This window comes from Pygocentrus nattereri, chromosome 1 (genome assembly GCF_015220715.1).
Source record: "Pygocentrus nattereri isolate fPygNat1 chromosome 1, fPygNat1.pri, whole genome shotgun sequence".
NCBI lineage: Eukaryota > Metazoa > Chordata > Actinopteri > Characiformes > Serrasalmidae > Pygocentrus > Pygocentrus nattereri.
The window spans coordinates 14710568-14854746 of record NC_051211.1 but is presented as its reverse complement, the minus strand read 5'-3'; the positions used below and the strand labels follow the sequence as shown (position 1 = coordinate 14854746).

Here is a 144179-nt window from a genome sequence, read left to right as displayed (position 1 = left end):
GGTTAACTTTGTCAATATAATGTAGTAGTTGTGTGTATGTGTATGTAAACTCACTCACGATATTTATGTATGTATGGATGTACATCGATTTAAAAAAAACAAACACACACACGCGCGTGCACGCGCACACACGGATACTGGGCGGCTCGGTGGCGCAGTGGGTAGCACTGTTGCCTCACAGTGAGCACAGCGTGGGTTCGATCCCCACCAGGGTCTTCACTGTGTGGAGTTTGTTGCATGCTCTCCCCGTGTCCGCGTGGGTTTACTCCGGTTTCCTCCCACAACAAAAAGACATGCAGGTTAAGCCCAAGTCAGCCGGGAACACTCATGGAGCGATGAGGGCAAAAAAAAAAAAAAAAATTTTGCATTTGACCAGTTTTCCCTGTATTTCACAATGACAGGAAAATATTTCAAGTACAACAATAAACTTTTATTTAAAACTCAACAAAACCATAGAGTTAAATTTAAAAAAAGAGTTACTGTGATCTACCTTTATAGTTCTTTTCGATTTAAAGGACAATAAACACTTCTTATACCATGTAAGAGCCGCAATAGAGAGAGACAATTTAATCCATCTTTTTTATGCTCCACTAGGGGGCAGCTGCGTGTAAGGCTCCTGAGTTCAGTTCGTAGCTGCGAGAGAAAGGAGCAACACTGTTTTTGACCGTGTGACTGTGAATTGTTTTATTTATTTATTTTTTCAGCAAACGTTTTCAAACTATTCAAGCGTTCTGTCATGCGCGTATGAATCAGTGACTCCTGCAGCTAGTTGTGGTGCAAAACAGGATCATTTAGACGGAGTGCCACTACATTAAGTCCAAAACTGCTCCACAAGCATCTAAGATGAAGACGATGGCTAAGCGCTAATAGCTGTTTCAAAGGGAAAAGAGAGAAGCATCGCTCGGTTCCTCAGTGCAACTACGGTGGCAGACTGCAAGAAGAAGCTTTAGAAAAGGTAATGAAAATACTCTGGATGATGCAAAGTGCAAGTTCTCTGTGAAACTTTCGATAGAATTGCTTAAGTTTGTGAAGATTACAGCTGCTAACAAGTGCGAGAAAAGCGCTGAGCTAGTAGCGCCTGTTGAGTTTCTCCGTGTGTAGATCGAGTAACCTAGACGTGAGCCGTACACGTTCTGTATTTGGAAGTTGCGGTGCACTTTGAGAAAGAAAGTATTATAGAAGTACTTGGTGGCACACTCTTTACACGTTGGCTTTATAAAAGGAGGAAGGGAGCGAAATCGTTGACACGGTAGAAACGGAACATAAGAGAAGGCGCAGATTAACTGAGAAAGCGTTGCAAGAGCAGCTGCACAGGTTAATAGCAACAAGAAGAGGAACTTTGGCACGAATTACAAGTAAAATCAAAGAAGTTGAGAGGTTGATGAGTGATGCTAACAATTTGAAGAGAGTGCAAGATGTCATGCGGCATGATTTCATGAAAATTGTAATGGAGTTCACAGATCTCAGTAGAAAAATAGGAGATCTTTTGGATGAGGACGAAAAGAACGCAGATCAACACAACTGGTTTCAGCCTAAGATGGTGACAGTCAATCAGTTTGTGGAGGAAACTGAAAAATGGATGGCTGCCTTGTGTGAAGACACTAATGGCAAAGAGAATGAAACTGAGATTGACAATGCAGAAGTGATGTTTGATGATGTTGGCCCTAAAGATAGTGTGTCACAACTGGCAGAGAGCAGTGTTAAGCAGGCAAAGGCTTTGTTGGTTGGTTAAATCATCTGTCATGTCAATTGAACATAGAAACTGCAATAGCAGAAAGCAGTGCAAAATTGAAGGTGCTCAAAGAATATGAGAAATCAGAGGATGGCATGAATAGCTATTTACGGGCGGGAAAGCATGGTCAGTCGAGAAGTTGTGTGAAGGAGGAAGAACAGACTGGTTACCAACCTATTTACCCCCCTGCAGTAGGAAGCAAAAGTCCCTCCAGGCCACTGAAATTCACTAAACCACGGGTCCTGAGCCCAGAACCCACAGACCACACTGGTGATCAGCTTTACGAAAGAAATGTTGATGTTCTTCAAATGATGCAGAAGCAAAATATGATTACGGAACTACTGGTGAAGCAGCAGAGTTGGGCTCAGCTTCCAGAAAAAGACATTCCCACGTTTAGAGGCGATCCTCTTGCTTACAGGTCGTTTATCAGAGCATTCGAGCACGCCATTGAAAGGAGAACAGATAATGAGCAGGATAAGTTGTATTACCTGCAACAGTGTACTGTAGGAGAACCACATGACCTTGTTCAAAGCTGTGAACACATGGCTCCTGACAGAGGATTCAAGGAAGCAAAGCGGTTACTTCAGAAGTATTATGGCGATGAGCTAAATATAGCTAGTGCTTATATCGATAAAGCCTTAAAATGGCCGCAGATTAAGTCTGATGATGGAAAAGCACTCTGTGCTTATGCTCTGTTTTTGGTTGGTTGTCACAATACTATGGAGGATGTGCAATTTATGGAAGAGATGGACAACCCAACCAATATGAGAATTGTGATTTCCAAATTGCCATACAAAATGAGGGAGAGATGGAGAGTAGAAGCTTATGAGCTTAAAGAAAAAAGAGGAGATAGAGCAAGATTTGCTGATCTGGTTGTTTTCATTGATCGTCAGGCAAAGGTGGCCGCAGAAAAATCATGCATTGGAGTCATGTTACAAGATTAAAGAGCGTGCACATAAAGAGCGTGTGGACTTCCTGAAGTCTAAAGGCTTATGTTTTGGCTGTTTGACACAGGGCCATCTTAGTCGAACTTGTAAGAGGAGAATGACATGTAAAGAGTGTGCTCAGAGACACCCAGATATTCTCCATGTTGAGAAAGAGGACTATAAAGATGCCACCATGTCTACAAATCAGGACAGTGGTAATAGCCAGAATGAAGAGGTTTCTTGTGCTCAAGTGTCAATCACACAAGAATCATGTGGCCATACTGGGGCCGAAGAAATAGGCTGTATGCTTTCGATTGTCCCTGTAAAAGTGAAATCCAGAAAAAGTGCAAGATGCATAGAAACATATGCATTCATGGATCCTGGAAGCACAGCTACGTTTTGTACAGAAGAAATCCAGAAACGGCTGATTGTGAAAGGACAGCCCACTCAGATCTCACTGAGCACTATGAGCCAAGGGGAATCTGGAGGACCGAAGCTGTTTAACAGTTATATACTTTCAGACCTGGAAGTGTGTGGTTTGGAAGACACAAAGTACGTTGAGTTACCTAGGGTCTTTACGCACAAGGACATTCCGGTAAAGAAAGAGAACATTCCCAGGGAGACATACATCCACAAGTGGTCATATCTGAGAGGAGTGCGTTTACCACACATTGATGCAGAGGTGGGTCTGCTAATTGGAGCAAATAGTTCAAAAGCAATGGAGTCGTGGCATATTATTAATAGTCTAGAGGACAAACAATTTATGCAAGCAGTGCAGAAGACAATAATGTTTGTAGATGGACATTACTGCATAGGACTTCCACTACGACATGAAACACCCAAGGTTCCAAACAATCGTTGCATGGCAGAACAGCGAGCTGCCAGCTTGCTAAGGAAGCTGAAAAGAAACCAGGAATTCCTTGAAGATTACAAAGGCTTCATGAAGAACATGATTAAGAATGGCATTTCAGGGTGTATCATTAAATGGTGAATTACTTCAGGGACCTGACCTCACCAATACACTCATAGGAGCCTTGATGAGATTCCGGGAAGAACCAGTAGCTATAGTAGCAGACATTGAATCAATGTTCTACCAAGTGAAAGTTCCTGAGGGAGACACAGATTTGCTGCGATTTCTATGGTGGCCAGATGGTAACCTAAATGCACACCTTGAGGAGTTTCGCATGACAGTACACATATTTGGGGCAACCTCCTCGCCTAGTTGTGCTTCATATGCTTTGAGAAGAACAGCTGAGGATAGAAGAAGCATTGCAGCACCAGAAGCTGTTGAAACAGTTCTGCATAATATATATGTAGATGATTGTTTAAAGTCTGTGTGTTCAGAGGAGCAAGCAATTGCCCTAGTGAAAGATCTGCGAGATTTGTGCGCTCAAGGAGGGTTTTGCCTCACAAAATGGGTAAGCAATAGTAGGAAGGTCTTGTCAACGATCCCAGCTGAACACAGAGCCAGTAACATAAAAGACCTTGATCTCAACCATGATGCATTACCCACCGAACGAGCTCTTGGTGTACAATGGTGCACAGATTTTGACACATTCATGTACAATTTTAGGGTGCAGGAAAAGCCAGTAACCAGAAGAGGAATTCTTTCTGTTGTGGGCTCCATTTATGACCCTCTCGGTTTTCTGGCACCATTCATCCTTCCAGCCAAACCTCTTTTAAGCGATCTGTGTAAAGACAAGCATGGATGGGATGAAGAACTCACTGCTGTGATGTGTGTCCTGTTTATTTATTTATTTAATTAATTTCTTACTCTGTTCTTTCTTCTGTTTTGAGTTCCAGATGATCTAGACAGTGATGTTGCTGGCTTCGTTGGCTCTGTGCTACCAAACTCAAGGGCAAATGAACTGGTATTGAAGGCCGTCCAGACATTGAGCGTGGAAACCCTGAAAGTCCTGAATTACGTCCAGGGGGCAGATCTGGTCAATGTCCTTAGGCCAGTTGAAGCTAGAAAACTGGAGACCTATAGCCACACCCAGAGGAACAATGAGCTCTCTAGCCACACCCAGAGGAACAATGAGCCTTATAGCCACGCCCAGAGGAATGATAAAAAGTGTCATGCAGAGACTATTCATCTTCCAGTATGTGTGAGAAAATGTCTTTGAGCAATTGAAAATAAAATGTGCATATTTTCTAATTATTGCTGCGTTGTTTTTTTTTTCAAAACCCACTGTTGATACAATTTCAATCTAGATGAATGTAGCATCATTCTGCTGGTTATAGCGAACTATGCTGCCTGGCAGTGCACAAAACAATAGAAACAGACGGTTAAAACAAACGTTAAGACAGGTCTGGGGTTGTCTTGAAGGTAGGACAGAATTGAGGACATTTTGCCTAGTGAGGATGTTTCTATAATACTGATTTCTTATCTGGAGCTAGGACAAGATAATGAACTTAAGAACTGCTGTTCTGTAAAAGATAATAAGTAAAAGATAATAAATGCAAATAAACATAAACACAGTAAAAGTAATAATAAAGTGTTGTTTACAGAAAAATCATTATTTGTTAGTAGAAAACAGAAAATCTGTTTGTGCTATAGATTCGGATTTCTTGGTATTTATTCGTGAACATGTTTTTGTTATCCCCAAATACAAACAATAAAATGTATAAAATAGCTGCCATGCATACTTACATACATGAAGTGGTGGACAGTAACTAAGTGTGTGTAATTCGTTACTGTACTTCAGTAGTTTTTTTGGGTATCTGTACTTTAATTAAATATTTCCATTTCGGGTGACTTTCTACTTTCACTCCGCTACATTTCAAAGTCAAATATCTTAACTTTTTACTCCACTACATTTTGAGAAATCTGTCGTTCCTTTTGGTTTTTGTGCGTATAAAAACATAACATGTCAAAACGACATAAGCACATAGCAAGAACACCAATCGGGGCGCAGCGGTCACTTTGTTCTGAGCTTGTTTTGACCTGTTGGTTATACCGACCCAGTGCTAGCACACGGTTCAACATCAGTGCAGCAGCGTAAAAATGTTTGGGAGCGCATTCGTCTACCTAAATGATGGAACTAACCTAACTTTGTGTAAATAGACCACAATATACAAATATGTACACACATGCAGTTGTGACTGGCGTGTTTCTTTTTTTTTCAGAATTTATACAAACGCTTTCATTTTATAATGAATTAGTTTCAGTCAGTTTATGAACAGAAACCTACAGATCAATACCGTAAATACAGTAAAAGAAAATTTATTTGTGAACCTGTGTTGAAAGCAAGTTTGTATTCCCCTTTTAAATAAGTTAATAAGTAATCTTAAAGTGAAACTTTGCTTGTTTGTTGAAAGTTATTTCAGAGCCACTCGGTTCTACCTGATGGAAACTGTTTGCCTTCAGTGTTTTGTGTCTCACAATCACATCATTTTAATAGAGATCAGTGTCAGACTAATTAATGACATTCTATCAAAAGCCTGGTTTACCAAGAGAGGCAATGGAGTATTTTCACCTAAAATGAGTCTTATTACAAAAAGGATAACATTAGAGTCATAATTAATCTTTTAGTACTTTTAAGTCGCAACTTAAGTAGTTCATTAACTATGAATTAAAGCTGTGTGTAAGTTTGTGTAGCAATGAATGATTTGGCATGAAAGTGCAATAAATGACTGTGAATGAGCTGTAGTAGGAAAACGGCAGTGGCATGAATTGGAGACACGTTGCCAGTACTGCATAAAAAGCAGCTTTATTTTAGCGAGACACACATCCGGGGTCTGTAGACGGTTCGTTCAATTCAAATAGCACGGAGTTGGCCTCCTGAGGGAACCGGGCAAGATGGCGACCTGAGCAGACGTGACTTTGCTCAGCTCTGTCCCTAAAATTGGAAGATAAATGGTCATCCCTGAAAAAATCTAAACTAAAAGTAAACGCGATCCATCTACAAACGCACGGAGGTCAGTATATGCTTCAGACTACTTGAAAATGGCAACAACCACCAAACTGGCACTGGAAACGCATGATTATGGTAACGAAGATAGCTCAAGCATGGAGACCGACGCTAGCGTCTCAAGCAAGAAACGCAGCCTCCAAACGCCAACAAAGATCTCTGCGCCCAACACAAGAAGGAGAAAAGGTGAGGAGAACTCTACTTCTCTCGACCCCACTACAGAGAAAGATGTGACGAATTCATGATAAAAAATGATCGAACAAATTCATGAGATCCAGTCTAACAAACGATTTATATCCTGCTCAGTCCAATAGAAATAACATTATGACTGTATTTGGTCAACTAGAAATACTCAAACTGAGAACTAAATTCCTTAAATACCCAATTCCACCCAAAACAAAAGAAATCCACTACAAAATCATGAATAATATCTACCCTTGCAGTGAATTTATAAAACTAAGATTTGGCTTTGAAATGAAAGAATGTATATTTTGTAACTGGGATGTTGAAACAACCAAACACCTCTTTTTTTCTTGCTCTCATACTCAGCTATTCTGGAAACAGTTCATGGAATGGTTAAATAACAAAACCAATACATTTACTAAAATAGATTATAATGCTATTGTTTTTGGTGTAATATTAGATCATCCAAAACTGGACCTGTTGGTTAATATATTGCTAATTTTGGCCAATTTTTTTATGCTACATGCTACTATAATGAAATTCAACTGTATACAAAGTCCCTAAAATTGATGAAATCCAAAATAGCTAAAGATCTACACAAACTACTGATAAATAACCCCACTAATAAAGTAACCTAATTTGTTTATATTTTATTTTATTATTACTATGTATTTGTTGTCCTATATGTTTTTTTTCTGTTTTTTTTTTGTATAGACAGTTTGATATTGAATGCTTGCTCTGGAAGATTGTTTCTACAGTTCAGTTATGATTTCTAAATCAATGTTCTAGTGCTGTAAATGGTGCACATTGCTGTCTCATGACTTTATAATGGTAATGCCTTACAGTGTTGTACATTTGAAGTTTTCAATAAAAAAGAGAGAGTACATTCTTTTAGCGAGACACACATCTGTAGACGTCTGTAGACGGTTCGTTCAATTCAAATAGCAAGGACTTCAATTCTTACGTCATCGGTCATGTGGTCCAACGGTTCACGTGCCTGCCTGCAGAACCGAACGTTGCGGGTTCGGTTCTCGTTAAGTCCAATGTGGAACAGTACGACAAGAGAGCGATTCTAAGGCCCAGTCCCATTTCACCCCGTGCCCCTAACACTGAGCCCTAGCCCTCTGTTTTGCGCCTTCACGTCTAGGGAATGAAATGTTTTTGTCATAATGTTCTCTGTGTGTTTTACAATTTCAAATCACATTTTGCTGAAACCGGAAGTGACAAGAGTTTATTTAAAATACACCGACAATTTCAACAGTAAATGAAGCTTAAAATATAATGTAGTAGTTGTGTGTATGTCTATATAAACTCACGCACGATATTTATGTATGGATGTACATAGATAAAAAAAAAAAAACATACACGCAAACACGCGCACAAGCACAGGCATATACATGTCATATACATGCACACATGCACATCTATTGGGCGGCTCGGTGGCGCAGTGGGTAGCACTGTGGCCTCACAGTGACCACAGCGTGGGTTCGATCCCCACGAGGGTCCTCACTGTGTGGAGTTTGCATGTTCTCCCCGTGTCCGCGTGGGTTTACTCCGGGGGCTCCGGTTTCCTCCCACCACACAAAGACATGTGGGTAAGCTGATTGGACAAACTAAATTGCCCAAGTCAGCCGGGAACTCGGCTGTGAGGTGAGGGAAAAAAAAAAAAAAAAAAAAAAAAAAAAAAAAAAAAAAGAAAGAAAAAAAAAAAAAAACTTTTTTAGCATTTTCTTTTCCCAAAACATTTGACCAGTTTTCCCTGTATTTCACAATGACAGGAAAATATTTAAAGAGGAGGGAGCGCGTTTGAGAGGTAGGTTAACTTTGTCAATATAATGTAGTAGTTGTGTGTATGTGTATGTAAACTCACTCACGATATTTATGTATGTATGGATGTACATCGATTTAAAAAAAACAAACACACACACGCGCGTGCACGCGCACACACGGATACTGGGCGGCTCGGTGGCGCAGTGGGTAGCACTGTTGCCTCACAGTGAGCACAGCGTGGGTTCGATCCCCACCAGGGTCTTCACTGTGTGGAGTTTGTTGCATGCTCTCCCCGTGTCCGCATGGGTTTACTCCGGTTTCCTCCCACAACAAAAAGACATGCAGGTTAAGCCCAAGTCAGCCGGGAACACTCATGGAGCGATGAGGGCAAAAAAAAAAAAAAAAATTTTGCATTTGACCAGTTTTCCCTGTATTTCACAATGACAGGAAAATATTTCAAGTACAACAATAAACTTTTATTTAAAACTCAACAAAACCATAGAGTTAAATTTAAAAAAAGAGTTACTGTGATCTACCTTTATAGTTCTTTTCGATTTAAAGGACAATAAACACTTCTTATACCATGTAAGAGCCGCAATAGAGAGAGACAATTTAATCCATCTTTTTTATGCTCCACTAGGGGGCAGCTGCGTGTAAGGCTCCTGAGTTCAGTTCGTAGCTGCGAGAGAAAGGAGCAACACTGTTTTTGACCGTGTGACTGTGAATTGTTTTATTTATTTATTTTTTCAGCAAACGTTTTCAAACTATTCAAGCGTTCTGTCATGCGCGTATGAATCAGTGACTCCTGCAGCTAGTTGTGGTGCAAAACAGGATCATTTAGACGGAGTGCCACTACATTAAGTCCAAAACTGCTCCACAAGCATCTAAGATGAAGACGATGGCTAAGCGCTAATAGCTGTTTCAAAGGGAAAGAGAGAAGCATCGCTCGGTTCCTCAGTGCAACTACGGTGGCAGACTGCAAGAAGAAGCTTTAGAAAAGGTAATGAAAATACTCTGGATGATGCAAAGTGCAAGTTCTCTGTGAAACTTTCGATAGAATTGCTTAAGTTTGTGAAGATTACAGCTGCTAACAAGTGCGAGAAAAGCGCTGAGCTAGTAGCGCCTGTTGAGTTTCTCCGTGTGTAGATCGAGTAACCTAGACGTGAGCCGTACACGTTCTGTATTTGGAAGTTGCGGTGCACTTTGAGAAAGAAAGTATTATAGAAGTACTTGGTGGCACACTCTTTACACGTTGGCTTTATAAAAAGGAGTAAGGGAGCGAAATCGTTGACACGGTAGAAACGGAACATAAGAGAAGGCGCAGATTAACTGAGAAAGCGTTGCAAGAGCAGCTGCACAGGTTAATAGCAACAAGAAGAGGAACTTTGGCACGAATTACAAGTAAAATCAAAGAAGTTGAGAGGTTGATGAGTGATGCTAACAATTTGAAGAGAGTGCAAGATGTCATGCGGCATGATTTCATGAAAATTGTAATGGAGTTCACAGATCTCAGTAGAAAAATAGGAGATCTTTTGGATGAGGACGAAAAGAACGCAGATCAACACAACTGGTTTCAGCCTAAGATGGTGACAGTCAATCAGTTTGTGGAGGAAACTGAAAAATGGATGGCTGCCTTGTGTGAAGACACTAATGGCAAAGAGAATGAAACTGAGATTGACAATGCAGAAGTGATGTTTGATGATGTTGGCCCTAAAGATAGTGTGTCACAACTGGCAGAGAGCAGTGTTAAGCAGGCAAAGGCTTTGGTTGGTTAAATCATCTGTCATGTCAATTGAACATAGAAACTGCAATAGCAGAAAGCAGTGCAAAATTGAAGGTGCTCAAAGAATATGAGAAATCAGAGGATGGCATGAATAGCTATTTACGGGCGGGAAAGCATGGTCAGTCGAGAAGTTGTGTGAAGGAGGAAGAACAGACTGGTTACCAACCTATTTACCCCCCTGCAGTAGGAAGCAAAAGTCCCTCCAGGCCACTGAAATTCACTAAACCACGGGTCCTGAGCCCAGAACCCACAGACCACACTGGTGATCAGCTTTACGAAAGAAATGTTGATGTTCTTCAAATGATGCAGAAGCAAAATATGATTACGGAACTACTGGTGAAGCAGCAGAGTTGGGCTCAGCTTCCAGAAAAAGACATTCCCACGTTTAGAGGCGATCCTCTTGCTTACAGGTCGTTTATCAGAGCATTCGAGCACGCCATTGAAAGGAGAACAGATAATGAGCAGGATAAGTTGTATTACCTGCAACAGTGTACTGTAGGAGAACCACATGACCTTGTTCAAAGCTGTGAACACATGGCTCCTGACAGAGGATTCAAGGAAGCAAAGCGGTTACTTCAGAAGTATTATGGCGATGAGCTAAATATAGCTAGTGCTTATATCGATAAAGCCTTAAAATGGCCGCAGATTAAGTCTGATGATGGAAAAGCACTCTGTGCTTATGCTCTGTTTTTGGTTGGTTGTCACAATACTATGGAGGATGTGCAATTTATGGAAGAGATGGACAACCCAACCAATATGAGAATTGTGATTTCCAAATTGCCATACAAAATGAGGGAGAGATGGAGAGTAGAAGCTTATGAGCTTAAAGAAAAAAGAGGAGATAGAGCAAGATTTGCTGATCTGGTTGTTTTCATTGATCGTCAGGCAAAGGTGGCCGCAGAAAAATCATGCATTGGAGTCATGTTACAAGATTAAAGAGCGTGCACATAAAGAGCGTGTGGACTTCCTGAAGTCTAAAGGCTTATGTTTTGGCTGTTTGACACAGGGCCATCTTAGTCGAACTTGTAAGAGGAGAATGACATGTAAAGAGTGTGCTCAGAGACACCCAGATATTCTCCATGTTGAGAAAGAGGACTATAAAGATGCCACCATGTCTACAAATCAGGACAGTGGTAATAGCCAGAATGAAGAGGTTTCTTGTGCTCAAGTGTCAATCACACAAGAATCATGTGGCCATACTGGGGCCGAAGAAATAGGCTGTATGCTTTCGATTGTCCCTGTAAAAGTGAAATCCAGAAAAAGTGCAAGATGCATAGAAACATATGCATTCATGGATCCTGGAAGCACAGCTACGTTTTGTACAGAAGAAATCCAGAAACGGCTGATTGTGAAAGGACAGCCCACTCAGATCTCACTGAGCACTATGAGCCAAGGGGAATCTGGAGGACCGAAGCTGTTTAACAGTTATATACTTTCAGACCTGGAAGTGTGTGGTTTGGAAGACACAAAGTACGTTGAGTTACCTAGGGTCTTTACGCACAAGGACATTCCGGTAAAGAAAGAGAACATTCCCAGGGAGACATACATCCACAAGTGGTCATATCTGAGAGGAGTGCGTTTACCACACATTGATGCAGAGGTGGGTCTGCTAATTGGAGCAAATAGTTCAAAAGCAATGGAGTCGTGGCATATTATTAATAGTCTAGAGGACAAACAATTTATGCAAGCAGTGCAGAAGACAATAATGTTTGTAGATGGACATTACTGCATAGGACTTCCACTACGACATGAAACACCCAAGGTTCCAAACAATCGTTGCATGGCAGAACAGCGAGCTGCCAGCTTGCTAAGGAAGCTGAAAAGAAACCAGGAATTCCTTGAAGATTACAAAGGCTTCATGAAGAACATGATTAAGAATGGCATTTCAGGGTGTATCATTAAATGGTGAATTACTTCAGGGACCTGACCTCACCAATACACTCATAGGAGCCTTGATGAGATTCCGGGAAGAACCAGTAGCTATAGTAGCAGACATTGAATCAATGTTCTACCAAGTGAAAGTTCCTGAGGGAGACACAGATTTGCTGCGATTTCTATGGTGGCCAGATGGTAACCTAAATGCACACCTTGAGGAGTTTCGCATGACAGTACACATATTTGGGGCAACCTCCTCGCCTAGTTGTGCTTCATATGCTTTGAGAAGAACAGCTGAGGATAGAAGAAGCATTGCAGCACCAGAAGCTGTTGAAACAGTTCTGCATAATATATATGTAGATGATTGTTTAAAGTCTGTGTGTTCAGAGGAGCAAGCAATTGCCCTAGTGAAAGATCTGCGAGATTTGTGCGCTCAAGGAGGGTTTTGCCTCACAAAATGGGTAAGCAATAGTAGGAAGGTCTTGTCAACGATCCCAGCTGAACACAGAGCCAGTAACATAAAAGACCTTGATCTCAACCATGATGCATTACCCACCGAACGAGCTCTTGGTGTACAATGGTGCACAGATTTTGACACATTCATGTACAATTTTAGGGTGCAGGAAAAGCCAGTAACCAGAAGAGGAATTCTTTCTGTTGTGGGCTCCATTTATGACCCTCTCGGTTTTCTGGCACCATTCATCCTTCCAGCCAAACCTCTTTTAAGCGATCTGTGTAAAGACAAGCATGGATGGGATGAAGAACTCACTGCTGTGATGTGTGTCCTGTTTATTTATTTATTTAATTAATTTCTTACTCTGTTCTTTCTTCTGTTTTGAGTTCCAGATGATCTAGACAGTGATGTTGCTGGCTTCGTTGGCTCTGTGCTACCAAACTCAAGGGCAAATGAACTGGTATTGAAGGCCGTCCAGACATTGAGCGTGGAAACCCTGAAAGTCCTGAATTACGTCCAGGGGGCAGATCTGGTCAATGTCCTTAGGCCAGTTGAAGCTAGAAAACTGGAGACCTATAGCCACACCCAGAGGAACAATGAGCTCTCTAGCCACACCCAGAGGAACAATGAGCCTTATAGCCACGCCCAGAGGAATGATAAAAAGTGTCATGCAGAGACTATTCATCTTCCAGTATGTGTGAGAAAATGTCTTTGAGCAATTGAAAATAAAATGTGCATATTTTCTAATTATTGCTGCGTTGTTTTTTTTTTCAAAACCCACTGTTGATACAATTTCAATCTAGATGAATGTAGCATCATTCTGCTGGTTATAGCGAACTATGCTGCCTGGCAGTGCACAAAACAATAGAAACAGACGGTTAAAACAAACGTTAAGACAGGTCTGGGGTTGTCTTGAAGGTAGGACAGAATTGAGGACATTTTGCCTAGTGAGGATGTTTCTATAATACTGATTTCTTATCTGGAGCTAGGACAAGATAATGAACTTAAGAACTGCTGTTCTGTAAAAGATAATAAGTAAAAGATAATAAATGCAAATAAACATAAACACAGTAAAAGTAATAATAAAGTGTTGTTTACAGAAAAATCATTATTTGTTAGTAGAAAACAGAAAATCTGTTTGTGCTATAGATTCGGATTTCTTGGTATTTATTCGTGAACATGTTTTTGTTATCCCCAAATACAAACAATAAAATGTATAAAATAGCTGCCATGCATACTTACATACATGAAGTGGTGGACAGTAACTAAGTGTGTGTAATTCGTTACTGTACTTCAGTAGTTTTTTTGGGTATCTGTACTTTAATTAAATATTTCCATTTCGGGTGACTTTCTACTTTCACTCCGCTACATTTCAAAGTCAAATATCTTAACTTTTTACTCCACTACATTTTGAGAAATCTGTCGTTCCTTTTGGTTTTTGTGCGTATAAAAACATAACATGTCAAAACGACATAAGCACATAGCAAGAACACCAATCGGGGCGCAGCGGTCACTTTGTTCTGAGCTTGTTTTGACCTGTTGGTTATACCGACCCAGTGCTAGCACACGGTTCAACATCAGTGCAGCAGCGTAAAAATGTTTGGGAGCGCATTCGTCTACCTAAATGATGGAACTAACCTAACTTTGTGTAAATAGACCACAATATACAAATATGTACACACATGCAGTTGTGACTGGCGTGTTTCTTTTTTTTTCAGAATTTATACAAACGCTTTCATTTTATAATGAATTAGTTTCAGTCAGTTTATGAACAGAAACCTACAGATCAATACCGTAAATACAGTAAAAGAAAATTTATTTGTGAACCTGTGTTGAAAGCAAGTTTGTATTCCCCTTTTAAATAAGTTAATAAGTAATCTTAAAGTGAAACTTTGCTTGTTTGTTGAAAGTTATTTCAGAGCCACTCGGTTCTACCTGATGGAAACTGTTTGCCTTCAGTGTTTTGTGTCTCACAATCACATCATTTTAATAGAGATCAGTGTCAGACTAATTAATGACATTCTATCAAAAGCCTGGTTTACCAAGAGAGGCAATGGAGTATTTTCACCTAAAATGAGTCTTATTACAAAAAGGATAACATTAGAGTCATAATTAATCTTTTAGTACTTTTAAGTCGCAACTTAAGTAGTTCATTAACTATGAATTAAAGCTGTGTGTAAGTTTGTGTAGCAATGAATGATTTGGCATGAAAGTGCAATAAATGACTGTGAATGAGCTGTAGTAGGAAAACGGCAGTGGCATGAATTGGAGACACGTTGCCAGTACTGCATAAAAAGCAGCTTTATTTTAGCGAGACACACATCCGGGGTCTGTAGACGGTTCGTTCAATTCAAATAGCACGGAGTTGGCCTCCTGAGGGAACCGGGCAAGATGGCGACCTGAGCAGACGTGACTTTGCTCAGCTCTGTCCCTAAAATTGGAAGATAAATGGTCATCCCTGAAAAAATCTAAACTAAAAGTAAACGCGATCCATCTACAAACGCACGGAGGTCAGTATATGCTTCAGACTACTTGAAAATGGCAACAACCACCAAACTGGCACTGGAAACGCATGATTATGGTAACGAAGATAGCTCAAGCATGGAGACCGACGCTAGCGTCTCAAGCAAGAAACGCAGCCTCCAAACGCCAACAAAGATCTCTGCGCCCAACACAAGAAGGAGAAAAGGTGAGGAGAACTCTACTTCTCTCGACCCCACTACAGAGAAAGATGTGACGAATTCATGATAAAAAATGATCGAACAAATTCATGAGATCCAGTCTAACAAACGATTTATATCCTGCTCAGTCCAATAGAAATAACATTATGACTGTATTTGGTCAACTAGAAATACTCAAACTGAGAACTAAATTCCTTAAATACCCAATTCCACCCAAAACAAAAGAAATCCACTACAAAATCATGAATAATATCTACCCTTGCAGTGAATTTATAAAACTAAGATTTGGCTTTGAAATGAAAGAATGTATATTTTGTAACTGGGATGTTGAAACAACCAAACACCTCTTTTTTTCTTGCTCTCATACTCAGCTATTCTGGAAACAGTTCATGGAATGGTTAAATAACAAAACCAATACATTTACTAAAATAGATTATAATGCTATTGTTTTTGGTGTAATATTAGATCATCCAAAACTGGACCTGTTGGTTAATATATTGCTAATTTTGGCCAATTTTTTTATGCTACATGCTACTATAATGAAATTCAACTGTATACAAAGTCCCTAAAATTGATGAAATCCAAAATAGCTAAAGATCTACACAAACTACTGATAAATAACCCCACTAATAAAGTAACCTAATTTGTTTATATTTTATTTTATTATTACTATGTATTTGTTGTCCTATATGTTTTTTTTTTGTTTTTTTTTTGTATAGACAGTTTGATATTGAATGCTTGCTCTGGAAGATTGTTTCTACAGTTCAGTTATGATTTCTAAATCAATGTTCTAGTGCTGTAAATGGTGCACATTGCTGTCTCATGACTTTATAATGGTAATGCCTTACAGTGTTGTACATTTGAAGTTTTCAATAAAAAAGAGAGAGTACATTCTTTTAGCGAGACACACATCTGTAGACGTCTGTAGACGGTTCGTTCAATTCAAATAGCAAGGACTTCAATTCTTACGTCATCGGTCATGTGGTCCAACGGTTCACGTGCCTGCCTGCAGAACCGAACGTTGCGGGTTCGGTTCTCGTTAAGTCCAATGTGGAACAGTAAGACAAGAGAGCGATTCTAAGGCCCAGTCCCATTTCACCCCGTGCCCCTAACACTGAGCCCTAGCCCTCTGTTTTGCGCCTTCACGTCTAGGGAATGAAATGTTTTTGTCATAATGTTCTCTGTGTGTTTTACAATTTCAAATCACATTTTGCTGAAACCGGAAGTGACAAGAGTTTATTTAAAATACACCGACAATTTCAACAGTAAATGAAGCTTAAAATATAATGTAGTAGTTGTGTGTATGTCTATATAAACTCACGCACGATATTTATGTATGGATGTACATAGATAAAAAAAAAAAAACATACACGCAAACACGCGCACAAGCACAGGCATATACATGTCATATACATGCACACATGCACATCTATTGGGCGGCTCGGTGGCGCAGTGGGTAGCACTGTGGCCTCACAGTGACCACAGCGTGGGTTCGATCCCCACGAGGGTCCTCACTGTGTGGAGTTTGCATGTTCTCCCCGTGTCCGCGTGGGTTTACTCCGGGGGCTCTGGTTTCCTCCCACCACACAAAGACATGTGGGTAAGCTGATTGGACAAACTAAATTGCCCAAGTCAGCCGGGAACTCGGCTGTGAGGTGAGAGAAAAAAAAAAAAAAAAAAAAAACTTTTTTAGCATTTTCTTTTCTTAAAACATTTGACCAGTTTTCCCTGTATTTCACAATGACAGGAAAATATTTAAAGAGGAGGCAGCGCGTTTGAGAGGTAGGTTAACTTTGTCAATATAATGTAGTAGTTGTGTGTATGTGTATGTAAACTCACTCACGATATTTATGTATGTATGGATGTACATCGATTTAAAAAAAACAAACACACACACGCGCGTGCACGCGCACACACGGATACTGGGCGGCTCGGTGGCGCAGTGGGTAGCACTGTTGCCTCACAGTGAGCACAGCGTGGGTTCGATCCCCACCAGGGTCTTCACTGTGTGGAGTTTGTTGCATGCTCTCCCCGTGTCCGCGTGGGTTTCCTCCCACAACAAAAAGACATGCAGGTTAAGCCCAAGTCAGCCAGGAACACTCATGGAGCGATGAGGGCAAAAAAAAAAAAATTTTTGCATTTGACCAGTTTTCCCTGTATTTCACAATGACAGGAAAATATTTCAAGTACAACAATAAACTTTTATTTAAAACTCAACAAAACCATAGAGTTAAATTTAAAAAAAGAGTTACTGTGATCTACCTTTATAGTTCTTTTCGATTTAAAGGACAATAAACACTTCTTATACCATGTAAGAGCCGCAATAGAGAGAGACAATTTAATCCATCTTTTTTATGCTCCACTAGGGGGCAGCTGCGTGTAAGGCTCCTGAGTTCAGTTCGTAGCTGCGAGAGAAAGGAGCAACACTGTTTTTGACCGTGTGACTGTGAATTGTTTTATTTATTTATTTTTTCAGCAAACGTTTTCAAACTATTCAAGCGTTCTGTCATGCGCGTATGAATCAGTGACTCCTGCAGCTAGTTGTGGTGCAAAACAGGATCATTCAGACGGAGTGCCACTACATTAAGTCCAAAACTGCTCCACAAGCATCTTAAGATGAAGACGATGGCTAAGCGCTAATAGCTGTTTCAAAGGGAAAAAGAGAGGCATCGCTCGGTTCCTCAGTGCAACTACGGTGGCAGACTGCAAGAAGAAGCTTTAGAAAAGGTAATGAAAATACTCTGGATGATGCAAAGTGCAAGTTCTCTGTGAAACTTTCGATAGAATTGCTTAAGTTTGTGAAGATTACAGCTGCTAACAAGTGCGAGAAAAGCGCTGAGCTAGTAGCGCCTGTTGAGTTTCTCCGTGTGTAGATCGAGTAACCTAGACGTGAGCCGTACACGTTCTGTATTTGGAAGTTGCGGTGCACTTTGAGAAAGAAAGTATTATAGAAGTACTTGGTGGCACACTCTTTACACGTTGGCTTTATAAAATGGAGGAAGGGAGCGAAATCGTTGACACGGTAGAAACGGAACATAAGGCGCAGATTAACTGAGAAAGCGTTGCAAGAGCAGCTGCACAGGTTAATAGCAACAAGAAGAGGAACATTGGCACGAATTACAAGTAAAATCAAAGAAGTTGAGAGGTTGATGAGTGATGCTAACAATTTGAAGAGAGTGCAAGATGTCATGCGGCATGATTTCATGAAAATTGTAATGGAGTTCACAGATCTCAGTAGAAAAATAGGAGATCTTTTGGATGAGGACGAAAAGAACGCAGATCAACACAACTGGTTTCAGCCTAAGATGGTGACAGTCAATCAGTTTGTGGAGGAAACTGAAAAATGGATGGCATGAATAGCTATTTACGGGCGGGAAAGCATGGTCAGTCGAGAAGTTGTGTGAAGGAGGAAGAACAGACTGGTTACCAACCTATTTACCCCCCTGCAGTAGGAAGCAAAAGTCCCTCCAGGCCACTGAAATTCACTAAACCACGGGTCCTGAGCCCAGAACCCACAGACCACACTGGTGATCAGCTTTACGAAAGAAATGTTGATGTTCTTCAAATGATGCAGAAGCAAAATATGATTACGGAACTACTGGTGAAGCAGCAGAGTTGGGCTCAGCTTCCAGAAAAAGACATTCCCACGTTTAGAGGCGATCCTCTTGCTTACAGGTCGTTTATCAGAGCATTCGAGCACGCCATTGAAAGGAGAACAGATAATGAGCAGGATAAGTTGTATTACCTGCAACAGTGTACTGTAGGAGAACCACATGACCTTGTTCAAAGCTGTGAACACATGGCTCCTGACAGAGGATTCAAGGAAGCAAAGCGGTTACTTCAGAAGTATTATGGCGATGAGCTAAATATAGCTAGTGCTTATATCGATAAAGCCTTAAAATGGCCGCAGATTAAGTCTGATGATGGAAAAGCACTCTGTGCTTATGCTCTGTTTTTGGTTGGTTGTCACAATACTATGGAGGATGTGCAATTTATGGAAGAGATGGACAACCCAACCAATATGAGAATTGTGATTTCCAAATTGCCATACAAAATGAGGGAGAGATGGAGAGTAGAAGCTTATGAGCTTAAAGAAAAAAGAGGAGATAGAGCAAGATTTGCTGATCTGGTTGTTTTCATTGATCGTCAGGCAAAGGTGGCCGCAGAAAAATCATGCATTGGAGTCATGTTACAAGATTAAAGAGCGTGCACATAAAGAGCGTGTGGACTTCCTGAAGTCTAAAGGCTTATGTTTTGGCTGTTTGACACAGGGCCATCTTAGTCGAACTTGTAAGAGGAGAATGACATGTAAAGAGTGTGCTCAGAGACACCCAGATATTCTCCATGTTGAGAAAGAGGACTATAAAGATGCCACCATGTCTACAAATCAGGACAGTGGTAATAGCCAGAATGAAGAGGTTTCTTGTGCTCAAGTGTCAATCACACAAGAATCATGTGGCCATACTGGGGCCGAAGAAATAGGCTGTATGCTTTCGATTGTCCCTGTAAAAGTGAAATCCAGAAAAAGTGCAAGATGCATAGAAACATATGCATTCATGGATCCTGGAAGCACAGCTACGTTTTGTACAGAAGAAATCCAGAAACGGCTGATTGTGAAAGGACAGCCCACTCAGATCTCACTGAGCACTATGAGCCAAGGGGAATCTGGAGGACCGAAGCTGTTTAACAGTTATATACTTTCAGACCTGGAAGTGTGTGGTTTGGAAGACACAAAGTACATTGAGTTACCTAGGGTCTTTACGCACAAGGACATTCCGGTAAAGAAAGAGAACATTCCCAGGGAGACATACATCCACAAGTGGTCATATCTGAGAGGAGTGCGTTTACCACACATTGATGCAGAGGTGGGTCTGCTAATTGGAGCAAATAGTTCAAAAGCAATGGAGTCGTGGCATATTATTAATAGTCTAGAGGACAAACAATTTATGCAAGCAGTGCAGAAGACAATAAAGTTTGTAGATGGACATTACTGCATAGGACTTCCACTACGACATGAAACACCCAAGGTTCCAAACAATCGTTGTATGGCAGAACAGCGAGCTGCCAGCTTGCTAAGGAAGCTGAAAAGAAACCAGGAATTCCTTGAAGATTACAAAGGCTTCATGAAGAACATGATTAAGAATGGCATTTCAGGGTGTATCATTAAATGGTGAATTACTTCAGGGACCTGACCTCACCAATACACTCATAGGAGCCTTGATGAGATTCCGGGAAGAACCAGTAGCTATAGTAGCAGACATTGAATCAATGTTCTACCAAGTGAAAGTTCCTGAGGGAGACACAGATTTGCTGCGATTTCTATGGTGGCCAGATGGTAACCTAAATGCACACCTTGAGGAGTTTCGCATGACAGTACACATATTTGGGGCAACCTCCTCGCCTAGTTGTGCTTCATATGCTTTGAGAAGAACAGCTGAGGATAGAAGAAGCATTGCAGCACCAGAAGCTGTTGAAACAGTTCTGCATAATATATATGTAGATGATTGTTTAAAGTCTGTGTGTTCAGAGGAGCAAGCAATTGCCCTAGTGAAAGATCTGCGAGATTTGTGCGCTCAAGGAGGGTTTTGCCTCACAAAATGGGTAAGCAATAGGTAGGAAGGTCTTGTCAACGATCCCAGCTGAACACAGAGCCAGTAACATAAAAGACCTTGATCTCAACCATGATGCATTACCCACCGAACGAGCTCTTGGTGTACAATGGTGCACAGATTTTGACACATTCATGTACAATTTTAGGGTGCAGGAAAAGCCAGTAACCAGAAGAGGAATTCTTTCTGTTGTGGGCTCCATTTATGACCCTCTCGGTTTTCTGGCACCATTCATCCTTCCAGCCAAACCTCTTTTAAGCGATCTGTGTAAAGACAAGCATGGATGGGATGAAGAACTCACTGCTGTGATGTGTGTCCTGTTTATTTATTTATTTAATTAATTTCTTACTCTGTTCTTTCTTCTGTTTTGAGTTCCAGATGATCTAGACAGTGATGTTGCTGGCTTCGTTGGCTCTGTGCTACCAAACTCAAGGGCAAATGAACTGGTATTGAAGGCCGTCCAGACATTGAGCGTGGAAACCCTGAAAGTCCTGAATTACGTCCAGGGGGCAGATCTGGTCAATGTCCTTAGGCCAGTTGAAGCTAGAAAACTGGAGACCTATAGCCACACCCAGAGGAACAATGAGCTCTCTAGCCACACCCAGAGGAACAATGAGCCTTATAGCCACGCCCAGAGGAATGATAAAAAGTGTCATGCAGAGACTATTCATCTTCGAGTATGTGTGAGAAAATGTCTTTGAGCAATTGAAAATAAAATGTGCATATTTTGTAATTATTGCTACGTTGTTTTTTTTTCAAAACCCACTGTTGATACAATTTCAATCTAGATGAATGTAGCATCATTCTGCTGGTTATAGCGAACTATGCTGCCTGGCAGTGCACAAAACAATAGAAACAGACGGTTAAAACAAACGTTAAGACAGGTCTGGGGTTGTCTTGAAGGTAGGACAGAATTGAGGACATTTTGCCTAGTGAGGATGTTTCTATAATACTGATTTCTTATCTGGAGCTAGGACAAGATAATGAACTTAAGAACTGCTGTTCTGTAAAAGATAATAAGTAAAAGATAATAAATGCAAATAAACATAAACACAGTAAAAGTAATAATAAAGTGTTGTTTACAGAAAAATCATTATTTGTTAGTAGAAAACAGAAAATCTGTTTGTGCTATAGATTCGGATTTCTTGGTATTTATTCGTGAACATGTTTTTGTTATCCCCAAATACAAACAATAAAATGTATAAAATAGCTGCCATGCATACTTACATACATGAAGTGGTGGACAGTAACTAAGTGTGTGTAATTCGTTACTGTACTTCATTAGTTTTTTTCGGTATCTGTACTTTAAATATTTCCATTTCGGGTGACTTTCTACATTCACTCCGCTACATTTCAAAGTCAAATATCTTACTTTTTACTCCACTACATTTTGAGAAATCTGTCGTTCCTTTTGGTTTTTGTGCGTATAAAAACATAACATGTCAAAACGACATAAGCACATAGCAAGAACACCAATCAGGGCGCAGTGGTCACTTTGTTCTGAGCTTGTTTTGACCTGTTGGTCATACCGACCCAGTGCTAGCACACGGTTCAACATCAGTGCAGCAGCGTAAAAGTTTGGGAGCGCATTCGTCTACCTAAATGATGGAACTAACCTAACTTTGTGTAAATAGACCACAATATACAAATATGTACACACATGCAGTTGTGACTGGCATGTTTCTTTTTTTTTCAGAATTTATACAAATGCTTTCATTTTATAATGAATTAGTTTCAGTCAGTTTATGAACAGAAACCTACAGATCAATACCGTAAATAAAGTAAAAGAAAATTTATTTGTGAACCTGTGTTGAAAGCAAGTTTGTATTCCCCTTTTAAATAAGTTAATAAGTAATCTTAAAGTGAAACTTTGCTTGTTTGTTAAAAGTTATTTCAGAGCCACTCGGTTCTACCTGATGGAAACTGTTTGCCTTCAGTGTTTTGTGTCTCACAATCACATCATTTTAATAGAGATCAGTGTCAGACTAATTAATGACATTCTATCAAAAGCCTGGTTTACCAAGAGAGGCAATGGAGTATTTTCACCTAAAATGAGTCTTATTACAAAAAGGATAACATTAGAGTCATAATTAATCTTTTAGTACTTTTAAGTCGCAACTTAAGTAGTTCATTAACTATGAATTAAAGCTGTGTGTAAGTTTGTGTAGCAATGAATGATTTGGCATGAAAGTGCAATAAATGACTGTGAATGAGCTGTAGTAGGAAAACGGCAGTGGCATGAATTGGAGACACGTTGCCAGTACTGCATAAAAAGCAGCTTTATTTTAGCGAGACACACATCCGGGGTCTGTAGACGGTTCGTTCAATTCAAATAGCACGGAGTTGGCCTCCTGAGGGAACCGGGCAAGATGGCGACCTGAGCAGACGTGACTTTGCTCAGCTCTGTCCCTAAAATTGGAAGATAAATGGTCATCCCTGAAAAAATCTAAACTAAAAGTAAACGCGATCCATCTACAAATGCACGGAGGTCAGTATATGCTTCAGACTACTTGAAAATGGCAACAACCACCAAACTGGCACTGGAAACGCATGATTATGCTAACGAAGATAGCTCAAGCATGGAGACTGACGCTAGCATCTCAAGCAAGAAACGCAGCCTCCAAACGCCAACAAAGATCTCTGCGCCCAACACAAGAAGGAGAAAAGGTGAGGAGAACTCTACTTCTCTCGACCCCACTACAGAGAAAGATGTGACAAATGCAGCCGTTCTCGAAGCTGTAAAGAGTCTAACTGTCGTGGTGGAAAGTTTCAACTCCCGACTGAATGAGAACACTGGCAATTGCCAACCTTGCGAAAAGTTTGGATTTCATCCTTAAAGAACTTAAAGACTGTAAAGATAAGGTGAAAGCCCAGGAAAAGCAAATGTCTGCTGTCACAGCTGAAAACAAAAATCTCAAGGAGTGAATATCTGAAATTGAGCGGTACAAAGGGCGCTGGAATCTCCCCGTCCACGGGCTGAAAGAACACGAGGGAGAAAACACCAGAGAGAGAATCATCAGGATACTGTCCAAAATCACTCCATAGGTGGGTTAAAAGCAATAGACTTTGAATGTATGAATGGAACATTAAAACTGAGTTGGCTGAAAAAATTTGTTAAATCCCCTGCTAGTATCTGGCACATATTGCCTCAAAAGGTATTTGACAAGATGGGTGGTATAGAATTTATCTTAAAATGTGATTATGATATTACCAAATTACCATATAAGCTTTCTAAATATCACCAACAGGTCTTACTGTTCTGGAAACTATTCTACAATCACAATTTCATGCCACATAAAACATCGTTATGGAACAACAGATATATACTTCACAAAAGGAAATCTTTGTTTTATAGGAACTGGATGGACAAAAACATCTGGTGTGTAATGGACCTGCTAGATATGAATGGAAATATACTACCTTACAATAGCTTCTGTCATAAATATAACATAAAATGCAATCACAAAGAATTTAAATCTCTCACTAATGCCATACCCAAAACACTTCTTATGTTAGCAAAAAATACAGCCTTGTATTCAGTATCCCCACCTCATCTACCAACACTTCATATAAATGGAATTCATTTTCTTGATAAAAAATGCTCAAACAAATTCATGAGATCCAGTCTAACAAACGATTTATCTCCTGCTCAGTCCAATAGAAATAACATTATGACTGTATTTGGTCAACTAGAAATACTCAAACTGAGAACTAAACTCCTTAAATACCCAGTTCCACCCAAAACAAAAGAAATCCACTACAAAATCATGAATAATATCTACCCTTGCAGTGAATTTATAAAACTAAGATTTGGCTTTGAAATGAAAGAATGTATATTTTGTAACTGGGATGTTGAAACAACCAAACACCTCTTTTTTTCTTGCTCTCATACTCAGCTATTCTGGAAACAGTTCATGGAATGGTTAAATAACAAAACCAATACATTTACTAAAATAGATTATAATGCTATTGTTTTTGGTGTAATATTAGATCATCCAAAACTGGACCTGTTGGTTAATATATTGCTAATTTTGGCCAATTTTTTTATACACAAGTCTAAATTTATAAAAAACCCCACCCATCTTTACATGCTACTATAATGAAATTCAACTGTATACAAAGTCCCTAAAATTGATGAAATCCAAAATAGCTAAAGATCTACACAAACTACTGATAAATAACCCCACTAATAAAGTAAACTAATTTGTATATATTTTATTTTATTATTACTATGTATTTGATGTCCTATATGTTTTTTTTTGTATAGACAGTTTGATATTGAATGCTTGCTCTGGAAGATTGTTTCTACAGTTCAGTTATGATTTCTAAATCAATGTTCTAGTGCTGTAAATGGTGCACATTGCTGTCTCATGACTTTATAATGGTAATGCCTTACAGTGTTGTACATTTGAAGTTTTCAATAAAAAAGTGAGAGAACATTTTTTTTAGCGAGACACACATCTGTAGACGTTCTGCATCCCCAACACTGTACAGAAATGTGCCACTGGCAAAGAAGCGCAAAGCGATACAGACAATTCGGGGTTTGGTAAGAGCTTTACTGCGTCTAGTTGTCTTCTCAATATATGGCCCCAATACTTTACAGAGATATACAATGCTGTGTCTTCTGAATCTGTAGCGCTCAAATAAGTAGTTATCCGGAAAGCCCAGTGGATCTGTCCTGTCCTGGAATGACCGTGGAGCTGGTAGCGTGAATGCTCTGCGCGCTACACGTGCTCCCGCATCTACTGGATTTTCTACAAATGGGCATGCCATTGTCAATCATAGCCTACAGCCTTCACTGTTATCTGCTCTTTTTATAGCCTACATTTTGGATTATTTGTATCACCTGTATGCAAATCTTGGTAAGATAGTTGTCTGTATCCATTTACTTTTTGCACCATTAAGTTAACCACACATTTACATTATTTATACAGAACATATGTGAATTGTGGAGTGATATGATTTGTATAAACGCTTGTAATTTGAACACAAAAGAGGAAGTATGGGGATAAAAATATACCTAAAAGTATCTTCACCTAAAGTACTCAGTTATTATTAATACTCAGGTACAAAGAACTGTATTTTTTGTGATATAGAGTTTATGCTAATGTATATTTGTGTGCGATTAGACACTATATTCCATTTTACACTGACCTGAATTTGTTAAGATTAAACCAATAAATTAACATGTGCAGAAACCTCACTGATTAACAATCAATATGTACTCTGAAGATCGAAATATTAATTGCTTTTGGAATTATGATTATTACATTTTAATAATAATAACCTGCAATCATTCCAAACTAATACTTAATTACAGTACTCAATTAAATGTATCAAGATGATATGATATGCTACATCCACAGCAATTTATTGGATCGGACTGCGGCGGAACCTAGTTCCTCAATTTTGATTCCCGGCCGGCGAGACTATGACATCACACGGCTCAGCCAATAGAAGCGGTCCAGTTAAGCTAAGTATCAACTCTAGCCTGGTACAGAGAAGGTTTGTACAAACGTATATATATACCAAACTTGAGCAAAATGAGCCAGGCTTTTCTTAAAAAGCCCGGCTTACTAAGTTAGCTCGCTTTGTGGAATAGCCCCCTGGTTAGTGCCATCATTTAGGTAGACGAATGTGCTCCCAAACTTTTACGCTGAACGTTGAACCGTGTGCTTGCACTGGGTCGGTATGACCAACAGGTCAAAACAAGCTCAGAACAAAGTGACCGCTGCGCCCTGATTGGTGTTCTTGCTTTGCGCTTATGTCGTTTTGACATGTTATGTTTTTATACGCACAAAAACCAAAAGGAACGACAGATTTCTCAAAATGTAGTGGAGTAAAAAGTAAGATACTAGACTTTGAAATGTAGTGGAGTGAAAGTAGAAAGTCACCCGAAATGGAAATATTTAAGTAAAGTACAGATACGCAAAAAAACTACTTAAGTACAGTAACGAATTACACACACTTCGTTACTGTCCACCACTTCATGTATGTAAGTATGCATGGCAGCTATTTTATACATTTTATTGTTTATATTTGGGGATAACAAAAACATGTTCATGAATAAATACCAAGAAATATGAATCTATAGCACAAACAGATTTTCTAACTGTTTTCTACTAACAAATAATGATTTTACTGTAAACAACACTTTATTATTATTTTTACTGCGTTTATGTTTATTTGCATATATTATCTTTTACTTATTCATTATCTTGTCCTAGCTCCAGATAAGAAATCAGTATTATAGAAACATCCTCACTAGGCAAAATGTCCTCAATTCTGTCCTACCTTCAAGACAACCCCAGACCTGTCTTAACGTTTGTTTTAACCGTCTGTTTCTATTGTTTTGTGCACTGCCAGGCAGCATAGTTTGCTATAACCAGCAGAATGATGCTACATTCATCTAGATTGAAATTGTATCAACAGTGGGTTTTGAAAAAAAACAAAAACGCAGCAATAATCAGAAAATACGCACATTTTATTTTCAATTGCTCAAAGACATTTTCTCACACATACTGGAAGATGAATAGTCTCTGCATGACACTTTTCATCATTCCTCTGGGCGTGGCTATAGGGCTCATTGTTCCTCTGGGTGTGGCTAGAGAGCTCATTGTTCCTCTGGGTGTGGCTATAGGTCTCCAGTTTTCCAGCTTCAACTGGCCTAAGGACATTGACAAGATCTGCCCCCTGGACGTAATTCAGGACTTTCAGGGTTTCCACACTCAATGTCTGGATGGTCTTCAATACCAGTTCATTTGCCCTTGAGTTTGGTAGCACAGAGCCAACAAAGCCAGCAACATCACTGTCTAGATCATCTAGAACTCAAAACAGAAGAAAGAACAGAGTTAGAAATTAAATAAATAAATAACTAAATATGACATACATCACACTGAAGTGATTTCAAGATATTCAACCCAACAGGAAACTTTCAGAATCTATTCTTCATTTCTTAGCTTCCAAGGCAGTCGTCTCACTCAAGCCTGGTTTACGCTTGGGTATGCATTTTCATCTTTGCGGAGCTGGGGCTGGGTAAAAAGCCCACTACCCATAATAGTTACATTACTACACACATTACTAGAGTAATTTATAGTAGTCCAACAAGATTTCACCATTTCCATTTTACAATCATTTTCCAACACTATTCCAAAAGATAATTAAACAATAGCTTCCATTTATTCAAAAAAATGTAAGGCTACATGTTATTGAAAGAGTTTACTCTCAACCTTTCACAGGCTTTTGATATTTAATCCCTGATTTAAAGCACTTAATCACATCCTGTTACATGTTCAACATACTCAGGCCTTGCATGGCCTGTACAGTGCAGAAGATAAAATACTCGACAGATCAGGTTATTATAGGAGGAGACTTTAATGTAGTTCCAGACAGCTCAGTTGACTGTCTTCCCTCTAGAGGGCAGCATCATCTCTTTGATGATATTTTCCATAACTTGTACTAATCTTGTACTAATAACTTGTACTAATAACTAGTACTAATCTGACAGACTGTTGGAGGACAAGAAATCCCAACATCAGACAGTACACCTGGTTTAATGCTTCCAGTAATGGTCAGTGTTCTAGGCTAGACTACTGGTTAATCCCTCCCAATTTGACTGATAGTATTTTAAGTTGTGAAATTTCAGCATCTCCTTTAACTGATCACTGTTCAGTTAGCTTGTTCCTCTCTTTGAACAAATGTAAAGCACCTTTGAATTCAATTTGGCAAGTTAATAGTAACCTTTTGCTTAATAAGGATTTTTGTATAGAAGTTAGGAATCTCATTGAAGATATTTCACTACTGGAAATGTCACCTTTGAATAAATGGGAGTGGTTTAAATTCAATGTTAGGGCAGCAGCAATTAGGATAGGTAAATATGCTTCTAAACAGATGAGGGCCAAACAATTACAACTTGTTAGTAATATTACTACTTTATGTGCAAAGCCAATGTTATGAACTGAGGAGCGAGGCCAAGTAGTAGATTTCAAATCTCAGTTAGACAACCTATTTTTGGAGAATTCCCGGGGAGCATTTATTCGTTCTAGGGCTCGTTGGATTGAGGAGGGTGAAAGGAACTCTTCATATTTTTTTGGTCTTGAGAAACAGAGACAGTCCAAAAAGAAAATCTCGAAATTAAATATCAATGGTATTGTTACTGAAGACTCTGATTTAATAAACCAAACGATTCAATTTTTTAATAGTAAATTGTACTGTTCTAATCATTCCAAATTTAACTGTCAGTCATTATTCAGTGAAATTAGTGAATCTATTGAAACAATTGACTCTGAATTTAAAAACATTATGGAGGATGACTTGAAAATTGAAGAGTTAGATAGAGCAATCCATCAAATGGCTAAGGGTAAGTCACCAGGCCTTGATGATTTAACTGTTGAATTTTATATTTTCTTTTGGAACGACATACGATTGCTGTTGTTTGACGCCCTTCTGGAATATATCTCAAACAAATATCTCTCTCCCACTATGAAGCGAGGTCTTATTACCTTGATTCCCAAGGCTAACAAAGAAATTGGAGACCCATTACCTTGTTATGTACTGATTACAAATTGTTAGCTCTTGTTTATGCAAATTGCTTAAATAGTGGTTTAGCAAATGTGATTAACGAATGTCAGTGGGCTTTCATGAAGGGGAGGAATATACATCATCATACCAGATTGATTCTTGACATGTTGGATTATAGACAGTTTATTGACCATGACAGTTTGATTTTAATCCTTGATTTCTAGAAGGCTTTTGACTCATTGGAGCATTGCTTTATTTCAGAAACTTTAAAATATGTGGGTTTTGGGGAGAAATTTTGTAATATAGTCAAGATGTTTTATACAGATATAAGTAGTTCAGTATCCCTTGGCACAGGAATGACCTCTAGCTTTAGTATGTCAAGAGGCATTCGACAAGGCTGTGCGATTTCACCAAAATTATTCATCTTGACAACACAATGCCTACATTGTTAATTAATAAAAATGCAAACTTACATGGTATTAAAATTTTTGATAAAGAATTTAAAGTAAGTCAGTTTGCTGATGATACTGCCATTTTTTTAAAAAGATAAAACTATGGTTGACATAGCATTAAAATCCATTTTAACTTTTTCTGGTGCATCCGGTCTCTGTCTCAATATTAAGAAATGTGAATTGCTCCCGATCCATTCTTGCTCTGAGACTTCTGTTGCCTCCATTACAGTCAAGTCCGAGGTGAAATATCTGGGAATAATAATTTCAAGGAATCTTATTAGAAGAGAAGAGGTTAATATTGAAGAACGTTTAGTAGAGATGAAGAAATCCCTAAGCCACTGGTTAACTAGAGATCTTACAATTTTTGGACGAGTTCTTTTATCTAAAGCTAAGGGTGTATCCAAATTGATTTATCCATGTCATTCTGTGTTTACCTCTGATAAAAGTATTAAAAAGGCTAATTTGATTATTTTAAAATTTCTCTGGAGGAACAAAACTCACTATTTAAGAAGATCTCAACTAATTAGAGAATATAATAAGGGTGGTGTTAATGCTTTAGATTTTGAAGCCTTAATTGGTTCAGTCAGAGTAAACTGGTTGAAAACTTACCTGTCATTTCCCAACTCTATGTGGTTTCATGTTCCTAGAGCTTTATTTAAAAAACTTGGTGGCCTGGACTTTTTACTTAAATGTGATTTTGAGTTAAGCAAGATTCCTATCCAGTTATCTAAATTCCACAATCTGGTATGAGAAAGGTATTCTGTTTGTAACTGACTTAATAGACAGTAGTGCTGTTCTGTTAGATCACAATAAATTTGTTGACAAATTTAATTTGGTTTGTATTCGCAGAGAATATTTGAAAATGTGCAAAGCTATTCCTGCTACTCTGATCCATCTTATCTTATCATTTTTCAGTTTCCTCCACAAACTGATTGACTGTCACCATCTTAGGCTGAAACCAGTTGTGTTGATCTGCGTTCTTTTCGTCCTCATCCAAAAGATCTCCTATTTTTCTACTGAGATCTGTGAACTCCATTACAATTTTCATGAAATCATGCCGCATGACATCTTGCACTCTCTTCAAATTGTTAGCATCACTCATCAACCTCTCAACTTCTTTGATTTTACTTGTAATTCGTGCCAAAGTTCCTCTTCTTGTTGCTATTAACCTGTGCAGCTGCTCTTGCAACGCTTTCTCAGTTAATCTGCGCCTTCTCTTATGTTCCGTTTCTACCGTGTCAACGATTTCGCTCCCTTCCTCCTTTTTATAAAGCCAACGTGTAAAGAGTGTGCCACCAAGTACTTCTATAATACTTTCTTTCTCAAAGTGCACCGCAACTTCCAAATACAGAACGTGTACGGCTCACGTCTAGGTTACTCGATCTACACACGGAGAAACTCAACAGGCGCTACTAGCTCAGCGCTTTTCTCGCACTTGTTAGCAGCCGTAATCTTCACAAACTTAAGCAATTCTATCGAAAGTTTCACAGAGAACTTGCACTTTGCATCATCCAGAGTATTTTCATTACCTTTTCTAAAGCTTCTTCTTGCAGTCTGCCACCGTAGTTGCACTGAGGAACCGAGCGATGCTTCTCTCTTTCCCTTTGAAACAGCTATTAGCGCTTAGCCATCGTCTTCATCTTAGATGCTTGTGGAGCAGTTTTGGACTTAATGTAGTGGCACTCCGTCTAAATGATCCTGTTTTGCACCACAACTAGCTGCAGGAGTCACTGATTCATACGCGCATGACAGAACGCTTGAATAGTTTGAAAACGTTTGCTGAAAAAATAAATAAATAAAACAATTCACAGTCACACGGTCAAAAACTGTGTTGCTCCTTTCTCTCGCAGCTACGAACTGAACTCAGGAGCCTTACACGCAGCTGCCCCCTAGTGGAGCATAAAAAAGATGGATTAAATTGTCTCTCTCTATTGCGGCTCTTACATGGTATAAGAAGAGTTTATTGTCCTTTAAATCGAAAAGAACTATAAAGGTAGATCACGGTAACTCTTTTTTTAATTTAACTCTATGGTTTTGTTGAGTTTTAAATAAAAGTTTATTGTTGTACTTGAAATATTTTCCTGTCATTGTGAAATACAGGGAAAACTGGTCAAATGCAAAAATTTTTTTTTTTTTGTTTTTGCCCTCATCGCTCCATGAGTGTTCCCGGCTGACTTGGGCAACTTAGTTCGCTTAACCTGCATGTCTTTTCGTTGTGGGAGGAAACCGGAGCCCCCGGAGTAAACCCACGCGGACACGGGGAGAACATGCAACAAACTCCACACAGTGAGGACCCTCGTGGGGATCGAACCCACGCTGTGCTCACTGTGAGGCAACAGTGCTACCCACTGCGCCACCGCGCCGCCCAGTAGACGTGCGTGTAAATATGTGTATATGTACATGTATATGCGTGTGTGCGCGGGCGTGTTTGCGTGTTTGTTTTTTTAATCTCTGTACATCCATACATACATAAATATCGTGAGTGAGTTTATATACACATACACACAACTACTACATTATATTGACAAATTTAACCTACCTCTCAAACGCGCTGCCTCTTCTTTAAATATTTTCCTGTCATTGTGAAATACAGGGAAAACTGGTCAAATGCAAAATTTTTTATTTTTTTTTTTTGCCCTCATCGCTCCATGAGTGTTCCCGGCTGACTTGGGCAACTTAGTTCGCTTAACCTGCATGTCTTTTCGTTGTGGGAGGAAACCGGAGCCCCCGGAGTAAACCCACGCGGACACGAGGAGAACATGCAACAAACTCCACACAGTGAGGACCCTCGTGGGGATCGAACCCACGCTGTGCTCACTGTGAGGCAACAGTGCTACCCACTGCGCCACCGCGCCGCCCAGTAGACGTGCGTGTAAATATGTGTATATGTACATGTATATGCGTGTGTGCGCGGGCGTGTTTGTTTTTTTAATCTCTGTACATCCATACATACATAAATATCGTGAGTGAGTTTATATACACATACACACAACTACTACATTATATTGACAAATTTAACCTACCTCTCAAACGCGCAGCCTCCTCTTTAAATATTTTCCTGTCATTGTGAAATACAGGGAAAACTGGTCAAATGCAAAATTTTTTTTTTTTTTTTTTTTGTTTTTGCCCTCATCGCTCCATGAGTGTTCCCGGCTGACTTGGGCAACTTAGTTCGCTTAACCTGCATGTCTTTTCGTTGTGGGAGGAAACCGGAGCCCCCGGAGTAAACCCACGCGGACACGGGGAGAACATGCAACAAACTCCACACAGTGAGGACCCTCGTGGGGATCGAACCCACGCTGTGCTCACTGTGAGGCAACAGTGCTACCCACTGCGCCACCGCGCCGCCCAGTAGACGTGCGTGTAAATATGTGTATATGTACATGTATATGCGTGTGTGCGCGGGCGTGTTTGCGTGTTTGTTTTTTTAATCTCTGTACATCCATACATACATAAATATCGTGAGTGAGTTTATATACACATACATAAAGATGGACAATCAGACAGAACTTTTGAAAGGCATTGAAAAGCGCATTGAAGCTAATACCGTCGCTATAGACGTGAACAAAAAGGCAATATCCGAGCTTCAGTCTACAATCAACCATCAACAAAAAGAGAACGCAAAGCTGAAAACTTCATGTGACGACCATGCCCGTTACAGGAGACGGTGGAACTTGAGGGTGACTGGCTTACCCGAAAAGGACGACGAGAACATGCGGGAGACCATCATCGGGATTCTCACGAAGGTTATCCCTGTGTCTGTGGATCGATTGCGTGAAACCGTCGATACCGTTCACCGGCTGGGGCAGAGAGCCAGCGCTGCTACTTCTATCAATCTCCCTCGAGCTGTCATTATACAGTTCGGCACGCGCACTGTCCGGGACGAGGTTTGGAAAAAGTCCAAAGAAGATTTTTCAAAGAAGATTTTTCCAAGGAGGACAGACTCGCCCGGACCAAGCTGTGGCCGCTGGTTCAAGAAGCCAGGAGCAGGGGTAAGCGAGCTTACCTAAAGGAGGGTTACGCGCTGATTGAAAACAAAAGGGTGGACCCCGACAAACTCTCTCTCCTTATTCTCTCTTTATTCCTGTTTATACGGTATGTTATGCTTGGTCTTTTTAAAGGGCTATTGCACGTCTTCATGTGACTGTTACTGGCTGAGTTAGTTTACTCATTCCTGCGCATCGTTCCCGACATTTTGCGCATCTTTTGTCTATTCTATGTTATCTTTGTTATCGCTGAATACCAGGGGACTAAAGAATAATGCTAAACGTAAGGCCACTTTTCTTTACTGTAAGGAGCTGAAGGCAAATTGTTTTTTCTTGCAAGAAACGCACTCGTTAAGTGAGGATGCACAGTTTTGGAAACTTCAATGGGGAGATCGTATTTACTTTAGCCATGGCACGTCTCATTCAGCTGGGGTTATGATTTTGTTTATAGGTTTCCTGGGTCCATCTTGGACCATATATATGTGATACTAACGGTCATTGGGCAGTGGTAGTAGTGGACATTGATGGAGCAAAATTCATTTTAGTTTGTGTATATGGGTATAACAGTAAAGTGATTAACAAAATATTTAAAACAGACCTTTGTGGGAAGATGAAGCAATGGAAGATAAAATACTCGACAGATCAGGTTATTATAGGAGGAGACTTTAATGTAGTTCCAGACAGCTCAGTTGACTGTCTTCCCTTTAGAGGGCAGCATCATCTCTTTGATGATATTTTCAATAACTTGTACTAATCTTGTACTAATAACTTGTACTAATAACTAGTACTAATCTGACAGACTGTTGGAGGACAAGAAATCCCAACATCAGACAGTACACCTGGTTTAATGCTTCCAGTAATGGTCAGTGTTCTAGGCTAGACTACTGGTTAATCCCTCCCAATTTGACTGATAGTATTTTAAGTTGTGAAATTTCAGCATCTCCTTTAACTGATCACTGTTCAGTTAGCTTGTTCCTCTCTTTGAACAAATGTAAGTGTGTCTCGCTAAAATAAAGCTGCTTTTTATTCAGTACTGGCAACGTGTCTCCAATTCACAAAACTTACACACAGCTTTAATTCATAGTTAATTAACTACTTAAGTTGCGACTTAAAAGTGCTAAAGGATTAATTATGACTCTAATGTTATCCTTTTTGTAATAAGACTCACTTCACGAACTCATTTTAGGTGAAAATACTCCATTGTCTGTCTTGGTAAACCAGGCTTTTGATAGAATGTCATTAATTAGACACTGATCTCCATTAAAATGATGTGATTGTGAGACACAATATTGTTTATGTCGTTTTGACCTGTTTTTATACGCACAAAAACCAAAAGGAACGACAGATTTCTGAAAATGTAGTGGAGTAAAAAGTAAGATATTTGACTTTGAAATGTAGTCGAGTGAAAGTAGAAAGTCACCCAAAATGGAAATATTTATTTTATCAAGAAATCTGAATCTATAGCACAAACAGATTTTCTAACTGTTTTCTACTAACAAATAATGATGTTACTGTAAACAACACTTTATTATTACTTTTACTGCGTTTGTTTATTTGCATTTATTGTCTTTTACTTATTAGCTTTTACAGAACAGCAGTTCTTAAGTTCATTATCTTGTCCTAGCTCCAGATAAGAAATCAGTATTATAGAAACATCCTCACTAGGCAAAATGTCCTCAATTCTGTCCTACCTTCAAGACAACCCCAGACCTGTCTTAACGTTTGTTTTAACCGTCTGTTTCTATTGTTTTGTGCACTGCCAGGCAGCATAGTTTGCTATAACCAGCAGAATGATGCTACATTCATCTAGATTGAAATTGTATCAACAGTGGGTTTTGAAAAAAAAAAAAAAAAAACGCAGCAATAATCAGAAAATACGCACATTTTATTTTCAATTGCTCAAAGACATTTTCTCACACATACTGGAAGATGAATAGTCTCTGCATGACACTTTTCATCATTCCTCTGGGCGTGGCTATAGGGCTCATTGTTCCTCTGGGTGTGGCTAGAGAGCTCATTGTTCCTCTGGGTGTGGCTATAGGTCTCCAGTTTTCCAGCTTCAACTGGCCTAAGGACATTGACCAGATCTGCCCCCTGGACGTAATTCAGGACTTTCAGGGTTTCCACACTCAATGTCTGGATGGTCTTCAATACCAGTTCATTTGCCCTTGAGTTTGGTAGCACAGAGCCAACGAAGCCAGCAACATCACTGTCTAGATCATCTAGAACTCAAAACAGAAGAAAGAACAGAGTTAGAAATTAAATAAATAAATAACTAAATATGACATACATCACACTGAAGTGATTTCAAGATATTCAACCCAACAGGAAACTTTCAGAATCTATTCTTCATTTCTTAGCTTCCAAGGCAGTCGTCTCACTCAAGCCTGGTTTACGCTTGGGTATGCATTTTCATCTTTGCGGAGCTGGGGCTGGGTAAAAAGCCCACTACCCATAATAGTTACATTACTACACACATTACTAGAGTAATTTATAGTAGTCCAACAAGATTTCACCATTTCCATTTTACAATCATTTTCCAACACTATTCCAAAAGATAATTAAACAATAGCTTCCATTTATTCAAAAAAATGTAAGGCTACATGTTATTGAAAGAGTTTACTCTCAACCTTTCACAGGCTTTTGATATTTAATCCCTGATTTAAAGCACTTAATCACATCCTGTTACATGTTCAACATACTCAGGCCTTGCATGGCCTGTACAGTGCAGAAGATAAAATACTCGACAGATCAGGTTATTATAGGAGGAGACTTTAATGTAGTTCCAGACAGCTCAGTTGACTGTCTTCCCTCTAGAGGGCAGCATCATCTCTTTGATGATATTTTCCATAACTTGTACTAATCTTGTACTAATAACTTGTACTAATAACTAGTACTAATCTGACAGACTGTTGGAGGACAAGAAATCCCAACATCAGACAGTACACCTGGTTTAATGCTTCCAGTAATGGTCAGTGTTCTAGGCTAGACTACTGGTTAATCCCTCCCAATTTGACTGATAGTATTTTAAGTTGTGAAATTTCAGCATCTCCTTTAACTGATCACTGTTCAGTTAGCTTGTTCCTCTCTTTGAACAAATGTAAAGCACCTTTGAATTCAATTTGGCAAGTTAATAGTAACCTTTTGCTTAATAAGGATTTTTGTATAGAAGTTAGGAATCTCATTGAAGATATTTCACTACTGGAAATGTCACCTTTGAATAAATGGGAGTGGTTTAAATTCAATGTTAGGGCAGCAGCAATTAGGATAGGTAAATATGCTTCTAAACAGATGAGGGCCAAACAATTACAACTTGTTAGTAATATTACTACTTTATGTGCAAAGCCAATGTTATGAACTGAGGAGCGAGGCCAAGTAGTAGATTTCAAATCTCAGTTAGACAACCTATTTTTGGAGAATTCCCGGGGAGCATTTATTCGTTCTAGGGCTCGTTGGATTGAGGAGGGTGAAAGGAACTCTTCATATTTTTTTGGTCTTGAGAAACAGAGACAGTCCAAAAAGAAAATCTCGAAATTAAATATCAATGGTATTGTTACTGAAGACTCTGATTTAATAAACCAAACGATTCAATTTTTTAATAGTAAATTGTACTGTTCTAATCATTCCAAATTTAACTGTCAGTCATTATTCAGTGAAATTAGTGAATCTATTGAAACAATTGACTCTGAATTTAAAAACATTATGGAGGATGACTTGAAAATTGAAGAGTTAGATAGAGCAATCCATCAAATGGCTAAGGGTAAGTCACCAGGCCTTGATGATTTAACTGTTGAATTTTATATTTTCTTTTGGAACGACATACGATTGCTGTTGTTTGACGCCCTTCTGGAATATATCTCAAACAAATATCTCTCTCCCACTATGAAGCGAGGTCTTATTACCTTGATTCCCAAGGCTAACAAAGAAATTGGAGACCCATTACCTTGTTATGTACTGATTACAAATTGTTAGCTCTTGTTTATGCAAATTGCTTAAATAGTGGTTTAGCAAATGTGATTAACGAATGTCAGTGGGCTTTCATGAAGGGGAGGAATATACATCATCATACCAGATTGATTCTTGACATGTTGGATTATAGACAGTTTATTGACCATGACAGTTTGATTTTAATCCTTGATTTCTAGAAGGCTTTTGACTCATTGGAGCATTGCTTTATTTCAGAAACTTTAAAATATGTGGGTTTTGGGGAGAAATTTTGTAATATAGTCAAGATGTTTTATACAGATATAAGTAGTTCAGTATCCCTTGGCACAGGAATGACCTCTAGCTTTAGTATGTCAAGAGGCATTCGACAAGGCTGTGCGATTTCACCAAAATTATTCATCTTGACAACACAATGCCTACATTGTTAATTAATAAAAATGCAAACTTACATGGTATTAAAATTTTTGATAAAGAATTTAAAGTAAGTCAGTTTGCTGATGATACTGCCATTTTTTTAAAAAGATAAAACTATGGTTGACATAGCATTAAAATCCATTTTAACTTTTTCTGGTGCATCCGGTCTCTGTCTCAATATTAAGAAATGTGAATTGCTCCCGATCCATTCTTGCTCTGAGACTTCTGTTGCCTCCATTACAGTCAAGTCCGAGGTGAAATATCTGGGAATAATAATTTCAAGGAATCTTATTAGAAGAGAAGAGGTTAATATTGAAGAACGTTTAGTAGAGATGAAGAAATCCCTAAGCCACTGGTTAACTAGAGATCTTACAATTTTTGGACGAGTTCTTTTATCTAAAGCTAAGGGTGTATCCAAATTGATTTATCCATGTCATTCTGTGTTTACCTCTGATAAAAGTATTAAAAAGGCTAATTTGATTATTTTAAAATATCTCTGGAGGAACAAAACTCACTATTTAAGAAGATCTCAACTAATTAGAGAATATAATAAGGGTGGTGTTAATGCTTTAGATTTTGAAGCCTTAATTGGTTCAGTCAGAGTAAACTGGTTGAAAACTTACCTGTCATTTCCCAACTCTATGTGGTTTCATGTTCCTAGAGCTTTATTTAAAAAAACTTGGTGGCCTGGACTTTTTACTTAAATGTGATTTTGAGTTAAGCAAGATTCCTATCCAGTTATCTAAATTCCACAATCTGGTATGAGAAAGGTATTCTGTTTGTAACTGACTTAATAGACAGTAGTGCTGTTCTGTTAGATCACAATAAATTTGTTGACAAATTTAATTTGGTTTGTATTCGCAGAGAATATTTGAAAATGTGCAAAGCTATTCCTGCTACTCTGATCCATCTTATCTTATCATTTTTCAGTTTCCTCCACAAACTGATTGACTGTCACCATCTTAGGCTGAAACCAGTTGTGTTGATCTGCGTTCTTTTCGTCCTCATCCAAAAGATCTCCTATTTTTCTACTGAGATCTGTGAACTCCATTACAATTTTCATGAAATCATGCCGCATGACATCTTGCACTCTCTTCAAATTGTTAGCATCACTCATCAACCTCTCAACTTCTTTGATTTTACTTGTAATTCGTGCCAAAGTTCCTCTTCTTGTTGCTATTAACCTGTGCAGCTGCTCTTGCAACGCTTTCTCAGTTAATCTGCGCCTTCTCTTATGTTCCGTTTCTACCGTGTCAACGATTTCGCTCCCTTCCTCCTTTTTATAAAGCCAACGTGTAAAGAGTGTGCCACCAAGTACTTCTATAATACTTTCTTTCTCAAAGTGCACCGCAACTTCCAAATACAGAACGTGTACGGCTCACGTCTAGGTTACTCGATCTACACACGGAGAAACTCAACAGGCGCTACTAGCTCAGCGCTTTTCTCGCACTTGTTAGCAGCTGTAATCTTCACAAACTTAAGCAATTCTATCGAAAGTTTCACAGAGAACTTGCACTTTGCATCATCCAGAGTATTTTCATTACCTTTTCTAAAGCTTCTTCTTGCAGTCTGCCACCGTAGTTGCACTGAGGAACCGAGCGATGCCTCTCTCTTTCCCTTTGAAACAGCTATTAGCGCTTAGCCATCGTCTTCATCTTAGATGCTTGTGGAGCAGTTTTGGACTTAATGTAGTGGCACTCCGTCTAAATGATCCTGTTTTGCACCACAACTAGCTGCAGGAGTCACTGATTCATACGCGCATGACAGAACGCTTGAATAGTTTGAAAACGTTTGCTGAAAAAATAAATAAATAAAACAATTCACAGTCACACGGTCAAAAACTGTGTTGCTCCTTTCTCTCGCAGCTACGAACTGAACTCAGGAGCCTTACACGCAGCTGCCCCCTAGTGGAGCATAAAAAAGATGGATTAAATTGTCTCTCTCTATTGCGGCTCTTACATGGTATAAGAAGAGTTTATTGTCCTTTAAATCGAAAAGAACTATAAAGGTAGATCACGGTAACTCTTTTTTTAATTTAACTCTATGGTTTTGTTGAGTTTTAAATAAAAGTTTATTGTTGTACTTGAAATATTTTCCTGTCATTGTGAAATACAGGGAAAACTGGTCAAATGCAAAATTTTTTTTTTTTTTGTTTTTGCCCTCATCGCTCCATGAGTGTTCCCGGCTGACTTGGGCAACTTAGTTCGCTTAACCTGCATGTCTTTTCGTTGTGGGAGGAAACCGGAGCCCCCGGAGTAAACCCACGCGGACACGGGGAGAACATGCAACAAACTCCACACAGTGAGGACCCTCGTGGGGATCGAACCCACGCTGTGCTCACTGTGAGGCAACAGTGCTACCCACTGCGCCACCGCGCCGCCCAGTAGACGTGCGTGTAAATATGTGTATATGTACATGTATATGCGTGTGTGCGCGCGGGCGTGTTTGCGTGTTTGTTTTTTTAATCTCTGTACATCCATACATACATAAATATCGTGAGTGAGTTTATATACACATACACACAACTACTACATTATATTGACAAATTTAACCTACCTCTCAAACGCGCAGCCTCCTCTTTAAATATTTTCCTGTCATTGTGAAATACAGGGAAAACTGGTCAAATGCAAAATTTTTTTTTTTTTTTTTGCCCTCATCGCTCCATGAGTGTTCCCGGCTGACTTGGGCAACTTAGTTCGCTTAACCTGCATGTCTTTTCGTTGTGGGAGGAAACCGGAGCCCCCGGAGTAAACCCACGCGGACACGGGGAGAACATGCAACAAACTCCACACAGTGAGGACCCTCGTGGGGATCGAACCCACGCTGTGCTCACTGTGAGGCAACAGTGCTACCCACTGCGCCACCGCGCCGCCCAGTAGACGTGCGTGTAAATATGTGTATATGTACATGTATATGCGTGTGTGCGCGCGGGCGTGTTTGCGTGTTTGTTTTTTTAATCTCTGTACATCCATACATACATAAATATCGTGAGTGAGTTTATATACACATACACACAACTACTACATTATATTGACAAATTTAACCTACCTCTCAAACGCGCTGCCTCTTCTTTAAATATTTTCCTGTCATTGTGAAATACAGGGAAAACTGGTCAAATGCAAATTTTTTTTTTTTTTTTTTTTTTTTTTTTGCCCTCATCGCTCCATGAGTGTTCCCGGCTGACTTGGGCAACTTAGTTCGCTTAACCTGCATGTCTTTTCGTTGTGGGAGGAAACCGGAGCCCCCGGAGTAAACCCACGCGGACACGGGGAGAACATGCAACAAACTCCACACAGTGAGGACCCTCGTGGGGATCGAACCCACGCTGTGCTCACTGTGAGGCAACAGTGCTACCCACTGCGCCACCGCGCCGCCCAGTAGACGTGCGTGTAAATATGTGTATATGTACATGTATATGCGTGTGTGCGCGGGCGTGTTTGCGTGTTTGTTTTTTTAATCTCTGTACATCCATACATACATAAATATCGTGAGTGAGTTTATATACACATACATTAAGATGGACAATCAGACAGAACTTTTGAAAGGCATTGAAAAGCGCATTGAAGCTAATACCGTCGCTATAGACGTGAACAAAAAGGCAATATCCGAGCTTCAGTCTACAATCAACCATCAACAAAAAGAGAACGCAAAGCTGAAAACTTCATGTGACGACCATGCCCGTTACAGGAGACGGTGGAACTTGAGGGTGACTGGCTTACCCGAAAAGGACGACGAGAACATGCGGGAGACCATCATCGGGATTCTCACGAAGGTTATCCCTGTGTCTGTGGATCGATTGCGTGAAACCGTCGATACCGTTCACCGGCTGGGGCAGAGAGCCAGCGCTGCTACTTCTATCAATCTCCCTCGAGCTGTCATTATACAGTTCGGCACGCGCACTGTCCGGGACGAGGTTTGGAAAAAGTCCAAAGAAGATTTTTCAAAGAAGATTTTTCCAAGGAGGACAGACTCGCCCGGACCAAGCTATGGCCGCTGGTTCAAGAAGCCAGGAGCAGGGGTAAGCGAGCTTACCTAAAGGAGGGTTACGCGCTGATTGAAAACAAAAGGGTGGACCCCGACAAACTCTCTCTCCTTATTCTCTCTTTATTCCTGTTTATACGGTATGTTATGCTTGGTCTTTTTAAAGGGCTATTGCACGTCTTCATGTGACTGTTACTGGCTGAGTTAGTTTACTCATTCCTGCGCATCGTTCCCGACATTTTGCGCATCTTTTGTCTATTCTATGTTATCTTTGTTATCGCTGAATACCAGGGGACTAAAGAATAATGCTAAACGTAAGGCCACTTTTCTTTACTGTAAGGAGCTGAAGGCAAATTGTTTTTTCTTGCAAGAAACGCACTCGTTAAGTGAGGATGCACAGTTTTGGAAACTTCAATGGGGAGATCGTATTTACTTTAGCCATGGCACGTCTCATTCAGCTGGGGTTATGATTTTGTTTATAGGTTTCCTGGGTCCATCTTGGACCATATATATGTGATACTAACGGTCATTGGGCAGTGGTAGTAGTGGACATTGATGGAGCAAAATTCATTTTAGTTTGTGTATATGGGTATAACAGTAAAGTGATTAACAAAATATTTGAAACAGACCTTTGTGGGAAGATGAAGCAATGGAAGATAAAATACTCGACAGATCAGGTTATTATAGGAGGAGACTTTAATGTAGTTCCAGACAGCTCAGCTGACTGTCTTCCCTTTAGAGGGCAGCATCATCTCTTTGATGATATTTTCAATAACTTGTACTAATCTTGTACTAATAACTTGTACTAATAACTAGTACTAATCTGACAGACTGTTGGAGGACAAGAAATCCCAACATCAGACAGTACACCTGGTTTAATGCTTCCAGTAATGGTCAGTGTTCTAGGCTAGACTACTGGTTAATCCCTCCCAATTTGACTGATAGTATTTTAAGTTGTGAAATTTCAGCATCTCCTTTAACTGATCACTGTTCAGTTAGCTTGTTCCTCTCTTTGAACAAATGTAAGTGTGTCTCGCTAAAATAAAGCTGCTTTTTATTCAGTACTGGCAACGTGTCTCCAATTCACAAAACTTACACACAGCTTTAATTCATAGTTAATTAACTACTTAAGTTGCGACTTAAAAGTGCTAAAGGATTAATTATGACTCTGTTATCCTTTTTGTAATAAGACTCACTTCACGAACTCATTTTAGGTGAAAATACTCCATTGTCTGTCTTGGTAAACCAGGCTTTTGATAGAATGTCATTAATTAGACACTGATCTCCATTAAAATGATGTGATTGTGAGACACAATATTGTTTATGTCGTTTTGACCTGTTTTTATACGCACAAAAACCAAAAGGAACGACAGATTTCTGAAAATGTAGAGGAGTAAAAAGTAAGATATTTGACTTTGAAATGTAGTCGAGTGAAAGTAGAAAGTCACCCAAAATGGAAATATTTATTTTATCAAGAAATCTGAATCTATAGCACAAACAGATTTTCTAACTGTTTTCTACTAACAAATAATGATGTTACTGTAAACAACACTTTATTATTACTTTTACTGCGTTTGTTTATTTGCATTTATTGTCTTTTACTTATTAGCTTTTACAGAACAGCAGTTCTTAAGTTCATTATGTTGTCCTAGCTCCAGATAAGAAATCAGTATTATAGAAACATCCTCACTAGGCAAAATGTCCTCAATTCTGTCCTACCTTCAAGACAACCCCAGACCTGTCTTAACGTTTGTTTTAACCGTCTGTTTCTATTGTTTTGTGCACTGCCAGGCAGCATAGTTTGCTATAACCAGCAGAATGATGCTACATTCATCTAGATTGAAATTGTATCAACAGTGGGTTTTGAAAAAAAAAAAAAACAAAAACGCAGCAATAATCAGAAAATACGCACATTTTATTTTCAATTGCTCAAAGACATTTTCTCACACATACTCGAAGATGAATAGTCTCTGCATGACACTTTTCATCATTCCTCTGGGCGTGGCTATAGGGCTCATTGTTCCTCTGGGTGTGGCTAGAGAGCTCATTGTTCCTCTGGGTGTGGCTATAGGTCTCCAGTTTTCCAGCTTCAACTGGCCTAAGGACATTGACAAGATCTGCCCCCTGGACGTAATTCAGGACTTTCAGGGTTTCCACACTCAATGTCTGGATGGTCTTCAATACCAGTTCATTTGCCCTTGAGTTTGGTAGCACAGAGCCAACGAAGCCAGCAACATCACTGTCTAGATCATCTAGAACTCAAAACAGAAGAAAGAACAGAGTTAGAAATTAAATAAATAAATAACTAAATATGACATACATCACACTGAAGTGATTTCAAGATATTCAACCCAACAGGAAACTTTCAGAATCTATTCTTCATTTCTTAGCTTCCAAGGCAGTCGTCTCACTCAAGCCTGGTTTACGCTTGGGTATGCGTTTTCATCTTTGCGGAGCTTCGCAGCTCAGGGAATTCTTGGTCAATCACATGTTGCTCATGTACACACCTCCAGAATCTCTGTATCATGTTGTGCATACAGTGCATCAAATAAACTAAATGGCTGAGCAGGGAAAGATAACTGGCACCAATGGGGCTGGGTAAAAAGCCCACTACCCATAATAGTTACATTACTACACACATTACTAGAGTAATTTATAGTAGTCCAACAAGATTTCTCCATTTTACAATCATTTACCAACACTATTCCAAAAGATAATTAAACAATAGCTTCCATTCATTCAAAAAAATGTAAGGCTACATGTTATTGAAAGAGTTTACTCTCAACCTTTCACAGGCTTTTGATTTTTAATCCCTGATTTAAAGCACTTAATCACATCCTGTTACATGTTCAACATACTCAGGCCTTGCATGGCCTGTACAGTGCAATCACACTTCTATTAACTGATACTCATACAGTCACAACTCGCCACAGAACAGTCATTGTGATTTCTTCCCCTACTATAGGTTTACTACTATATGTTATGTTTGAGAGAAATTACTGTAGTTCCACAAGGAGCATTATAGGGCAATGCAAAGTAATCCAACAAAAGCTCTATTTCTTTTTTAATAGGAATCCCAGTTTTTACATGACAGTAACACAACAACTTTCCATTCATGCACTTAAATTAGTACTTCAACGGTCATGCTCCATAATTCAACAGTAATACAAAAGACAGCACTCCAGAAACAGCTCTGCATTTATACCCTTAGTTATCCAACAGTACTTGACAGTACTAGACAGCAATTTAACAATAGCTGTTATGCCCTTCCAACAGCAATCCAGCAATAGATCTACTTTTCCTTTTTCAAACTTAACAACATGCCCAGCTATCACAAGCCCTTTTTTCTCCTTTTCCTTAATATCTGACAGCATTGTGGAGAACATGTTATTATGGCCAAAATATTTAAAATGTACCTTTCTACACAAGAGCAAGAACTGTAAATTTTCAACAATGACATGATAAAATGGGTCAAATGGGCCAGTGCAAAGTAAAACCCAAAGGTGTTTGTTGCTTCTTTTTTTTTGCTCACCCAAGACAATTAACAATCTCAAAGGCACCTGGAGCTTTAAACTTATACCTGACTCCATGAACAGCGAGTTATTCTTGTAAACAGAGCCATCGCCCACATCATTTAGAACATGTGCAGAAGCATCATCTACAGACTTGGTACATTCTTGTCACACAATTGGGTCTTTGAGCAAAGCTTCACATGTCAATGGGCCCTGTACAGCTTCAAACTGCGACACAGACGACTGCCTGTGGTGCCAATAAATGTGACTTTTCAAAGAATTATATTTTGTAAACCTTAATTCAGTAGGAGTTGTAGCCGAGATGTTGCTGTGCTGTCCCACTTTGTTCCGTCACAGCAATGCCGGAAGTACGGGACAGTGGCAACTGTGCCGGTACACTCAGCGGGACAGCGCTACTGTGCCGGTACACACAGCGGAACAGCGGTCTCTGTGCCGGTACACACAGCGGCACAGCGGTCTCTGTGCCGGTACACCCAGCGGCACAGCGCTCTCTGTGCCGGTACACACAGCGGAACAGCGGTCTCTGTGCCGGTACACACAGCGGAACAGCGGTCTCTGTGCCGGTACACACAGCGGAAATGCGGTCTCTGTGCCGGTACACACAGCGGAAATGCGGTCTCTGTGCCGGTACACACAGCGGAACTGCAGCTGCCCCAGTAGATTTATGTTGAAACACATCAATTCACAAGCCATGTCACGTTGTACCAATTATATTTTAGACTGTATATGTTGTATTTTTACATTTTACTATGTGAAATATTGGTTTAAATGCAGTTACAGAAAGTGAAGTGGGTATTTATCTCTGTTTTCCCCCAAATATAAATGGAAATTTAAGCTAGTTTAAAAGGTTTTAACACATGAAAAGTATATTAAATGCATTTATATAACAGTTCTGCCCACACAATCTATTAAAAAGCCTTTTTTCATCTCACTGCATGCTTTTCTTACAGTTGTGGTCAGTTTCCCTGTACAGGGATTGAGTCTAGTTCTAGACTCCTGTTTTCCATTTAAAGGGAATTACAGTCCAAACCTACTCTTAATCCCTCTCTGGGAAACCATGCATGATTCTGCTGAACGCTGTTTGCTGGTAAAGATAATGTTTGCTTTACAGCTATAACTTGTCGTTAATAAACTATCCTTGACGTCACAGTCATGATGCTCTGCAAGCCCAACAAACACCACGTGATTTTTCTCATTGTAAAGCATGAACCAGGCGCTAGCGTACTGTATGTCGAATGTAAATGTATATATATAATAAGTGTTTAATGAAACATAAAAAGGTTTACACCGAAGTTTAAACTGAGTTGAGTCACATGATTGTACAGGCTGTGTCAGTTTTGTGATCATGTCAGGTAAGGCGTAGTCCAGCGTAACTAATCTTTTTAGCCTGTTAGACTATATTTTTATGTATATGTAATGTTTGTATAATTAGACTATACTGACATTGATTATCGGGGAAACAGGAAAAAGTACCGAATTTGCATCAGTGACAGAACTGAAAAAAAAAGCAAACACTTCACAATGCCCCTACTGCAAGAAGACGACAATCTGCTCGGAAAGACATCTTTGGTCTAAACATTTGAGATTTGCCATATATTATGCAGATAAAAATGAAGGTAAGCATTGAATCACGTTTTTTGTAATATTTACCTTTATATTGTTTGCTATGAGAGTTACATTAGAGAGGATATCCAAACGTAAGCCGTTTTACGTTTCATGTTTACGTTTGTGTAAATTTGATTGGGTTATGTGTTAATACAAGTAAGGTAACTTTATTTTGAGCGGTGCTTTTCAGATTAAATATTAAACGGACTCTCCGTAACATCAACACGATATCAATGATGTAGCACAAGTGAATCATCTGAATACTTTGAGTAGATTATTGACATTTTAATTAACTACATAAGGTTTTTTTAATCTGTCAAATTCAGTTGTTTCTCACTTTAAGTGACAAAGTTTATATTTGTAGATGTTAACCTGAAAACTCACAGAACATGTAACAGATCTAATACGCACCATCTCAACATCCTAAACAAGCAGTTACAGACACACAGCTGAAACCATTCTGTAACTGAATCTTAACTGGATTAGCTTTTGGTTTATTTTATGATTAGGGCCAGGGAAAGAGTTTTTAGGTTTTGGGGTGAACTTCAGGTTAGGATTAGGATACAGCTTCTGTGAATATGTTGCTGTTACACTTTTAAGAGTTTATTAATCATCTACAAAGGACCACTCAAACTAAAGTGTTATTAAAATAAAAAAAATCAGAGGTTACATTACAATTGACTAAGCAGGTAAATTCCAAAAGAATATGTGAGGCCCTTTAAACTAACATTCAAACACAATTAGCTGTCACATACACTATAAAACCTCTTACACTCATTAACACACTTTCACACACATCACCAGAACTAGTACACACACTGCCAAAATCTCTGACAGTGATATTTAATTCTGTTATTGGGATTATGACAGCTATAGTGTGTTTAGTGTATAAAAGAGTGTAAACGAGCTTAGAAAAGCTTAAGAGAAGTTGCAGCCACGTTTTTGACCACAAAAAGGTCAACTTCTTTCATTTTAACATCATGCTGCAGTCTGAAGAAGAAAGATCACCAATTCTTCAGTTACACTAATATTAGTCATTCCCTTGCTTCTTTAGACTGCTTCATGGTGGATGAATAGTCCTACTGTGGTCTTGAAGTTGTCTGCAAATTTTCTGTGTAAGTCAATCAGAAACCATGATTATAAAACTGTCTCACACACATTGTCAAAGTCTCACAAGCTCTATATTCTCTGGCATGCTAATCATGCACTGTCACACAAACTACCAAGCTCTCTCACACTCAATAAAGCGTGAGTTTGTTAGGAGCATTTTATGTGTGTAGGAGGTTTCTTAAGAGTTTGGCTTGTATGTGTAAGAGACTAGATAATATGTGTAAGAGAATAGGATAAGAGAAGTTTGAATATTGGCCTATTAGACCTCTCATATAATAGTCTAATAGACTATAACTACTAAAATATAATTTCTTTTCAGAAAGATTCACAATACCATGCATGTGTGCAGAGGTTAAGGATTCAATAAGAAGTCACTGGCATTGCCCCCAGTGTGGGAAAATTATTCTTAAACGTTCAAACTTTGAAGTTCATTTAAATTCTCATGGTACGTATAAGAATCATTACTAATTCCTTTTAAAAACACGTTACTTATTGCTGGCAAAAATAATTCAATGTTTAATAATAATTAACTGTTACATTAGACACAACTAATTTAAACCTTTCATATACATTGCAGGCTGTTTCACCAAAAAGGTAGAAAAAACAGGTAAGTGTTCTGCTCTGCATATAACAATATACAAAGAAAAAAAAACAATAATCTGACCTAGGGCCTACCTAGCAACATTATAGATTTCCACAAAAAATATCTGTAACCAAGCAAAAGAAAAGCCTATATAATGCTCCAGAAAGCCTATATAATTCCTTGAGTGGTAATATGTTCTCTATTTCTTATGCAACATTTACAATTAAGTGTGACTTTCAAAGCTATGTGACATAAATACCTTTAATTAATCCATAATGTGTGATTCATTCTTTATTAGAGTCATCAGAGCAAACATCAAAACTACAAGAAGAGGCTATAAAAAAAGAACCTGATAGTGAAGTGAAATGTCACACATGCCACATCACATTTTCAAGTGAATACAATTTCAGAAGGCACCAAAATGTAATCCATGCAAGTGTGACAGAACCCATATTTTGCATTGATGAGAAGAGGGGGATTCTCTTCACTGCCAAGGATAAAACTGGAATTCATGTTCCCATCCATGTCATGAAATCCATAAAAAATCAAGTAATTGCATGTGAAGTTGATAATTGTAAGCAATACATGGATATAGCAGAAAGAAGTGGAAGACCAGGGAGAGAATGCCTTCACCTCAGCAGAGTACAGACAGCATCAGTTCATATTCCTCCAGCTGTGCTTAAGGAAGATTATCTTCAAAACATGATGGATAAAGGCTTGATGTCTTTATCCAGGGTCAATGAATGCATCAAACTGAAAAATCATGCCTGCAAAGAAAAATCTTGCTGTGTCTATCCTGTATTTTATGGTGACTTTGGATTTTCGAAAAGATATGTGCAGTTTTCTGTGTACACCGGAGAAAGTGACAATTGGTGCAAATTTGGTAGAACCCGGGTTACTTTTGACACTGAAACTGGGCAATGGAGTTGCCGGTGCAAAGGCAGAAGTAATGCCACCCGATGTGTTCATCGTTACCTATGCATGTGGTGGATTTTTCAAGAACGGCAAGACTTACTTATGCACTTTGATGACACAGACAGTGACATGGAAGTGGATGAAAACTCTGAGACAACTTCAAAAGAAACTAAAGGGCATCTAGACTCAGCAGACATTATAAAGATGATAAGTTACTTGATGAAGCATAAACGGATTCCTGAAGAACTTTGACAATTTCTGTGTGGTTAGGGAGGTGCCCAAGAAGTTTGAAACACTAGAATCCATCTGTCCTTACTGCCCTGGACCTACACCACCTGAGCTCTCACCTCCAAAACTCTTTACCAAAGAAGCAGTTGTATATGGACTTTGTTCTGTTACTAAAGGTTTGTATTATTAGATTTAATTATCTTTAGTTGCTAGAATTTGCAGTGCTGCTAGTATTATATGAAAACTAACAAAGAAATGTAACCTTTTAGGAGTTCATGTCTACATCAAGGACTGTCCAGTCTGCAAAACAACAGTTAGATTTCAAGAGTATACATCTGGATTTCACAGTTACAACAACCAAGTCTTCCTGACCACCCAGCTTTGCCTTACTTTAACAGCTGCACTTAAGGTAGGAGTTTAATGAAACTAGATAATAGACTGTATTTTGCATCTAGTTAGTTTGTCCTTTAAAGTGATTAGACTGACCTAATTGTGAAAGTTTTACTTTTAATTTACAGAACCACACAGCAATTGGTCGGACTCTTTCAATCATGGAAGATTTAAGTGGCTGCAAAGTCCCCCATGATACAATAAGAAAAGCCTTTTTCCATTTCTCTGCATTGAGGGATTACAGTTATGGGTTCTTTTGTTATCGCTGTGGACACCACCCTTCGATACTTGTTGCTGATGCAAACTGGAAGGTTGCATTTGACATTCCAGGTATATATACACTCTAAGCAAAAGGAGTTCTGTTTAGCACTGAAAATGCTTCTTTGACTGATGACAGCTGATAAAAACACTTTTGGATGATTCTTTATAGAGCAATGATTAAACGGTATTTCATATTCAAATATTTCATAAGCTACATTCAGAAGTTGGGTGTTGTATGAGGCTGTAACACTTCTTTCCAGTCTAATAGACAATGTAATTTTAAACCCTTATAATAAAAGGAGCTGGATTCAGTTTTTTTCTACTGAAAAAATCTTACAAATCTGGGCTATAAACAGTCTCTTCAGTGATAAACTGCAAAAATTATTTTTATAAAGTAATACAAAGGGAGTCTAAGATTTTTGGCTTTCAGCAGCAAATTGTAAGCATATAGCAACATGTGTGATCATAAAACACATTTTCTGTTTATTTGAGGAAAGGTTTTACAAAATAAATAAATAAATAAATTGCATTTATTTCATGCAGTTACTGAATAATTTGTCTTATGATTCGGTAACGCAAATTCAGATGGAATAACCAAATTTCTTATTCTCTAGGATGTATTTAAGAAAAGTGTGTGTGTGTTTTTCTTCTATGTCTGTGGCTCATAAACCTTGGACCTGGAGGCCCCTCTGCCCTGAACATTTTAGTGTTTTCCCTGCTCTAACACATCCACTTCAACTAAGTCTTGGTAATTTATTCCGCAGTCAGATGAGGTGTGTTAGGAGCAGGGAGAACTAAAATGTACTGAGCATGGAGCCTTGTTTGGAATCATTGATATATGTGCTTACTCCATGTTTTAGCATTGAAGAAACCTGATCCTGACACAGTGAGAGCTGAAGACCTTTGTGTAAATATGAAAGCAAAGTGGCAGAACTTGGAAAATGAGATGATTGCTTCTGGATTTTGCACTGGTAATTAAAATATAATGCAGTATAATGTTTGCAATGTGGCAGTGTTTTTTTTTATTCTGCTGGTGGTGACCCCACTGTCAAGTATTTCTTGACTCAGCACACCAATTCAGCTCCTTATCGGCTTTAAAATCAGTTGATGAGAAAAATCAGGAGTGTCTGGTCAGGGAATATGTGAAATCTTGAAATGCTAATGTTAGAGCATTATATTTTACTGTCTATTATTTATTGTTGTTCTCTTTATATGCTTTAGTTGGAAGAACACACAATCCCTTTTCAAGCATATTGACATATTCTGAGTTGGCACCTTGGATTGGAGAGAATACTAGAGCTGGAGATATAGTTCCCAAAACAGAAATACTGAAGGGACTATGGCAGAAAAGTAATATGGGTAAAAAAGGCAAGGTGGCCAACACAGAGATTAATGAAGATTACATTCTAGATTTGATTGAAAAAAAAAAGGTTGAGTATACATATTTAAACAATATTCATTTAAATATCTAGATTATGATAATGAAAAGTATATGATTAAGAAATGTGTGCTTCATCTTTCCATAGGTACAGAAAGCAGAACTTGTCTCAGCTTGCGAAGCACTGGGTGTTTCAACAGAGGGAACAAGAGAGGACATCCTGAACCGGCTACAAGAACTCCTACTCTACAAAGACATTTATCCAAAAATGTTTGTGAAATTGCAGAAAGCTGGGGGTAAGTGTAATATAAAATCAATAAATATGGCATTATACACAAAATGTTTTAGTAAGTATTGTATGGATCCGTGTCTTTTTTTTTTAGGTGGCGTTATACATGTCTCTTGTCAACATTCAATTGTTTATTACTGCTCCCCTTTGTGGTGGCAAGAGTCTGCAAGGGACCATGCTGATGCCCTCCTGAGCTTTCAGCACCCCCCAAATGTTTACATTTGTGACGTAGCAGGTCGTGTAGCAAGACACCTCAATAACAGGACAGAACAAGGTTTTTTTCAGCCATACGATGGAAAACTTTGTGAAGCTACAGAAGAGAATATTGAAAAGGCATTAAAGAAAACATTACAGATTTCGCTTCCATGGCTTAATGTTAGTCAGTTTAAAGGCATCAAAGAGATGGACTGTACTGCTGTGCATTCAAGACCCCATCCAGTGACAGGAACTAATGAATGCTACAGCCTCTATGATCGATTTCACCAGAAAAATCAAAAACGCCCAGAAGAGAGACTGAGAAGTCTAGATCTTGTTCCAGAGCTTCGCTCCACTGTAAACACAGCGGTGGCAGAGCAACTTAATCGAGAACTGGCCTCAAGTCGGTACTTTCTTTGCATTATGAAGGACAGGCATTTCATGTTTTCCTTGAGACTCATGTTCCACCTACATAATCAGAAGGTAAATCAGAAATTCAAAGAAGAGATGATGAGAATTGCATTGGACCCATTAGAAGTAGACAGCAGTGGAAGACTTGGTATTTCTGGAACAGGTTTGTGTAACTGTTATTTGCATTTCATATTTTGAATCAATAAAAAGGTGAAGAAATACTGAAGTATTGTTTAAATTATAATTGGCAGCAATCAAGAAAGAAGGGGTAAAGGAAGGTGTGGAAATTAAAGGATTGCCCCTAGAAGAAGAAAACAGCAAGAGCTGGCAGCATTTTTCAGTTGGTCTTTTTCCAATTAACCAATCAAATGAGGTACATTAACTTTTTGTTAAATAAATGTAAAAAGTAAACAAAATAGAATGTATAACTATGTAACTGTCTGTTAAAATGTTGTAATATTTATAATGTTTAGGAAAAATTAGCAGTCATTTTTGCTGAAGAAAAAGAGGAGCAACTGACCACAATAAGGATTGCAAACTCAACAGCCAACCTTCATGATCTGAAAAGTTTGTGCCCCCCTGAAATAATGTGCACTGAGCAACGGTCAACTGGAAAAGTCAGAATGTCTTGGCTGACAGATAGCGTGAGCATTAATCTCACAAGCACATTTTATGACAACAGAAAACAACTTTAAGATCAAAGAATGAACTGAGCTTTCTTTTTTACAGGTAGTAGACACAAGACTTTCTCAGTTGGTGGAAGGAACAGAGAATGTAAATTGTTCTTATTTAAATATTACTGCTAAAGTTAATAAGTTCAAAATTTTTTTGAATGATGCTAAATGTGATTTTATTCCAGGTCATCCTTATTCCAACATTTAATTTTATACTCTGGTGGAGAGACTGGCAAAACAACAAAGCCATTCAAGATGTGCATTTAAAATGCATAAAGGTATTCTCTGATTACCTAAAAGTGTCAATATTGACTGCATACCCTGTGAAGTTCTGTACTGCATTTTCCAATAAATCCATACTTTGTTTTAATTGTAGGAAGTAAAGGAAAACTCAAAAGTGCTCATTCCCCGTGTTGTTGGACACAAAACCCCAGAATCTGGAAACCACTTTATTTTGTGGGTGAGTATAGTTGTTTGGAAAAAGATAAGTGGTATTATGTGTTTTTAACAGAAGTCTTGGCCCTGATAACAAAAATAATTTTTACTTTTATTGTTTTTAGGTCTTTGATGGTCTGACATCTGAAATCAGACTGTATGATTCTTTGGGGAAAAATAAAACAATTGAAGCCCAGGACATGGAATTGTTATGGTACATATTTTTATGTCTACCTTAACAAGAGAACATAGCTACATATTTCTATTCTTTCTAAATCTTGTTTATTGTGTATTATTTGGTACAGTCGTTTAACTACTTCTGTTTATATACTGTATTATAAAATGAAATATGACTAGACTGAATTCTAATGCATTATAATGCAGGTGTAGACTGATTGTTCATAAGCTTTGTTAATATTAACTAAAGATGCATAGATCCCAGTCGTCAACACAGTATGTTACTAATAGTTTAAGCTTGAATAATTTAAGCTTTAAGTTTAATCATATTTAGCCAATGTCTTTACAAATGGTTGCAACAACTTTTCCCGACAGATTCATCTGCTGCATCCACAATCTAGAATGTTGTTTTTAATATATATATATATATATATATATATATATATATATATATATATATATATATATATATATATATATTTATATATATTTTTTTTTATCCCCCCAGTAATGCATTTCAGAACATTTGGGATTTGGGCACTTGGACAATAAAGAGTCCAGCCCAATGGAAGCAGTCTGATTCAGATAACTGTGGGGTATTTGTTTGCACAGTAAGTATCTATCAATACATATACACACACACACACACACACAAACACACATATATATATATATATATATATATATATATATATATATATATATATATACACACACACACACATATATATATATATACATATATATGTATATATACATATATATATATATATACACACATATATATGTATATATATATACACAAGTTATATTCTATGTGAACATAGATGGCAGAACTGGAAGTTAGAAGAATCAAAGCTGCAAATGAGACTCTGTTTCAAAAACAGTTACTTCACCTGCGTAGATATCATGCAGCTGCATTAGCAGCAGAAGCTGTTCTGCCAGTAAGTTGATGTTTTATTTATTTATTCATTTATAAAATCAGCATCTTCTATTAAAATGTCAACTTGTGTGAGTGACAACACTATATTTGAATTATTGTTTATTATAGAGACTCGCAACACATGATACAGATTGCTTGGCTAGCAAAATTTATGCATACACGTACCAGAGAATGACTGGACATAGAGCAGAGAGGTACATTGTACATATTCCTCACCAAAATTTTCATTCAAACGTTCGTAAAACCATTGTTCTGATTAATTTAATTGTTGTGAACTGGTACAGATCCCTATATCCAGATGTTTCTAAATTCACCTGGGTACAGTGTGAAGTCTGTGAAAAGTGGTTACACACAGATTGTGCTGGGGTACAGCAAGAAGACCTCCTGAACAAAAGCTTTAAATGTGGATGCAACAAACCTTACCCTTACCCACATACAAAGTAAGTAACTGCTCCAAGTTATGATGGACATATGGCAAACTGTATTAAACATGCTCACTGTAGGAACATCCACTTAATGAATTAATTATGTTTGCTTACAGGCTCCTCTCAATTCTTTGTCAGAAAGGTGTGGGAGGCTTGATCAGTGATGAGGAAATCCAGGTAATTACAATGCTTCCAATTATTCTTCTTATTCTTATATTTTCTGATGTCATGCCTTTAAGACTTTTAAAGGTTTTCAAACCTGTCAGTTATGCTTGAAGAATATATTTTCTTTTTTCAAATCTCTATTTAGTCAGTTGATTTATTTTTTACTCCATAATTTCTTAATAATTTATTTCATTATTCAGTTTTTACATTTAAAGTAGATGACTTCAATATTATGTTTGTAACTTGTGAACCTTTTTAAACCATGTGCTATTTTTTCATCTATTCTTTTCACCATTTAATTATGTTATTAACTTTGAGAAACATATTTGTGAGAAGGTGCACTATATCTCAACTTAGCTGCATCTTTTTATTAAGGTGCACCCAGGTGTTAGACTGCACACATACAGCTTGTAAAGTTTCCATGACAAATATTTCCAGTTCAGTAGGATGCTTGGGAGCATTATGCCACTGCCAGGCCTTGGCTAGAGGGGTATAAAGTCCACCAGCATTAAGTGATACCTTTTTAACCCAACATTCCACCTCCACATTTAACCCATCCGTGAAGTGAAACACCACATACACACTAGTGAATACACACACACTAGGGGGCAGTGAGCACACTTGCCCAGAGTGGTGGGCAGGCCTATCCATGGCGCCCGGGGAGCAGTTGGGGGTTAGGTGTCTTGCTCAAGAATACCTCAGTCATGGACTGTCAGCACTGGGGATCGAACCGGCAACCTTCTGGTCACAGGGTCAGTTCCCTAACCTCCAGCCCATGACTGCCTGTGGGCTGTGGAGCAGTGGGAATGTGAAGGAGATTCATCTAGTACCATTGTGATGAGTTGGAGTGCCATTTGTGACCAGGAATTAATTATCTGACATCAGTACCTGACCTTACTAATGCTCTTATGGCTGAATGCAATCAGATTCTCTCACTAATGTCAAGTGTAAAGCCTTACCATAACAGTAGAAACACTCACTGCAATAGAGGGGGGACAAACCTGTTCATACTTTTGGACAAAACGTTGGATATGCAGGTGTCTACAAACTTTTGACCAAATAGTGTAGTTTAACATTTGGCACAGCACTGCTGTAACTGTTGATACACTTAGTAGTGCTGTTAGGGTCTTTCCGTTTTTCAACTGAATGTAAATAAAGGTTTCATACCATAAACTATATTGTCAATACAAGGCTTTAAGTTTCTTGACTTGCAAATATTGTAGTCCTGTAAATAAATATCAGGTTAATTTCATTTCTTTGGCTAATAATGCAACTTTTTACAATAGGAGTTACATAGGCAATTGTCCAGTGGTGCAAAGAAGTCAGCACGAATGTTCCTTTGGAGCCATCCCAACAAGTGTATGAAGCTCCGGACCACACTTAGGCCTAGACTGCCCAAATTTAGCACTGAACGGGTGCGTCTTTGATAACTTGACTGCTGCAGTTCACCATAAGTACATTTTCCTTTTTCACTCCTGTATATTTAATTGAACGTTTTCATATATTTTTGGTTACTTTTTAGATTGATGAGCTGTATGAAAAAATTCAGACAGCTTTGTGCTTGGACAAAAAAGACCTCAGAAGTGTTGACTTTATTCTAGATGTTATGCTGCCAGAGGTAGGAAGTTCAATAATTACAGTATGTCTCATTTACACAATCTAATTTTACACTGCTAAATATAATGTTAAACTGCTAATAATTTTATTTCCAATACCACTGCAGGTGACTCTAGAAATACTGTGCAAACATGAAGGCTTTCACCGATAGCAAGGAGAGATGTCTCTTGCTACTTCAGGTGTCATTATTTGAAGTAGAAAGCCAAAGAGTAGCTTTATATATACAGGTTGAATCAAAAGACACAGGACACCATTTTATTTTATTTTTTATGCTGTATCAAGCCTCCATGATGCAGTGCTGAAGGTGGTGTTTGTTGCAGATTTTCTCAGCATACACAATTTGTTTGAGATTACCCCAGAGATAAAAGTTGATAATAAAATAAAAAAAAAACATAAAATAAAACTTGTCCTGTGACTTTTGACTCATCCTGTACAATGTGCACATATGACTGTAATTATTCTTTGAGGCATTTTATTTTATTAAGCTGTATTGTGAAATAGTATTCACCTTTTGTTTGTTATATTTTAACATTTTTATTTATTGACTTTTTAAAAGTTGGCTTGTAAAATGTGTAATACATGCAATTGAACAATTTAATGTTAAATAAATAGCTCATAGTCCAAAGGTTGTTTGATACTTTAATGCTTAGCACACAACACTAATACTAAAAAGTCAATTTTACCTTTTAGAAGGCAAAATAAATGTCACTGTTTACCCAGCTCCAATCATGGGGAATAATAGGATTTCTCATTCATAATTTATGGTCAAAGTTCAACTGTACAAAAGGAATAGTTCTCAGCTCTTCTAAAATTATCAGGGTTAACACTGTGTACCGGCACAAAGACCGCTGTTCAGCTGTGTGTACTGGCACAGAGACCGCTGTTCCGCTGTGTGTACCGGCACAGTAGCGCTGTTCCGCTGAGTGTACCGGCACAGTAGCGCTGTCCCGCTGAGTGTACCGGCACAGTTGCCGCTGTCCCGTACTTCCGGCATTGCTGTGACGGAACAAAGTGGGACAGCACAGCAACATCTCGGCTACAACCGGCTCTCCCTTCATTTTCACCCAACTATACAACAGGCATATGTACCATGTGCTTCATTTTTGTGCAATTCTTGATTATTTACATAGCCTTTTACTGTTTTCATAGCAATGACACCGGTAGAACATGTCAGCGTTTTTAGAAAACTTGTCATATTGCAACTTATGCAGCAAATCTTACTTCAGCACAAAGCTTGAGCTTGAAGGCTCCTGGCCGTGGTCAAATGCAGGAGTAGCAGCGTCCAAATTCCTTGTACTGCAGCCAACCGCTGTGGGAAGGAACAGACACACGTTTGTACACGCTTGGGTAAAACGACCAAACACATTAAACCTAGCTGTCAAACGACAGGGAAGACAGGCACCACCGCAAAAATACAAGCCAGCTAACTACCACAAAAGGATTGTACTAAACTTTAGCAATGCAGCTCTTTCAACAAAGTTTAGCTAACGGTACTGGCTTTGTTTTCGCTCGTCAATCAAAATGTAAACCCCTAGCTCTGACCCTGACGTTTGCATTGTTTCAGTTTATAAATGGAGGCTTTCAATCCGCTCACAAAGTTAACCTACCTCTCAAACGCGCTGCGTCCTCTTTTCTGGAAGGGGCTGAACAGCGCAGCTCTGCGTTCCAACGTGCTTTCAGTCGGAGTATCAACTCTGATTGGCCGCAAATCCACTGTGGATCACAGAAGAGCGACGCTGCTGGGAGACTCCGGCCGTCATGATTTTCCAGTCTTGTTTCCTGAGTCCAGTCTGTTAGCATGCTCTCATCTTCTATATCCTCTAAATGGGTGTTATTTGAGCATCTGCCACTGATACAGTATGTAGTTTACTCAGATAATCGGATAACTACATTAGCATTAGCGTCACCTGCTAGGGTACAACTCAAAGCACAACAGAACAATTTTAGGTACTATCTTTCTGTCACTTCAACGCCCGTCATTCTAATTTGTGCTCTCAGAAACAAGTCTTTATCCTCTAAACGGGTGTTTTTAAATGATCAGTTTACCAGAGTCAATCCTGTACTGCAGTAGAGGCACTGTACACTCACTTTAGCTTAGCCTAGCAGGCTAGTGTTTAACGCACTACAGAACAAGTCTGGTTTCGACTTTCTGTGACTCCAACAAGAATCAGTCGATTTTGCTCTCACTGTTTTATGTTTTTATTATCTTGTGATAGCAGAGCAGTTATTCAAATCAAACCTGCAGTGTTGCATTTGGATCTCTTTAGCTAAGCTAGCTACTAGAGAGGAGCTGGTTAACATTAGCTTAGTGAGAAAAGGTTTAATGTCAGCTTTTCACTCAACTTCGCTTCCTCAGACACGAGCAAATTTGTGTTGGTAAAGCTTTTGTTAGTCAGAATCTAACCTGTACATGCTAGTTCATGAACCTGTTCATGGTGGCATGCTAGCTAAGCCAATGTTAACCAGCTATTCTGTTCTGGTTAGCAGTGCCATTTAACATGTAGAAATTGGTGTTAGATTGAAGCTTTTATGTTTTTTGAATGGTGGATTTAAAATCGTGCTTTTTTAATTTATTTGAGTAAACTAAACTGATTTCAAGTTTGAAATAGCTGCAGAATGCTGTGGCACAATACACAGATATAAACACAGAACCAATCAGAGAACAGCTACGTCGTTACATAATCTCACCAAACTTTGTGTGACTCCGAATATGGTTAGCTGGTTAGAGGAAGGAAATGCTATAATGCACAAGGGTCTGTCCTAAACATGGGTTATTAAGTGCTGTCATTTTCGAATGCCAGATAGTGTTTCGCCAGAATATCTTGTCTTCTGTTTGGGTCTTCAAGCTTTTGAATGGCTGGTTCATGATTCCTCTGATTGTAACGTGTAATATGCCAAAACTATAACATTACAAAACTTGACAAACAAGCTGAAGCTATTTAAAAACAACTTGAGACTACCCCAAAGTAGTGGTGCCACATTTAAAAAGGATTTTAAATACCGAATACAACAATTTTGGTTCAACTGGTAAAAATAAATAAAATGATGGGCTGATATCCAATCAGCTGCTTGTTATGGTGCAGCTTAATTACTATACATACTTGTTTAGTATTCTAGAAGTAGAATATCTTCAGAAGTGTATTCTGTGTATATATCAAAAGTGTATTGTGATCTACTTTATCATAATGATAACATATTGTCATACTGCCCACTTTTGTCCCTCCATACCTTATCACTCCTATAAAACACTTCTCTTAACTACAAAAGACCAGCAAAGGCAGTGAAATTCATATCAATCTTTATTTGTTCTTAGAAATTTTGCGCAACAAATCTTTTTCTTCCTTTGAAACGGTTCAGCGCTGGGGACCGTCCGAAAGGATTCTTGGTATCTCCCAGCATGGCCTGCGCTCTTCACGATGGGCTGAAATGGAGCTTTTACATAAAGTGCTTCTGCCAACGATCTTTTTTTGTTGTTTTGCGATAGAAAAACAAAAATACAGACAGGTGGTAGTGGACAAAAACAATCCCATGGCTCACATGAGGAGAGTGATAGAGTGAATTCCTTAAAAAAAGGGAAAGAGGAGGAGAGAGAGAGAGAAAGAGAAAGTTCAATGAGCACCCTCAGCCCAGTATGAGGCTGGATTTGCCACCAGGAGGGTTTCTGCGGCCAGTGGGGGTGCCGCTGGTCACTGATGAGCCAGAGGGCTGTGGCTCCTCCCCCTTCTCCTGCGGCTCCTCAGGGGCCTCCACTTCCTCTGACAGATCTACACACAAACACACACACCATACAAGACACCATTAACCCACATGCTTATGAAACAAACAGGAATAGGTATTCTAATTAGGCCACTCCTGCAATATATTAACAGGGCTGTAAAAATGCATCAATCTGAAGCTCATCCAACTCTATCTCTATACGTATGCAAACGTTTGGACATACCTAGTCAAATTACATTTTTGCAAACTGGAAAAAACATTAAAATGTGTCCTGTGCAAAAGTTATGGCACATTTTATATTACGTTACATTTTATGTTGAAATTTTTCAAAAATGTTAAACTTGATTTATGGAAAATCATTTAGAAAATCAACAGAACTTGTTATTTGACCATGGATATTCAAAGTTCTGCATGCAACTGTATACAGGTATAGATAAACACTTTCAGAAATAAAGGTACAAAACACTGGGATAGTACCCCACTTGTCACTGTTGTGGTACCCTCAAGGGTACATCTCAGTACCTTTAGTCAGGGAATATGATTGCACCATAATCCATTAAAATCATATTTTCTAAGTTGTATTGACTCAACTCACCCCATCTCATCTTGAGGCATTTTATTTTATTGTTCTGTTTTAAAATATTAGGTTATTAAATATTTTTAGGTTACTTTTAACCTGGAAAAGATGTACACAACTGCACCTTAAAACCACTGTTGCACAGAACCTTTATTATGAACAGTATACAGTCACACGTAAAAGTTTGGGCACCAAGCTAAGTAAAGACATCATCTGTAGAGAACACACTTCTGCATTGTGCTTTCAAATTCACAATTATTGTTTGTTTGCTTAATTGAACATATTAGGATTTCCATCCAAGTCTCCTCTGCTGCTGCCCTCTGCTGGTCTTTTGTATTTTTCCATCTTTCTCTGTTTCCTAGGTGGAGCTGTTTGGATCAGCTGATCTGGTGAGACTGATGTCAGCTGACTACCATGCATACTGTGATTGAAGATTTGCCCTTGAAAAAGCACAGCCATGAGATGAAGTTGGCCCATGGTGGTCTTTAGGCAAGCTATGGTTTTTGCTGCTCTCTTAATGTTTTTCACCTTGTTGTTTTTGGAGCTATTGAGCAGTTAGACTTACGAACTAGGTTTTTCATGCCTGTACTAGTGATTGTGACTCAGTGTTGTTTAGCTTTTATCTATTTCATGCTTGTACCTTGTACTATGTTGCCTGTCCTTAGTACTATATTTCAGAATATATATATATATATATATACACACACACACACACACACACACACATTTTCTCTTGTTTACTGCTAGCTTCTGCTTTTCTTTTTAAATTTTCTTTTGGATTAGGGAAGGCAGATTCAAGGGGGGAGGGCAGGGTAGTTTTAGAGGTTTGTTATGTTGGCATCAGCCCACCTGTAAGTCAATACCTTTGTGACTGTTTGCCTTTATAAATAATACAACCTTTGCCATTGTGTGAAGACTGGAGTACCCTCGTTTGTTGTTACTTCTTTTCCCCTAAACTAGACTAAATCATTGTGGACAGTAGAAGGGGGTCGTAACAATTAAGGGAAAATAACTGTGGCCTGTGCTGCACATGCATCATCTTTGTGTTAATATGCCAGCAGTGCCTAACTTGATTGTTAGTGTCAGTAAATGCTGCAAAAACAATGCATCTGATCATTTTTCGCCTTTGTCTTGCTGTAATAATGAGAGCCAATTATATTTGTGATAACTGTGGCCAGTGAGTTCATTTATTGTTGTTTATGGCGCACACATGATGTTACTGAATCGGATGTGTTCATGTGGGTTATTTCAAGGCAGAAGGTAACATTGCTAAAAGGGCTAGGATGAAGCCTTTTTTCATTATTATTTGGTCGTATTTCTTGATTGTATTAAATTAAGTAGGAAAAAAAAAACCAAAACAGAATTATGATGAATCCTCTTGGTGATTTTGTGATGTACCAAATCATTTCCTAATGCAGCTGCACAATGCAGTGAATGCTCGATCCTTTTTCAGTAATGCAACGTGGCACATAACTCTAACCTGTAACATTTATTTATTTATTTAAATAAGCTGGCACCAGGTAAGCATTCTGTTTGCCTTCCATTTTTCAAATATAAACACGCCAAAATGGGTTCCCAAGAGTTATGCCATAGAAGTGCCATAGAAGAACAACTTTGCTTTTCTTTTCAAATAATGATTCTTTTAAAAATGAACTGGATCTTTTTGTCCCAGCAAAAAAATGATAAAATAAAATAAATAAAACATTAAGGTAGCTTTATTTTTGAGTCTATAGGTAAATCAAATTGTGCATGCTTGTTAGGGCAGAGACTCACCCAGGTGAGCTTCTATTCTGTAAGGTGTATCTTGTGCTCTTAAAAGAATGCAACAATTCCAAAATACACTCTTCATGGCCCTCTGGTGGATTATTCAGTGTAGACTTATGGTTTTCAAAATAAGAACATATTATACTAGATGAGGATCATTTGCATATGAAAAAAATCCTACTTTACTATTTGAATCTTTGGAAATTCGAACAAAGCTTAATAGGTAGCAAAATCATTTAAACATGGCCTAATTCAGCATGTTCTGAAGTTAACAGTTTAATAGATTAACCATTAGATTAACTCAATATAACTTAATGTTCATCACACTGTGTTTAAAACAAATATATTGTATAATCCACTGGCTCTTTACTGAAGCACCACAAGTAGTCTGAACTGTATAGCCCACCAGGAGGCAGAATAGCCCACCAGGGGGCAGTATAGTGTTGTACATTTTGGTTAGTTTTATATCTGTTCAGTCCAAACAAAGACAGCAAAGACTACAGCAGCGGTTTAAAGATTACCACACACCACATGATAAGCTCTGCAGTAGCATATGTTTACTAATTTATTGATTTATTATTATTTTTTTATTTAATTTTAGACTGGAGGATACCATTAAAATATTTAAATACGGATTTGGCTTTATTTGTTTAGTTATGAATAAACCTCTGTGGCTGCAGACACAAAGGCTACGTGAGGATGTTGAGATCAGGGTGCAGAGAGCAGTGCTGCCATTCATAAATAATTAGAGTGGATGTTCTCTGCAATGCCAGGGAAAGGGTGAAGCTGAGAGGATATCGCTCAATCTCGCCTGGGCTGTCGGACAAGACGCTCTGGGAAATGGGTCACATCATTACAACTGCATGGATTTCAAGTGAACGTACTATATAGGCTTTTGTCCTAGAGGTAATTAATGAGATTACAGTGGCTTGGGTCAAAGTAGCCAAAGTAGTCTCAAGCCACAAGTACGCAACAGCACCTGGATGCATTGCACTTTTACAACAGGACTGAGACTATAGGATTACAGTATACACAATAATGTCTTAGTTACCTAAGCAAACTGTTTAAAATCATGTGATTTTGCGAGTCATAACATTAGAATAAATTTCAAACAAACATTAATGTATTAAGACTTTCTTAGCCAAGTCATTTGTATATTTACTTTTAAAATGTTTTATTTTATAATAAATAAATAAATGTGCTCTACTTTAACTGATTACAATAAATTTTGAACTTCAAAATAAGAAGATAAATGGACATAATGACCATCCAGATATTTACTTCTCTATTCCTTCTCTTATTTTAAACCTCTGCTGTGTACTGCCTCCTGTGGGGCCACTGAGTGAGTGATTTGAGTAGTTTAGACACCCATTTTCAATGAAGTGGTTCAATTAAAAATAAGTCATTTTCAAGCTCAGTAGTCATTCTTTTGATTATTGATATTAGTATTGGAAAAAACTACTATAGTAGCTATTGGATAATTTATAACAGTTACCGGATAATTCATAGTAATGACTAGATAATTCACAGTAGTCACTGGATAAATAGTTACTAAATAATTAAAAAGAGTTACTAAATAATTTATAGGCACTGGACAATTTACAGCACTTAATAATTTATAACAGGTACTGAATCATTCTTAGTAGTCACTGACTAATTCATAGCAGTCATATGTCTAGGCAATAAGATTAATAACTAAGAGTTTCATGGGTTAAAAGAAGTCTTTTCTCATCTTTTCAGGCACAATTTCTTTGCAAAAAATCTATTTCCTCAGAGCTAAAGGGGCGTAGACATTTTTAATGCTGGTAAAGCTGTGTATAAATGATGAAAAATTGAAGGAATGAAACCACTTTACACTGTAAAAATGTGATCTTTTTCTGACTCAAATGTGTACATTGTTTCCACATGAATAAAATATATTACATCAACACAACATTGTTTTTCAAAAAAACTTTTTTTCAGTGTGCTGCCTTTACTGAAGAGCGTAAGGGTGTGGATGCTCTTCATAACACGCTGCCTTCCACTGCCCATGTAACAGCGAGACTATTTACCTTAATGTGTCTCATGTGCTACAGTTTAAAAAGAAGCAGTTATGGAGAGAGAGAGAGAGAGAGAGAGAGAGAGAGAGGGGAAGGGACAAGCTATTTAAGACTGTTGGAAACTAACAACTTTCCTTGCTGTCAGTGCAGTGGTTTTATGAGGCCGGGCATTTGCTTAGGTTCATGCACAGACAGAAGTAAATTAGCTCTCACCATTTTCTTGCTCATGATTCTCCTCCTGCAAAAAAAGTAACAGAGAGGATTAACAGTTTGACTCCTTACAGTCATAACTCGTCTCAAAGAAAACCCAGGCTTAACTTTCAAGCAAAGGTTCAGCCAAAAATCTAATTTACACTTTTTACACCTTGTCTCAAATGCAGTCAATCAAGCAAAGACAAATTTTCTTCTGGGGTTGTGCACTGAGGCTAACAAGCAATATCCCCTCAGTTAGTACTGTGCAAATTGCATATCTAAATCTGTGTCAAGTTATGTAATCTCAAACAGACTTGCTTATGTGGTTTCTGACACTGTGACTTGATTTGTAATGTATAAAAATGAATAAATAAAAACAAGAGTTTACTTCATAGCTAAAACCAATACAAAGACCATCTTAAGCCTGAACTTTGTGTGTACTTTTGTTAATTTTTATAGATAATAGTGTCTAAAAAACTAATCTACTTGAGAAACAGGTTTGTTGTATACCTGTGCCCTTAATGGTTTGGGGGAAAAAACAGGGGTTTATATTGCTTTACCATTTTGTCTTGTAATTTTGTTGACAGTCCCCAATACTGACGTGAACACAGAAGTAAACGCTGACTGGAGGCTTAATCTTTGTCAAATAAAATGTGTATTAAACCTCATATTTCCATTCAGTCAAACAATGTAAAGACAGTGTAAAGTTAGCTTCCAGCATGGTACCATGAAAGAAGGTCACCTCTGCAACAAGTCCAGTCATGAAATTTCCTTGCTACTAAAAATTCAACTGTTTGTGGTATTATAACATTGTGGAAGCGATTGGGAACGACAGCAACTCAGCCACGAAGTGGTCAGCCACATAAAATGGCAAAGCGGGGTCAGCGGATACTGAGGCGCATAGTGTGCAGAGGTCACCAACTTTCTGCAGAGTCAATCGCTAAAGACCTTCAAACTTCATGTGGGCTTCAGATTAGCTCAAAAAAGAGTGCATAGAGAGCTTCATGGAATGGGCTTCCATGGTCGAGCAGCTGCATCCAAGCCTTACATCACCACATACAATGCAAAGCCTCGAATGCAGTGGTGTAAAGTGCCGCCACTGGACTCTATAGCAGTGGAGACGTGTTCTCTGGAGTGTCAAATCACGCTTCTCCATCTAGCAATCCAATGGATGACTCTGGGTTTGGTGGTTGCCAGGAGAACGGCACTTGTCTGACTGCAATGTGCCAAGTGTAAAGTATGGTGTGGGTTTTTTTTCAGGAGTTGGGCTCGGCCCCTTAGCTCCAGTGAAAGGAAATCTCAGTGCTTCAGCAGACCAAGAGATTTTGGACAATTTCATCTCCCAACTTTATGGGAACAGTTTGGGGATGGCCCCTTCCTGTTCCAACATGACTTTGCACCAGCGCACAAGGAGACTCAGCAAGGAGCATAAAGACACAGCTGAGTGAGTTTGGTGTGGAAGAACTTGACTGGCCTGCACAGAGTCCTGACCTCAACCCAACAGAACCCTTGGGATGAATTAGAGTGGAGACTGTGAGCCAGGCCTTCTCGTCCAACATCAGTGTCTGATCTCACAAATGCACTTCTGGAAGAACGGTCAAAAATTCCCATAAGAGTGAAGAAGAAGAGTTGAAGCTGATATAGTAGAAGATATATAGCGAGTATAGCAAAGAATGGACTGACATCATATTAAACCCTATGGATTAAGAATGGGATGTCGCTCAAGTTCATATGTTTGGGAAGGCAGACGAGTGAATACTTTTGGAAATATAGTGTATGAGTAAATAAGAGTATTATCTGGTACTGGTATTGATGCATCCCTACAAGGAACTGCACTTAATCCTTTACTGTCTTAAACTGCACTAAAACTTTACTGTCTGAGAGTTTGTAGTCACTTAGCCTGATGTCTTCTTCTCTGAAGCCATTTCAAAGCTGTTTTGTCTCATGTATGAGAACTGAGATATGTTTTGACTTTTTTTTACTGTGTTTTTCTGTGGTGTGAGGTTGTCCTATAAATGTACGCAATAAAAAAGGCAGCTTTTTGTACAGGCATGTTATCAGCCTGCTGCATTTGTTCACATGGGGGAATAACAATGCCTTGCCATGATTTCCATGAAGTAAATCAATAAATGATCTGTCGCTGGTAACTTTTACTGCAGTAGCTAATTTAGCCTTCATCAGGCTCAGGAACAGTTGGTTAACTGACTCCATTTGTGGTAAGATGAAACGTATCTAAAAATATTTAAAATGTTTGGTCTCTTGAAGACAAAAACTGAGGCCAGACAACTTGTCATCTGCGGTCTGACGTTAATCGCGATTAAATAAAAAACCTTGGACTTTCTTCAAAAGTGTGTGACAGCACAAAAGGTCTGAGAATATCAAAGCCAGTTCGTTCCTAACTTTCATTTGACAGGATTTTAATTCATGTTTTACAACTGCCAAATAAACTAACCATGAAAAGGATCAAGCAAACATGCTTTAAAACATGTCGCCGTGAGTAATGTGTTGTTATGCTGTTTGTAGTCAGGCCTTGCTGAAGAAGTCCAGAGGAGAGCAGCTTTAGCATGGAGGGCAAAGATCTGTTCATGTAGGACAAGTGTTTCCCAAGCTTGCTCCTGGAGAACCTATGACCTTCACATTTTAGTGTTTTCCTGCTCACACCCACTTCAACTCAGGAAGAGCTTGTTAATCAGCTGATTAGTGGGATCAGATCTGGAGGAGGAAAAGCAGCAAAATATGCAGGGCACTGCTGTAAGGCCAGGCCACTTCTATTTAGCACTTTTTCAGTTCAAACGCACGTCATTCAACACACTAGCCATTTACTGTACCCCAAGATGGAGAGGGAGCTGTGTGATCTATTTGGCAGTGCTGTGGTTCCTGCATAACAGTAACAAACATGAACCAAGCATGCTATTGAGTACAGCCACTTTGACCATACACGAATATGGACAAAACACTAACCTGTACAGTGCAACTGCGCAGCTTTTGATGCTTTTGGCTCCTTACAATACAGCTCCAAACCTACTTAACCTTATTCTACTAGCAGTGTCTGTAAGTAATTAACGCAGTAGTCAAATTTACACTATCTGAGCCCCAGATCTTTTCATGTCCAGCCAATGTATTGTCCCATCTGTATCGCTATATAGTGAAAGGTAAGGTTTTATCTGCTTACAAATTTCCACCAGGTGCATAATGGGAAATAAACTCAAAACTCTAGCTGCAGGCTTGCAAATAGTAACCCTGCAAGGTCCCCAATCTTTGCAAATGCATAGTCTGTGACTAAAAACTGTGACAATGTCTTCAGGTGTCAGAGGGCTTCAGATTTTAGTCTTTCAAAAGTCTTTTTAAATTCTTCTCAAAATCTTTAATGGTTAGCATAAGCTAGACTGCGGTGTGTGCAGTCTGACGGGGTATAAGCTTTCATTACTTGTTAGCTAAATTAGCTTCTTATTTCCAGTCCAAAACTAAAGAAGTCTTAGCTAAAGATGTCTTGGCTACATTTGTGGGCCAGGGAAAACTGAATATTTTTGGCAAACTATTCCTCTAACATAACAGTGGTTAATAGCTCATCTTCCCAAAGCAACTGCACTGCCACTCACTCTTTGTCTTGTGTATTTACTTACCACAGGGTGGGACGGGAACTGGGCAGGGGCAGAATTGTTCAGGTAGATTGGCGGCTGGGGGCACCTCCTTAGGGGGGCAGAGTGTTCCCCACAGAGCACACCGGAGGCCTCCCCACCTACAAGACACACATAAAAGATGCTGTCAGAACAGAGAGGTATGAAGGGTCATGTTGGTTTCCTTGCATTTTACATTTAGATGCCATCTAAGCACTGGAATAATTATAGCCAGTCCTCCAAAATGATCAATAAAAGTGAGATTTTACTGCAGGTAGAGTACAGAATTAGCCGTAGCAAACTTTAAAATCAAACGTTAAATATTCTGCATATACTGTTGTTTTTCCTCTAGTGGACAAAACCTAATTTGGTCATTTTTAAATCAGCAATAGAAGTGTCCAAAATCATTGTTCAGGACTTTAAGTTCTAAAAAAATAAATAAAATAATAAAATAAAATAAAATATAACATATATATATATATATATATATATATATATATATATATATATATATATATAAAATTTTATAAAATATAAAATATAATAATCATAAAATAAAAATAACAAAATAAATAAAAACAGAGCAGATGTATAAATCACAAAAGCCACACATGGAATACAGATCAGAGGCTTTACATAGTGACAAACTGCAGAGTGGCTCTAAGTGAAGACGAGGAAAAGCTGACATAATAAAGATGACTTGATGGCTGTATGACACAAAACAAAGCGACACCAGACAGAAGAGTCTGTTCTTTCTCCCATGTCACCAAGAAGAGAGATTTACCAGTCCCTCCTGTCTTTCTCCTCTCTCTCTCTCTCTGTCTCTCTCTCTCTCTTTCTGGGTAAGGAAAGAGTGAGGCACATTTTCCACTGCTTTAGCTCTGTCAGATTTAGTGTGGTTTCATGATGCAGGAGGCGAAGTCAGTGAGCTGATGAGTCCTGTGTGTTTTAGCCATTAAAATCTGTTCATACAGAACAAAAGACTGAAAGATACTTAGTATTACAGAATGTGATTTGGATTGTGAAAAATATTTATTATGTATGCCCAGGTTTTTATCCTGACATGACGATATTGGAATCATATTTGCATAGGCACAACCCTGTTTCCAAAAAGCTGAAAAATGTAAATAAAAACAGAATGCAGTGATGTGCAAATCAGTAAACTCTATACTTAACTGAAAATACAGGGTGAGTCAAAAGGATTCATTCGATTTCAAAGCGCAACAATTTTACAACCGTGAGGTGCCTAGGAACCAATCACAAACCAATTGAAAGAGGGGGTCACAAAGTTTCTAACTGTCACCAGAATCTGGCTTGCTACAGTCTGAGAGGAGGTGGCAACCTCTGAGCAGAAAGCGTTTTGCGTTCTCCACTTCAATAAAACTAAATTCATCATAACTGTGCAACGTGATTTTTGTTGGCAGTGAAGCTCCAACAGCTCAGAGCATTCATCGTTGGTTCCACAACACTGGATGATCTCTGAAATCACAGTGAAATAGCCGTGAGTACAGTGACACTCGACATGCTCAATCGAGTATAGGATGAATTTGACTGTTGAGAATTTGATGTTGTCTGTACAGCTGGAGGAGGTTCATATTGAGTGTTTGTAAAATTACATAATAAATGCACTGTTCTGTATTGATTTACAAGTGAAATAATTTTGAAATCGAATTAATCTTTCTGATTTACCCTGTAATACAAAAACAACATATCAATTGTTGAAACTAAGAAATTGTACACATTTTTGAAAAATATATGCTATTATAAAAATTTTTTTTTAAAAATGCTCATTTCAAATTTCAAGGCCAGCAAGTCGGCACGGGAGTCACTGTTTACCACTGTGTTTCATTACCTCTTCTTTAACTACTGTAATTCTGAAACTGAAATGTTTTCCCATTCTTACTTGTTACAGGATTTCAGCTGCTCAACAGTTTGGGGTCTCCTTTGTCATATTTTTGTTTCATAACACGCCAATTTTTTTCAATAGTTAACAGGTAGTAATAGTTACTATAGAGCCCCATGGTCTTCTATGTTTTATGTGCAAAATGTGGTTTAGCAACGTATTGTTGAAATAAGCAGCGCCTTCCCTGAAAAAAACCTCATCTGGACCTAGCTAACATCAGTTAGAGTAGCCTAGTTAGCAAAACCATGAAGCACTCTAGTTTAATAACAGCTAAGTGTAATTTACATATTTACAAATACAAGCAAACCCATCACAGTTGACAGTTCTGTTAAAACATAAAATTGCCTGAATTCGCTGAATTGTAGGGCTGTATATTTTCTCTGCCCTTGTGATAAAATGTACTGAGCAGCAAAATTGTGATTTCAGCATTTGAACACAAGTATCTTGAATGCAATGAGCACAAGTTCATACGCAAAGTTCATACACATCTAGTTACATTTCTCTATGTTTACCCAGATTTAGGTAGTAACAATTTCAATTTTGGTAAGTATGTGTTGGCAAATATGTACATGCCAATTATTGAATATCCACATCAGCCCACAATTCCTATATGGGTGCAGCCCAAAAAAAATATATGTCATGTCGATATCAACAGACAGTTCTGCACAGGCAAGCAGGATCTTAATTCTAATGTTAGGCTCCAACCTTAGAGTCTAACTTAACTCTAGCTCCCAACTCTGCTCTGAATCTTTGACACTAATACATAATAATTAATCTCGAATATGCTGCTTCTGTGGTTTCTGGCACCTGTATGACATACTACTATCTAAAAAAAAGGACAACGGTATAGGCAAAATTCAGTCCTTAACATGGCTGCTAGCTAATAGCCATGACATCTATGACACATGATTTTGTTTAAAAAATTTTTGTTTGTAGACTAAATTTATGGCTGTTAATGGTTAGATTTCTCTCTTATTTTCAGGTGGAAATTGAGCTAATTTAGCACAAAAAAATTCTTCATTATCTGTCTTTCTGTGCCAATATGTGCCAATAATAACGGAGCCAACATATTTGTTTTCCCATCAATCAAGTCTGCTTAAGGCTATTTAGCTCAATATACTATGTGCCAAGTGTGTAAGGAAGACTGGCTTTGTAGCTCCAGTGCAAAACTATAGAAGAAAATGCCAACATAATTTAAGAGTAAATATTAGATGTTTTTACCAAAATACTGCAAAATACAGAGGAAAAAATGCAAAGGTCTTTAAAAAGGGTTTTTTAAAATCCGTTTTTTTTTTACATAGTACTCCATTTATGAAGACAAAAGAGCACGAAAAGTATAGCTGCATATACACACCTCTCTCAAACCTGTATTTGACCACAGTAATGGACTGTATCCTATGAGTCTTCCACCAAAAATGAGTTATTCACCCAACAAAGAGCCCTTTTGAAACAATACAGCAGTGGGGGATAATGAACTTAGTTGGAGTGGCTGTGAGAGGTGCCATTGTGCCTGCATTTACTCTCAACAGCATGTTTCTCTAATGCACAACCTCTGGCTCTGCCGCATTAGCCAGTTTGGCAACATGTGAGGATTATCATGAGCATTATTAATCAGGCCTTCATCTCTACCTGATCCCCCAAACACCACCAAAAACCCACTTTAGCCATATCTCTCTCTCTCTCTCTCTCTCTCTCTCTAGCTTGTGTGCTTGCTGTTTGACCCTCCCTTTGCCTGTATTTGTCTGTCTGGGTGTATCCCTCTCTGTTTGTTAGGACTATAAAAACATATTCATGCCTTTCTCTATGCCTCAATCTGAAGGTGGCAAATCTACTTAGAGATGGCGCGATACCACTTTTACTTTCTGATACTGATAACTTTAAGCCTATGCTGAATAATTCAAGCCCCTGAGTACTTGTTAAGTTGGTAGTCTTCTATTTTTTTTACAATGTCAACCTTTCTTCTTTGAAAGACTTTAGCTAGTTTGTAAAATATATAAACATAGCAAGAAGAAATAATGATGCCTCAATGATTTAAAAGATTGAAAGTTATGTTTGTCTATCTAATGTATTCCACTCACTATGGACCTTGAACTTGGACCACTAAGTTAGCAGCAGAATATGAACTTGGCTGTTCATTCAGTAAACCAGCTAAACAGACTATAAACAGTAAACCAGCTAACCCCCCCCCCCCTCATTAGCTTTTTCCTCACATACCACCCACAATGGATTTAGGGAACTAGCATCATCGGTGGCCATGATTCCTCCAGTTGCATCTGTGTATTCAAAGTAACTGTGAATTATGTGAAAAAAATCTATTTGAATTGAATTATGAACAAATTCATGAACAAAGCACTGAATTGCTTCTTAAAGAATCCAGTCACACATGTGTATTCAGTATACTCGTAATTATAGTATACTATAGTCTATACTCATATATTCATGTGTTTCTTTCTGAATAACACCAAATTGGTCAGAGATTAAATTTTGAAATTTCATGATTCACTGAATCATTCTTGAAGAAACAGAATCGAAACTGAATCCCCTCAGGTCAGACAGTTACAAGGCTGCTGTCTGTCTGTCTGTCTGTCTCTAACTCACAGTCATTGCTCCGTGGATCTCTCCCTGCTAGTCTGCTGGACTTCCTGTGGTCGAAGCCACAGAAGTTGCTTTGTATGGCTGCAGAGTCTCCACCTGCCAAACTTGTGCAAAGGAGGGAAACAAAGTCCCACAACTTTCTGCCAGCTCCCACGAACCACAGATTAACAGCCATTCACAGCCTAGGAGCAAAATCACCACTCTCAGACTAAACATAGAAGAATCTAGATTACCCTTAAAAAATTTGGACTGTCTGTCCTTTATCTGCTTAGGTTTTATAGCAAAGAAAAAGTACATGGATGTTTCTAATCAACTGGCCACAGATGAACTGCTGATAGCTTTAACAGGTATTGAAGAAGAGATAGTCACAGACTATGTGGTTTAAACGATTTAAAAGATAATACTACCTATTCAGGCTGGCTGGAATTGTTTTTGGATGATGTCACACAGTATCGTGTTGCCTGTAATCATTTCACTGCCCTTACTAATCAGGAAGCGGAGCTGAGTAACCAGACCATGAGGTCATCTCTACTGGAAATGACGTAGCAGGCCACTCGAATTAATCACCAGCTGAACAATTCACAGTGTACACAGGAGGGCCTAGTGGCACTTTTACTCATTTTCCCATTGGACAAAACTTGCATAAAACAGCGACAGTAGACAAAAGTCTATCCTCTGTCCACTTTTACAGCTAACAATACGTCATACGATGTCCAAAAGCACTTAACAACTAGACATAGTTTGAGGCAAGTGTGTGTTGATTCAGGCCTGCAGTCTGCATAGTTCTTATAGTGCTAATAACTGTTCCTTTCTGCTTCCCTTCCTTAAAGAGGAATTCCACTGATTTTTCAAACTTCCTGCATAATTAAATCCTTAAGATATAAACAGTCATTCAGTTTCTTTGATATTAAAGGCACCATTCTGGATAAACTTACCAAGTCTAAAATAGTAGTAAAATAGTTTTTTTAGAAAAGGTAGAATTTTAGAAAGGTGGAACACTTCTGATTCAACTCATGAAGGGTTTGACATAGGGTGTGTCGGGGGCACTACAATAAATAAATAAATATTTACATAAACAGTCAAACTTTGACTAAACACTGGTGAGAGCAAGACATTTACAACAGTAACAGCCTATTACACCCAAGCACTCTACATTCACAGCTTCAGTAAACATGGTCTTGCAGGAAAAGGGCAAGGCAAACAAGGAAGGCTTGATAATGTGCTGGAGAGCCAGTGTGTGTGTGTGTGTGTGTGTGTGTGTGTGTGTGGTATGTATACTGGGTGGGTTGTTCCTTCGATGGGCGTGGGGGTCGTCAGGCTCAGCAAAGATGTTGGAGGCCATTCTGTTCTTGCGCACCGGCTTCTCCTCATCTGTGCCGAAGCAAATGTTAGAAGTTCCGCCAGGGGGCCGCAACACCCTGCAGAAGAGCAGAGAAGTCCACCGGGTGTTAATATAGCTGAAATTTACATCTTAATATGGACATTCTTTAATGACCCTCCTAAAACGTTACCCCAGCTGTAATGTACTGTATCCAGCAATTACAGCAATCATCAGCAATAATTAAAGCACGTTATAATTTAATATTAATCATCTCACTTGCTCTTTGACACAAGTGAAGCAGTTCTGTTGGAGAGACATCACTATGATTTGAATTTGATTAGAAGTTTTTGTTTTGTATAGAATATTGTTTTCTGTGAAAATGCCATTTTGAAATGTTTGCCATTTTTTTTTACATTAAAACAAATGATTAAAAAATCAGTGCAAAACAAAAGTATGGAATGTAAATGTAAATACAATTTATTCTGTAACTTTAAGTAATTATGTAGCTACATTTGGTTATATAGCAACATGATACTGCTAAAGGCTAAAGTAGGAGTTTTGAACTGAACCCAGCTACATTTGTTTCAATGCAAAGTTAATGTGAACCAGAAATCATAAAGTATTTTCCTTCTGTACCGTGACATATTTCTGGGTCAAACATTGTGTCAGGGAGGGTCTAGCTCAGTGCTCACCAACCCTCCTTCTGGAGATCTACTTTCCTGCAGAGTTTAGTACCAACCTGCATCTGACATGCTCCTCCCCTTTTACTAAATAGTAATGCACCTGATCCATCCCATCAAGAACCTCTGAAATGTTAAACAGCTGGAGCAGTTGTGACAGATTGTGGATGGAGCTAGACTCTGCAAGAGCAGGGTTGTTGAGTGGTGTAGCTGCTAGCTGAGCGTTTCACATTTGATCACTAGGGACATAAAATTTTGATTTAAGATTAACTTTAAGTCCATAGTTTAAGTCTGACTTGAGTCCAAATTTACTTTTAACTGGATGGAAATCAACAGAATTGGAAAATTGGACATGACCAAATCTGGGTGTGGAAATCTACAAAAGTCACCATGATGACAGACACACAGTCAGAGTTCTTTCGCACAGGACAAAGAGAAAAAACACGGCGCTGTCACAGATTTGTGGTCATGCTGACAATAAAAAAAAACAAAACAGCTGCAGGGGATGCTGGCTGGAATCATCTGCCTATACCACTCAGCTTTAACAAAATTACCACAAGAAGGGTGGGTGTCCACACACACATTTTATACAGTGTCAGTGGGGTTACACACATGTTCCACATGCATTATACATATGAAAGTAATAATATATATGTTATTACTTGCATGCAGTACTGTGCAAAAGCCAGATATCACCCTTCATTTATTCAATTTCAGGGTTAAACAACCATAAAGTACAAGTCATTTATCTTTAAAGCATTTTCAGATCTGGAATTAAAAATATATATATTAAAAAGGTGTAGAGAAAAATGGGAATCCTAACAACTGTGCAAGACCTGGTAGACAATAAAAATGTCATCATCAGATAAACTTTAAAGCTTCCATCTTTGAGAAAGAGGACAGAATCAAGCTCCACGTTTGCTTCAGATCTGAAAAAATCTACAGGTGTTTCTGCCTATCCTTCCACTGTGACACCTCAACATTATGGGTATAAAAGGACATGAAGCTGTCAAGAAGCCAGAGCTAGACCTCAACATCACTGAATGTGTTTGGGATTACTTGGCTGATTTGTTTGAACAGCCGTTTTGACTGGAGTGGTTTCCAACTTTTATATTTTCTCCCTAAGTCCCTATACGTAAGTATCTTCATGTAATTGTAATATATCCCACACCTATTTTACATATATAAATATATATAAGTACCTATACGTAATATGAATCTTCTGAGCAGAACCCTAATCTTAACCTCAATAACCCAAACTAAATAGTCTTGTCCTTTCAGTTTTATTAACTTTTCAAAGTCTGAACATTTTTCATCCTTATTATGTAGTAAAACAAACACACAGACACACCCCAGAGATGACTGACTGCTGCAGGGGACAGTGCTTAGTAGTAACAGAGTTAGCGTAAGATGGGAGGGTCTCCACTCCCTAAGCCCTTCTGTCACATACACGCATACCCTACAGCTGACTGGAGCCGACCCCGTCTGCTAGCACCAAGTGGAGATTCCGCTGCTGGATGGTTTTCATTTGTCCCATATGTCAGATGGGCAACAGAACAAGCAACCAAAAATTTGCTCTGGGGGTTCTGATGGTTAGCCTTGATGAACACTCCAACCATGATTAACCTTGTTAAGGGGCCGGAAATGGAGTTTGATTTAAAGGAAAACACCACCCCCTTCTTTATTGCATGCCGGACCCGACAGCTGACAGCCAGGCAGCTGTCCTCCAGGTCCAGCAGCACTCCAAAACCTAACTTCAGGCTATCCTATGGTGGGGGGGACAAAAAGTCTTAGCAGATGGGTGTGTGTGGCGGGGGGGCATACACGGATTTACAAAACACACTGTCTGGATGGCGCTTTAATCATAATACCTTTACTAGCCTTTACCTCCTGTTCGGTCGAGTCTGTGATTTGCCCTGCCTGCCTTTTCTCTAGACCCCACCCAACCATGAAACAGCAGATTATTTTTCCCCCTGAAAGGAGACAACTCAGAGGTGGCATGTTGTACCATATTCCAGCCAAGAGATGGTTTAAAGCCTCTTGCTGATAAGGGTGTTCTATTTGTTTCAAAGAAGCAGCAAAATGACTTGAGTGGGGCTTTGGGGTGCGACCTACATTCATTCCCTCTGCTGGCCTCATGTCCAGCTCAGCATTAGATTAGATTCAGGTTCGGGAGAAGATCCAACATGTTGAACAGAGCAGACAAATCTGACTGTTTTTCATATTTTGCCTGGCAAAGAATTCCAACCCAGAAATCAACATGTTGCACCAAGATGATCCAGTTGTCTTCAGTCTAAAAGCTTACAGATTAAATGAGACATTCCTATTTAAAAACAAACAAAAAAACACAGTAAGATAAAAGCTGTTTCACATGTTCAAAACATTTTCCCTTTTATTCAAAGGCTGGAAAACCCCTCAGTGCATCTAGCATGCAGCCTCATCAGAAAGTTGGCAGTGCAGCCCTAAGCAAAATACTGAGATAACTATATAAGACAACTCTGGGTCTATAACGTGAATACTTGTGGTCAGCCAGGCTAACAGTGAAGACAACTGGATGGGTGAAAGTGAGTGTAATAAGTCCAACACGTAGCCAAACCCATAAAAGGACAATAGATGGTTCAGGGCCTCTCAAGCAGGCCTGGGCAACGGAATATATAACTGGACCAATGTCAGTACCAAACAATATATAGTCATTTCTTCTTCCTATGACAGCAGAATGGAGATTAGACAATGAATGTTCTCTTTCCACCAAAGTTTGTTGGAAAAATCCAGTCAGATCACTGAAGCAGCACAAATGAAGAGGAAAGAGCAAAGTGGCAGATTGCCAGGGAATTTCTTAGCTAAGCTTAGAGAGAGGCAAAACTTTTGATTTTTGAGTTTCATTAAATCTTCCATACGTAATCAAATGTCTATTTGCTAGTGGCAATCTGCCTTAGGCTGCAGGGGAAAAACCTCGCACTAAAAGGCAGCAATATAGGGTGGATCAGTGCTGCTCCTATAGCCCCTCTGCACTGCCCATTTTTGTGTTTTTCCTGCCATAACACACCCATTTTGCCTCATGCAGGGCTTTTTGCTGCTCTGATGGTGTGTCAGAGCAGATAAGGCAGTAAGAATGTGCAGTAAAGGGTGGACTACAGGAGCAGGATTCAGATTTACTGCCCTTGTCCTGGCTGCTTGGCTCAGTGGAGCACAATCTGTTTCAATAGACCAGATGACAGACAGCAGAGAAACGTGTCATTCAGCTAAATAAGCTGACACTAAAATACAACCTCAGCCGCCTACACTTTCTATAGTCTCATCACAGGTAGCAGATAATAGCACCATGGCAAAAAAATTGGCATCATCATCGTCGTCTTATTTCATCCTCCTCCTCCTCCTCTAGCTGCTGTCCAACTGCCCTGGATCCAATTTTCTTTTGTTTGCTTGAGCGGTTTAGCTAAAGCTGCTTCCTTTTTACCTGGAGCTATTTTTCGCGCCGGGGTCTAGCCCTTGGAAAGTGGTCGTCGTCGTCATCTTGTCGGGGTAAATTCGCTGTCCTGCAACCTTTCAGCCAGTGGGAAACAAAACGTCTAAATAAGTCCTTTATCCCCCAGCTGTCCGCATGGACTCCGCCCGACTTCGACTGAACTGGAATCTGAGCGAGAAGCAGCGTTCGGTCGAGTTCACTCCAGCCCACACGGCCCCGCCCTCTCGGGAATCCGTGTCGCGTGATTGGTCAGCAGCTAGAGTATGCCGTCTCTGATTGGAAGACTGAACTGTCACTCCAAATCGCATTTTTCCCCCTCCGTTCACCTAATGACAGACGTTTAACGGTTAATGCAGCGTCCATTACGGTACCACACTTAAACGAGCTACTTAGTTGATTTTTAATCCATCCAATACATTTAATTCACACAGAACACATTTAAAACGACTAGTTAATGATTTGTGTCACATAAAACATGAGTCGAAGAATAACTTGTAGCCGTTATTTGTACCTATGATGCTTCAATTCAAAGACCATTAGGAATTTTCAATGATCGCATTCGTTTTTAGAACAAATGACCCAAATATCTGGTAAAAAGAGAATCCTTTTATTTTAACAAGTGATTTATTAGACAATACAGATGCTTAACTTGACTGAAACTTATCGTTATTCATATATAACCTACTCAATCGTGACAACTTTTACTCTAACACATATCTACTACAATCTAGAAAAAAAAAAAAAATCTGTCCAGAACAGTTAACAGAAAATGTAGCTAGATAATAATAATCATAACCTTCTCTTGGCTTAATGAGTACTGACTCTGTCCCAGCTCCGAATACCAATTTCAGTACAGTGTTCTCTCCATCCCAAACCAAACTAGCACTATAAAATGTAAAACCAACCCTGCTAACCTCACTTTCCATGTGGGTTACACTATGGATTAGTAAACTAAAGCTAGGTTCACTGTAAGGTAGCAGTAAAGAAAACCACATTACTTTTGATTCGACATAGAAACTACCTTAAAATGACCTGTTTAGCTCACTAATTAATGAATACAGTTTTGTAGTGCCCCTACTACAGGAGTGAAGTGTAAAAATCCAACACCAAAATGGGGGGTTGTTTAAGAGCACTAGAGAAAGGTGGCCTGAAAGCCTCTGCTAAATGAGCAGTATACTGGTGTATGTCTTTATGAACACATAACTGTATTGCTACAATAGACTATTTGCCTTGTTTGGTGAAAAGGATCTGAATACATATCCTCTACCTAAAAAACAAAACAAAAAAAACTTCTCCCTGAACATCAGCTTCACCAGTTCAAACCCTTAGCAGACGGAGCTGGGCCTTTGACAGATTTTCCGCGAGTTTCTGTGATCGCCTTTTCCGAACGGCTGGGGCTTGACATGTTTCACATGTCACAGCATTCAACACTGCCAGCTTAATATTTAATGTGTGTGTAGAGGAAATTATTATGTACAAAAATGAAGGAAGGAAAGTCCAACTCAAAAAAATAAAAAACACACTATACAACAGCAGTCATGAATATAACTGTGAGGGAAGAAAGGTAATATAGCAGAGAGAAAGCGAGATGGAAGGGGTAAAGGAAGGGCGGGAGGAAGGCAGTGAAGTAAGAGGAAAAGGGGGAAGGGGGAGGGAGGAAGAGAAAGAGAAAGGGTGCGGGGGTGGTAAAAGTTGGAGCACTTAGATGAAACCTCCTGTCTGTTGCTGGAAAACGTCAATTGTGTCTTCATCCTCCATTTCCAACTGTGGAAAAAAGAAAATCCATGAGAACCCTGTCCCTTCCTCCAGAAGCTGTGGTGACATTATGAACATTTCAGATGCAGGATACAGGGCTGTCCAATATATTGGTTGTTCATCATTATTTTGCAATATCGATACAGCGAAAGAAAGTAGTATGCAAATTAGCCCTCTAACCGTATTGGCTTTACCGCGTGCTGTGAGTATGCTAACTAATTACAGCTCCATTTTGATGAATTCTCCAACAAAAGCAAACTGTTTTGGTCAAAATAACATAGGCCAGTCTTTAATCATGTCACCCTGTGTGCTTAGCCAATGTGCTTGCAAGGCATGTAACAATGTAACCACAATATTTTTTTTATGCAGCAACATGATCACAATACCAGTATTTTGTATACATTGTGCCGCAGTATCTCCTCTGTCACACTTAAAAATTCCTGGGGCTCTTTGATGCCCTTACACACTATATTCCAAACTTTTTTCCCTCTCCATACTTCATACTACTATAACGGGATATCACAGTACGCTGCCAGCGGGATTCCAGGCTTTATGTTCATAATGGGTGGCGTGAGCCTTCCAGCTCTATTGATCTATTGATCGTGTTTATTGATCATGAGACAGACAAGGGCCTGCACAATGGCAGACTTCCTTTGTGTTGTAAAATTGAAAAGAAATGAGGAGGCATTAACATCAGTGCATTTGCGACTGACAGATGTCTTTTTGTATTTTTAAACACACAGAGTCAGCAGTCGGACTTCTAATGAATCCCAAGGGAACAGTGCAGGGATTCACTGTTCAATAAACCACAATGTTTCAACGAACCAGTGACAATTTCTTTTGATGGTCCAGTGTAAGTAGATGCACACTCTCTTTAAGTAGCACTCAACTAAATATCTACGAAATTCACTTTATTGTCTCTATACATAACATTATGATATCTGAAGACTTTTTCATGATACGCTTTATTTATCAATGTTTAGTTCTTCTTAGTTTGTAAAGAAGGTGGAATGGACAAAATACCACAGTACTGATGACATGACAGGCTGGCTGCTATCAGCTACTTGAAGTTAAGACTACTATTACTGACTACTTCCTGTTATAATTATGACACTATTGTTCTAAATATAAGGGTAACACATTCAGATACTCAGTGTTTCAGAAGTACTGATGATACTCATCATATAATCAGAAAAGCATAGTGGCATAACCGTTAATGCCAATAATAACATATCATACTTTCCATTCCATTTCAACTTACTCTAACCGTAACCTCAACCCCTTACACTAATGCTATTAAAAAGTTTCAGATTTAAAAATCAGAGCTTCAGACTTAACAATTTGAGCATTTGTAGATAAGCTAACCAACAATATAGAGTGTAAACAACAGACCTACAACAATCAGCCCTATATATGTGTATTCATGAGGATGTATTTATTTTAAAAAAACCCTGACCCTAGACCAGACTTTTACTACAACTTTTTGATAAATATTCATCCCTATTATCCACCCTGTAGGCAGCTGGGAAGTGTGACAGTAAATAAGTGTGAAACAGGAAATGTGATCCTGTAAGAAGTATTATCATACCTGTGCAGGTGTGTCTGTCTCATTTATGGGCTGTCCATCAAACCGGAATCGGATTTGCCTCATCGTTAGTCCCTGCAAAAAATACAGAGATTGATTAGTTTATCTGAATGCCCCATAAACAGCACTTCAATTTAGTGGAATTACACTGATATTAAAATGTTGCATGTAATTGATCATGAAGACCGTCAACAAAGTCTTTCAGAGTGGTCAGAGAAATTACAGTCAGAATTGTTCACAGAGGTGGTGACTCGACCCAGAACTCTGAAGAGTATAACGCCTATAAAATCTCCCTTAGAGAAAGTGTCTAAACGAAATGGTTACAGATATTCCGTCTGATGCCTGCCTAAAACATTATTTTATAACAGTTTTCAGACCTAAAACATAATTAAATAAGCACCTTCATTATGAATGGTGGTGTGAGACAAAAGAACAGTACCCAAAGTAGCCAAAGTCTGTTTTACCACTATTTTGCCATTATCCACATTACAAAAAAAAACTCAGTAGGTACATTCTGGATCACTGGTACTTTTGAACAGTAAAATGGCTATATTTGTATTGTACACATCACGAATCCTAGCTCCTTTCACCACCTCTGCAAAGACATTTGAGACGGTTACACTGAACCATTTCATGTCAAACCACTCTGAATGACTTTGTTAACAGCATAAGAGTTCAATTATGCAGAAACATTGGTAGAATTTAATACTAATAATGTGGTTCCACGGATGTGTGGGCATTGGCAGAAATCACAAAAGCACCAATAATGTGTCTTTTTTTTTTTTAAGAAAATCAAATTCAAGAATGTTTTGAGAGATGTTATATCACTTACTTTTATTACTTATGTTATTCACATGTTATTTATTTATAACAGCATGGTTTATCCAAAAACTATCCACATATTAAATTACATCAGTGGATTTTATTGATTATCAGAATATTTAACTCCTTAAAATCAGTGTTGTTGACAAAATGCTAACATCAGTCAGGTCCAACTTTGCACACATGAGTTGTGTTTAAAGACAATGTGAAGCCCACCAGTGTGCATCATGAAGTCCCATTGCTGTCTTATCTGAAACACTGTGTGCTAGATATGCATAACTTCCTGACAGTAGCAGTTCTGGTCTCAACTAAGATGACTGTGATAAGAGACACCTCTACAGACAAATGCTCACTTTATAAATACAAAAAAATTCCATATTGCTACCAGGCACATAGCACAGAGCAGCTGCGACGTGCTGTTCTGATGACAGTTCCACTGCACAGTGCGACTGCTGGCACAGTTTTCATTTCATTGCGATCAAAAAACTCAGCTACACAGTGTTGCTATCCCAAACAAGCAGCGTCCTACTTCTACTGCCGGGGCCGCCCTCGTAGCAGCGCAATCCATTACTTAGACAGCCCACAATAAGATTAGGTGCGGCAGCCCAGCCAAGAACACACGTTCGCTGGCCTACAGAAGCATGTTGATACTTGTACCATCTTAACCCAATACGTTTGTGGCCCACGACATGATAGCATCTCTTCAAAAGATGTTTACAAGAAAAAACCCACTTGCATAAGGAAGGGAAAAGTCAAAGTAAAATAGGTGGGGGAAAAAAAAGTAACTTCCAAAACTAGAGTTTAAAAGCTACAGAGAAAATGGGACTCCTATACTACAGATAAACAGTACATAGAGCTTTCATCTTTGATAAATAAGGGGAAAAAAAAAAAAACACTTTCACTCCTGCTTCAGATCTTTAAAAAATCCACAGGTGTTTCTGTCCATCCTTTCACTGCGAGTAGACAACTCAAAACTATTGGTCTGAAAGGATGTGTAGCTGTTAATAAACCATTACAGAGGAAAGGAAACAGCAGACGCCACGCCCCCCCAACTGGACTGACCACTCTACGTAACCAACTTCCAATACTGAACTTGAGAGGTGTGGAAAAATGTTCCTACAGATTTCTTTCAAACTTAAAGCAAGTCTCCTGGAAATAAGGGTGAACACACTAAATACTGAAAAAAGAGATTTAGTTGTTGAGGGTTCTGTGAAAATTTTCTGTTAAATATACATTTCCTGTTTTTTATGCTGATGTGCTTAAGTTTTGTTTTGACTAAATAATAAATAAAGGATGCTCTCTGACTTAACCAAATAGTGTATATAGTAGCTCAACTATATGAGTGACTACATTACTTAGTTACATTAGTTAGTATGTATTGAAATATACTGACATTAAATTTACATTCTACATATTTTGTAATACTTCTGGCTTTTTTCTGTTACGCTGTCTAAAAATGACAAAACACAGCAAAGGTTTCATCAAATTCAAATCACAAACTATATCATATCACATACACATCATGGGGGAACTAGGAGGGAATCCCTAACCAGAGTAGCTACAAAATTTCAGCCTGTTTTAAAAGTCTCTCCGTCCAGGCTTAAATTTTTATATATTTCATTGAACTCTATTTTACAACATTTTAATTTAATTTTGATTATATTTTGAAAGAAATACTTTCTGTAATTATATAGAAAAAAAATCTGAAGTTGATTTCAATTCCACTAGCAGAAAGGCCACCAGGAGGCCTACAGAAAGGGCTAATAATGAGGGTGAATTCTAACACTGGTTTTAAACCTCAGGTCAGGTAATCAGGGAAATGTTCTGATGAAAAAAAATGCTGGACAGTGTGAATTATCACCAGGACATCACATTGGTGGAGATAAAATCAGGTGAATCCTGGAGGAGAGCCCAGAATGGGCAGGGCTTTTGTTCTGATGAGGAAATAACCTCAAACTATGCCTCCTAAGTGTTCAGAGAAGAGCTCCCACAGAGAAGACATCCATTCATTTTGGCTCACTTTAAATGAATGTAATTATGTACCGCTTTACAAGTACAACAATGTCCTTCCATTTTGTATTGGTCTTCTATGTTCATTTTTAAAAATAATTTTATTAACCCTGAACTGATGAAGGTAACCCCAAAATAGGCAACCACCCATTCTTTTGTTTGCTTTCCATAAATTGTGACGTGTTTTTAATTAATAATCAGTGACCAGTTTTGGGGTCATATTTATGGTTGTGTTTTACTTCCGTTTTTTTTTTCATTTGTATAATTTATATATTACTCCACAGCTTCACATGCTTTGTGTGGGATTCTTGATATCAATAAAATAACCTTTCAAGTTTTTAAACCTCTATGGCTACGCCGAACATAATAGAAGTGACAATTTGGCTCTTTGGCTTTTGTTTCATTATAAGTGTCCACTGGTGGTACAGTAAAATGCTAGCCAGTGGGGAACCCTCAATACCATCTATGCCTTCAGAAAAGGCCCAATGATTTCTGTGAAATAAAGAAAGTTTGTACTTTTATTTCTTGTTTACTCAACCTGTTCTACTTAACCTCTGCAAGTACTGTAGTACTATTCTTATCTCTTTCTTAGGTTTTAGTTGGGGGGGGGGGAAGGGTTAAATCCTTGAAACATCCAGTGGAAAATTATCCAAATCAGGATTTTTTTCTAGGTAGATACAGTCAGGTGAGTTCTCTCATTGGTTAGGAGTTTGGGGACTGAACGGAAGCCTAATATAACCACTTATACATTAGAAATATACACATTAGAAAGTGACAGTAGAATCAACCAATCACATTATGACTTATAACCAATTTTGTGAGAAGCAAATGTCACTATAGGCCTTCTGGAAGATCCAGATATGTCACTGACTGCAAGTACGATTGGTAGCTTGAGCAGTGCATTTTGTCAGTTGTTAGAAATGGAAAACATTCTACAATGATCCCAAGGGCATGCAAGCAGAAACCAGCAAAATTGTATAAGCGTTTGTAACAGTTTTAACATATAATGCCTGAAATTAAGGTCTACTCTTACACAGTTCGCCACTCCTGCTAGCAACATTGCAATCATACCTGATATCAAGGCTCTGGCCACAAATGGAGATGAAACCCATTTGAAACGTAAAAGATACTAACAAAAGAATAAAACAACACCACATTCACACACACAGTTATGCCTACTTCCTGCTCACCTGTCTCTCACAGTAGGCCTTCATGAGTTTGCTGAGTGGCGTATGCCTTTTTATTTTGAACTGGACCACAGACCCGTCCTGTCCTGCCACCTTAAGGTTGATGTGGTCGTTGTTCTCAGTCTTCACTCCCTCCTGCAAATACACACATCATATACAGTATAAAATGCTGACAGACACGCAAATCCTATAGAAACCAAAACAACAAATACAAAAAACTAACTTAACCAATGGCTCTAGATTGGGGTTAAAGTTGACAATTCCAATCTTTCAGAGCCCACAGCGCTGTACCTTATATGTTTGCAATTTGTTGTCCTCCCTCTACACGATGGCAGTATATACTAAAACAAATTTACTATAGCAGTAATAAAGGAAAATTTGTCCTCCAAAGAAAGGGGGGTCGGGTGGTGGCGGGATTAAAAATAAAAAAATACAACAGTATTGAGAATGCCTTGGAGAGCTACACACAGGCTATTATAAGGCAAAAATTATATTATTTATTTATTTTCATTATCAATATTACACATCATTAAGATCAGAAAACACATGTAAGCTCACTGGTCATTTAGGATTTTTTCTATATGATGTATGTGTGTGTGTGTGTGATATATATATATATATACACACACACACACACACACACACATACACACACACACACGTGTTGCAGACCATTGCAGAGTCTGAGTTAAGTTTGCATTTTACATCAAACCATTCTCAGTTACTTTGTTTACATTTCAATACTTTTTTAAAATATCTGCACAATTAAATGGCTAAAACGGAAAAAAGTCACCACTGTTCACAGTGGGGGTGACAGAAATCAGACATCCATCTCTGAAAGCTCCCTTACAGAAAGTGGTTATGAATAATCTGCCTGACGATTGCGACAGGCTGCATACATGCAGGGTGTACTAGGACAATATAGTCCCCAAAGAAAACTTTTTTTTTTCAGATTTACCACTATTTCACCATCATCAACATTACAAATAAAAACTCAGAAGACACTTGTAGGTTCTTTTATGGTTTTGGCTAGTAAATAAAACAGCCATATTTGTGCTTTAGACATTGTGACTCCTGGCTCATATCACCACCACTGTAAAGTTGGCTCCTTTTTCGACTCCCCATTCCACCTTAAATGGTACGGCAGTTACATTTTGGCCGCTACTGCCAGGGCGCCAGAATATAACTGCTGCACCATTTAAGGTGGAACGAGACATTCAAACAAGAAGCTGGGGAGCACGATGTCAACTTCAGCCTCGTGAAAAAATGCTAGCTACTTAACCTAACCTAGTCATCTAATTGTTAAACGATCACCAGCTGCAGAACTGGCTCAGCCCCCACCCCATCCCTTGCGAAAAGGTACAATTTGGAAATCTAACAGGCTCAGAATCAACAAATTTCGCAAGCCTATGACTTTGCAAAGAACTGTCCCAAACTGTGCCTCCCTTGTTACCTCCCAACCTCCCAACATAACCGGTCAGATTTAGTGGAACAGTCTGTCTGCAGCTAGAGCCAAACAGCTGGAGGAGTGATGCTGACAGAAGTCAACAAAACGGATGAAAACCAGAGCACAACTTTTCAAACCGACGCGTATTACTGCTCTGATTGAATCGCTGCACATTTGTTGGGCACAGTTATCCACATTCTGCTAAAATTTTGTGTAAAACTTGAGTAAGGTCTCTAACCAGCGCTTGCGTTCATTCTACTGCCTTTCATCGTTATTACCGTGCTAGTTCGCTAGCTAAGATGCTAACATGCTATATGCGCGTTCACGAGTCTTCCGGCGATTCTAAAGGAGCAGTTGCAGTATTTATCCACTAAGCGGAATTAATTTACACCAAAGTATCGACGCCTTTCTCTTTTATTTATTTCTTTTTTTCCTCTTACCATGTATGCCGTGTGGGTCGCAAATATTTTACGATGATTATTATGTTTTTTTTTAATTCTCTCTCACCTTGGGCTTCTCGTCCGCCATCGTTATTGTGTGTTATTTCTCGCTGCCGCACAAAGACACATGCACGCGCACGTACGCGCGCCACCCTGCCGGTTCCAGAACGTACGTGCGCGCGCGCAACACCGTTCCGCCACAGCAAAACCCGGCCCTACGTGCGCGCTCCCTCTCAGAATGCGCGTCCGTGATTGGCTCAGGAGAGGAGCGAGGGCGGTCGCTCGGGGACGCGAGTGACATCACAGTGCGCGAAACCAAGATGGAACGCTCGGCGCTGCGCATTGCTCGTGCACGCGCACCTTTTGCAAAGGCGCCAGTGTTATGAGGCGTTGCTTTTAAATTCCCTCAGGTCGCTGAAAATGTTTTATTTATGTGACCATAAAGAGTGTCGGTAACAGACTGAGTGGACAGTTAGATATGTGTGGTGTGTAAAAAGGCAGCTTCTAAAACTCCAACACTGCTGCAATTCCTGTAAAGGAGGGCGGCCATTTTGATATGGCTGTGGCATTGTTGTAGGGGAACCACAGCAGATAAAGCATTAATGACAATTATTTCCTTTGCCTGACCAATTCACACGAGGTTTTGTGGCCTCACGAGGTTTTTTCATCACCGTTGAAAAGATGTTTCAGTCCTGTGGAATCACGTTAGTAGGAGAACGTTTACAAAATAATCACAGACATATTTTAGTGAATTTCTGAGTTCATTTAGAACTGGATACCCCAATACTCACAAGTGTCATCACAAACGGGAATTATTATTAAGAATTATTCCCTTTATATGAATAATTGCATAAAAAATTGTGCCTTCAACTAATAGTGGGCAATTTCATTATGATCACTGTTTATGCACTAGCATATCATGATCAGTACATAAAAACACTGACCAGCTGCATGTTTAATTAAAAAGAGAATAATTAGTTGTGTTTATTTAGATTTATTACACTGCATTTATTATGTGAAATATTGAATAATAATCATGGTGTTAATTTTTAGATGGTTTAAGGGGGCAGTTGTGGGCTGGAGGTTAGGGAACCAACCCTGTGACCGGAAGGTCGCCAGTTCGATCCCCTTGGCTGACAGTCCATGAGTGAAGTGCCCTTGAGCAAGGCACCTAACCCCCGATTGCTCCCCAGGCGCTGTGGATAACCCACTGCTCTGGGCAAGTGTGTTCACTGCCCACTAGTCTGGGTGTTTCACTGCACGGATGGCTTAAATGCAGAGGTCTAATTTCACAGTGTGCAAACACAGTGACAAATGGTTGTTAATTCTAAATAGTTTTTAATGGAAGTTTTTAAATGTGACACTCCTAGAGCAGTTTGTCTTTGTGTCAAAATATGATACCTCGCATCGTGAATAATGAAAATTGAAGTATCATCATGTGCTATTCTTTCTGTATTGCCCACCCCTAGCTTCAGCAGGCTAGCACCCTCTTAAATTATGCTTTAAGCTGTTTCAGTTCTCACATTTGTACAAGCAAGCACAGAAGAACCATTAACACATTGTCACCTCCCATAGATGCTCAATCAGATTGAGAAGTGGGGAATTTTGAGGCCAGGGCCACACCTTGAACTCTTTGCAATGTTCTTCAAATGATTAATTGACAATGTGTGTTCCCAGCAGAACATCGCCCAGAGCATCACACTCCCTCCATTTGCTTATCTTCTTTCCAGAGTGCTTCCTTGTTCTATCACTTCCCCAAGTAAACGGTGCACATGTACCGAGCCATCCACATGATGTTAGAGAAGATGCCACTCATCAGACCAGACAACCTTCTACCATTGCTCCAAGATTCATTTGTTATTCTCATGTGCCTGTCACAGTCGCTTATAACTGTGGACAGGTTTTGGCATGAGCACACTGACCGGTCTGCGGCTTTACAGCCATATATGCAGCAGGGTGCAATCCATTGTGTGTTGTGACACATTCCTCCTGTAAACATCATTAAAAATTTCTGTGACTTGTACCACAGATCCCCAGGGATGGGCCTTGGGCACCCAACACCTTGCCGCCGGTTTGTGGTTTGTCCTGCTTTGAACTACTGTCTTTAGGTACTCACCAACCCTTATGGGGAGCACCTCACAAACCTTGCCATTTCAGAGATGCTGCAACCAAGTCATCTGGCCATGACGATTTGGCTTGTCAAATTCGCTCAGGACTTCACCACTGCCCATTTCTTGCAGATCCAACACACTGACTACAAAAACCAGCTGTTCGCTTACTGTCTAATAAATCCCAGACCTTGACATGCACTGTTGTTATGAGATAATCAACGTTATTCACTTAATCTGTTAGTAGTGATAACAATTTGGCTCATCTGTGTATATTTTACTGTCTGTAACTTAAAGGGGAATTCCATTGACTTAGCAAAATTTCTGTGTAAAGAATAAAACGGTTAAGCACAAAGATGGGAAGAATTCTATGCTTAAAGAACATGTCATGAATCTGACATAGATGTTTTCTTAGGACCTTTTTCAAGAACAAATTTAAGAAAAACTTAAGATATTGGTGAATGAGGCCCAAAGTTGTTTTAATTGGTTTGACACAAACTGTTCCATATAAGAGGAACTAGAGAGTAGAAGTATGCACAGTGTTGGTGATAAAGACCAGATGTCTGAGGAGCAAAATGCCCCTAAAAGCTTCTTCACAGAAAGGCATTACGTGAAATGCTTATGAATGCATATGAATGAACAATCTTTCCTTGAATGCAGACAAGACCAAGGCAATGATTGTTGATCCAAGAAGGAAGTGAGAGCTGCACACACCCCTGTACATAGGTGAGACAGAGAGGTTGAAAACCTTCAAATTCCTTGGCACCTGAAAAGGTTAAGTTTCCTTTGGCCTGTCAGAGGACCCACATCAGTGAGGATCTTACCTGGGCTCACAACACACACCTCATCATCAGGAAGTCCCAGCAGTGACTGTACTTTCTGAGAAGGCTGAGGAAATTTGGCATGCCAGCCAAAATTCTCAGCACCTTCTACAGGAGTACGATCAAGAGTGTTCTTACCAGCTCCATCACGGTCTGGTATGGAAACTGCACTGCTCAGCACAGGAAAGCTCTCCAGCATGTGATCAAAACTGCACAGTCCATCTCAGGAGCAGCCTTCCCCTCACTACAGGACATTTATCACACCAGGGTCATCAGGAGGGCCCACAACAATCAGGTGACAGTATACACCCCCAGCACAGACTCTTTACAATCCTAACTTCAGCAAGACGCTACAGGAGCATGAAGTCCAGGATTACAAGACTGATGAAAAGTTTCTATTCACAGGCCATCAGGCTTGTGAACACCTCACTCAGTATCTCTCCCCTCTCATTAAGTTTAAGTGATACTTAATAGTCCGACAACAGGGAAATTTCACCTCCACATTTAACCCATCCGTGAAGTGAAACACCACATACACACTAGTGACCATAGTCATGTACAGTCACGTACTGTCGGCGCTGGGGATCGAACCAGCAACCTTCCTGTGAGAACACTACTGTTTACATCTGTTACTTGCTACATGCACTTTATGAACAGCTACTCTACATACATGTACATATGCACATGCAACTTTAATTTTTCATTCAACTTTTCATTCTACTTTTTTACTATTGTTTTGTGTTATTCTTATATTTTCTTCTAAGATTATATTAAGATTATATTTGGTGAATGGAGGAACAGTACAGTAAGAATTTCATTGTACAGTATAACTGCCTGTTCTGCTGTGCATATGCCAATAAGACTCTTGAACATTCAATTTTACAAAAGTCTGAGATATTGTTTTACAACAGTACTGAGATAAAAATTTTGGCCACAAGCTTATTTTTCCCAATTATGGTTGAGGGCAAAATAAACCTTTTTTTCAGATTTACCTCTGTTTTACCTTCACCATCATCACCTACAAAAATCAGAAGGCACTGAATAGTAAACAAAATGAACCACTTTGTGTTTTAGGTATTGTGACTCCTGGTTGACCTCTCCTGTTAAGGAATCTGAGTCTAAGTTTCTCTGTTTCCCATAAAACCACTACGATTGACTGAGGTTACTTTTTTTTTTTCTTTTCATGAACCAGCGGGGCTTTCCAGCCCAAAGGTTTTTTTTCTCTTTTTTTTGAAAACTTCTGTAAGGCATTACCATTATAAAGTCATGAGACAGCAATGTGCACCTTTTACAGCACTAGAACATTGATTTAGAAATCATAAATGAACTGTAGAAACAATCTTCCAGAGCAAGCATTCAATATCAAACTGTCTATACAAAAAAAAACATATAGGACAACAAATACATAGTAATAATAAAATAAAATATATACAAATTAGGTTACTTTATTAGTGGGGTTATTTATCAGTAGTTTGTGTAGATTTTTAGCAATTTTGGATTTCATCAATTTTAGGGACTTTGTATACAGTTGAATTTCATTATAGTAGCATGTAAAGATGGGTGGGGTTTTTATAAATTTAGACTTGTGTATAAAAAATTTGGCCAAAATTAGCAATATATTAACCAACAGGTCCAGTTTTGGATGATCTAATATTACACCAAAAACAATAGCATTATAATCTATTTTAGTAAATGTATTGGTTTTGTTATTTAACCATTCCATGAACTGTTTCAAGAATAGCTGAGTATGAGAGCAAGAAAAAAAGAGGTGTTTGGTTGTTTCAACATCCCAGTTACAAAATATACATTCTTTCATTTCAAAGCCAAATCTTAGTTTTATAAATTCACTGGAAGGGTAGATATTATTCATTATTTTGTAGTGGATTTCTTTTGTTTTGGGTGGAACTTGGTATTTAAGGAATTTAGTTCTCAGTTTGAGTATTTCTAGTTGACCAAATACAGTCATAATGTTATTTCTATTGGACTGAGCAGGATATAAATCGTTTGTTAGAATGGATCTCATGAATTTGTTTGAGCATTTTTTATCAAGAAAATGAATTCCATTTATATGAAGTGTTGGTAGATGAGATGGGGATACAGAATACAAGGCTGTATTATTTGCTAACATAAGAAATGTTTTGGGTATGGCATTAGTGAGAGATTTAAATTCTTTGTGATTGCATTCTATGTTATATTTATGACAGAAGATATTGTAAGGTAGTACATTTCCATTCATATCTAGCATTACACACCAAGAGTTCTTGTCCATCCAGTTCCTATAAAACAAAGATTTCCTTTTGTGAGGTACACTGCTCAAAAAAATAAAGGGAACACTTAAACCACACAATATAACTCCAAGTAAATCAAACTTCTGTGAAATCAAACTGTTCACTTAGATAGCAACACTGATTGAAAATCAATTTCACAGCTGTTGTGCAAATGGAATAGACAACAGGTGGAAATTATTGGCAATTAGCAAGACACACTCAATAAAGGAGTGGTTCTGCAGGTGGCGACCACAGACCACTTCTCAGTACCTATGCTTTCTGGCTGATGTTCTGGTTGAATGTTGGTGGTGCTTTCACACTCGTGGTAGCATGAGACAGACTCTACAACCCTACCAGGCGCTACCAGGAGACAGGCCAAATACACCAGGAGACGTGGAGGAGGCCGTAGGAGGGCAACAACCCAGCAGCAGGACCGCTACCTCCACCTTTGCACAAGGAGGAACAGGAGGAGCACTGCCAGAGCCCTGCAAAATGACCTCCAGCAGGCCACAAATGTGCATGTGTCTGCACAAACGGTTAGAAACCGTATGGATGGTATCCGTTCCCCAGACCTGAATCCGACTGAGCACATCTGGGACATCATGTCTCGCTCCATCCACCAACGCCACGTTGCACCACAGACTGTCCAGGAGTTTGCAGATGCTTTAGTTCAGGTCTGGGAGGAGATCCCTCAGGAGACCATCCGCCACCTCATCAGGAGCATGCCCAGGCGTTGTAGGGAGGTCATACAGGCACGTGGAGGCCACACACAATACTGAGCCTCATTTTGACTTGTTTTAAGGACATTACACCAAAGTTGGATCAGCCTGTAGTGTGTTTTTCCACTTTAATTTTGTGTGTGACTCCAAATCCAGGCCTCCATTGGTTAATAAATTTGATTTCCATTGATGATTTTTGTGTCATTTTGTTGTCAGCACATTCAACTTTGTACAGAACAAAGTATTAAATGAGAATATCTCATTCATTCAGATCTAGGATGTGTTGAGTGTTCCCTTTATTTTTTTGAGCAGTGTGTATATCTGTTGTTCCATAATGGTGTATTATGTGGTGTGAAATTGTGATTGTAGAATAATTTCCAGAACAGTAAGACTTGTTGGTGATATTTAGAAAGCTTATATGGTAATTTGGTAATATCATAATCACATTTTAAGATAAATTCTATACCACCCATCTTGTCAAATACCTTTTGAGGCAATATGTGCCAGATACTAGCAGGGGATTTAACAATTTTTTTTCAGCCAACTCAGTTTTAATGTTCCATTCATACATTCAAAGTCTATTGCTTTTAACCCACCTTCAGAGAAGTCTTTAACAGTGATAGCTGTTTTAATTTAGTGGGTTCTATTCTTCCAAATAAAGTTGAAATTAAGCTGGTTCACAGATTTAACAAAGACTGGGCTGAGTGCTATTGCAGATGCAGGGTGAACACCTCTGGATATGCTTTCCATTTCAGTGAGAGAGGTCCGACCAAGGATAGATAAATCTCTCTGCAACCAAGCACTTAGTTTGTTTTTACATTCGCCTATATATTTTTTTTTAATTAAGTAGCTCACGTTCTTTCATATTTTTAATTATGTAGACACCCAGGTATTTTTCCACAGTTTTGGATTGACTGGGGTTACATCTCATCCGCTGAATTCCGTAGACATTTAGAAAAATGGCCGGAATTCCCCTCGACATCCAAGCACGCTTTCTCGCTGTCTGCTCTTTTCGCTCAGGCGTTGTGTGAGCGCTCCTAAACGAGTCATCGCTGGGGTCCTCATTGCGAGTGACTGAGGCGGTCAAATCGTGAAGGGTTCGTGCTCTAAACGGCACTTTTCTTATCAACTTGGACTTTATTTTCTATTTTCAGTATTGATTAGATGGAGGAGGTGGATGTAGAGCCGACCACCACGGTGAGTAGTGGCAGTGTGTTCAGTCTGGCTGCCTCGTGTGGGTTTAGTGGCCGAATGGTGCTTGTTTTTGACCGGCTGCGTCCGAACACTCGGATGAGTTTTTCGTTTTAATTCGTTGTCTTTGGTTTTAACGGATCTAGCTAAGATAACGCTGCAGCCCTCCTCACTCAATGTACTGGTAGAGCTGACTAGCTTGTGGATCCACAGGGCTGTCGGATAATGTGAAAACAGAAGGGAAAGATCATTGTATTCGACTCCTCGGACGGTGCTAAATTAACTGACGCTGTGTACGCCAGTCAGTTAGTTAGCTAGGTTAGCTAACTTACTGTTTATGATCGGTTTATTTGCATGTTGCGTAGAAAGCAGCAAGAAAAATTAAGGGGTAAAACTTTCCAATTCTTTAATTTCTCCTGAGTTTTCACTGCTTTCAGTATTTCACAGTGCGAGATTGCTCAGTAAAGCTGGATAATTTAAGCCCTTAATGTAATTATTATCCAGTAGAAATGGCTCAGACGTACAGGTGGGCGAGATAGGGTAGCTAGAATATGATATCTCGATACTTCAAGAATGTTTTAACCTTCCTGATACGGCACGATATTTATGTTTTTTTTTTTTTCATAACATCAGATCAGTTGGAACTGTCAAAACTGTTAATACAGCGATGCATATCCAGTATTTGGCACAGTGCACAGCACTAAATCCAGCTAAATGGGAATAATATTGTGTTGTGTTGTATTGTGACATAATTTATCACATTTACGATGTATATTGTCATATTGACCAGCCCTACTATGTTAACTCTGTCTCCTGTTAGGCAGGCTCAACGTTCGGCTTAGCTTATTTGGCACCTAAATAACAAGTTGTTTTTTGTTTTGTTTTTCTTTAGTAATGCATATTTGCTTCGCATAAAAAATGAATTTGCAGTTGGCTTGTCATTTTGTGATTTTCATTAGTAATGAATGAAAGTTAACATGAATCCATAACATGCATTATATAAGATCTCCCCATTTCCAAGATTTTCTTTGGCAAGTGCACTAGAGTGCACAGTACACCTGCATGCTATCATAGTACAAACCTCAATTTCAGAAATGTTGGGACAATATGTGAAATGCTAAAAAAAGCAAAAAGCAGTTATTAGTAAATTCAGTTTGACCTGCATTAAATCAAAAGCATTTTCATGTTATTCCCCTGGAAATGTACACTTATTCTAAATTTGATGCCTGTGATACGTTCCAAAAAAACAGAACATGAGCATGTTTACCGCTGTGTTACATCACCTTTACTTTTAACTGCACTCATTCATCGTTTTGTGAATTGAAGATATGAACTGATCCAGTTTTGGAAGCAGATTTCTCCGCCAAGTCTTTACCTGTGCAACTGTACGGGGTCTTTGTTGATGTATTTTGCAGTTCATAATGCGACTGACATTTACTATGTGAGACAGACCTGTACTGCAGCCAGGCCAGTCTACCACCTGTAATGTCTGTAATAATGTGAGCCATGCTCTTGAAATAAGCTTTGGAATCTGTGAAAAAGACGTCATGTAGAAGGCAGCATGTTTCTTCGACATGTGTATATGTCTTTCAGCGATAATGGTGCCTTCACAGATGTAAAGTTTACCCAAGCCAGATGACAGATCCTAACTTTTGAACTTTAAGCTTTAAACAGTTTGCATGTTTTTTTTTTGTTTTTATACACAACATATGTTATTTCCATAAAGAATCAGAAAGGTTCACTCGTTAGACCAGTGTTTCTATAGTGCATCAGTGCATTTCAGATGAGCTCATTCCAGAGTAGTCTGCAGCATTTCCAGATGGTGTTGACATAATATGGCTTCTGTTTTGCATAGTACAGTCTCAGCTTCCATTTGTGGATGCAGCAATGAGCAGTGTTTGTGGACAACTATTTGTCATGTATTCCTGAGCCCATGTGGTGATATTCATCACAGAAACATGCTGGTTTTAGTGCAGTACTATCTGAGGGATCGAGGATCACAGGCATTAGTTTGTGGTTTTAGCCTTGTCATTGATATTATGATATTGTCCACCATAGAAGGTGAAAGGCTTTGACCCATCCTTGTTTATAAAGGACCTTTTTCCTTGATGCTTACTTTATGCTCAAGCATGATGCCATCACCTTTTTAGCATGTTTTTTAAACATTTTACATCATCACATGTCTTTAATGGCCTCTGTTCTGACATTTTTTGGAACATACTGCAGACATCAGTTTTAAAATGAGCTTATATTTACAAAAGATGAATGAAGTTGATAAGGCAATATCAGTATATTGTCTTTGTATTGATTTTGTTTAAATACAGGTCAAACTGGATTTAGACATCATTGCTTTTTGTTTATTTTAATTTTGCTGTCCTAACATTTTGAGAATTAAGTTGCACTAGTGTTTTAGTCCATTGCATTGTATTATACATGTATACACAAATACTATTAAGCAGTGCTGATTGACATGAAGTTGTGTTTTCTGTTGAACTTCTGTAACAGTTTATCTCTGTGATTCAAGTGACAAAGATAATAGATCATAAAGAACTAAATAACCTTTCTGTACTTAGTTCTTCTATTTGGTCACTATAATTTGACTTGAATTTGTTTACAGCTCATCCCAGGTGTGGGGCTAAAACAGAAGCATGTGGGGTTTGAGTGGGGGCCAGGAGATATTCTGGTGTATGAGACAAACTTCAAATTACAAGGTAATATACTTTCCATTCTGATCATTTGTGTGCGTCATGTGTTTGGACCTTGTGCAAGTCTGTACTCCACACCTTGATTCTCTGTCTTTGTATCACACAAAACTACAGGTGCTGGTTCTGGAGGACCTGGCTTTCCTTTTGTCCATGTGGTGCGGAAAGATGAAGACATTTACTCTCCCATCCTGCGCAAGCTCTTCAATGAGTCGCATCACATCTTTGTTGGCCTTCAGAATATCAAAGATGACATGCCCAGCAAGAACAAGAAACCACAGTAAGAATAAAACTTCTTTATGTATAGTATTCAAAACTACAGCATTGTTTAGTGAAGAAAAATGATCTTTCATCTTAAACCACAGGAAATACAAAAAGCTCTTTACCCACCCTAAAAATGACCATCTCGTTGCTGCTGTAGGGATCCTTCATGTGGTTTTGCATTCAGTGTTTGTGTACTGTACTTTGTCTTCTTTGCAGGTTTGTCAGCGTCAGTAAAAACTACAGATCAGTAATACGAGCATGTATGGAGGAGCTCCAGCAGGTTGCAGGTATGTGCTGTGTGGTGCCATTTACACCGTAACTGTTACCATGATATTAGTTTTTTTTGTTTTGTTCTTGTTTGTTTTTGTTACCTAAGGTTGTCTTTCTCTTTCAGTGTCAACTCAGGACACATCTTTAGTTGCACAGTACAGCAATCAGGTATTACTTATACTCAATAACTTAGGTTGATGTTAAAACAATAATGATAATTAAAAATTAAATGGTTGTTTTTACAACCGTTTTTCCTTTTGAGATTTTTCAGTAAAATGATTATGCTGTTCTGTCTCTCAATCTGATATCAACAGGAAGTAACTAATGAGTTGCTGCTATATCTGCTTCTTTATTGCACTAGTAGGCAATTTGTACCTTTTACTCACTAGATGGGGGGTGGGGTCCTCACAGTTCACTCACTGTGGCACAGCACAGCAGGACAGACAGCAGTATTAGCTTGCTAGCTATTTTCACTGTTGAAAAAATTGAGTAAATTGAGAGTTTGAGGAGATTATGGCAAAAAAGGGCATAAAGGCTGCACAACAACAGAAATAAAAATTGTGTTGAGATGGCCTTGAATAGCAAATGTACAGTGGACAAAGTGTCTATTTGTTATATATATAAACAATTTATAGAATACCAATTAAAATGTGTGTGTGTGTGTGTGTGTGTGTATATATATATATATATATATATATATATATATATATATATATATATATATATATATATATATATATATATATATATATAAAACACTTTTCTCAGCAAATAAACACATACTACACAAATAAATACAACCCCAATTCCAATGAAGTTGGGACGTTGTGTAAAACATAAATAAAAACAGAATACAATGATTTGCAAATCCTTTTCAACCTATATTCAGTTGAATTTACTACAGAGACAAGATATGTAATATTCAAATGGATAAACTTTTTGCAAATATTCACTCATTTTGAATTTGATGCCTGCAACACGTTCCAAAGAAATTGGGACAGGGGAATGTTTACCACTGTGTTACATCACCTTTCCTTTTAACAACACTCTAAGAGTTTGGGAACTGAGGACACTAATTGTTGAAGCTTTGTAGGTGGAATTCTTTCCCATTCTTGCTTGATGTACAACTTCAGTAGCTCAACAGTCCGGGGTCTCCATTGTCGTATTTTGCGCTTCATAATGTGCCACACATTTACAATGGGAGACAGGACTGGACTGCAGGCAGGCCAGTCTAGTACCCGCACTCTTACTACGAAGCCACACTGTTGTAACACGTGCAGAATGAGGCTTGGCATTGTCTTGCTGAAATAAGCAGGGACGTCCCTGAAAAAGACGTTGCTTGGAAGGCAGCATATGTTGCTCCAAAACCTGTATGTACCTTTCAGCATTAATGGTGCCTTCACAGATGTGTAAGTTACCCATGCCATGGGCACTAACACACCCCCACACCATCAGAGAGGCTGGCTTTTGAACTTTGTGCTGATAACAGTCCGGACAGTCCATTTCCTTTTTGGCCTGGAGGACACGACATCCATGATTTCCAAAATGAGTTTGAAATGTTGACTCGTCAGACCACAGGACACGTTTCCTCTTTGCATCGGTCCATCTCAGATGAGCTCGGGCCCAGAGAAGCCGGTGGCGTTTCTGGGTAGTGTTGATATATGGCTTTCGCTTTGCATGGCAGAGTTTTAACTTGCACTTGTAGATGGAGTGATGAACTGTGTTTCCTGACAATGGTTTCCTGAAGTGTTCCTGAGCCCATGTGGTAATATCCGTTAATATCCATTACAGAATGATGTTGCTTTTTAATGCAGTGCTGCTTGAGGGATCGAAGGTCATGGGCATTCAATGTTGGTTTTCTGCCTTGCCGCTTACTTGCAGAGATTTCTCCAGATTCTCTGAATCTTTTGATGATATTATGGACTGTAGATGATGAAATCCCTAAATTCTTTGCAGTTGCACATTGATAAACTTTGTTCTTAAACTGTTGGACTATTTGCTCATGCAGTTGTTCACAAAGTGGTGAACCTCGCCCTATGCTTGCTTTTGAACAACTGAGCCTTTCAGGGATGCTCCCTTTATACCCAGTCATGACACTCACCTGTTTCCAATTAACCTGTTCACCTGTGGAATGTTCCAAACAGGTGTTTTTTTGAGCATTCCTCAACTTTCCCAGTCTTTTGTTGCCCCTGTCCCAACTTCTTTGAAACATGTTGCAGGCATCAAATTCAAAATGAGTGAATATTTGCAAAAAACAATCAAGTTTATCTGTTGTAACATTAAATATATTGTCTTTATAGTGTATTCAATTGAATATAGGTTGAAAAGGGTTTACAAATCATCATATTCTATTTTTATTTATGTTTTACACAACGTCCCAACTTCATTGGAATTGGGGTTGTAGATTTTGAAAATATGTCTTGGGTGCCTAAGACTTTCGCACAGTACTGTATATACTCACACACACACACACACACACACACACACACACACACACACACTTACATACATATGTTTTGGTGATAATGCTTCACCCTGTGTTAACATTATAAAAGTATAAAGAGTGTTGTAAATAGTTTATTAACTTGTATTTGTATTTTTCCATGTATGTCTATTTCTCATTTTTAGGTTTCCATTCTTTTGGCTATTGAGCTCATTTGGAATCTGTGTGAAGTGCTTTTCATTGATGCAGCACCAGGTACTTATTTTTTGTCACATAGCACTGCTACATCCTGTTAGTCTTTTCTATGGAAAACTGCTTTTTCAAGACTTGAACATTATTATCAAATTGTAACAATTGGATTTCTGTCAGTGGGTTTTAGTGTCCTGTTACTGTGTAATCCTGTTTTTTGTGGAAGCTGGCATTCTGTTGCTGCATCTGCTGGACTGGGTGCGGCTGCACAAGGCTGATGTGGATGAAAAAGTTAGGGAGGTCCTGCAGAGTGAAAGCCCCACTCACCATCACGCCTACTGGGAAGTGGTACGTACAAAAGCTAAAGCTATTTGAAAAAACTTTTTTGGCCTTTCTTGGAAGCCTGTTTCGGAAATTTTGATGGGAATTTATCACAGACAAACAAATTCAGACGAGCATAAAATTTATCCTTCTGTTAATTGTACATATAGTCAGTAATGTTGACTCACTACTCATTTTAAGAACTTTGACCAGTAATGTGAGTTTAAAAAAAAAATTATTTATTTATTTTATTTATTTTTACAGTTTATTTATTTATTTTTTTATTATTATGTAAAATTCTAGTCAACAATTGCAAACAGCTGCCTGCCCTGAAGATGGTGAATGTTTCAGAAAAATACTTCTCATTATTCAAAAAAGCTGAGGAAATTTGATTCGAGATTCGAGCTTTTATCTTGGATGAGTAACAGAGGCTGCCTCTTCAGATGTAAATAATCAGTGAAAACCTATAAATGATTAATTCTTTTAAAAAGTAGAATAGATTAAATTGAATAAAAAAAATGAACAATAAAAAAGAAGTAATAATAATAATAGCAATTTAAGCACAAAATAATAACATTAATAATAACAGCAAATTTAATAGTAATAATTTAATATGTGTGGAACTGCAAATGTGAAGATGTGTAAACAAAGACAACATAAAGGAGAATTGAAGTGTTGAGAAACAACATATATTTTAAGCTGGGCTTTAAATGAAGAGAGAGGACAGAAAGACATTGTGGTAAATAGATTAACTTTTTTGGGCCCAGGTTTTTGACATGGAAAGCTGTCTTTCCGTTTTTGTCCTTCTCCCTCTTTCTCCATCATATACATCTCTGTCCTCCTCTCTTTTTGCAGGTCATCAGTTTTGTTCTGCAAGGGCGCATGGACGAGGCTCGGCAGATTCTGATGAAGCAGGCGAATCTGCAGCCGGCCTCCAGACCAATCTACCAGCTCATGGACAGCCTGCTGCAAAAGATGCCCATATTTAATGTAAGCAGGCAATTGTTAAACTTCAGCACTTCTTCACCCTCACAGAAATGGAGCATCTGACATCTTTTTCATACGAGGCAACAAAGTTTTGTTTTCCAGTTAAATTCTAGTTAGCAATTGTGAACAGCTGCTTGAGCTGAACATGGTGAGCCTTTCAAAGCAAGATATGTCTGTTATATAAAAACTAGGAACAAGCAGACGAATACATTTGAAAACCTGTCTCATTATTTTAAAAAAGCTGAGGGAAAGTCAGTAGTTTTATGTTGGATAAAAAAAAAAACTCCAATAACCTTACTGATGAGCCACCTACATCAGTAATGATGCATTTTTCAAAATCAATTATCAGGATTTTATGACTATTATAAACAAATTCCAATCACGTTTGTCACATCACATTTATACAGGTGGGTGCGTAGCCCCCTTATAGAATTAAATACAAAGAACATTTAAATATCTAAGAAGAAAAAGAAATATATGTATAATGACTCTGAATATACACATATACACAATATACACTAATATAGCACTATTCCAATGTACAGTTGTACAGTAATAAGTTATGAAATAAAACTATGAAATGTGCTGCTGTACACATTCCATAAGTGCAGATAGTTTGAGGTAGATAATAAATGAGATGCACAGGGGATAGAACACTGATATAGAAATCTTCCAGATTGTACAGGATATGGATAGAATATGTACAATGTCAGTCTATTTGAATCAGATTTGCTAGATTGAAGGTGCAGTAAGATCAGAGTGAGTCTGTTGGTGTGGATGAGGTGGTGATTGTCCATGGAGATGATGACTCAGAGATGTAGTGACAGGCCTTTAAACCAATACACTAGCACTTGTTCAGCAGCCTGATGGCTCAGGGGTTTTAAAACTGCTTTGGTGAAGTCTCTTCTAAAAAGAGTAGCATTTTTAGACAAATTGAAACCTTCTTTGTTTAAGTAAAGTCTTAGTCTTAAAGTTGTTTTCAAACAATTATATCTAATATCAATTAAATTATATCTAATACCAGTTATATGAGAAGAGGTTTTTGGTGTCAGGTTTTTGTTCTAACCATAGTGCTCAGACAGCATTGATTCAACATTGAATGTGTTCAGGCTCAGCGCTGATGCACAAAATCCTTCTGTTTTGGTCTTATTGGATCTTAGTGCAGCTTTTGATACCATTGATCACAAGATTCTAATCCACTGGCTTGAATATTGGGTCGGCCTCTCAGGCACAGTTTTAGAATGGTTTAAGTCATATTTAATGAAGAGACAGTTCTTGGTTTCAGTTGGATATCATTCTTGAAAAAAAACATTTCTTGAGTACCATAAGGTTCAGTTTCAGGACTGTTGCTTTTCTTTTTGTACGTTACCTCTAGGTGATGTCATTAGGAAACATAATAGCAATTTTCATAGCTATACTGATGACTTAGCTTCTTCTGATAGTCAAGACATTATAGACAGGCTTACTAGCTGTGTAGATATTTCTCAGTGGATGTCATAAAATGTTCTACAACTGTATCAGGAAAAAAATATATACTGATCTTTTGTACAAAAATGCTTTGTGTTTACGTGTGGGATAAAACAATGCCAAGATTCTTAGAAACTAAAGAAGCTTTTTATTATTTGAGAAACATTTGTTAAAGTCTCTAGAGTGTTGCAGAGAAACTTGTTCAAGCTCTTCTTGCTGGGATTACTAAGAAAACAATCCGTCCTCCACAACTCATACAAAATGCAGCAGCACTGATCCTAACAAAAACAACAAAAAAAAGAGCTCATATCACCCCCTGTTTTGGAAGAACTACACAGGCTGCCTGTGTCTTTCAGGATAAATTAGGAAATAGAATATCTGTCTATGTTCCAACATGTGATCTTAGAACTGCAAATGCTGCAAACACTTTCTGTAAAATACAGAAAATGTGGAGGGGCCTTTTTCAGTTATTATGCTTCTAAACTGTGGAATGTTTTATTAGACAGTCAAACTCAGTGCTCACCTGTAAGAAACATTTTTACAGCGTTCCTCTTTAACTTGGCGTTTAATTTAAACTACACCTCTTTGGTGCTTATCATTTTAATTTGATCTGTGATACGTGATTTTTAATTAATGCTCATAGTTTTCTATTACTGTTAAGTTCTTTGATTACTGTTATTACCTGTCTGTGAAAGACAACAATATTATTGTTATTATTATTATTATTAGTAGTAGTAATAGTAGTAGTAATAAAAATATATTGTACAGCTGTTATAGCACGAGATGCTTATGAAAACTTCTACAAGGTGTTTTCATCTCGGTGGATGTTGTCAGTTGGTCAAATATATATTCCCATTGATTCTGGACCTAGCTAGCATCAAGCAGCCTTGTTGGCTATACAGCCATGCTACATCTGCCTTCTAAATCACGTCCATAACAACTTTGGCAATGTGCCATATTAAGGCACTAGTGTGCACCAGTTTGGCACAGCATAATATACTTACTTACTCACAAATCAAACTAGCAAACCTATGATGTTACAGCCTTGTTAAAACAAAACCGAAATAAAACCTGTGTATGGCTACTGGACCTTGAACAGTTAACCGAGTGCCCGTGTACATCGCCATGGAATTTTCCCAATCACCTCCCCCTACATGCTGTACCAAAACAACAGGCTGTGATTGGCCATTTTGCAAGTCAGTCAGTTGGCTTCATCCTGACAAGCAAGGCAGTTCTTTTCCATGTTATGTGGTGAAAAGTGCCAGACTCAACCAATGTAATTGTTGGCAGGATTGTTGTGTGGAGACTCTTGACCAAAAGCCTGCCCTGATTCTGATTGGATCATGTGATCGCTTGATGTCAGCAGCTTCCAATATAGTACTGCCAGTTCAAATCAGATACCGATTAACAAAGTAAATTGACAGCCCTATAATGGTGAAATGTTGTTCAGGAGGAGGCTTTCAATCTGTGAATGAATGTCCTGTACTGTGGGTTTGATCAGCTGCAGAGAAACAATGCAGGGAAATTGAATTGAATTAATCGTGTGTGTGTGTGCGCACGCATGTGTGTGTGTGTTTCCTGCAGCCTGGCAGCACTCAGACCCTCACAGAGTTTGATGTGAAATGGAGGCACTGGCATGAGGAGTGCGACCGCTATCTCCAAGACAACTCCTTCGCTAGCAACCGTCACCTAGAGACCATCTGTAAGGTGAGGAACCCTCTGCCCAAACTCTGCCCACCTCTCTGGACACAGTAGTCCTACTGTATTCTCACAGAGATTTAACTGCTCTAAGATGCCATTTAAATTTAGCTGTGTTATTACATAATAAATTATGTTGTTATTTAATGGCTTTCATCCTCAGCAGTTATACATTCTGTATCAACAGGTTGTGGATTGCACTTCCAACTTTTTGTTTCGCGCTGATGTTAAAATTGACCCTGCAAAAAAAAATTAAACACATTTGTTATTAATTGTAAATTTAGAATCAGCATTTTTGGCAGAATATCTTAGTTTTAAATAGCTATGCGATTTTTCACTCACTCATGTAATTCATCCATTTATTCTTTCTCTGTTCAGATTCTTGTTGGTGATGAGGATACAATGCTGGAGCATAAGGAGCTGCTGGGCACCTGGTACCATTTTCTAGTCAGCCGATTGCTCTTCTTCCACCCGACAGTCAAACCATCTGAGCTACACTATTATGCCCAGGTATAGTCAGACATGGCGTTATGCTACTACACTCTGATAAAATCAGACAGTTATGCTGTTAAAGGAGTGGTTCTACAAAAATCTAACTTGCACATTTCTTCCCTTAGTCCACATATAAACAAGACATGCAACATGTCAGAAATGTACATATTGATATCTGTAAAATGTACTTTTACACTGTTGATGTGCTTTAGTCGAGTATGGATATGTTCCTGGACTCACGGAGTGCCCCTGAGCCTCTCGATAGCATTCTGCTCGCCGCCTTTGAGTTCGACCTTCATCAGGTCATCAAAGACTGCAGGTAAGCCAGTATTGCTCAGTAAGCTTTCCACATCGAGTCTGTCCATCAGTCTGTATGGTACTGTTAACATGGAACATTTTGGGTCTGATCTCCAGTATTGCCCTCAACAACTGGTGGTTTGTGGCTCACCTGACAGACCTGCTGGACCACTGCAAGCTTTTGCAATCTCACAACCTACAGTAAGAAAAACACCAGTCACTGGTTTTACAGAAACAGATTAAGCCCAGTTGCTAATTTAAAGTGAATTCAAAGATATTTGCAAAATCTTTTTGGATAAAGGTTACACCTAGTATTTCACTATGATGTTAGAATTAACAACAAAAGTAATTTTTATTTTGGCTTGAACCCTTGTGGTCATTTTTATAACTGCAGATGATAAAGCTTAAAGCTGTCATCATCCTTCTACTCTACTTATTGTGATAGTGTAAACACCCCATTAGAAGTGTTATTGGTAGGTTTCCAGTGTGTAAAATGGCATTTTAACAATTCCCCTATCCATGCCCCACCCACAAATGCATCCTTTAATTGCAAGGCTGTTGCTGTATTGGACAAGCTTTACAGAACCATTCAACCTACTGAGAAACTGTGCACAAAGCACAACTCAATTTATTGTTAAAATCCCTACATTTGTATTGCCCTATTAATTAAAAATGTTATTTATTTTGTGTGTGTGGATTTTCACGTGGTTGGGATTGACTGGTTGTAAATTTTGTGATTGCCTTACTGTGAGCATGCTGAATTTGTCATTTCCATTTTTCATTATGTTGAATGAGATTTGACCATGTTCTGTATCTAGTCCAGCTACGCAACACTAGCCACAAAAGACCACATTTATGGGTGAAGCGTGATCAGTTACAGTGCTGCCCTTAATCTTCACTCATAACCTTTAAAAATAAAAAAAGATTAAGCAGCATTTTCTGAAATGGATTTTGTGTTTTGTTTGTGAAGTTTTGGCTCTAACTTGAGGGAGTTCCTGGTGCTGGAGTATGCCTCTGGACTCTTCTCTCATCACAGGTAAGAGCAGAATCTTTATTTTTTACACTCAATGCATCATGTGCAACTGTTAAAAATCGACTGCAGTGGAGTCCTCATTGGTGCAGCATTAACAGTTTAAAAATCACTTAAACTCTTTGGTTTCCCTGATCATTCTTAGCTAGCCTCTGAATGTTTGTTTCAGTTTGTGGCAGCTAGCTGTGGACTACTTTGACCACTGCCCTGAGTTTGGCCGTGTGTATCTGGAGCTGCAGATTGAGCGGGTCCCACTGGAGACGGAGCGAAAAGCACTGAAAGTGCTCAGGATCTGTGAACAGAGACAAATGAACGAGCAAGGTAACACTCTAAACACTAGAGGTCTGAACAGGAATGAAATTAAAGCCTGAACTCGACCTCTACCCACAACCTTGAAGCACAACCTGATGAGGTCTAAATGGTACTGCAAAATTTAAAACACTAACACAATTTTAATCTGTTCAACAAGACTGAAGTTGGATTCTTATTCACCAGGTTCTTAATCAATTTCCGTTCCACCTTAAATGGTGCAGAAGTCACATTCTAGTGGTGCCATTTAAAGTGGAATGTAACATTCGAATTGAAGCTTACTTCAGCTTCGGAACACTAGCAGAGAGATTATCACAGACATGGTTTTACAGTGCTTTGCTTTGTGACTAAGCTTTTGAGTTACGAAGATAAACTGCCATTGTATACAACCCCAATTCCAATGAAGTTGGGACGTTGTGTAAAACATAAATAAAAACAGAATATGATGATTTGCAAATCTATTTCAGCCTATATTCAATTGAATACACTACAAATACAAGATATTTAATGTTCAAACGGATAAACTTTATAGTTTTTTGTAAATATTCACTCATTTTGAATTTGATGCCTGCAACACGTTCCAAAGAAGTTGGGACAGGGGCATGTTTACCACTGTGTTACATCACCTTTCCTTTTAACAACACTTAATAAGTGTTTGGGAACTGAGGACACTAATTGTTGAAGCTTTGTAGGTGGAATTCTTTCCCATTCTTGCTTGATGTACAACTTCAGTTGCTCAACAATCTGGTGTCTCCGTTGTCGTATTTTGCGCTTCATAATGCGCCACACATTTTCAATGGGAGACGGGTCTGGACTGCAGGCAGGCCAGTCTAGTACCTACACTCTTTTACTACAAAGCCACGCTGTTGTAACACGTGCAGAATGTGGCTTGGTATTGTCTTGCTGAAATAAGCAGGGACATCCCTGAAAAAGACGTTGCTTAGATGGCAGAATATGTTGCTCCAAAACCTGTATGTACCTGTCAGCATTAATGGTGCCTTCACAGATGTGCAAGTTACCCATGCCATGGGCACTAACACACCCCCACACCATCAGAGATGCTGGCTTTTGAACTTAGTGCTGATAACAATCCGGACAGTCCTTTTCCTCTTTGGCCAAGGACACGACGTCCATAATTTCCAAAAACAATTTGAAATGTGGACTCATTAGACCACAGGACACTTTTCCACTTTACGTCAGTCCATCTCAGATGAGCTCGGGCCCAGAGAAGCTGGCAGCGTTTCTGGGTGTTGTTGATATATGGCTTTCGCTTTGCATAGCAGAGTTTTAACTTGCACTTGTAGATGGAGCGACAAACTGTGTTCACTGACAGTGGTTTTCTGAAGTGTTCCTGAGCCCATGTGGTAATATCTGTTACAGAATGATGTCGGTTTTTAATGCAGTGCTGCCTGAGGGATCAAAGGTCACGGGCATTCAATGTTGGTTTTTGCCTTGCCGCTTACTTGCAGTTGCACGTTGAGAAACGTTTTTAAACTGTTGGACTATTTGCTCATGCAGTTGTTCACAAAGTGGTGAATCTCGCCCCATGCTTGCTTTTGAACGACTGAGCCTTTCAGGGATGCTCCCTTTATACCCAGTCATGACACTCACCTGTTTCCAATTAACCTGTTCACCTGTGAAATGTTCCAAACAGATGTTTTTTGAGCATTCCTCAACTTTCCCAGTCTTTTGTTGCCCTTGTCCCAACGTCTTTGGAACGTGTTGCAGGCATTTCAGTTGAATATAGGTTGAAAAGGATTTGCAAATCATCATTTTATGTTTTACACAATGTCCCAACTTTATTGGAATTGGGGTTGTACATCTGTAATACACCAACAGCATTGAAGAATAATTTTGATGGTATTGTTAATCATACTTTGCAAAAATACGTTGTCCACCCATCTCTCTTAAGCTGCAAGTCTTTCAACTCTCTACTGCTGCTACTTTCAGGAATGCTTAACATGCTTTTGGCAGGCTTAGCAAGAAATCTGGAAATCTTTCCACTCCAACACATTCAACACATCCCACTTATATTTATGGTGTAATCGCCACTGATTACTGCTTACTTGGTTCTCAGTTTTTTAAGTTATTTTGAATGCATGAAGGCAGCTGTTCACAGAACTGTAACCTAAAGAGAGAGACTTGGAGAAGACAGGAAAGAAAAGGCATGAAAGTGAACAAAATGGAAAAATGTTACACATATTTTTTTTAAAAAATCACTCATTAGAAAACAGGCATGTTCCTGGTCCATACCCAACGTTGTTTGTTTAAGGAAAAAAAAAAACAACCTGAATCCTGCCAAAGCTCTGTCAGTCTCAGGCCAGGTAGCAGACTTCTACATTTCTACAACATTTTATAGTATGTCTGGGGACATTGTGCCCATTTGGTAAAATTGGGAACTGATATTGCACAAGAAGGTATGGATCGCAGTTGACATACCAATTTATCCCAAAGGTGTTCAGTGGAATTGAGGTTGGAGTTCCACCACACCAAACTCATCAAACCATATCTTTATGCATTTTATCTTGTGCACAGGGGCACAGTTACGATGGAACAGGAAATGGCCTTCCACAAACTGTTTCCACAAAGTTGGAAGCATATAATTGTGTAAAATGTCTTTTACATTACCCTTCATTGGAACTAAGGGGCTGTGCCCAGACCCTGAAAAACAGCCTTGGACCATTATCCATCCTCCACCAAACATCTGTCTTGATACTATGCATTCCAGTAAACAGCAGTCTCGTGGCATCCTCCAAAACCAGCTCTATTGGTGAGACTACCAAAACACAAACTGTGAATCAGTTTCTTCATAGTTGCTTCTGCTAATCTCAGTCGCACTCTGTCTTTCTAAGACTGTCCCTTCACTGCAAGAGAGATCCACCTAAATAGCAAAAACACAGCCTAATCACCTGCTGCTTCACAGGTGACTGTAGACCACGCCCCTCTGCATGCCGCATATATAGAAAATATATATATAATACAACATAACAATAATTGTAGGTTTGTCCTCATACTTTTGGCCATGTAGCTGATATTCATTCTCTGATACTTGTCTCACTGTGCAACAGTGAACATGTAAGGGTAATACAGTAATATTAGGTTTAAAGGAATAACATGTTGGGTGTGGGTGTGTGTGTATTGCAGTTCGCAGCATCTGTAAGATCATGGCTAAGAGAGCTCTGAGTAATAACAGGCTGGGTTCTGCTCTGTCCTGGAGTATTCGAGCTAAAGACGCAGCTTTCGCCACTCTTATCTCTGAAAGGTCAGTCTGTCTGTCAGTCTGTCTGTCTGTCTGTCTTTTGTGTCATACATACATTGCATACGTGTGCTTTTAGAATCTGCAAGTCAGCATTGTTGATTGATGTTTAAATGCATTTCGGTTTGTGCAGGTTTCTGCAGGATTACTGTACGAGGGGCTCTTTCTCTGACCTGGATCTAATCGACAACCTGGGACCTGCCATGCTGCTGAGTGATAGACTCACATTCCTAGGTAGCTGGAGCATGCAAGCATGAGAGAAAGAGAAATGGGAAATTCATAGCTGTACTTGGATTAAGAATGGGAAGTAGAGGAGCCCATGCTTCATTTTGAATTGCCTGAGGCTTGTACTACCTTGTGATCTGTTCTCATTAGCCACAGAGCAACGACCATCCCTCCCAGCAGAACATACTGACAAACAGCAAAGTCACCTAAAGTGAACCCTGCTGTCACATGCCTCAGAAAGCACTTTCTTAATTGACCTTAACCAAGTAAAAGAGTGCATCACCCATAGTAAAAATATAATACAAATCTTATTTATCAGATCTGATTTTTGATCAGAATGCAGTCAGACATTTTATATATCTGTGTTGTAATTTCATATGTTTATTTAGCCTTTGACATTTCCACATCTGTGCATTACAGTAGCCTTGGTGCCGTTGCTTGGTCTCCACACAAAGAGAGCACCATTAGTTTGTTGTTGTGCTAAGTGTTCTTCTCTTAAAATAAATGTCATTATGTTAACAATATTTGTGTGTGTGTGTGTGTGTGTGTGTGTGTGTGTGTGTGTGTGTGTAGGGAAATACCGGGAGTTCCACAGGCTCTACGGTGAGATGAGGTTTACAGAAGCCGCCAAGCTCCTCCTGTCTTTAATGACAGCCAAGATTGCCCCGCGAAGCTTCTGGATGACCCTGCTCACCGATGCACTGCCACTACTGGAGCAAAAAGAGGTAAACACATATGTTCACAATGCTGAGCTTCAAAGGCCCATTTATAACTGTTTTAGTCACGGCACTAACACTGTAGAACACACTGCAGAAGAAGAGGTTTGACTTGATCAAGTAGCTTTGCAGGGACCTTTGTCTTAGGGAGCAGATATTATACATGTTAACAGATCTCAACATAGTGACTCAGGAAAAGTCCATTTATCAGCACAGGCATCTTATGTCTACTTACCGTCTAATATAACATTTATCTGTTCTAAGTCTTTCATTAACTGGTATCTACTGTCAAGTTTAAAGCTACAATGAACAAAAATAAAGCTCAAGATCCATTATGAGCCAGACATTATTCTGTTTATTTCCATTATTTATTCTTAAGATGGGTTTTCATTGACATTAGCACATTTCCATTTTACCAGCAAAAACGTCACCACCTCAGACAAGATTGCAAACTTTTATGCTAAGTTTGATGATTTTCTTCAGCAGTTTTCATGAAATCTTTTATTCCATATGCTAAAGTGCGCATACAGTTCATAGATGGAAGAACCCAGGGAATAATAAGACTTCTAAGGGAGAGTTAATAAAGACACCTTTCAGCAATCTGCACAGTGCTGGAAAAGTTACAAAGCATGCAGCCTCTCTTTCGTGCTGTAGACCGGGCCTTCTTTGTTGGCAGTTTTCTTTGACGGCATCAGCAAAAGGCCTTTTCTCTTCTGCCTACTGATTGCATCAGTCTGTTTTGTTGGAGTACTGATAAATAACCATTTCAAAAGTGCAAGGACAACAAGGAGTAACAGTGTTGATCTTGGATTAGCTCATCTTTTGTACATATAAACATACTCAAAAGGACATGGAAAGCATGAACTGATCAGAGACTTGGAATAAATCTCAATTAATGCTCCTCATCTGAAAGCCTAAATTTTGCCTGATTGATCATATTTAGCTCCAGTTAAGTTAATTTTGTTCATGCATGTTTCAGAATCACATTTTTGGACCGGACAGTGGCATGCTTTGGCTAATTACTGGCCAGCTTAATTACTTGCACTGATACTTTTCGGAATGTTGTAGGTTGTTTATGGCTGTTCTTCATACATATTCGTGGTCTACTGATTATGTTTTTGTGTGTAGGTGATTTTCTCAGTGGATCAGACTCATGAACTCATGTTCTGTCTGGAGGAGTTGACCTCAGACAACAGCGAGACCAAACCAGAGCGGCCAGCACAGGTAAAGAAAAAACATTACAACATGGTTTATATAAACCAAACCATGAGCTTTTTCTCCCTGTGTGTCTTCAATAGGGATGGGATGATATGGAAAGTCCTATCATAACATCAGTGACTGTTACGTATGGTGTATTATTTTGGTATTGTTAAAATTAGGGCTGTCCAAGTTGACATGATAAATGTTTAATGCCACTAATGTTTTTAAACAGTTAATGCATTTGTTTTTAGTTTGACACTTGAAGTGCAGGCTGAAGCCCAGCTGCTCACATGCTGTATGTTCCTATGATAGAATCCAAGATTGTAGCCCTCTCATTCATAAGAGGTTTTTAAATGCCTTTTAAAGCAAACACTAACACCTACAGAAGAGGCTTTTGCCTTCTGGTTGAAATACGTTTGAGAGGGGGTTTTCTAAAATGGATGGAGCTTATTTTGTCTACTCATAAAACTATAATAAAACACAGTTGATTTTTAAACGGAAAATATCTCTCAAGATAAAATATACTAATATTTAATAAATATACTTAAAATATATTTTTTTATAAAACCCACAACAAAGTAAACTGGTAGACATTTTTAAAAAGATGGCAAATGTACAGTTTTTGTAAACAGAATGCTATTTACTAATGATCCACCTAAATCCACCAAAAACCGAAAGGCGAACAAAAGTCTTCTTTTTTTTGTAATTTGCCATTGTATTTCTGCATTTGTATTCATATAATAATTAATTTCAGTTTCATTTCAAATTTCAGTGCATACCTAATCATCACTGAGTTGTATACCACAGTACACAGATCAGTAACTGTTCTGTTCCTAGTCTGGAATGAGCCTGGAGTGCATATCAAAGAAATGATTCACTTAAATTCTCTTAGCATGTCCTTAAAGGTCAACAGTTGATGGTTAAATGTTCTTCTTCTTTCGGCTGCTCCCTTTAGGGGTCGCCACAGCGGATCATCTGCCTCCATCTTGCCCAATCCACTGCCTCATCTACTTTCACACCAAACCATGTTGATGGTTAAATATTATGTTGAAAAATGATAAATGTTTCATGTGCTTTTAAAGGGCTGAACGGACTAAAATCACAAATAAAAAAGAATGGATTAAACTCATCCCTTAACTGTGGTTGTTGGTGTGTTTCAGGATGAAGACATTGAATCCACAAAACTGGAGCTGTTGCGATTGGCTCTTGCCCGAAACCTAGCCATGGCCATAGTGAAGGAAGGAACAGTTGAGGCATGAACAGCGCTTCCAAATATATATACACACACACACCTCTCACACTGTCCAGTTGTGTTCATTTTTAGCAAGCTGCATTCTGTATATACAACTTGATCAAGTGGGATTTAAAAAAAAAGTTTGTAATTTGATAATAAATGTTTTGTAATTGTTTGCAAAACTCTTAAGCTTCTGACTCATTCATTTGAATGTGAAGTGACTATCCTTATTAAATAAACAAATCTGATTCATAGAAAACATTAGGGCTATTTGAGTGTTAACTTTTCCTGCTTATAGTGTGGATCATTGTTGTTAGCTTAATATAAATGGTTTAAAAACGTTTTAGAATTTACTTAGTGATTGGTCAAAAATCAGATTTATGCATTTTTTTCTTTTCAGGAAATGAGCCAAGAAATGTTTGATGTCTAAAGTTTGCTTCTTTAGTTTTGCACTGGAGCTATGCGGCTAATGTAGGGAATCATATTTGCCAAAAGTTAGCATTGTGCTAACTGCCTGCCAACTGGGGTCAGTTGTCCTACTTCTAAATTGCACTCTTAACCACCAAAAAGTGTCAAGTTCAGGATTCAAGACGATACACCATTGTCTAGATGATCCTGCCTTTCATCTGGCCTTTCAACAGTTATCTTGGAAATAAATGTGAAAAAGTAGATCTGATGCACTTCTATGTGATTGGTGTGCTTTTATAATATAACAGAAAAAGCAGAATATGTAATTCTCTAACTCTCCGACGCTTTACTGGTTTACCATCTGGTACTACCTTATGAGGAGCACCTGAATGCAACGTCATCATATATTTGGCTTAAACTATGTCAAGAAATCTCAAATAGACTTGCTTATGTAGTTTCTGACAGTATATGATGTATTTGACATATGACAGTATAAGACACATTACCTATAAAAATGTATTACCTGCAAAAATGGTATCTTGGCAAGACGGTTATCTTAAATCTAGTCAGTACATCTAATATTTCTAATTCTGAGATTGCAGTTACAATATTATAAGATTATTTAACCTACTTTAGACATTTTTGGCTTGTTTCAAACATATTTCATACAAGCATAATTATCTTCCACTCTAGTGAGTTGAAAAAAAAAAGTTAAACGATCTTATAAAGTTACAACAACCTCAAATTGAGAAATATTAGATATATTGATTAGATAAGGTAATGCCACTTGGCAAGATATCATTCTTTGCAGTGTAACTACACCACATCATTATAAATGACATGCCATACAATTTTCTGTAAGTGACCCTGTCATTAAGAGATTTTGAGGTTGATACATGTGATGTCAAGGCCGTATGTGGCCAGGAGTCCAAGCAATGGGTAAATGGGTATGAAGGCCTTTACTCACCCCATCCCATCTCCTCCCACTATCACTCGGCACAGTCCTAGCCAACATGGGCATTTGTTAGCTGACATAACAGAACAGGCAGTTGGCGTTCTCTGGCCTCGAGTTAAATTGGAGAGCAGATCCAAAAAAAAGGCTGTGATTACGGAGATTACTTGACATGGTTTAATTAAACATAAATCACTGAATCAACAAATCATCCTGATGGTAATGCAAAAATTTAAGCAGCAATAAGCTTCCATTACTTGTTAGTTACAATAGCCTCATAGCTCCAGTGCAAAACTAAAGAGGCAAATTTCAGACACGGTGTCTTGGCTGATCAACTACGTTTGAGATAAGGAGGGAAATGGGGGACAGGGAGGGGGTGGTTGCGGAACTGTGCAGAACTGAACCACGGCTTTAATATGGTAGATACACACAACATACATACATACATACATACATACATACATATGCAGAAGGCTGTGCCAGTTGTTTTGTGGAAGAAACCTGACTGGACTCCTGTTTGCGTTAGAGAGACACTTTAATTCTGCATGCAGCTGAACAGATTGCACTTATGGACCATATACTGTACAAGCTTAAAACTCTCACATGACACAAGCACATACAGGACATACATACATTATTCTGTACATTACTAACTTTTCTGCCCTCCTCACAAACACCCCACCAGTAGTTTTAATTCATGGTCCTGATGGACTTCTGCACTGCACAGTTTAGTGTTTTCCCAGCTGCAAAATCCATTTGGTAACTCTTGGAAGTCAGTTATTGCCAGTGATGTAATAAGCAGGTTGGTTGCAATGTTTTACTAATTATTTTTCACTCACAGTTAGTCTGAAGTGAGGATTCTAAACTTTCAGTGTATATCACATATGTGTTGGTATGTGGAACAGGAGACACTTTTTTTTTCTGATTTGTCAACAGGAAGGTCTGAAGAGTCACAAAGTACCGTGCAAACGTCAGAGACCACCCTTCATTCATAAAATATCCAATAAATCAGCCATTAAGAACTAGTTATTCATTTATTCATCAGAGAAAAAGTAGAAAACATTCAGTATTCAACGTGTCTGCTCTTTGTTTCTCTTACAGCTTCCATTCTTTTCAGCAGATGTGCTTTTTTCCCCTCAGTAACGGCTTCTTGACAGCTAAACATCCTTTCAGACTCATAGTGTTGTCTTCTCACAGTGCATGGATGGACAGAAACACCTATGGATTTTTCAGATCTGAAGAGTGGAGGTTGATTTTCTCCTCTCTCTCAAATATGAAGGCTTTAGAGCCCCCTCTCTACTAATTCTCATGATTTTCTTCTGTTATGTATTATCTATTCGTGATGCTTCTATAGTGAGCTGGCAGAGAAAGAACACTGTGGGTCTTATTGTCAAATTACATTTTCTGCCATTTTCTTGATTTTGATTTGAGCTTCTGCTCTGAGACCCAGCCAAAACTCCCAGCAAGTAAGTTATTTAAGCTTTGTTAACGGTGCTTGTTATGAAGGTTTATTACACTGTTGTTTTTACCATAGCTAGACACTCCTTCCTTCTTGTCTTAGTCACCTGCAGGGGCTTCAACACATAGGGCTGGACCACACCAACTGGCGGAGTCACAGATGTTTTACTCTGCTAGGTAGACGCTGCTGGTTAAGAGTGGTCTCTGAGTTCCTAGTACTGCACTTCTCAGCACAGACAGTATGTAATGTAAATGTAATTAATTACATAACAAACTGGACCTATATAATTAATGTGGTAATTTAATTTAATTAGTATAGGGAAGCAAGCGAACTAGAGCAGAAAGCTCATTTCTGAAGTGGGAAAGCACTAAAACTGGAGCCAGGTTTTCATGAATGGCTTGACAGAGGCATGAATTCAAGTTAAGGAAGAGAAACAAGATAAAAAAAGCAAAACAGATGAGGTAAAGAAACAGTCTGCATTCTCTCATTCAGCATGGAAGAGACAATGTTTTCATTTTCTCTTTAAAAAGGAACTTCACAAATTTTTCAAAACTTCTACATAATTTAGGTCGAATGTAAGTAAAGCCATTATGACATTTCATTAAGGTTTGATGTGAAATGTACAAGCTACATAGGAACCAGATGTCATGATGTCTACATAAACATAAACAGAACTGGTTTCTTGACTATTCAAAATGTTCAGTGAACCTACACGTCTTCTGAGTTTTTATTTTTCTGCAGAGTTAATGATGGTAAAATAGGGGTAATTCTGGAAAACTTTTCTTTGGGGACAACTTTGCTTTACAATGCCCTGCTCATACCTCTCCACCATGAATGTTTGTGTAACAACAATATCTCAGGCGTCAGGCACTGCATTTATAATTATTTCATGTAATAACTTTCTACGAGGGACCTTTTAAACTTTTCAGACTGGTTTTGACTCACAAAGTTTCTCTACAATGTTGCATTTCACTCTAAATGACTTTGATGACCTCAGTGATATAATTATGCAGAAATGTTGAAAAATCTGTGAAATTCCTTTTTAATTACAATTCCTTTTAACATGCCACCTCTTGCAGATTGGTAAGACTGTAAGATAGATTCATTGCTTGCATAGCACACTTATACATGCAGTTTCAGTTGCTGCGTTACACAAATCGGTCTTGCTTTGCTGTTTGTTGTGGCTTTTTTTTGTTTTCTAAATCAAAGCAGTCCATCCAACCATAAATGGGTATAACAAATTAGATAGAGTGCCGACATGCTGAAAAAGTTGCTGTATTTTGTGAAAAGACCTGTCTATGATCAAAACTTGTCAACTGGGTGCATCCTGTTAAAGTAAAGGGGGCAGGTTTTATGCTATACTCTCATGCTCTAGTAGTTGGGTTTTCCACTGAATTAATTTATAGATGGGGTAACATTCAGGGCTTCCCTATCAAAAAAATATAATCAGACACCATGGAAAAACTGCATTGAACCCACACTGACTGAATTTTCTAGTGGCAGTCTAAGGCCTAGGAAACAGGACAAGCCAGTCCACTGTTCTATGTACTGATAGAGTGTTTACAATTGTGGCTAATGCAGTAAGACCAGCATATGTAAGTCCTAATGGGTAGATGGAAAATCATTTTAAATGCATTCCTTTTCCATTGTATGTCTTTTTTTCCCTTCTGTTTGTAAAACAGACCAAAACATGCCAAAAATATTCCTAGCATCATTTGTATAATTTACAAAAATACTGTAATATACAGTTAGCATAATATGAACAGTTAGCATAACAGCATCTCCCACAAGGGGGGTGGCAGATTTTTACCACTAAACCTGTGTGAACTAGGTTAAAAAAACACCTTACCAGGGAGCTCACAATTAGCACAGCATTCCAGCTTCAGCCACAAGGCCAATTCAATTCAATACACCACCAATACAGGCACCTAGAGAACTGGTTGGCATACAGTTATTAAGTCTTATTAAGTCTGACAGTAAGAGATCATGTATGATATTTACATGTTGTCCTTGACTGATACCTCCCATGTAGACAACAGTCATTGCTGGAATGGCATGCTATCTGTTAGCCAGTTAGCTCATCATGATTTAATTTCATGAAGGATAAGGGGGGCATCTACTGCCCTCTTGTGGTCGAAGCTGGCATATCAAGCTAATTGTTATCCACTCAGTTCCTCAATGCCCCCCCACATCCCCCAAAAGGGACAAAGCTGGTTGAACATGCTAAGTGTTAGCCTTTTCGATACCGAATAAATTTTTTTTTTTTTTATGTTTTAATGAACAAAACAGTACAAGTGATTTTAGGAATACTTTTGCCACTTCTTGGTATGTTATACAGGCAAAAAATAAACAAAGTGAAACTCATATTCAGAAAAACACTCATATTTTTCCATCTTACCCTTTAAGACATCCCAAAAACTGTTATAAATCTTCCTGTTCATTTACAGACATTGTCTTTTCCAACACTGCATTTCTGCAAATAATTCAATTATTCAAACTTTTTGTCAGAGAGTTAGCATACCCCTTTCACATAACACACCATTCAAAACAAGTCTGTAAGCGTGTTTAAATGATATGTAGCAAAGCTAATTTCTACTAGTGTAAAATCACTCATTCTATGCTTGTTCTTTATAAACTCGCTTCTACAATCCGTAAATGTCACATAACAGTGTGATATAAATACTTGTAACCTTACGTAAACTTAAACGATTAACTTTCATCCTGACAGTCATACTTAAAAGAAGCACACTTAAAAACTAAAAAAAAAGAAAAATGTGTTCTGTCAGCAGCAACGAATGTATTGCACTATTCATCAATAAATAAAAGATGGTCCATCTGAAAGTAAACATGTAAAACTAAAACTATAATTGAACACCAGATACAAATGTAATGTCTTGCTGCCTTGAATTTGCTTGATTCTAAGCACACACAGGATCTTATTTGTAAACAGTCCTGGCAACTTCTACATTCTTATAAAGAATTGAAGCGATCTCAGCACAAAAAAAAAATCTCATTTACAATGTTACCCTTAAGCCAAGTGTAAATGATTCAGTAAATTCATGTCTGTTTCTTTAGTTTTGCAGTGGAGCTATGAGGCTTATATAGCTAACAAGTAATGGGTGCTTACAGCCACTAATTAGCATCATGTTGACTGCATCCCTAAAATCATCAGACATCATCCCCAATAGTTTTGCTTATGTGGTTTCTGAGACTGTATCACATAGTTATGTATAAAAATGCAACGGAAAACAAAAATAAACCTTCACCCATTTTTATAGATATCTGAATGTCATACAGCGTCAAAAAACTCATAAGATAGTCTATCTGAGATCACTTCAGCAGTTTGCACAGTGCCCACTGGCGGCTATTGGTGTACCTTCCATTACTTCTTAGCTTCAAAAGCTTCATAGCTCCAATGCAAAACCTCAGACAAACATGTCTTGGCTGGTTGACTACATTTGGGGTCAGGGGGGAAAATGACGTAATCCTGATTTTGCGCTATACTATCACTTTTATGATCGAGGATCTAAGGTTATGTAGTCTCCTCTCTTTAAACATAGTGCAGCTTTAATGCTTGTTCTTAATACCTCGTACTGTCTTCACCATTAGCATCATATTGTGGCTTTTGGCCCACAGGAAGCGTCAAGCTAAAGGGAAATGGCTAGAGGTGTTTGAAGAAGGAAAATCAATCCATTTGAATTTGCATTGTTAGAATGAATTATAATTGATTCTAATAATATCCAATAAAGTATGCACTACTCTGTTGGCCAAAATAAAATTCTCAGAAGGTATTCATCTTTTTAAAAAAAAGACTTGGTTCTGTCTCGCAAGGCACAATCAACTTGCACGTGATTTCTAAAAAACCTAATGAATGAAACCTCTGTTAACTGCAGTTAACAGCTTTCTGTTAGGTTTAGGTACTTAGGCTGTGATTCGTACTGGCACGCATGTACAGGAAAGCATGACTTTATGACGAACCACCAGTCGTGTGAAAGTTGAGGAGCTGAGTGGCTTGTTCCTCAAAGAAGGAAAAAGAATTATCATACAACATGAATATGTAGAAAGTACAGCATGTATAACAGTAAAAGGCAACACTGTTGCCGCGGTTACCTTGTTGATCTTTACTGGAGTATAATTTGCTTTATATTTTTGACAACTATATGATACGATTTGTTTCCTTCACTGAAAGACTACTTCGTGACAAAATCTGATTGGTCAAAAGCTCAGCTCTTATACAAAATCCAATTAGAACATGCCCTCGAACAGGTTAGGTGTGCGGCGCAAGTTGACCATGGTGATGTATCCCAGGGAAACGTAAACCACTGTTGTGAGAGATAAAATCCAGGGTCAAGCTGAGCTAAGCTTAAAGTCAGCTGGCTAAGCAAAACATCTTGCTTCAAGCCAGTTCAACTTAGACAAGGTTCCTGACCAAGTTTCAGCTTCACTAAACTTAACAAATGAAACCACAGTTAAATTGTTTGACGACTGCGCTTAACAACTTGTGTGTATGCACAGGATGGTGTGATGTTAATGTTGAACAGCTAATTGCATGAAATGTGAGTGGCTTATTTCTCAAAAAATAGAAGAAGAAATCTACATAAATATTTAGAAAGTAAAGCTGTGGACATTGCCATTGTGATTGTTGCCACAAACATCATAAAGAAAGAAAAAAGGCACCCAAGAAGAACCGAAGGGGTCCACCTCCACTGGAAGGCTGTCCCTGATTAGTCAGAAGTTCGGCCCTGATTTACCGAAAGGGCCATTTATTATCCGCAACCCTACACTTAATCAGTTTAGGTGTGCAGTCTAAGTTGCCATAGTGATGGGGGCAGTCATGGGCTGGAGGTTAGGGAACCAGCCTCGTGACCATAAGGTTGCTGGTTCGATCCCCAGAGTCAACAGCACAAGGACTGAGGTGTCCTTGAGCAAGACACCTTACCCCCAACTGCTCCCCAGGCAAGTGTGCTCACTGCCCCCTAGCGTGTGTGTGCTCACTAGAGTGTATGTGGTGTTTCACTTCACGGATGGGTTGAATGCGGAGGTGAAATATTTGGGACTAATAAGGGTCTCTTAATGTAGCCTGGTAAAAAGTGAACAACTGTCATGAGACAGAAAATCCAGTCTTAGATTAAACTGAACTTTAACTCGGCTGTGTACACAAGACATCCTGCTTTATGAGAAAGCAATTTTTTCACCAACAAGGAGTTATTATTAACGTAATTAGCAGTTATTACTCCGATAAGCACTAACTCAGTGACAGTGGCAACAGCATTGCTTTTTAACACTGTAAATGCTTTACATGCTGCATATTTATGTTGTATTTCTTTTCCTTTAAAAAAAAACTCCTCATATTTCATTCAATTGGCTAATTGTCCTAAACGTTATTTGTTCCTGTGCACGCACATTAATCTTACTCGTTATAATTAATTATAACCCTGTTGAGTAGCTAAACCTTCCTTATCAGGATAAGCTGTTCACTGCCATTGTAACACATGTTAACCACATCTGCAATCATTAGGTTTTGTGAAGCTGAAACTTAATCTGTAACCCTGTCTAAACTGAACATGCTTTGTGAGACAGACGCCAGGCTTTTTAAAATAATTCTAAATAATTGCTTTAGTCCCATTTGTATATTAAGTATTTTTGAAAAATGATTCTGAATTGACTCAAATGATGTAAGATTTCATGATGCACTGAATCATTTCCTAAGCAGTTATAATGAAATCGTTGTGAGATCAGTGACTTTGCACCCCTAGAAACAACAGCCGAAGCTCCACGAAGCACAATACACAAATCTGGCTTTGCTCTATAAACTCTGACAGAGAGAGAGGCCAACCAGTAGCAGCACATGGTTATTTCCAGTGTAACTGAGTCTGTTGCACACTGCGATTGATGAGTTGCATTAAACAGCAGTCAGTTCATATCTGCAGTCAACAGGAAACCTCTTGTTGTTTGTGCAGAGACCCCAGTGCCATGTGAGGCTTTGGATTAGCATTAGCATTTTAGCACAGAGCAATGGGAAGTAGAAGTACTGGGCTTAATCTGATCACCGATAATACTTGTCATATAATTCACAGCTTTAATAAGATAATAAGGAACAAATAAATGTCATAAAAGACGTTTTATGGTTGGCCTGGTAGAGAGATCGGAGCAACACATCGTCTCTCGTCTCACCTCTGGCAGAGCGCGTGTGTTTTGTGTGTGTATGGTTCTGGTTTTGGTTCTGGTTCTGCAGTAGCAGATGCTGTTTTGGATCTAGAGGTTTCCCCATCTCTCGGCTGGAGGGAACTGGTCCACCTCTCCAACTTCACAATACTGCCTCTCCCCCAGCAGGAACATCAGCTTATAACGCAAACGTACCTTCTCCTGAAACGCACATGCACAGAGGTCAACTACATCATACTTCTGAAGACTTTACAATAACATCACAATAAGAATAATGTCAATATCTTTATACTTAATCACATATATGCCACATATTTATGAGAAACTTTCAATAATGTCATAGTAAATGTACAGTCAGTTTTACTTTAACAGGGACTTCCACCATTCCCCAGCATTTCTGTGCAATTCATTCATTGAGATTCATTCAGAGTGGTTTCACGCAAAATAGATCACTCTAGAGCAGGGGTGCACAACTCCGGTCCTGGAGGGCACAGTTTCCAGCAGGGTCCAGCACATTTTAGTGATTTACCTGCTCAAACACACCTGATTACATGTATTTGTTAATTGCCAGGTTAAGTAGGTGTGTTTGAGAAGGGAAACCTCCAAACTGTGCTGGACACCGGCCCTCCAGGACCGGAGTTGTGCACCCCTGCTCTAGAGGAACTAACTTGTATTTACTTTACTGCTGATGGGAACAAGGGATCTCCTGAGCAAATATAGCCATTTTATTTATGATCTAAAATGATCATTAAACCTACACATATATGTTATGTTGATTCTGGTAAAGTAGAACTAAATCTGAACATAATGTTATCTATGGGAAATGTTTTTCCTTCCTGCACCCTACATGCATCTCTCCATCATGAATGGCTTTTAAAACTATATTTTAGGCCAAAAGTTTTTTTTCAATACTACCATAAAACAAAGTCTTACACGAGGCAGTATATTTAGTACCATTTCATGTACTAACTTCCTGTTTGGTACAGTACATTAAAGACATTATTCTGATCACCACCACTGTAAACAATTCTGACTCTTTAGGTTAAGATGAGGTAGAAAAAGAAGTAGAATCACTGAGTCAGGATTAAAAAAACAAACAAACAAACAAACAAAAAAATGGTGTTGTGAATCATCCCGTTAAGTCTGAAATAATAATGTAAAAGTCAGAGGCATCAGGTCGGATTTTGCATGTGTTTTCCAGATTATGTCATATGTCTTTACTTATCAACGTCACACTCACAAGCGCCAACTGTTTAGGCCTAAAATGCAAAACTAACATTATACAGATGAAGATGGTAACAGTAGATAATTCTCTTACATCCTTGTTAGTATACTTTTTCAACACGCACAAAATAATCAGTAGTAATAATGCTGAGGCCCAAATCACAACAAACATCACAAAATGTTCTTCCACATTTTCACCCTAGAGGTCTCCAAATCCTCAGATAGTGTAGCTTTAACCATATTGAACACATTTTGAATATTTAATCTATGCCGTTAGATTGTAATAAGAATGAAGCCTATACTGTATATTGCTATAAACTTTTTTTTAGATTTATTTGTGTGTCTGTGAGTGTATTTGCAAATATGTATGTGCATGTTGAGGCCTTACTGAATAATTTTATGGGGGCTAAATATTCAGATGAAAATTTACGACTTTAATTTTGTATTCCAATCATTTTAGTTAAGCAGTGCTTTACTGATTGATATGATTTCCAGATCTGAACTGTCACCTTTCATATACTCTACTTTATTAATTTATTATTAATAAACTTTATTAATGTAAATGTAGTCCTGGGGTGTTATCGGCTAACTGATATATCGGGTGGACCCTAGTCTGTGCATGTGTTTGTGTGTACAAGATGACTATAGCTCACCTTCAGTGGGTTAGCCAGGAGCATGACTTGTGTGATGGAGGAAGGGGGCAGGACAGGATTAAAGGGTGCAAGCTCTGTTCCTGTTGGAGACTGAAGCTTCACCTTCATAGACTGAAAGAGAGGGAGAGAAAAAGAGACAAAAAAAGTAAAATATTCATGAGCATTCTTTGTGTAAAACCTTAAAACGTATACAGTGTGTTTCACAGATTTATTAAGTTTTGTAGAGCAATGCTGCAAATGATTTGTCTCTGTGTCACTTTGTTTTCATACATTTTCAGCACATTATAGAAAACCAGAGAAAAGCAGCACTAACCTACAGAGCCAAGAAAACTTTGCAAAGTGCTCTTTATAATAGCTTATAATAGCTTCATATTTTAATTTTCACAACTGAAAGAGCTAAACCATTTTCTTTGGTCACTGATATGTGAACATGCTTATGGTATATACGCATGTCCAAACATCTGTAAACACCTGCTCATCCAATGTTTTTGAAATGAAGTATTAATAGGGAGTTTGTCCTACTTTGCTGCAGTGACGGCCTCTACTCTTCTGGGAAGGCTATACTAGATGTTAGAACATAGAAAATTTGTTTATATTCAGTCACATGGGCATTAGTGAGGTCAGATAATGCTGTAAGGTGATTAGTTCTGGGTCATGAATGCCATCCCAAAGATATGGAATGGAGCTCCATCACTCCAGAGAATGCATTTCCACTGCTCCACAGCCCAGTGGTGGGGGCTTTATACCCCTCTAGTCGACACTTGGCATTGGGCATCTCCAGAGTCTACCACTACATAGGCAAAGCTTTTCTATGGATATTATTCATATATGTATGTATGTTTGTGTATGTGTGTGTTTGTGTGTGTTACCTTTGGCACGGCTGCCTGTAGCATTATGTTCTGAACAGGTAATGGGGCCGTGTTGAGCATGGACACCACAATAACCAAAACATCAGGTCTGCCGGGGGGGCAGTCAGTAGCAAAGTGCAGCAGAACACGAACTCCATCTTTATCATAGGCCGTCACAGGTAGAGCTTTACCTGAGGACAATATGTCAATTTCAATTTCATATATTTCTATAAAAACTGTCACTTCTGTAATAGAGCCTGTGATCCCACAATTAAACAAAGTCTGAAGGTTTCTGCTTTAGCTTTGCACTGAAGCAACACAGCTAACAAGTAATGGAAGCTTATATCCCACCAAACTGCATTCACAAATCATCACACACGTCTGTTGAGTTGTTCCACAGGAATTTCTACCGATATTTCAAATTTTCTGCATCATTCAATTCTTGAGATGTAAATGTACAAATTATTTAAAGTGTTCTGATGGTCAGTGGTTGATTGTAAAGAAACTTACTGGCTCAGATTTCTTTACGGTGGTGGTAAGAGAAACTAGGGGTCTCCATGTCTACAACTCAAATGCAGCAATTTTATCTACTATCCAAAAAGACCAGTGAAACTTCATGTCTTCTGAGTTTTTATATGTGATGTTGGTAACAGTAAAACAGTGATAGCTTTTAGTTGCATTAAATGCTTGAGACGTCTGGTTCCAGTGACCCCCATTGTCAACAAACTCTGACATGGTAGATTTACATTAAACCACTCATTTATATCTTTATATTTGTAGAATTAAAAAAAAAAAGGTAGAAATTCCCATTTAGTAATGTCAAACAACATAGCGTCTGAGTTTTCTGACACTGAATGACATACTGTAATGTTTAAAATGGACAAAAAAACAGTAGTTCCAGCCAGTTTGAAGCCTGAACTTTGTCCATTTTTTTGTTCATTTTTATAGATAAGGTATTTCATGCTGTTTGTACATGGAACAGTGCGTTTAAAGTACATAACATACTACACCAATACCGCAGACTGTATGTATACGTGCACACTCACTGGGCCGGATGGAGTCCAGTGGCACATGGACGTTGGATAGTGTTGGCTCCAGGCCACGGACAGGGCTTCCCTGCAGAGAGTGCAAGGGCGAAAGGGGCGGGCGGAACAGAGGACTGCCTGGTGCAGAGTGTCCGGCCTGAGCCTGGGCTCGGGACAGTGCAGGAGAGCCTGGCACTGGAGAGCTGATGAACGGGTTAGAGGAGGAGAGTGTGGCGGGCATGGAGCCAATAGCTGCACCGGGGAAACCAAAACTACCACCAGCAATGCCACTTTGACTAGAAACGCTGAAGACAAACAAACAGAGGCAGTCAGCTTAACTTATATTCTGTCTTACATTATGCCCTTATATTAAGCTATATTAAGCTGCCTTTCTTTAGGTACATAGCCCTTAGCATGCTAACTAGCAGGCTAGCAGAAAAAAGTGATGAAGCTGTACATGCAGTTATGTATAACATACGGTGCAGTTTGTAAATTAAAGCACTGCAAATCAAATGTTTTGGTTTTGAAATACTAAGCATTATTACACCCTTAACTTGAGCTAATAAAGTAATGGAACGGTCCTTAAGATGGTATCAGGGAAATGAAGAGGCTAAATGGACGAGGGCTTGTTAAAACAGGTATTGAAACAAGCGGTTAGATTCTCTGGGTTCATCCTAGAGACTTGTTTTTAAAGTCACCGTGAATGGGAAAGCAGAACAGAGAATTTACCATGACATTTTAGAGGGAAATACAATATTGTATATCTGAGCTAGCTGAGCATTTTTCTAGATGACAGCTGGGTGTGGTGGGTGGAGAAGGAGGTGAAACATATGATTGGTTAAAGGCACATAAATCTGTCTGCAGAGGAGTCACATCATATGCATGTCCTCATCATCAACAATAAAATCATTTTGATCAATTTCAGCATGTAGAATCAGCAGAAGACATTACCTTTTGATGGAAGACTACAAAAAGACAAGAACTGTTTTTCTAAATTTTTCATGTATTGTCTTCCATAAGCAATAGCTATATATGAGATATATATAGATATAGATATATATAAGAATAAAATAGCTTATTAAATGTTTCAGCTCAATACACTGCAAAAATGATATCTTTGCAAGTAAAATTATCTTATTGACACATATTTTTTACTATTTTCAAGCATGTTTCTTATCACAAGCAAAATTATGTCAACATAGTGAGAATTTAACTTGGAAAAATACCTTAAAACAATTAAAAATGTCTGAAAGTTAGTAAAATAATCTTAGAACATTCTCACAATCTCAAAATGAGAAATATTAGTATTGACTAGATTTAAGATGCCAAGATTTCACATGTGAATCTATAATTTTTTGCATTGTAAAAGATTTTCAGGAAACTCTTTAGAAACTTACTGCTAGTTATCTGGCATCAATTAGTGCTATATTTCTTAAAGAGATACAGCAACACTTCATTCAACAGCCTAGTAATTAAAACAGTTCATTCAGAAGGTAATATATATGTGTGTCAATTAATGAAAATGTAGCAAAGAGGTTTCCAACACTGTCCTACTCATTTAAGTGTTTCAGCACTAATGTGCAATACAAATGAGGGGCCAAGGATTTTCTCGTCGTCAGTTTATGCCTAAATCTATAGCTTCAGATATTGTCAAATACAGTATACAAGACAACAGAACAAAACCCAAAAAGCTACAGTAATTGGCTCACCCTTTCACCTCCCCGAAGTGCATCATGGAGAGGTCCTGCAGCCCCTGGCCAACTGTGGAGGGGTTTGCAGTGTGTGCTGTGGTGTGTGCTGGAGGGAACGCAGCACTTGGTGCTGCTACACCAGCAAACAGGTCCAGCCCAGGATCAGGAGCCTTGCAAAAAAAAGGAGTGATAACTGACACTTCAGAAGAAAACATATCAGTGGGTCTGTTCATAAAAAAGCCAGAGTCTATTTAAAAATAACAGTGTGAGGAGGGGCTGTTTCTAAATGTCTATTAGATGATTCTCTTTACATGACATACACTCACTGGCCACTTACACTTACCCATTCACATTAATTGTTGATTTGTTGATATCAAACAGTGCAATTAAATATAATCAAACCTGTAGGTATGTTGTAGGTATAGTTCTGTGAAGAATCAAATTTACTAATTTTTTCTTTAGGCCCAATGCAGCAAGTCAGTTTGCTTTAGTAGAAATATCTTAAACCTGCATTTTGTATGTACTTTTGTCCATTTTGGTTAAGTCATACAGTGTCTAACACCAAGTAAAGCTATGTAAGATTACTTGACACACTCTGTGGAAAGATTCTGATGATTTAGGTGCTAATTAGTGTAAAAAAGCTAAAACAATTATATAAATATGTTTTTTTTGGCCACATAATTACCCAAGCAGCACTGGTTTCAAGCATGCAGTTTGGACAGTACTAATCAGTGAAATAAGTTTCTATTAAGTGTCACATTACATGAGGGTAATGTAACCTGTCTGAAACTAAGGAAGTAAACTTGAGACACAAAAAATGTCTTGGCTGACTGTCTACATTTAGGGTGAAGGGGGAAACTGTGTAAAGCCCTATTTGGATTGGATTACTTTATCTGGGGCGCATGTGTAATAACATATTTACACTCTGCCCTCTCCATCACCTCAGTGATAAAACTCTGAATGTATCTGTATCTGAATGGTAATACAATTACCAAAGAATGAGCAAGTTTTCAGTGTTTTTTTTTTTTTTTTACATATTTTTTCCACTGCAAGGCAACATCAGCCTGGAAAAGCATGGACATCTATCTAGATGGGAAAAACACTGATATGTTCAATCCAAATGAAAATAAAGTCTCTGAATAACACTTATAAAAAAGGAAATGACCCTATATTTGGACCTTATGTTGATTTATTCCCACCCAAATCTGTATATAATCTGATATTTTCTAGAATGTTGAAGACTGGGTCAAAGTGAAGTTTGTGGATGTTTCTGAGGTGCACGCAGCTGAAGATGAAGTACCTGTAAGGATGTCCACTGGTTTGATACTTCATCTAGCTTAGGTCTGCTGGGCACCGGAGGAGGATCATTCAAGCCTGACAACACAAAGAACAACACATATTAATACATATTTATTAACAGTACAGGACGGAAAACACAGAACTGTGTATGTGTGTACACAGATCCCAAATAACACATGCAGAATAAATTTTCTACATATACATGTTTAACTGAACAACAAGCAGTAATTACAATCTACACTAGTATAAGATTCATTACCAAAAAGAAAGAAAAAAAAAAAAAAATCACCTAAGGACAGAAGCTCATCATCAAGCAGAGAGAGAGCGGCTGAGTGCTCGGAGGCTTTGTGGTTGGGGCTGCTGGTTTGACTGCCATGGCCTCCATGACTGCCAGCCACTCTGCGTGGAGGAGGCGGGAGCACAGGAATGTTTGAGGCAAGCGGGTTGGTGGAGGAGGTATTGGCGCTCGGAGGGGGCGGAGCCGTTTGAGGAGGAGAGGGTTCATCGAGGCCAGCCAGATCAATCAATGTGCCTGTTGTTTCACATCCTTAGAAAAAAAAATGAGAGAGAGAGAAAAAGAGAAAGACATACAGAGAGAGAGAGAGAACGGAAGAGTGACCAAGGAAGATTGAAAGCAGGAAGAGTGATTGAGAGAGAAAGATAGGGAGAGATAGATGAAGAGGGAGAGTGACAGGAGAGTGGAGAAAGAGTGAGAGCAAACAGAAAAACAACGAGTGAAAGCAATAAGAAGAGAGTGAAAGCAGGAAGAAAAAACAAAAGTTAGAGACAGAGTAAGAGCAGACAGCGAGAAAGATAGGGAAAGAGAAAAGGGAGAGAGTGAAAGAGAAGGAGTGAGAGCGGGGAAAGAGAACCCAAAGGAATGAGAGCAGAAAGAGAGAACGAGAACGAGAAAGAAAGTGAGACCAAGAGTGAGAGAAAGAGATAGAGAATGAGTACGAGCAGACAGCAAGAAAGAGAAAAGAGTGAGCAGACAGTGAGAAAGAGAGAAAGAGAAACACAGGCGAGAAAGACCCAAAAACAACATTGACAGACTATTTTGACTGAAGAACAGCACAGTGTGTATTGTGCATGTGTGTGTGTGTGTATGTGTGTGTTTGTGTTCACCTTCTCTGGGTGCAGGTTTGTGCTCCTCATTCTCCGTCCCATCACTCTCCCCCTGCACAACCTTCTTATACAAGCTGATGACTCTCGCCAGGTCATCATTGGCCTGCAGTATATCACCTACAGCACAAATGACCAAGAATGTCACCTTCTATGTTTCGCACTTGTGTGTTGCATTTACTTGTTTACTGTTTGTTTTCGATTTTTTTAACACTACTGTTCAAAAGTCACTTTTGTAATCACTGGTTTCAGTAACATAAAGCCAGTTTGATTTCAGACCAGTGTATAAAATGATTCCAATATGCTAGTCATGTGTAACTTCCAGTTCGTTAGTAGGACACCAGGAAGCTGGAAATAAAAATGAAGAAATTTCAGATTCCAGTAGGATGAATGCAGAAGATTGTAAAATGACAAGAAAGCTTTACAGCACTCACAAATTAAGTTATACTAAAATTAACATTCATAATTCATCATGTTTCCAAAGTGGAGATAAAATCTCATAAAAATGAACATAAAATGACAATTACAGTATATTATCATTCTATTCACTTTGATGTAATAGTTATATTTATAGATAAAGGGCCCACATTTTCCATTTTTCTTGTACTGTTTCTTTCTCTGTGATGCCCAGTAATAAAGTCTGTGTAGTTTCATATGACAAAAATCATTGCAATTCATTTTTTCATGGTCATTTTCCAACCTCTCTTTAGCCTTCAGAATTAAACAGGCTGTTTTTGTTACTGTGACTTTGAGACTGATATATGAAAATTATGTTATGAGCTCTGTTATGAATTGCTGCTCTGTATTATGCCACATTTAAAAAGCTGTCGAGGCTGTAACATTGCTTAAAGCTTCAGCGTCAGTGCGAAGAACTAAACTGCTATAGGCACAATAGGGTGGGTATATGTAAATGGGTTGTTTTCAGTGACATATGCAGCAGTTTATGGACTTGTGGGTAAACACTACATTTTGAAACTTTAACTCCACAAACTACATCAAACTTTTTAATTTAAAAAAGTGAGGAAAATTTGGTTTTCATTTTAATATGGGTAATTTAATGCTAAAGTCCACACTGCAAATGTTAATTACTGCATATAAAATAACAAAAGCTATTAATATAACAAATGATTCCAATCTTTTGAAAAACAGTGTATATATGAAAATCATAATCACTTCATTGGCCAATTACAATACTGTTCAAATCATGGCTGTAAACAAAGCAGGTTTTAGTTGCTGTGGTTTGAGCGTGTTTACAGATTATAATGTGTTGCCGGTTTTCACAAAGGGGAATATGAATGCTCAGTCGGCAGTATTACCTAAATTCGTGTCATTGTCCTCTGTTTCTGTGGCCAGTTTGAAAGCTGTGCGTCTCAGCTTATCACATCGGTCATACAGCTCCTACACTCACAAAGAGAGGCACTGTAAGATGTTATTAGAGAAGACAAACAGTTTGAACTGTAATTAAAAACAGAGGCATTTTTATGAAGACTGTTATCAAAGGACAGGATCAGAGTCAGGTCTGCCTTTAACTCAGGGTGTAATGAGATGAGACCCGAATGGGGAATTAAGGTTTACACTAAACTGTATTAAACAACAAAGGATATGGCTTCTTTGGTTTCACACTTGAGCTATGAGACTAATGTAGCTAACAAGTAATGGAATTTTGTACCCCAACTTCTCTTCCACAGGCATCTGATAAAAGTAGGGGCAAATCTGAAGCTTCAAGATTGGCCCGCTACTGTTTTTAGCTACACAACATACATTTTTTGGATATCAGTATGTCATAAAGTGTCCGAAACCACATAATCAAGTGAGATGACTTAATATGTTTTGTTGTCTTACCCTTTCATTGCTTGTTAGCTACATTTTTTACGTGCTTTGCTGTAAAAAAAATAGGGTTTTAAGTCAAACAACTTGATTATTGGACTGCCTTAAAATTTTGAGCTACCTGAACTTTGAAAAATAACTTGACAGGGCATAAAACTTAGTCTGTTAACTTATTATATGAAGGTCAATTAAATTAAAGATTTAAGGCAGCCTTGTAACTGTCTTTTTAAAATTTCAATCTCATTCTTTACAGTGTAGTAGACTAAATTTAGGGGAAGTGTAAATTTGTGTAGATATGTTTTTTGCCAAAATATCAAAATATCAAAAGACCACCTGTGGTCACTTCCATTCGCTGAAGGACGCTAATGTTCCCACCTTGATGAGCTCACGGTCAGCATCTGATGACCTGTCTCTGTCATAGTGACTCAGCATTTCTCCCAGCAGCTTCACGTTGTTGTTCACTTCCTCTAGCGTGTTCAAGCGCTTGGTCAGCTTTTGCACCCGGGCATCGTCCTATTAAAGGAAAGCATCCAATCACAGGTCTGGGCTAGCAAGAGGGTCAAACCAGGGTCAACCAGTCAAATTTCTCTGCATCGCTGTATGATATGAAATACGTTTTAAATTTTAGGGCAGAGAAACTAAACTGTACAGTATTTGAACCCGAGGACCGGTTTTTTTGCAATCTGTTGAAATAACTCCACCTAGTCACTTTGCCCAATTCAATGCAACAAACTACATATACGAAAGATTTAACTTTCCCATATTACATCCCATAACAAATAATGGCTCCAGAATAATGCTTCTCTGGTCTTACCTCCTTCACCATGTTCTTGATGAGTCTGTTGGCTTCCTGCAAATCCTCTGGATTCTTGCTTCGCAGAAGCTCCGCCAACAGCTACTCACACAAAGCAAATTAAAGGGAAATTACACATTTCCACATAGTTCCTGTCACTGAGATGCAAATAAAGTCACCCAAAGCAGCCTGAGAAAAGACTCAAATTTTTTATTATTTTTTTTTACAGTGGTGGTGATAGGAACCTTGGATAATGATGCTACAATGCAAATATAGTCATATTATTTACTAGTCTTCTCAGTTTTTCTATGTAATGTTGATGATGGATACATCTGAAAAAATAAGTTTTCTTTGACAGTCACTTTGCCTTACTATGCCCCCTCCGCCACCACTGGATTCTAGAAATATGTTTTAGCCCAAACCTCAAAAAACAACAACTTAACGACAAAGGCAACAGGCAGCGTATATGTTTTCTCATTTCATGTAACAGCTTTCTGCAAGTAAGCTTTTAGAGGCATTAAACTCTTCAGATGTCTGGTTTCCATCACCTCACTGTGAACAACTCTGACTCTGTAAGTTTCTGTAGGTCATCTTGTTATCCTGTAATCTTAACCATTTATTTAGGCAGAAATTTTGAAATATTGTTAAAATTATTACTACTACAACTATTACGACTGTTTGATTCTATGTTTTTTGAGCTTATGCAGATGTTTTCATACATTATAATTAGATATATTATAATTTGGATAGATTTAGGCTTAGAACATTAGGTCTTTGGAAGCCTGCTGTACCAAAATTCTAATAGCCCCACCAACCAGTTTGGAAATCTGCCATTTGTCCTCAATTCACAGCACCTTAAATCCAAATTCACTGTTGGATTATCTAAACAGTCTGAGGTCTGGCTTCACACCTTGCCACAAGGCCTTTGTTAGAGCTGTATAAAAGCCTGTACTTCTTGCTATACTGACAGAGGACTCCCTCTCACTTCTGTTCTCCACCATCAGTGCTAGAAAATTTTCTGATTTTGTGCATTGTGTGTTTTTAAAATTAATACTCATTCCTAAAAAATAATTAAATCATAGAGAAATTAAAATAAAGGTGGAGTCGAATTATTGAGATTTACACCTTATTTAGGTTTTCCTACTGTGGTAAGATTTCATAGCCTTTTACTCACCATATTATTCTTACTATTTTATTATTATTATTATAATATTTTCTGACAATTTCTAAATATATTCTGCACTGAGCTCACATAAACCCAAAAACTCACCTTGCCCATGTCCTCATTGTCAAAGACGGGGTTTTTGGGGCGCGTGGGTGGGGATGGGATCAGAGTTTTGTCTGCTGTCAGCTCTGGGTCTGATGAGACGAGTCCTGCAAGGAGAATTAAGAATCACGATTGTGACACCTGTGTAAAGCCTTATAAAAAACTGCATAAAGCCTGTAATTCACTGTTGCACCCAGCATAAATAATGGTGTACAGGCTGTGTAAAAACATGTTTCACTGCCAAGACTGGCTTCTGGTGGACTAAATAACAACTTCAAGGCTGGACTTTGAGTAGCCCTAGCAAATTTTCAAACAGTAATGTTACATGGACAAACAATGCTATAGCTATAGAATTAGACCTCCACTTGATGAAAAGGGTCATGCTTGAATTTTCACTAGCATAACAAATGCATTTTGTAATGTTACTTATTTCTCACTCATAGCTCCTCAAAACAAGTGAAGAAATTCTGCTCTTTGAAAGTACGGATGCTACCCTTTTAATCCTCACCACATTAGTGTTTGTAAAAGAAGAGGAAGTTTTTTATTATGACTTGAATCAGGGGAATATGGATGGTAGTGATAGTATGATGTCACATCATGTCCTGTGTATTAGCTGCACTACATACGTTTTTTCATTAAAACTGAAAGAAATAGCATTACTGAGTCAGGAAAAGAAAAGGCACGCAATATATAGTGTGCATACGCTGCCGTCGGGTTTTTAAGTCAGACCACGTTATACATTACATATTAACATATTACATATTAATGTCATGCATCCATAGGCTTAAAAATAAGGCCCAGCATGATGTTTATGGCTCAAACTTCTGCTTTTCCGAGTCTGAAGCACAACTGATGAATATTACATGCAATTACATATTTCCACCAGAGAGGTCTTCAAATCCTCAATGTTACATAGTGTAGCTTTTATAATTTTTAGAAAGATAAATAAAATTAAATTAGTCACTTATCAATTATCACCTGGTGTATTCCTGCGTTCATAAGGAGTCAACCTGCTTCTAAGACCCCACCCCCCCCTCCCCAGAATGAAAAGGAATCAGTTGAAAGGAACTGTTAGAAAGAACCCGTTCAATAAAATGAATTAGACTTCCCATATTGCTTTCTGGACAGTGCACATGCAAGATCACCACACCTGAGAACAATGTGGCCTGAGAGTATGGCCAACAGGGACTACTGAATAAACTGTGTGCTCTAGTTACCTTGTCTCCTCAGTGTTTGGTACGCATCACTTATTTTGGCCTCGTTGGGGAAGGCTACCGTCCAGCTGTACAGCATTTCAATAATCTTAGTCTTCACGTTCTGTGACACAGTGTCACCCATGTACTGAAATAACCAGAGAGAGAGAGAGAGAGAGAGAGAGAGAGAGAGAGAGAGAGAGAGAGAGAGAGAGAGAGAGAGAGAGAGAGAGATGAGCAAGTTAAACCCTTTAGCTAAAACAATCCACTACATGAAGTCTAATGCTTTGGAAGATGGCCTTACCTTGGGTGAAACAACTTTGATCAGCTCATTTAAAAACCTATATTTGGCTACTTCGTTATGAAACCTTCTCCCACAGTTTTTCATGCATGCTTCTAGCACCTGCAAGAAATAAGGAATATCTCTAATGCTGTCTGCTAACAGAGAGGGTGGGTGCTTGTGGAAAAATGAATGCTATGACACCACTCACTGTTAAAGCTTGAAGTGCCTCCCATTCCTGAGGTGAATGGATTTTGTGAACAAGCAGTCGTACAGCTATCTGTGGACTTCACACAAACAAACATCATCTTTATGTGAAAAGACTATACAACAGAAATGAAGAGTTATGTTGTAATATGTGGACTACACAAACATAGCAGATATATAAACAGATATATAAACATGTTATACTGTACTATAGATTATAGATACTCACCCTTCTAGTTCCTTATTAATCTGATCACAGAACCCAATAATATATTCCCAGTCTTCCTGCCTGTTGGTGGGATGGGTGGCTTTGTCTGAGGAGGACAGCCGTGTTACAATCAAATCAGGGCTGTGCAATGCAATTATTTGTTAACAGTCAACTCAATATGGCCTGTGTAATGTTGATTTACAGGAGGCTACAATATGTAAATTGTAAAACACATACATTCACTCATTCACTAACCGACCCACTCACATATTCACTAACCCCCAACTCACCTGCTCACTCACTCATTCACTAACCTATCCACTCACTCATTCATCTTCATCTATTCACTTGCCCACTATCACTTGGTCACACATACATTGATTAATGGATTCACCCATTCATTAACCCACCCATTCATATATTCACTAACCCACCTACTAACCTGCTCGCTCACTCATTCATTTTCACCCATTCACTTAGCTATTCTTGCGCTCAGCTTTTCTCACTGAAACATGTATGCACTCATTCACTCACTCTCATTTATTGATGAATTCACAAATATCATGATAAATTAATCATGATTATTATAAGGATTATTAATCATAAACCACTTACTCATCGATTTATTAACTCAATTCTTCATTCATTCATTAATACACCTACTCAGTCTCATTAGTCTATTCACTGACTCTTCCAGTCACCTACTTACTTACCATCATTAGTTCACCCACTCATCCGCTCATTCAACTCTTTACGTATAATCAAGCACAAGCCCGCAGACTGCCAGCTCGGATCAGCAGCGGCAGATTCGATATGAATCAGTCAAACCCTCCCACACCCTTTCAGAGCGTTCAGACTGAGAACCAGAGCAGCATCAGCACCAATAACACACTGAAAAGCCTCCCAGACATAAACAAACCAGTGGCAACCATAAAGCAATACACAGAACCTGATTAAATCAGAGGAAAAACAAAGACAGAACCACCCTGATTCTCTCCTGCCCTTCAGAGCTCAGAGATACTGAAACTGATTAACGTTCAGTCATCAGGTTTTCAGCCCTCCGCGCTCACAAATAGCGCCGCTCTCTGCCTGCTGCCCTCAATCACTCTGCATTAACATGACATATAATTCACAAAGTCTTCATTCTCAACGCAAATAAATAAACATCAGCGTTTTGTATTCACTTACTGAGCCATGATTCCAGCGACTCCCCTTCCTGGTACGCCATACTGCATCATCGCGAGATAAAGGAATTAAAACGAGAATTCAGGCGGCGCTAGAAATAATTTTTCCCACCCATATTCTGGCAAGCCCCTCCCACCTTGCGCTGTGATTGGCCAACAGTTTACACTCACAAGCAGTATTCAACAGCACGAAGTCATTGAATTACTCACTCACTCATTCATTCATTAACTGACTCACCAACTCACTCATTCACTCACTCAGATATTTAATTAGCAGATTATTGGGATGTTCTTCTTGTCTATAATCAGAGTGTAGTAAGACGTGCCTTTAGCTGGCTCGACAGATCACGACAGACAGGTGGGAAGTAAAATAATCTGTCCAAATACTGAATGTCTCAAAATATAGTATTATATTTAAAATATAATTAACTCCATAAAATATAATACATATTAATATCTTTGTCTTCTTCATCTTTTTCTTCTTCTTCTTTGTTATTTTCATTACACTCGGGAATCAATGTCATAAATTGTACACACTGTCCATCATTTTAATAAAATGATGTAGACATACTAACTGTTACAGTGTGTTATTCACATTATCATTTTTAGAAATAAATAACATGATTATTTTTCCAATATGACATTTGGTCTACTAATCAATTATTTCCAACTAATGCTAATGATAACAATAACAGTATTACTACTATTACTAATAATAATAATAACAACACCATCAATATTATTATTACTGCTGCTACTACTACCACTATCACTCTTGATAGTATGACTATTGCTATGCCTACTAAAGCTCTTTTACTGCAACTATTACTACTATCACTGCCACTACTACTACCATCATTTCTTGTGCTACTACTACTTCCATTATTACCACCACTACTACTAATATTACCACTACTACTATTACCACTGTTACTAGTACTATTACTGCTACCACCACTGTTACTATTATTACTACTGTTACTATAACTGCTACTACTACTACTACAGTTCCTATTACTATTATTAATACTACTATTACCAGTATTACTGTTATTACTACTATTATTACCACTAATACTGTTATTACTACTACTGCTACTACTACTGCAGTCACTATTACTATTATTAATACTACGGTTACCACTATTACTATTATTACTACTACCATTAGCACTATTATTATTGCCAATACACTTTTAGAAATAAAGGTTCTGTGCAGATACATTTTTCATTTATCAAGGTACAAATAATGTACCCTCAAAGGTACAACAGTGGTTTTGAGGTCCAGTTGTCTACCTTATATAAGTTTTTTCCCAGATGAAAAGTACGGATTTGTACCTTTTCATAACCTAATATTTTAAAACAGAACAATGAAATAAAAAGCCTTGAGAAGAGACGGGAGATGTGGAGTCAACACATCTTAGAAAATATAATTTAAATGGATTATGGTACAATTATGTTCCCTGAATAAAGATACTGAGATACTGAGATGTACCCTCAAGGGTAGCACCCCAGAGACAAGAGGGGTACTGCCAAAGTGACAGTTTCATACATTTATTTCTGAGAGTGTACTGCTTCTATCACTACTACTACTGCTAGTACTACTACTGCTATTTCTAATACTGTTACTATTATTACTACAACTGCTAACACTACAATTATTATTATTATTATTATTATTATTGTTAGTAGTAGTAGTATTGCATTTATATTATGCAGACAGTAGGGCAACTGTGCTGCATTACACTGCTGAGTGTAATAACTCATATCAGTCTATAGAGGTCAGTAAGGCCCTTGTAAAATGTCCCTCTGCCTCAGACAGTAAGATATGTGAGTGTTTGATCCTCATGTAATGCTTTCAACACATAATCAGTAAAATCAGTGTTATTTATGAAGTGTCTGATATACTCTGAGTACCTCTAGATTGGCACTATTCAGAGAAGAATCAGAAATCAAAGAATAAAAAAAACAGCCACAAATCAGGTCTTTAGATCAATCTCTGTTTGCTCGGTGAATATGTTATCACAAAACAGAGGTCCTGTACTGATCTATGAGTTTCCTAAAGTGACATCACTGACAAAAATAACAAAAATGTCCTTTCACTGTGTAGATTTCTGAGCCAAACACGTTCATGTGCATTCACTTTAGCTGAACATATCTAGCTGCCCAGAGTTGAGGGTCCAGCTGCACCTTAAAAGATGTCCCAGTGAAATGTTGTTTGTGCACTGTATGTGCAAAGGTGCCCCCGTTGTTGACAGAGACATTCAACTCTGCACACAATGTATAATCTCCAAAGAAAAGCTTTGCCAGTATAATGTGATGCTCTGGAGCAGCTGCACATGAGCATATGGCCACCATTCCCAATGACAAGTGATAGCTAGATGGTTATAAAGACCTTCATATAAAGAGCAGAGAAGCTGTGTTCTCTGGAGTGACTGAGCTCCATCCAATACCGTTGGGACGATCTGGAGTGGAGTTTGGGATCCGGAACTAATCATTCAACATCAGTACTAGACCTCACTAATTCTCTTGTGGCTGAATGCAAATAAATCCTCACTGCAATGTTCCAAGACATAAAATCTTCCTTGAAGAGTAGAGGCATTTGCTGAAGTAAAACTCTGTATTAATACACTTGATTTCAGAAAAGACACTGGATGAGCAGGTGGTTATCTGCTTGTTCAGCTGAGAGTTGGCTAGTCAAGACATCATCATTCCTCATTTATAACATCAGTCTTACCCAGTGATTGTACATTTTCACATTGTCCAATCAGGGAGTAAAAGTAAAGGCTCTCACCTGGTGTGAATCTGTGTAATTCAGCTTCCATTACTCATTAGCTACTTTAGTCTTATAGCTCCTTTGCTAAACCAAAGAAGCTTCAACCAACTTACTTAACAAAGCTTGACTGCGTACATTTAAGGAAAATGTGGGCATTTTATGTTTTGCTTTAAAGACAAAAAAACACAGTCCAGTTAGCCCTGGGCTGGGTTTGAGTTCCCTCATGCACAGTATGACAAACAAGACATTGTACTTGGTGCACTGTTGTGATGCTGGTTCTGATGTTGGCATGTCTGTAATGTTGCATTACCAGTTTGTAATAGGTGTTTAACCCACATTGGCTGTCATGAGAAATGCCCTAACCTCCAAAACAACTTCTCAGAACAGGATAAAGATTATATTGTACAGCGTGGCTTATTAGCAGGCAGGGTTATAAAGTGCCCCAAGGTATAAAGCAGACAGGCAGCTGTTAGCTAATATAAAGGGAAAAGGGAGCAGCCATCAAACCCATCAAAAGTGGAGACAAGTGATTTGCACACCCAGTCCATTTTGTGAACGTTAAGTGTATCGTGAAGTGTATCATTAAGTGTATTCTGTGACATGCTGTGTGATGTGTAGTTATGTTCTCTAATGGACTTGTCTGAGCATGGATAAACTCACAAAGCCTGCTTTAGTGATTTCAGCAAATGCTAAAACTGCAGCTTTATTACCTTTTGACCTATTTCAACACTTGGTTTTACAATTAGATACCAACTACTAGGGGGGAGCCTCTTTCATGGGTATTTTCCTTACACTATTGTCTTTCGTGTAACAAAAAATACCCTTCAGTCCTTTTATCAGTGTATCTAATTTTTGAATGTACATTACTGTGAAAGATTAAAATCTTAATCCGGGTTATTGTGATGGTTTCAGCCCCCTTCTTAGCAGGTGGGAAATAAACTAGAACCAGAACTGTAAGTTCCACTGATTCCTGTTTGGGACAGTTCTTATTACAGAATGTGCAGTGGAAAAAACGTCCTCTGTGTTTCTGAACACGATCATCAAACAAGCCATCAATCCTATGTTTGTCACTGGTTATCTTATCTGAATATTTTACAACTTTATAACATTGATTTTTGCAACACCTTGATGTTAATATCTTTTATTATAACTTTACATTAACTTCATGGAGAGAAAAATGTTATGATCAGAGTATGTGGAGAGTACGTGGATAGTGGGCCGCTGCTGACCCACTGATGGCAAAGCTGACAGCCCGCTGGTGCTTTGCTCAATGTTTTCTGTGCAGCCCATCAGTGTTTAAATAGATTATTAGAGAAAATTCCACTTGCCCTCACTCATTTTCCACTCACAGCCCAATTTACTTATTTTTCCTTCTATTCTTTCTTAAATTAGTTTAGTAAATAATTTTATTCTAGCACAGTGTCAGGAACCACATTTTCTCTAAAAATCATTTCAGTCATTATTTCTTTTCTTTTTCAGTTTGTAACATCTGTCCTAGTTTATTTTCTAAAATAAAAGGTTAAGTTTGAGGAGATTAAACACTACTTAAAGATTGTATGCAGGATAGTCTGGGTGGTGTAAGAGTGGACCAGAGGTGGCAAACAGTCAGCAGGTTGCAGACCTTATCAAGCCAGTGGACTGATAGGCTCGCTGTCTGGGTTCTCCAACAATGGAGAAAGAAATACTAGCAAAAATCAAATGTGCACAAATTTCCTCTTACCCCAAATCTTGTCAATCAGCCCTGTAGCTAGATCATTTTGCACTGTAACTACAAGGCCAGTGTAGCTCACAATGGACGGTTTTACATCCCAGTTGAATATTAACCACACCCAGAGACATCACACATGACAGAGATTCATATTCTGAAATACATACATTCTGAAAGCCACACTAATGTGTGTTTTATGGATGATGATTGCTGGTAAGTCTTTGCATGTTTACAGCATGTGTGAAGAGGGCCAGCTTTACAGAGCTGGGGCCATATTACAGAAACCACTTCAGTCTTATCTGTTCAGTCATCATGACAACTTTAGTTAGGATTGAATTTAGGACAGAGGCTTTCACAGAACAGCAGTTCTTAAGTTCATTATCTTGTCCTAGCTCCAGATAAGAAATCAGTATTATAGAAACATCCTCACTAGGCAAAATGTCCTCAATTCTGTCCTACCTTTAAGACAACCCCAGACCTGTCTTAACGTTTGTTTTAACCGTCTGTTTCAATTGTTTTGTGCACTGCCAGGCAGCATAGTTCGCTATAACCAGCAGAACGACGCTACATTCATCTACATTGAAAACTGTGCATTGACTGTTTTTTTTGTTTTTCTAACAGCGTTTTAAAACCCTCAGACGCTGCACACATGATCTCCACCAGATTTGCTTCCTTCTTGCAAATTCGACCTGTCAGATTTGAAGTTAAGACAAAAACATAGGAAGTTTCTGTGATATGGCCTCTAGTTTGATTATGTAAACTTAACCTAAGACTCTACTCCAGGGTACCATCTGGCCTCCATAACCACTCAGACTGGCCTCATAACCATGCACAGACTCCGTGGAGGAGTTTTCACAAATTTGGTTCAGGGTTCAAAAACAAGAATACAGACATTTTCCCCGTTTTCCCCCAGGGGGTTTTCCTTGCTCAACCACAGTCTGTAATTGATTCAGCTTCCTGATTTGCATTCTAATTCTGATTTTACTTCACATTAGAGTTTTTTATAAG

At 38.5% G+C, this 144179-nt stretch overlaps 4 protein-coding genes and 3 long non-coding RNA genes across 10 annotated transcripts; 3 read left to right on the top strand and 4 right to left on the bottom strand.

Annotated features, from left to right (window-relative positions):
• Positions 1-879: 879 nt before the first annotated feature.
• LOC119262392 lies at positions 880-4819 on the top strand. Of its 2 annotated transcripts, none has more exons than XR_005129606.1 (2): positions 880-955; positions 4462-4819. It is a non-coding gene; the product is annotated as an uncharacterized LOC119262392 (long non-coding RNA). The 2 variants fall into 2 exon arrangements; XR_005129603.1 differs by having other exon boundaries at positions 885-955; positions 4456-4819.
• A 4343-nt stretch (positions 4820-9162) lies between these two features.
• Positions 9163-13387, top strand: LOC119262388. Of its 2 annotated transcripts, none has more exons than XR_005129602.1 (2): positions 9163-9525; positions 13030-13387. It is a non-coding gene; the product is annotated as an uncharacterized LOC119262388 (long non-coding RNA). The 2 variants fall into 2 exon arrangements; XR_005129600.1 differs by having other exon boundaries at positions 13024-13387.
• A 22362-nt stretch (positions 13388-35749) lies between these two features.
• Positions 35750-40128, bottom strand: LOC119264350. Its single transcript, XR_005130974.1, has 2 exons — positions 39789-40128; positions 35750-36107 (listed from the first exon to the last, which is right to left on the bottom strand). It is a non-coding gene; the product is annotated as an uncharacterized LOC119264350 (long non-coding RNA).
• A 20712-nt stretch (positions 40129-60840) lies between these two features.
• On the bottom strand, positions 60841-79633 carry jpt1b (Jupiter microtubule associated homolog 1b). Its single transcript, XM_017683539.2, has 5 exons — positions 79422-79633; positions 75242-75381; positions 69472-69587; positions 65870-65894; positions 60841-61323 (listed from the first exon to the last, which is right to left on the bottom strand). The coding sequence occupies exons 1-5, from the start codon at positions 79475-79477 to the stop codon at positions 61181-61183; spliced, it is 480 nt and encodes a 159-aa protein (XP_017539028.1). The 5' UTR covers positions 79478-79633; the 3' UTR covers positions 60841-61180.
• A 383-nt stretch (positions 79634-80016) lies between these two features.
• sumo2b (small ubiquitin like modifier 2b) lies at positions 80017-88891 on the bottom strand. The gene is made up of 4 exons (XM_017683534.2): positions 88744-88891; positions 86793-86924; positions 82774-82845; positions 80017-81194 (listed from the first exon to the last, which is right to left on the bottom strand). Exons 1-4 carry the CDS (start codon positions 88762-88764, stop codon positions 81132-81134), a joined length of 288 nt encoding a protein of 95 aa, XP_017539023.1. The 5' UTR covers positions 88765-88891; the 3' UTR covers positions 80017-81131.
• Positions 88892-95604: 6713 nt separating this feature from the next.
• nup85 (nucleoporin 85) lies at positions 95605-115067 on the top strand. The gene is made up of 19 exons (XM_017683540.2): positions 95605-95788; positions 98400-98493; positions 98602-98764; positions 98965-99035; positions 99143-99186; positions 101647-101716; positions 101877-101998; positions 102827-102961; positions 106010-106132; positions 106502-106633; positions 106828-106934; positions 107030-107113; positions 107883-107948; positions 108112-108263; positions 111396-111513; positions 111641-111741; positions 112306-112457; positions 113577-113672; positions 114809-115067. The coding sequence occupies exons 1-19, from the start codon at positions 95756-95758 to the stop codon at positions 114905-114907; spliced, it is 1962 nt and encodes a 653-aa protein (XP_017539029.1). The 5' UTR covers positions 95605-95755; the 3' UTR covers positions 114908-115067.
• Positions 115068-122649: 7582 nt separating this feature from the next.
• On the bottom strand, positions 122650-138749 carry gga3b (golgi associated, gamma adaptin ear containing, ARF binding protein 3b). Of its 2 annotated transcripts, XM_017683535.2 has the most exons (17): positions 138692-138749; positions 137525-137609; positions 137300-137375; positions 137113-137211; positions 136833-136956; positions 135619-135722; positions 134370-134450; positions 133931-134068; positions 133045-133126; positions 131732-131848; positions 130896-131153; positions 130608-130681; positions 129326-129477; positions 127638-127921; positions 126613-126782; positions 125744-125854; positions 122650-124067 (listed from the first exon to the last, which is right to left on the bottom strand). In XM_017683535.2, exons 1-17 carry the CDS (start codon positions 138729-138731, stop codon positions 123957-123959), a joined length of 2106 nt encoding a protein of 701 aa, XP_017539024.1. In that variant the 5' UTR covers positions 138732-138749; the 3' UTR covers positions 122650-123956. The 2 variants fall into 2 exon arrangements, with proteins under 2 accessions (XP_017539024.1, XP_017539026.1); XM_017683537.2 differs by lacking the exon at positions 137113-137211.
• Positions 138750-144179: the final 5430 nt, after the last annotated feature.

Bases quoted from the DNA above. Each gene is read 5' to 3' on its own strand.
- jpt1b (XM_017683539.2), bottom strand. From the start codon at position 79,477: ATGACGACGACGACCACTTTCCAAGGGCTAGACCCCGGCGCGAAAAAT. The intron at 69,588-75,241 runs GTATACATACCA...TGTGTCTTGTAG, and splicing joins TCGAAGGAACAACCCACCCA to GTGGGGAGGCCTCCGGTGTG. The intron at 65,895-69,471 runs GTAAGTAAATAC...CTTTTTTTGCAG, and splicing joins AGTTCCCGTCCCACCCTGTG to GAGGAGAATCATGAGCAAGA.
- nup85 (XM_017683540.2), top strand. From the start codon at position 95,756: ATGGAGGAGGTGGATGTAGAGCCGACCACCACG. The intron at 98,765-98,964 runs GTAAGAATAAAA...TCTTCTTTGCAG, and splicing joins AGCAAGAACAAGAAACCACA to GTTTGTCAGCGTCAGTAAAA. The intron at 101,717-101,876 runs GTACTTATTTTT...TTTTTGTGGAAG, and splicing joins TTTCATTGATGCAGCACCAG to CTGGCATTCTGTTGCTGCAT.
- sumo2b (XM_017683534.2), bottom strand. From the start codon at position 88,764: ATGGCGGACGAGAAGCCCAAG. The intron at 86,925-88,743 runs GTGAGAGAGAAT...GTGTATTTGCAG, and splicing joins TGGCGGACGAGAAGCCCAAG to GAGGGAGTGAAGACTGAGAA. The intron at 81,195-82,773 runs GTATGATAATAC...TTTTTTCCACAG, and splicing joins AGACAGACACACCTGCACAG to TTGGAAATGGAGGATGAAGA.
- gga3b (XM_017683535.2), bottom strand. From the start codon at position 138,731: ATGGCGTACCAGGAAGGGGAGTCGCTGGAATCATGGCTCA. The intron at 131,849-133,044 runs GTAATACTGCCG...TTTGTGCTGTAG, and splicing joins GGACAATGACACGAATTTAG to GTGATATACTGCAGGCCAAT. The intron at 130,682-130,895 runs GTGATTTTTTTT...TTGTGTTGTCAG, and splicing joins TGATGAGCTTCTGTCCTTAG to GCTTGAATGATCCTCCTCCG.